General features: G+C 40.8%; 2 pseudogenes; one reads left to right on the forward strand and one right to left on the reverse strand.

The window, feature by feature from the left end:
• Window positions 1–460: 460 nt before the first annotated feature.
• LOC127422064 (myosin heavy chain, fast skeletal muscle-like) lies at window positions 461–18,273 on the reverse strand (annotated as a pseudogene).
• A 16,537-nt stretch (window positions 18,274–34,810) lies between these two features.
• Window positions 34,811–109,846, forward strand: LOC127420514 (myosin heavy chain, fast skeletal muscle-like; annotated as a pseudogene).
• Window positions 109,847–144,179: the final 34,333 nt, after the last annotated feature.

Here is a 144,179-nt window from a genome sequence, read left to right on the forward strand (position 1 = left end):
CCTCTCACAACAACTATAACCTTTCAAACTATATACTCTCTCTACTATCTTTGAGTATGACTGGAAACTTTATTCATTGATCAAGTTGCTTCCACTTTTTAAAGTGAAAAATATAAACCTGCAATAATAATATTTAGTGACATATTGAGATCTTTGTTCATGTCATATAAAAGTTCATATTGTGTGTACTAGAATATGTTGTGTTAGGTGTTCAGCTACAAATCAATCAAGAGAAATGGAGGTCCAAAAGAAGTTGCTAAATAAAAGTTTTATTTATTATTAATTTGACATTTTCAAATTCTTTTTTGAAAGGTTTTCACTCAGTTAGCTCTTTAACCTGGAAAAATTAGAAATTGTACAAATATATAATTAGTATAAATTTAAAGTTAAAATTAAAATATCTCAGAAAATAAATCTTTCAGTAAGAATTAGAATTTATATTATCATATAAATTACCTTTCCAGCATCACGGCTCTTGACTCTCAGCTTGTTGACCTGAGATTCAGTGATGTCAGCGCGCTCCTCAGCCTCCTCCAGCTCATGCTGAGATTTCCTCAATTTGGACAGGTGAGTGTTGGAATGTCATCCTGCAACATCAAATATATAGGTATACAAGGCACAAACAATGCAAAATGTGGCGTATATAGTTTTCAAATGAGATACTCACAGCTTCTTCAGCCTGCCTCTTGTAAGCCTTGACCTTCAGCTGAAGCTTGTCAACCAGATCTTGCAGTCTGGTGATGTTCTTCTTATTCTCCTCAGTCTGCAGGTAATAAACATACATTAGACAAGAATATAATAAGAAAAATGTTCTCTGAAATTTTATTACATTTTCTTTACCTGGTAGCTGAGTTCTTTCACTCTCCTCTCATATTTGCGAACACCTTTCAGATCCACGTCTCTGTTCTACCTCAACATCAGTCTCAAGCTCACAAACCTTAATTATAGATATTACTGAACTCATTTCACTAAAAGAAATTAGGTTTACACTATCATACACAAAATAATCAGTATTATAGTATGACAAACACTTCACAGCACCCATATCAAGATTATGAACACTGAAATAAAGGCAAGCGTACTCTTCATTCTAGTTTCTGGAGTTGTTTTTTCCTCCCTTCATGGCCAGATTCTCAGCCTCATCCAGACGGTGCTGCAGGTCCTTCACTGTGACTTCCAGATTTTTCTTCATCCTCTCAAGGTGAGCACTGGTGTCCTGCTCCTATTTGAGCTCTTCTGCCATCATTGCAGCATTTTGGAAATCACAGATTCCACAAATTTGCATTAGGTCTAAATATTTAAGTGTGCAGATTCTTGAGAAGCTTCAATTCAATTACTCACATTAGTGATGGCCTTCTTGGCCTTCTCCTCTGCGTTTCTGGCTTCCTGTACAGTATCATCAACTTCACTCTGGATTTGAACAAGGTCAGCTTCAAGTTTCTTCTTGGTGTTCATAAGACTTGTGTTCTATAAATGGATAAGATAATTCAATGTCTTTTTTAACAACACTCTCAATTACCTTAATTTCAATCTACAAAAACAACAACAACTATATGCTCTTACCTGAGAGTGCAGGAGTCCAACACGCTCACTGACATCCACCAGCTCTTGTTCAGCCACTTTGCAGCCTCTCTCTGTCTGCTCCAGAGCAGCTCTCAGCTCCTCAATCTCAGCCTGCATCAGAGAGTTTCTGTGCTCCACCATAGCCACCTGCTCCTTCATATCTTCCTGTCCTCTCAGGGCATCATCAAGGTGCAGTTGGGCATCCTGTACATAAAAATGTTTGAGGGCTCCCTGATTAGTTTTTTGCTTTTAATTTTTATGCAGCATACTCATTTATATACTTATACAACTGAAAGCCAGAGAGAGGTCACATACCTTGAGTTGTCCCTGAACATTCCTCAACTGTTTCTGGGTCTCAACAGCCTGGTGATTGGAATGGCTCAGCTGAATCTCCATCTCATTAAGATCTCCCTCCATCGTCTTCTTGATTCTCAAGGCATCATTCCTGCTCCTGACCTCAGAGTCCAGAGCACTCTGCATGGACTCAATAACTCTCTGCTGTTCCTCTCAATCTGTTCCATCTCCTCATCCTTCTCTGCAAGCTTCCTGTCGATCTCACTCTTGATCTGGTTTAGCCCAAGTTGGACACGAAGGATCTTAGATTCCTCATGCTCCAGGGTGCCCTATGAAAGGTGAAAAATATATTTTTAATTTCATAATGAAAACATTCATTAACAGGACAGGATAGTGCTAAAAAAAAATTGTTTTTTGTTTTTTTTAGCAAGAATTACAACAAAATAATATATATTAATCTTCAGTACAATCCTCTTCAGATATTCACTTCAGCCTCCTCCAGGGCGGTCTGAATATCAGACTTCTCAGTCTCAACTGCCTTCTTAGCATTTTGCAGCTCTTGAATGCTTTTACCAGTCTCTCCTAACTGCTCTGTCAGATCTGAGATCTCCTCTACAGAAGAGAAAGAAAATAGTATCAGCATATTATAAACAGTACACACACTGAATTCCCAATACTGATTTAACACTGTTAGAATGTTTAAGTTAATAATTAATTCAACAATTGTGGTCTTATGCTGCAGGTTCTAGTTTTCTCTCTTGAGAGTCTCCAGCTGACCCAGACTCTCCTCATAGGAGTTCTTCATCTTGAACAGCTCAGTGCCGAGTGAGCGAGCCTCTTTCTAGGCACCTTCCAGCTCTGCCTGACCTTCCTCATACTTCTGCTTCCATTCTGCCAGGACCTTGGGTAGAAAAATTTCAGGCTCAGCTAACAATATTATTACTTAATTTGAGATGTGAGAGGAATTATCATATCACAGAAGCAGTCAAATTGTTTACCTTGTCAAAGTTCCTCTGCTTCTTGTCAAGGTTGGCAGCCAAACCATTGGCTCTCTCCACATCAATCATGAGGTCCTCCACTTCACCCTGGAGTCTCTGTTTGGTCTTCTCCAGAGAGGCACATTTGGAGTTCACTGCCTCAATTTGTTCCTCTGCCTCTTGCAGACACTGAGCCAGCTTCTTCCTGTTATGAATTTGTCAACATTAATCTTATGATGTAACCATTTTCACATATTAACAAGTGTTTATCAGCTCCTCTGATGTTCATACTTGGACTCTTCAAGCTCCTCTGTGCGCTGGATGGCATCAGTTTCATATTTGGTTCTCCACTGAGCAACCTCACTGTTGGCCTTAGACATTCCCCACTGCAGCTCAGCCTTTGCCTCCTGCTCTTCCTCAAACAGGTCGCAGTCATGACGGGCTGACTGCACAGCATGAGCCAGAGCATTCTTGGCCTAGGATGCAATGTCATGCTATTAGCTTTACTCTGCAGCAGCAAATATGTGGTCACAATAATTTTGCTGTAATACCTTAACTTCCTCTTCGATATGTCTCTTAAGCTCTTTAGTTTGTGTGAAAACTTGTTTGCCTCTGGTGAGCTGAGAAACTAGAGCCTCCTCCTCCTCCAACTGATGGCCAAACTAACCTTCTGAGATTTAGATTCACTGTGTCAGATCTATATCAGTTAATTTTTAACAAACTCTATGGAGGCAAGTTTTTTAGTAATCAGTATGTTTGTTTCTAATAAGCCTTTGTTAAGAGTCAGAAATTCAATGTAGAATTATTTTAATACACTATACTTAATAATTCTGAACATACTAATAATTTGTTCATAATTTTCATCTGTTACCATTTTCAGTTTGAAGTCTCTCTCTTTGAGCACTGAGGTCATTTAACTGGCGAAGGTTCTCATCGTTCTTGGACTTAAAGGAATAGTTCACCCAAAAATGAAAATTTGCTGATAATTTACTCACCCTCAGGCCATCCAAGATGTATCTGAGTTTCTTTCTTCATCAAAACAGAATTTAAGACTTTTAGGATTTCATTTCAGGCCTCCTCCTCTAAACAATGCAAGTGAATGTCCTCCATTTTTTGACGGTCCAAAATGCATATTTAGTGTGCATCAAAATAATCCACATGACTCCAGTCGACAAATAAAGTTCTTCTGAACCCAAACGATTGATTATTTTTAGAAACAAAACAATACTTATATACTTTGTAACTACAAATGTTCACTTCCGAAACATCTCAGTGACGTGCGCTCATGAGAGGGATGACGTAAACTCGTTGGTAAGGTCACGAATCACATGGAGGAGGAGGCAGGAAGTGCATACATCTTGGATGGCCTGAGGATGAGTAAATCATCAGCAAATTTTCATTTTTGGGTGAAATATTCCTTTTATTTCACTAAGTTGGTCCTCAAGTGTGTGGCACATCTTCTTTAGATTGGACTGCAAATACAAAGTCGTTAGATATTCCAAAAATCCTACACATTTGATACATTTCTTTAGAAAAACAATTCTTAACCTTTGCTTTGGCAACAGCCTCCATGTTGCTAGAGAGATCATCAATCTCCATTTTGTATATTCGCTCTTCTCCTTCTCAAGTTTCTGCTTGACGTGCTGGAGGTTGTCGATTTGCTCTCCTAGCTCAGCCACACTGTCCCGCCTGCTTCTTGCAGAGGGCTGCAGCAGTGGCTTCATGCTGGAGGGTGACATCTTTAAGATCATGATGCAGCTTCTGAAATTCAGAAATTCTTATTCATCTCAATCTGAGCAGAAGTTGCTCCTCCAGCCTCCTCAAGCCCCTCACTGATCTCCTCAAGTTCCCTGGAGAGCTCAGCTCTCTGCTTCTCCACCTCTGCACGAGCAGTACGCTCAGCTTCGATCTCTTCCTCCAGTTCTTCAATGCGAGCCTACAGGGGCAAGTAATTAATTAATTTCTGATCTTGATTTTTGAAATAAAAATTTAATCAAAAAAAGTACCATAAAATTCCAAATACCTGAAGCTCCTTGATCTTCTTCTGGAGCTGAGCTCCAAGAGATTGTTCATCCTCAGTCTTGCTGAGGAGCTGGCTTGTTTCAAAGTCTTTCCTGTGGGAGTTCAACAATAACATACATAAAACAACATAACACAAACATAACAAGATAAATTCTAATAATTTGATGTTTTTAATTACTTCTTCAGTTTCTCATCTGATTGCTGCTTGTCATTCTCCAGGTCCATAGTGGTCTCAAGGGCCAATTTGAGGCTCTCTCAATGTTCATGTGGAGCTTTTTCTCTTGTTCAAGGGAACCCTCAAGCTATGGGAAAACAATATATAAATGTTCAAAGGAAAAATGTAAATTTAATGAATTAAATTTAATGAATTTTGAAATAGTAACTCACATCATCAACTTGTTGCTCAAGCTTTGTCTTGGCTTTGGTCAGGGCATTGACTTTGTCCTCCTCTGCCTGGAGATCATCCAGAGTCTGCTGATGTGCCTCTTGGAGGGCTTTCTTCTCCTTTGTAAGTTTGGCAATGCTCTCATCCTGTGCTGCCATTTCTTCAGTCAGGTTCTTGACCTGAATGATGTTGGATACTAAATTACTTCCTTTTGTCCTAATTAATATTCTTTAAAAAAAAAACAAATATTAGGTGAACAATAGAAATGAAATAATATATTGTATCACTATCAAGATGGCTCCACCATTGTTTGTTTGTCCTGTGTTTAGTAATATTTTTCCAGTCAGTTTTACCAGGGATGAACTGCTGGACATTCGGCAGCATATATCAGACAAGCTTTTCCCAGTTTTTGAATATTCAGACGTTTTGCTGGACATTTTAGTCGGAGGCGCAGCTGTGTTGTTTAAATGCTTTATGAGATGCAGGTGAGGGAGATGAGCAGGCGTGCTGGTCAGGCTCCGTCGGCGCAGCTTTCAAACAACACTGCTGAGCATTCATCTAGCGAATCTCCACTCTCTTCCTAACAAAACGGACAAACTACATCTCCTCACCTGTACAAACAAGGACTTTTCAAACTCTGCTGCCTTGTGCTTCACAGAAACCTGGCTGAGTGAAGCCATTCCGGACAGCGCGTTACATCTGCCGGGCTTTCAGCTGTTCAGAGCGGAACGCATTGCGGAGTTAACGGGGAAAACGAGAGGCAGTGGAACATGCTTTTAAATCAATGAAAGTTGGTGTACAGATGTAACAACGTTAAAGAGGACGTGTGGTTCTAATTTGGAAGCACTCTTTATTAAATGTAAGCCGTTCTACTCACCGCAGGAGTTTTCCTCGTTTATTCTGGTGAGTGTGTATATCACGCCAAACGCATCTGTGAACACAGCACTGCATCAGCTGACTGATCAAATCACACATAACAAAAATACCCGGACTCAGTTATTATTATTCTTGGGGATTTCAACAAAGCAAATCTCACACGTGAACTGCCCAAATACAAACAGCACATTACATGCCCCACCAGAGACAGGAACATACTGGATCATTGTTACACAACAATAAAGGATGCATATCGCTCTGTCCCTAGAGCAGCTTTGGGACTCTCTGATCACTGTCTGGTTCATCTTCTTCCAACCTACAGGCAGAAATTAAAATCAACCAAGCCAGTAATAAGGACTGTAAAGAGATGGACCAATGAAGCAGAGCGGGAACTACAAGCCTGCTTCGATTGTAAGGATTGGAGTGTTTTTGAGGCTGCAGCCTCAGACCTGGACGTGCTCACAGATACTGTTACATCATATATCAGTTTCTGTGAGGATATGTGCATTCCTACTAGGACTTATTTAACATACAACAACGACAAACCGTGGTTTACAGCAGAGCTCAGGCAGCTTCATCAAGCCAAAGATGATGCTTACAAGGGTGAGGATAAAGTCTTGTACAATCAGGCCAGGAACACACTGAACAAGGAAATCAGAGTGGCTAAAAGAAAATACTCTGAGAAGCTGAAAAACAAGTTTTCAGCCAATGACCCTTCATCAGTGTGGAGTGGCATGAAACAACTCACAAATTACAGGACTCCTACCCCCAACCCTGTGGTGGACCAACAACTGGCTGACGACCTGAATGTGTTCTACTGCAGATTTGAAAGGCACAATCTCACACCCCACACCCACTCTGACCCTTACGTCACACAAACACCAACACCACTTGCAACCCCCCTCCTCCCCCCTCCTGCTACTCAACCTGCACTTAAGATCTGTGAAGATGATGTGAACCAGGTCTTTCGGAAACAAAAGACGAGGAAAGCTTCAGGCCCAGATGGCGTCTCACCAGCATGTCTTCGATCCTGTGCTAACCAGCTGGCCCCCATCTTCACATAGATCTTCAATAGATCACTGGAGCAGTGTGAAGTCCCATGATGCTTCAAATGCTCAATTATTATTCCTGTCCCAAAAAAACAAAAAAATCACAGGATTTAATGAATACAGACCTGTCGCCCTGATGTCTGTGGTCATGTAATCATTTGAGGGACCTGTAGAACATCACTGGACCCTTTCTAGATCCCTTTCAATCTGCTTATCGAGCAAACAGGTCTGTGGATGATGTAGTCAACATGGGATTGCATCATATCCTGCAACATCTGGACAGACCAGGGACATATGCAAAGATCCTTTTTGTGAACTTCAGTTTGGCTTTCAACACCATCATCCCAGCTATACTCCAGAATAAATTACACCAACTCTCTGTTCCCATGTCTATCTGTCAGTGGATTACCAGCTTTCTGACAGACAGGCAGCAGCTTGCGAGATAGGGGAAACTCACTTCCAGCACCTGTACAATCAGCACTGGTGCCCCCCAGGGATGTGTGCTCTCCCCACTACTCTTCTCCCACTACACCAATGACTGCATCGCCAAGGACCCCTCTGTCAAGCTCCTGAATTTTGCAGATGACACCACTGTCATCGGCCTCATCCAAGATGATGATGAGTCTGCATACAGAAGGGAGGTTGAACAGCTGGCTGTCTGGTGCAGTCAAAACAATCTTGAGCTGAACATGCTCAAAACGGTGGAGATGATTGTGGACTTTAGGCGGAACACCCCAATACTGACCCCCCCTCACCATTCTAAACAGCACTGTGGCAGCAGTGGAGTCATTCAGGTTACTGGGCACTACCATCTCACAGGACCCCAAGTGGGAGACACACATTGACTCCATTGTGAAAAAGGCCCAGCAGAGATTGTACTTCCTTCACCAGCTGAGGAAGTTCAACCTGCCACAGGCGCTGCTTATACAGTTCTACTCAGCAGTCATTGAGTCTGTCCTCTGCACTTCAATAACTGTCTGGTTTGGTTCAGCTACAAAATCAGACATCAGAAGACTACAAAGGACAGTTCGGACTGCTGAGAGGATTATTGGTTGCCCCCTGCCCCCCCTTCAAGTACTACAGACTTCCAGTGTGAGGAAAATGGCTGGAAAAATCACTCTGGACCCCACTTACCCTGCCCATTACCTTTTTGAACTGTTGCCTTCTGGCCGACACTTCAGAGCTCTGAGCATCAGAACCGTCAGGCACAGGAACAGTTTTTTCCCTCAGGCTATCCATCTCATGAACAGTTAAATTGCCCCATTGAGCATACACAGTTTAGTCTTTTTTATATTTATCCAACAAATCCAACCTCTTCTGCCATTTTTTTATAAAAAAAAAAAAAAACATTTGCACTGTACATAACAGATTTGTATTTTGAACTGTACATAACAGATAACAGATTTGTATTAGATTTGCACTACGTATGTGTTTGTGTGTATGTATGTATGTATGTGTGTATGTACGTATGTGTATAATTATTTTTTCTTTTTTATTATTATCTATGTCTTGGTGCTGTTTTTGTATTGTTGTGCATTGGAACAGGGTATCCGCGTGCCCTTAAAAAGTCTTAAATGTACTTTTTAAAATGTAAGGCCTTAAAAAGTCTTAAATATCTTAAATAAATTATAAGAAGTCTTAAATTTTGTTTACTGAGGTCTTAAAGTTTGGGGCGTGAATGGCGTGTGGACTCAAGATGGCGCCGAGTATGGCTGTTGCATTGCGAGCTCCGACACAACATAGCAATGTTTTGTTTGTTTTGTTCACAATTCTTATGTTTTTTGTCTTGGATGTTGTCTGCCTTATTGTCTACAACAGACAAACACTTTTGAACATTGGTTCAGCGATCCCACACCGAAAACCGGACTTCACATTCCTCAATGCCGACCCGCTGTTTACAAACACGCAAGCGGAGCCCTTTGTCTGGGCAGCCCGGCCGCGGAAACGCAGGAGGAAAAGGGGAAACAGAGCCGGCGTTCTCATCAGAGTAAGACGCCGCGCAAATCGACCCCCGCTACCCACTATTCTACTGGCAAATGTTCAGTCTCTGGATAACAAGCTCTGCGAGCTGAAAGCGCGGATCTCTTTCCAACGAGAAACTTGGATGTCTGCGGAGATTCCAGACTCAGCCATTGAATCTGCGGGGTTCTCCGTGCACCGAGCGGACAGAGCGAAAGACCTCTCAGGTAAAACTAGAGGAGGTGGTGTATGTTTTATGATCAACAAATCCTGGTGTGGTCAGAGGAACGTACATTCTATCAAGTCTTTCTGTTCTCCTGATCTGGAATTTCTTATGCTTCTGTGTCGACCATTCTGGCTACCGAGGGAATTCACAGCGGTCTACATCCCCCCACAAGCCGACACAGATTGGGCACTCAAGGAACTGTATGGGATTATAAGTGAGCAGGAAACCGCGCACCCTGAGGCCGCATTCATTGTGACCGGGGACTTTAATAAAGCCAGTTTAAAATCAGTCGCACCAAAATATCACCAGCACATTAGTTTCATCACACGAGGGGACCGGGTTTTGGACCATTGCTACTTTCTGTTCCGGGATGGCTACAAATCCCTCCCCCGCCCACCATTTGGCAAATCGGACCACTCTTCCATTCTGCTTCTGCCCGCTTACAGGCAGAAATTGAAACAGGAAGCACCCACCCTCAGAATGATCCAGTGCTGGTCGGACCAATCAGACTCTACACTACAGGACTGTTTTGATCACACGGACTGGGAGATGTTCTGGTCCGCCTCTGATGACGACATCGAGCTTTACGCTGATAGCGTAATGTGTTTCATCAGGCTCTTCGTGGAGGGGCACGCAAGATGGCGACCGGTGAGGAGGTTGTTTTGAGAAGCTGAGGATAAAAGTTTGTTCCTTCACCTTAAATCGTTCTTTTTGTTTAATAAATTGGCCAGTCACGGACATCTAGATGTAAGGTCTTATAACTAATCATAAAGTTAATCAGGTGCTGTAACTTTCTCTTCAACTTTGCCGATGTGTAACCCAATAAGCTTCCATGGTGGAAAAACGGAAAGAGAGAGAAAGTAAAACCAAAGAAAAAAGCCTAACAAAGTCACTAACAAAGATGAAAAGCAAAGATGATGAAGTACACATTTGCGGCACTGACATTCAAGCATTGCACTCATATTTGGTGCATAACACTTCATTTGCTACATTACCGGATTCGACCCCCAGCACTCCTGATCCGAAGAAAGGTAAACATGAACCTTCCTTGTCTGAAATTCAAGAAAACATCGTGCAATGCATAAATGAGAGAGTCAACGGATTAGAGGAACTCTTAAGGGCAAATACAGTGAGCATTGAAGCTCTGAAGAAAACGACAGAATTCCTCTTCAATGAAGTAAAAGACGTCAAAGAAGACATGAAAAATGTTAAGAAGGAGATGAAGATAAATCATGAGGTCAGCGGTGCACATGGTAAGAAAATGTCGGAGATTGAAGCCAGGCTCAACGAGGTAGAACGTTACAAAAGAAGATGGAATCTGAGAATGTATGGACAAGTGGAACAGGCAGGCGAAGACATAAAGCCACGAGTGGTAGATATTTGTTGTGCAGTACTTCCAGAACTTACCAGCAAACTTCAACAAGATGTAGATATCGTACACCAGCTTGGAAGAAAACTTGAAAGAAATGCCGTGAAAGCGAGAACCGTCATCATCCAATTTGTGTCCAGATCCTCACGTGATATGCTTTGGAAAGCTGCGAAAATGGAGATACGATTTGGAGAGGATTTAACAACTATGGACAAAGCCATACGTAAACAACTGTGGCCAAAAGTGGAGGCTGCTCGGCAGGTAGGAAAGAAGGCTTACTTCGTCGGCGTACGAGCCTTTGTTGATGGAAAAGAGATATATGCTGAAAGACTAAAGGATTGTATTGATCCCATTATTGATGATTGTCAGTCGGGATTTATGAAAGGTCGACACATTTGTAATAATATAAGGCTCATTTTGGATTTAATTGATTACAACAATTTTATTACAGATAATAGTTTTATTTTGTTTGCTGATTTTTTTAAAAGCATTTGATACTGTTGATCATAATTTCATGTTGGAGACCTTAAATTATTTTGGTTTTGGAGAATTCTTTAAACGAGCTATTCGAACATTATATAATGTCTGTAATAGTTCAATTAAGTTGACATATGGAACAACATCAAGGTTTAAAATCAATAGAGGCATACGACAGGGCTGCCCAATCTCACCCTTTCTTTTTTTACTTGTAACACAAACTATAGCCATACATATTAAAAGAGATAAATTTTGCGGTATTACACTTTTGAAGAAAGAAATAAAATGCTCCCAATTAGCGGACGATACTACCCTTTTTTTGCAAAATGAAATTGAAATAAAAAAAGCTATTGATTGTCTTCATACTTTCTCATCTGTATCTGGTTTATTTTTAAACATAAAAAAATGTGTTTTGTTTCCTTTGAGAACTTGTAACCTTGATAACATACATGGTATACCAGTGAAGGAGGTGGTAGATTATTTAGGTATCAAGATCTGTAAAGATCAGAAGGAGAGAAATAATTTGAATTTTACACCAATTATTGGGAAAATTAAACAAAAATTAAATTCATGGTTAATGAGAGATCTATCATTGAAAGGTAGAATATTATTATCTAAAACTGAAGGGTTATCGCGCTTAGTTTATACAGCTCTTGCATTAGACGTTCCACAATCAGTTATAAAAGAAGAAGATACTGTCTTGTTTAATTTCATCTGGAAGAACAGACCGCACTATTTAAAAAAAGACGATTCTATGCAATCCAATTGAAGAAGGTGGTCTGAATGTACTTGATTTTAATACTGCTAATTGCGTATTTAAGAATAAATGGATAAAGAATTATTTATGCTTTAAAGACAAAATATGGAACATTATACCTGACCTGATTTTTGGAAAGTTGGGAGGTTTGGAGATGTAATTTTGATGTAAACAAGGTTCCGATAAAGCTATCTGGTTTTCATAGACAGGCTTTTTTGTTATGGATGCTCATTTATAAACATAACTTCTCTCCACACAAATCTGTAATATGGAATAACAAGAATATTGTGTTTAAAAACAAATCCTTATTTTTTAGAAACTGGTATGATAACGGTATTGTACTGGTGAGACAGTTATTTAAGAGTAATGGACAACTTTTTAATTATTGTGAATTCCTTAATTACTATAAGATTCCGGTGACTGCTAAAGAGTTTGCAATAGTTTTTGATGCCATTCCTGGTGGCCTTATTCAACTCTTATCGGGTGATATATCCTCTGAGTGTATTTCTGTATATAATACTCAGATAAGTATTAATGGTGTGGAGATTTTAGATAAAAAATTTAACATCTTATTTATAAAAACAATATGCAGAAATACATCGTTACCTAAATGCAAACCATATTGGAATTCATTGTATAATCAGATTGAATGGAAAAAGGTCTGGAAGTTACCTAGTAAATACTGTCTCACCAATAAAGTTAAAGAAGTCACATATAAAATTATTCATTTAATTTACCCAGTGAGACAAGTAGTCTCAAGATTTTTTAAGGACACGAAGACTACATGTGTTTTTTGTGACTTAGAGGAAGAATCCATAAAACACTTATTCTTTGAATGTGTGTTTACCCAACTTTTTTGGATTGATATTGAATATTTAATACTTAAACACACAAAATTAAAGATTCAACTAACTGGTAAAGATATATTTTTATTATTTAAGAATAAGAGTTTGGAACAAAATTTGGTGATAAATCTGTTAATTATATGTGGAAAATACCATATACACAAACAAAAATGGACAAATAATAAACCTAACATCACACCATTTAAAACTGAACTGATGCATTATATTGAGCCTCTAAAAGATATAAGAAATAAAAAGGCAAAACGAATGTATAGAATACTTGAAACCTTTTCTCTTGTTAATTCATTTTAAGTTATCCCCTGGTTTTATTTGGTTAATTATTATTATTTGTTATTGTTTTTTCTTTCTTTATAATTTTACTTTTTGTTGCTACTATAATTGTATCAGAGTTCATTGTGATTATTGTATGTATATTTTGTTGTAAGTGTTTTTGTTCTGTAATAATAAAAAAAAAAAATACAAACAAAAAACAAAAAAAAAAATGTTTCATCAGAACGTGCGTAGAGGAAGTGATTCCGACCAGAACAATACGGATCTATCCGAATCAGAAACCATGGATCAATAGCGATGTTCGCGCGGCACTTAATGTGCGGACCTCCGCTTTAAATTCCGGGAATGTGGAGGAGCATAAACAAGCCAGTTATGCCCTCCGAAAAACTATCAGAACAGCAAAACGCCAGTACAGGAGCAAGACTGAAGGACAGTTTAACACCACCAACTCTAGAAGCATGTGGCAGGGAATTAACATCATCACGGACTTTAAAAGGAATAAAAACTCTGCCATGAACACCGCTGCCTCTCTACCGGATGAGCCAAATACTTTTTATGCTCGTTTCGAGGGAAATAACACCGCACTCGTGGAGAGAGCTCTCGCGGCTGAAGCTACAGAGGTTAGTTCACTCTCCGTCTCTGTAGCGGATGTAACCCGATCCTTCCGACGGGTGAATATCCGCAAAGCCGGCATTCCGGGCCGCGTCATCAGAGCGTGCGCGAACCAGCTGGCTGGTGTTTTTACGGACATTTTCAACCTTTCCCTCTCTTTGTCTGTAGTCCCCACATGCTTTAAAACATCCACCATTGTGCCTGTACCAAAACAATCAAAAATAACTTGTTTAAATGACTGGCGTCCTGTTGCTCTGACCCCCATCATCAGCAAATGTTTTGAGAGACTAATCAGAGATTACATCTGCTCTGTATTGCCACTCAATCTTGACCCGCTGCAGTTTGCTTACCGCAACAACCGCTCCACTGATGATGCCATTGCATCTACACTACACACTGCTCTCTCCCACCTGGAAAAAAAGAACACTTATGTGAGAATGCTGTTTGTAGACTACAGCTCACCATTCAACACCATAGTGCCCTCCAAGCTTGATGAGAAACTCCGGGCTCTGGGCTTAAACAGCTCGCTGTGCAGCTGGATCCTGGACTTCCTGTCAAGCAGACGCCAGGTGGTTAGAATAGGCAGCAACATCTCCTCAACACTAACCCTCAACACTGGAGCCCCACAGGGCTGTGTTCTCAGCCCACTACTGTATTCCTTGTACACACAAGACTGTGTGGCAACGCACAGCTCCAGTGCCATCATTAAGTTTGCTGATGACACGACGGTGGTAGGTCTGATCACTGACAATGATGAAACAGCCTACAGAGAGGAGGTGCACACTCTAACACACTGGTGTCAGGAGCACAACCTCTCCCTCAATGTCAGTAAGACAAAGGAGCTTGTGGTGGACTTCAGAAGAAAAGACAGAGAACACAGCCCCATCACCATCAATGGAGCACCAGTGGAGAGAGTCAGCAGCTTCAAGTTCCTGGGTGTCCACATCACTGAGGAACTCACATGGTCTGTCCACACTGAAGTCGTTGTGAAGAAGGCTCATCAGCGCCTCTTCTTCCTGAGACGGCTGAGGAAGTTTGGAATGAACCGCCACATCCTCACACAGTTCTACACCTGCACTGTGGAGAGCATCCTGACTGGCTGTATCTCCGCCTGGTACGGCAATAGCACCGCCCACAACCGCAAAGCACTGCAAAGGGTGGTGCGAACTGCCAGACACATCATCAGAGGTGAGCTTCCCTCCCTCCAGGAAATATATACAAGGCGGTGTGTGAAAAAAGCTCGGAGGATCATCAGAGACTCCAGCCACCCGAGCCATGGGCTGTTCTCACTGCTACCATCAGGTAGGCGGTATCGCAGCATCAGGACCCGCACCAGCCGACTCCATGATAGCTTCTTCCCCCAAGCAATCAGACTTCTGAACTCTTGATCTCCCACGATCAAAATACATCAGCACTGCACTTTATTACCCTTACTCTTATATCTCACACCGGACTGTCATAAATTATATTATTATTATTATATTATGTTCTCTCTTAACAACTGACTATCAACCAACAGCCTGAATGTCAATACAGTACAATACTGTACATTCTATATATATATATATATATATATATATATATATATATATATATATATATATATATATATATACTTTTTTTAAATATATTTTTATTTTTAATTTTTATTGAATAATGTGTATCTATATAGTAAAAAAAAAAACAGCATATTGTATACTGTACAGTGTATGTTATTATTTGTATATTGTTGAGTGTAATTATGTGTATAACAGATGTTTAAATTGTGTTGTGTTAATTTGATGTTATTGTAAATTGGTTTATGTCTCATCACTGTCACGACTGCTATGTTGATCGGAACTGCACCCAAGAATTTCACACACCAATGCACTTGTGTATATGGCTGTGTGACAATAAAGTGATTTGATTTGATTTGATTTGAATAGAGGACACGCAAAAAACAGCAGAATCTGCACAAGTCAAAATCATCTCTCTCTCTCGTGCATTTAGCAGCTGAAACTTGAGTTTAGTGTGAGCGCGTGCAGAAAAGCGCATTTTTACTGAATTTACGATGTTACACATGTATAAACCTTCATAAACCCGTTAATCCGAAATGCAAATGGCGTTATTTTGCGTCTCTAACTCTCGCTTCTGCTTATAATTGACAAAGCGGTCAACGTTACAATTTGCAAGCGCGCGAGGTTGGAGCGGTCTTTTGACGCCTTTCAAATCGTTGCGCTTCCTTATTTTACACTACCTTTGACAATAATTGTAAAGCTAACAGAACTACTCAGCTGCAGATTTACACCTGTTATATCTCTCATCTCCATCTCTCTAGATGTAGGGCTGCCAACGTAATTGACACTGCTCATGCTCTCACGCCACACGTCCCTTTTCTCACGCAGTGATAACGTCGCAGAGCCAAGAGGACACTGACAGCGCACGGACAGACAAGACAGAGCAGCCTGCATGATGCTGCAAGTTATTCAGACCAATCAGGGGGAAAACAACAGTAAAGCGTCTCCCTCTCCTTCTCTTTCATAATTTAATCTGTTAACATTTTCATTACATCTTGTCAACTTTAAACGGCCATTTTTAAGGAAACTGATGAGTTTTTATTTGAGATATTTCACTCAAAAATGAAAATTGTCATCACTTACCTTCATACTGTTGCAAACCTGTATGACTTTCTTATTTCAGTGGATATCAAAAGGAGATATTAGGGAGTATCAGTCACCATTCACTTTCACTGAATGAAAAACAAGATGCAGTGACAGTGAACGGTGACTGAGACTAAACGTTTTGCTTAACATCTCCATTTTTGTTCCATGGCAGAGAAAAATTCATATAGACTCAAGGGTGAGCAGTGATGACAGAAATTTCATTTTTAAATGAACTGCCCTTTAACTACCTGTTAAAGTATTTGTTAAAGGTATCTGCCAAGAAAAAATATATAAATGTTATTCAGCACATGCTAGACCTTACAGCAGCGATATCTTTGATTTTTAATGACAATGACAACAAGGCTGTGCGGGACAGATGTACAGTCTCTTCGATGAGATGTACTGCAGTTTAAAGTGTTTTTGGATCGTTCCGTGTACAAAACATTGAAAAAATATCTTTTCAAGGACACTCAGTAGACAAAAAACTCCAGACAACATGAGTTGTGGAAAATCAGATGGGATATTGGAGCTTTTTACAGATTTACACCATGCATGCCATTGAAGAATTGGTAAGTCTATCCCTCACAGCCTCGTTTCCATTCCCATTAAAAATCAAACATGGCGCTACTGTGAATAAGGTCTATAGACCAATCCTCTTGTTTACAGTAAGTGGTGGCAGAAAGCACACTGATTTGTTAGATTTGACAGATTAGAGGATTAAACGAAAGTATGACACAAAACCATCATAAATACAAACATATTCTTAGCAATACAATTACTATAATGATATGAGTTAATAACAAACATGTAATCATGTTCGCAATAAATTTATGCTGCAAAGTTGTGAGTTGAAATGTTCTCAGTCCAGTCAGCTCTGTTGATGATCTTGAAGCCACAGCAGTCAACTAGAGCCCTCGGAATTTTTCAACAATGTAATCCAAGTTTATTTTTTGCACATGGTTTTTGCCACCACTTCCGTGTTTGACATAAGTGGTGACGTTGCCAAAGCACTGGTCTATTGCATCACGTCTTGCTGGAAAGCAAATGACTAAAGAGAAGGGTCACAATGTAGGCTACATACTTTAGGCTACATGCATTCTTAATGATTTCATTTAGAGTTCTAATGTTGTATTAACTTATTAACACATAAATGCACAATAAAATATATATAAAAAAAACCATGTCCAGAGACATTCAAGTAGCCTCAGTGGTTTTGTATTTACCAGCTAATGAATTAATATGTTTTTTTTTTTTTATTGCGAAAGTGGTCTTAAATTTTTCTTTTATTTGTCCTTAAAAAGTCTTAAATTTAATTCCTTCAAACCTGCAGATACCCTGTGGAAGCTCCTGTCACCAAGACAAATTCCTTGTATCTGTAAGCATACTTGGTAATAAAGCTGATTCTGATTCTGATTAAACCAACTCAAACTCAAACCTTATTTTCAGTGGCATGTTTCTCCTTTTCCACTTTAGCCAAGGTGAGCTCTAGGTCATCAGTGTCTTTCTTCAGCTCAGAGCACTCATCCTCCAGTTTCCTCTTCTTGGCTGTGAGTTCAGCATTGATTTCGTCCTCATTCTCTAGTCTTTCAATTGTCTCTTTGAGTTTAGCTTCAAGCTGGATTTTGTTCTTGATCAGACCCTCACACCTCTCCTAAGCATCTGAGAGATTCTCACCTTCCTGACAGGACAAAAGGATTTGACATACTATGGTAAAAAATTATATATAATTTTTAAATGGAACCAAATTTCATTAAATTAATTAGTGCATACTCACAGAGGCTATTTGAAGCTGCAGGGCATTCTTCTCTTGCAGCAGTGCTACCATAGTCTCCTCAAGCTCCTTCTTTTTGGCTTCAGCCTTGGCAAGATCTTCTTTGCATTTTGTAAAATCCTCTTTCATGTTTGACAGCTCCTTCTCAGTCTCAGCACTCTTCAGCACAGGTGAAAATCTTGTAGTAAACCTTCATCCATGGCCAGTGTTTGACGTTCATGAATGAGCGGATGTTGTATTGGATGGAGTAAATGGACTCCCTGTGAATAATTGGTGATTAAATGTCATAAATATCATAATTTATTACACTGCTCTCTGAAATACTTAATTCTGATTGGTCAATGGCAAGATCTAGCTGTCTTTTCTCAGTAACGACCGCACATCTGGGGATTAAAGCCCCATTCACATGCAGCGACTTTATCGCTTGATGACGCAAGTCACTGTACTGCAGGGTTCTTCAACTACATTCTTGTGGGGGCCAGATTATCCAGAAGAAAACCAAATTTTTTTCCCAGATTTATTTCATCCCAAGTAACATGTTACTTAAAAAAACACCCTTAATACTGTGCATTTATTCATATTAAAATAGTCACAGGGCATACTGTATATTTAATTTTTAAAGGTCTGGCCATAAATTCCTTCATAAGATATGGCAGAAGAACAAACATGACTTATACAGGTGCATCTCAATAAATTAGAATGTCGTGGAAAAGTTCATTTATTTCAGTAATTCAACTCAAATTGTGAAACTCATGTATTAAATAAATTCAATGCACACAGACTGAAGTAGTTTAAGTCTTTGGTTCTTTTAATTGTGATGATTTTGGCTCACATTTAACAAAAACCCACCAATTCACTATCTCAAAAAATTAGAATATTTTGACATGCCAATCAGCTAATCAACTCAAAACACCTGCAAAGGTTTCCTGAGCCTTCAAAATGGTCTCTCAGTTTGGTTCACTAGGCTACACAATCATGGGGAAGACTGCTGATCTGACAGTTGTCCAGAAGACAATCACTGACACCCTTCACAAGGAGGGTAAGCCATAAACATTCACTGCCAAAGAAGCTGGCTGTTCACAGAGTGCTGTATCCAAGCATGTTAACAGAAAGTTGAGTGGAAGGAAAAAGTGTTGAAGAAAAAGATGCACAACCAACCGAGAGAACCGCAGCCTTATGATTGTCCAGCAAAATCGATTCAAGAATTTGGGTGAACTTCACAAGGAATGGACTGAGGCTGGGGTCAAGGCATCAAGACACAGACATGTCAAGGAATTTGGCTACAGTTGTTGTATTCCTCTTGTTAAGCCACTCCTGAACCACAGACAACGTCAGAGGCGTCTTACCTGGGCTAAGGAGAAGAAGAACTGGACTGTTGCCCAGTGGTCCAAAGTCCTCTTTTCAGATGAGAGCAAGTTTTGTATTTCATTTGGAAACCAAGGTCCTAGAGTCTGGAGGAAGGGTGGAGAAGCTCATAGCCCAAGTTGCTTGAAGTCCAGTGTTAAGTTTCCACAGCCTGTGATGATTTGGGGTGCAATGTCATCTGCTGGTGTTGGTCCATTGTGTTTTTTGAAAACCAAAGTCACTGCACCCATTTACCAAGACATTTTGGAGCACTTCATGCTTCCTTCTGCTGACCAGCTTTTTAAAGATGCTGATTTCATTTTCCAGCAGGATTTGGCACCTGCCCACACTGCCAAAAGCACCAAAAGTTGGTTAAATGACCATGGTGTTGGTGTGCTTGACTGGCCAGCAAACTCACCAGACCTGAATCCCATAGAGAATCTATGGGGTATTGTCAAGAGGAAAATGAGAAACAAGAGACCAAAAAATGCAGATGAGCTGAAGGCCACTGTCAAAGAAACCTGGGCTTCCATACCACCTCAGCAGTGCCACAAACTGATCACCTCCATGCCACTCCGAATTGAGGCAGTAATTAAAGCAAAAGGAGCCCCTACCAAGTATTGAGTACATATACAGTAAATGAACATACTTTCCAGAAGGCCAACAATTCACGAAAAATGTTTTTTTTATTGGTCTTATGATGTATTCTAATTTTTTGAGATAGTGAATTGGTGGGTTTTTGTTAAATGTGAGCCAAAATCATCACAATTAAAAGAACCAAAGACTTAAACTACTTCAGTCTGTGTGCATTGAATTTATTTAATACACGAGTTTCACAATTTGAGTTGAATTACTGAAATAAATGAACTTTTCCACGACATTCTAATTTATTGAGATGCACCTGTAATTTTAACATTTTAGGGCTATTGTTTACAAATTATTAAAATTGAGGAGAAACATTTAGACCTGCTAAAGCAATCTCACAATATCAGCCCACATATGAAAACAATGGTCATATAAAAATGTCAAATTTACTTAAGAATGCATTTAAATGTAATTTTCTTTTTGAAAAAAAAAAAAAAAAACAGAACAGAACAGGCTATCAATTGCTCACCTAAATGGTGTGATCCATGTTTAGCAAAGCAGTGTAAATAAACTATTGCCAGAAAACCTTAAACGTGCGCTCGTCCGCACAACTGATGATGGCTGAATGCTGTTGCACGTGCCAATAGACCTTATTCACAGTAGCGCCATCTTGTATACATTCAGTATACAAAGAACTCCAGACAACATGAGTTGTGGAAAATCAGATGTGATCTAGGAACTTTATACAGCTTTATTCCATTCATGCCTTATGGCTTTGTTCACACTGCAGGAAAAATCAGTTCCCTATCTGTCACTCACTCGACGTTGGTGTCGATGTAGTGACTCTAGGGGTCACTCTTGGGAGCCCGAGACACCTCTGGTCTTTGATAAAAGGCCAATGAAAATTGGCGAGTGGTATTTGCATGCCACTCCCCCGAACATACGGGTATAAAAGGAGCTGGTATGCAACCACTCATTCAGATTTTCTCTTCGGAGCCGAACGGTCATGCTCATTGAGCTGAATACTACTGTTCATTCACCTGCTGGATCTGACGGCGCATTTCAGCGGCTTCTCCCTCCTCTGCACTGGTGCACTGCAGAGAATGCCCCTGGGCGCTTCGGCAGAAAAACTAGAGAGTATATTTTCTGAAAGAGCATTTTTCCCCTCTAAAAGAGTATATATTTCTCTAAAAGAGCGCACACACGGAACGTCTTTTTAAAGACGCGTCTTTTTAAAGATGCTTTTCCGATTGTGTGTTATTCCTGGTTGTGCTTGTTATCTCTCGCCTTCTAACGGTCACGATCACTGTCTTTCGTGTCTGGGCACTGCTCACGCGGAGACAGCGTTCGTGGATGGTCACGTTCTCATTGTGAGAATGTGTCCATGGCAACGTTGCGGTCGCGGCTCGCCTTCATAAGGAAGCGAGCCACCCCAGAGGCTCCCGCCTCGGTCCTTTTACCCACGGGTTTGAGGCCAGTGCGGCTAGCACTGGGGACGATTTGGGGACCCCAATGGGACCGCCTCCGCCGGGTATCCCCCCGCGGACCTCCCATTCCCCAGCACGCTCGTCTGCCCCAATCGGGCTTCTGGGTGAGTCCGCCGGCTCGTCTCACGGCGAGTTCGACCTCTTATTCGGAGCTCGCGAAAGTGATGAGCTCTCGAGCGCAGCATCGGAGAGCGGGCTCGTCCAGTCGGAAGCCTCAGCTGGGCTCCTCCCTGCGGGGTCGATCGCCCAGTCACAGGCTGACGCGGAGATGACGGCATGCTTTCCCGGACAGCCGCGAGCGTCGGTTAGAGTGGATTTCACCGCTCTTCCCTGAACCCTCGCGGCTCTGTGATTGGTTCCTGGGCTCGCGGCGCCGCTCAAAGCCACGCCCCGCCCCGTTCCTTTCTTCCCGGAAGTGCATGAAGAGCTGACAAGGTCGCGGGAGGCACCTTTTACTGCCCGGTCCCGATCTTTTCAGCTTCCCCGCTCTCACTACCCTCGATGGGGGGGCGGCCAAGGGTTATTCGGCAATCCCCCGGTGGATAAAGGCGCTCGCGGTGCACCTATGCCCGCAGAGCGCCGCCACCTGGCGCAGGTGCCCAAAGCCCCCGTCCAAGGCCTGTAGGTTTACGTCGTCTCTGACGGTCAAAGCCTACGGCGCTGCTGGACAAGCCGCCTCCGCCCTGCACGCCATGGCTCTCCTGCAAGTCCGCCAAGGCGCTAAAGGAACTGCACGAGGGTAGTTCCGCCCCGGGATTGATGCAGGAACTGCGCTCGGCGACCGACCTCGCTCTCCGAGCGACGGAGGACACGGCGCGGTCTCTCGGGCGGACGATGGCCACACTAGTGGTCCAGGAGCGCCACCTTTGGCTCAACCTGGTCGAGATGGGAGAGGCCGACAGGACACGATTCCTCGCTGCCCCCATTTCCCAGGCGGGCCTATTCGGCGACACCGTCGAGGACTTTGCCCAGCAGTTCTCGATGGTAGAGCAGTAGATGGATGCTAGCCGGCTTGTCCTGCCCTGGCGTGGCTCAAGATCCCGCACCCCATCTACTCATCGCCAAGGGCGTCCCCCTGCGGTGACTGCACCGGCTCCGCCGCAGCCCGCCCCTCCGGCCCACCGCAGGAAGCCGACGCCACCCGTCTCACAGCCGGCACCGAAGAACCCACGGAGGTCTTCGAAGCGCCCCTGAGACGGGCGACCCAGGGACAACGAAACCCGCTGCTCTGGAGCTGGTAAGCAGATCTTCTTTTTGTTACCTTTTGCATTTAATTGCGCTGCATGCCCAAGTGGCTGCAGTACTCAAGAGCTCCGCAAGAGTGGTTTCCTTGTTCCCTGGGTCACATATTCGGTGTGTACGGCTGGCATCACGACCACCATCCACCACTCCATTTGGCAGGTTGGCGCTCCAGCGGCGGTCTCCCGCCCTGAGCGCCCAGCTGTGGCACAAATCCACCCCTGATGTGACAGTCTCCACGGGTCATGAGGACAGGCCTCTTCCTCCCCCGTCCCAGGCTGTTCCGGGGGTGGTCACAAGGAGCCAGGTAAGTGCTTCGATGTCCTCGGACTCAGCACGGCCACGATGTGGTCGCTCCGCCCCGCCGCGAGGCCCCACCCGCCGGTACAGTACCGAAAAAAGGCGGTGGGTTGCGGCCAATCTTGGACCTGCGAGTACTGATGGATACCTTACACAGACTCCCGTTCAAGATGCTGACGCAAAGACGCATTCTAGCGAGCGTCCGGCATCAAGATTGGTTCGCGGCGGTAGACCCGAAGGATGCGTACTTTCACGTCTCGATCCTTCCTCGACACAGACCCTTCCTGCGGTTTGCATTCGAGGGTCAGGCGTATCGGTACGAGTCCTCCCTTTCGGCCTGTCCCTGTCTCCTCGCATCTTTACGAAGATCGCAGAGGCTGCCCTTGCCCCGTTAAGGGAGGTGGGCATTCGCATTCTCAACTATCTCGACGACTGGCTAATCCTAGCTCACTCTCGAGACGGGTTATGCGCACACAGGGACCTGGTGCTCTCACACCTCAGCCGACTAGGGCTTCGGGTCAGCTGGGAAAAGAGCAAGCTCCTCCCGGTTCAGAGCATCTCTTTTCTCGGTTTGGAGTTGGACTCAGTCTCCTTGACGGCGCACCTTACGAACGAGCGCGCCCAGTCGGTGCTGGCCTGTTTGAAGGCGTTCAAACAGAAAACAGCGGTTCCACTGAAACATTTTCAGAGGCTCCTGGGGCATATGGCGTCCTCGGCGGTGGCCACCCCGCTCGGGTTGATGCATATGAGGCCGCTTCAGCACTGGCTCCAGACTCGAGTCCCGAGACGGGCATGGCGCCAAGGGACACACCGCGTGGCCATTACGTCGGTCTGTCACCATCTTTTCAGCCCTTGGACCGACCTCTCGTTTCCACGAGCAGGTGTTCCGCTAGAACTGGTCTCCAGGCGCGTCGTGGTCACGACAGATGCCTCCAAAATGGGGTGGGGCGCTGTTGGCAACGGGCACGCAGCCGCCGGCCTCTAGACGGGTCCGCGGCTGCATTGGCACATCAACTGCCTCGAGTTACTGGCAATTCTGCTCGCCCCGCGGAGGTTCCGGCCGTTGATCCAGGGCAAGCACGTGCTAGTTCGGACAGACAGCACGGCAGCGGTAGCATATGTCAACCGCCAAGGCGGTCTGCGCTCCCGCTGTATGTCATAACTCGCCCGCCGTCTCCTCCAACGGAGTTAGCAGCACCAAGTCGCTGCAAGCCACTCACATCCCGGGCAACCTCAACACTCCGGCGGACACGCCGTAACAACAGGTTACCCTCAAGGGAGAGTGGAGACTCCACCTTCAGGTGGTCCAGCTGATTTGGAGTCGATTCAGTCAGGCACAGGTGCACCTGTTCGCCTCCCAAGAATCCTCCCACTGCCCGCTCTGGTACGCCCTCATCGAGGCCTTCCTCGGCATAGACGCGCTGGCACACAGCTGGTCCCCTGGCATTCGCAAATATGCGTTTTCCCCAGTGAGCCTGCTCGCACAGACCCTGTGCAAGGTCAGGGAGGACGAGGAGAAGGTCGTCCTGGTAAGCACCCTACTGGTCCGCCCAGACGTGGTGCTCGGACCTCACGCTCCTCGTGACAGCTCCCCCCGGGCAAATTCCCCTGAGGAAGGCCCTTCTTTCTCAGGGAAGGGGCACCATCCGGCACCCGCGCCCAGACCTCTGGAATCTCCATGTCTGGCCCCTGGACGGGACGCGGAAGACCTAAGCTGTCTCCCACCTGCGGTGGTAGACACGTTCACTCAGGCTAGGGCTCCCTCTACGAGGCGCCTGTATGCCTTTTAAGTGGTGTCTGTTCGCTAAGTGGTGTTCTTCCCATCAGGAAGACCCCCAGAGGTGCGCAGTCAGATCAGTGCTTTCCTTCCTGCAAGAGAGGTTGGAAGGGAGGCTGTCCCCTTCCACCTTGAAGGTGTACGTTGCTGCCATAGCAGCACACCATGACGCAGTCGACGGTAAGTCCTTAGGGAAGCATGATCTGATCATCAGGTTCCTAAGAGGCGCCAGGAGGCTGAATCCCTCCAGGCCACGCCTTGTTCCCTCATCGGACCTCTGTAGTTTTTCAGGGTCTACAGAGAGCCCCCTTTGAGTTTTGCAGTCAGCCAGGCTTAAGGCACTCTCCTTGAAGACTGCCCTCCTGACTGCGCTCACTTCCATCAAGAGGGTAGGTGACCTGCAAGCGTTCTCTGTCAGCGAAACGTGCCTGGAGTTCGGTCCGGGCTATTCTCACGTGATCCTGAGACCCCCGACTGGGCTATGTGCCCAAGGTTCCCACCACTCCTTTTAGGGACCAGGTGGTGAACCTGCAAGCGCTGCCCCAGGAGGAGGCAGACCCAGCCCTGTCGTTGCTGTGTCCGGTGCGCGCTTTACGCATCTATTTGGATCGCACGCAGAGCTTTAGAATCTCTGAGCAGCTCTTTGTCTGCTTTGATGCACAGCGGAAAGGAAGCGCTGTCTCCAAGCAGAGGATCGCCCACTGGCTCATTGACGCCATAACTATGGCATGTCTCGGAGAGACTCGCTGCCGGCCCAGTACACGCGCTAAGAGCCCGGTTCTGGGGTAGGTGCTCCGCATGTGGCGGTTCCCTGTAAGGCTAACCCCATGCGATCTATATCTTCCGCTAGTTCGTTTCCCTACTGGCAAACTGCGTCTTCCTTGGGCAGAGCCCCTCAGTCTCCATGTTGTAGTAACTCCTCCCCCATTGGGCAGGATCTACCTTGAAGGCTCTCCACATGGTTGGAAAGACCATGTGATGTATTCTTCCACTTAAATATCCCCCCCCTCTCTTGGGGCGAGGTGTGGTCTCCGCGGTGTCCTCCCCTTGGGAGGGACACCCCCCGACTAGACCTGGCGGCCCAGTCAGATAATCCCCCTTCTTTTTTAGGGAGTGGAAAAAGAGAAGGGGAAGGAGGCCACGACTGCGTTAAGCCTGTCTCTATCTCTGGGTAGTCGACTTATCCCCAAAAAGGGCCGTTTGACACACATAAATGTGTTGGGGGAGGTTACGTGTCGACCTGGTGTGCTGGCTATGAGGCACACAGCAAGTCTGCCCACCACACACCGCCAGTTCACGTAACACAGTTCAGCCTTGTGGCGTTTTGTATAGGGACCCCTAGTGTCACTACATCGACACCAATGTCGAGTGAGTGACAGATAGGGAACGTCATGGTTACTGGTGTAACCTCCATTCCCTGATGGAGGGAACGAGACGTTGGTCCCTCCTGCCACAACGCTGAACTACCCGCTGAAATGGCCGGACCTTATATCGGCTCCTCAGCGTAAAACCTGAATGAGTGGTTGCATACCAGCTCCTTTTATACCCGTATGTTCGGGGGAGTGGCATGCAAATACCACTCGCCAATTTTCATTGGCCTTTTATCAAAGACCAGAGGTGTCTCGGGCTCCCAAGAGTGACCCCTAGTGTCACTACATTGACACCAACGTCTCGTTCCCTCCATCAGGGAACGGAGGTTACACCAGTAACCATGACGATTTTTCCTCAAATCAGATTTCTTTGAGTGACTGTTCAAACTGCAAGTTCTATGTGGCCAGATCAGATTTTTTCTGTTCAGACTACAGTCACTTTTGCTATCAAGTCCACATTAGTTGTCATGGTAATGCAGAAAACCTCTCGGTTACATACGTAACCTCGGTTCCCGGAGGCGAAGGGAACGAGACTGCATAGTTACGCATATGGGGAGTGCCTTCATACACGACCTAGTTGAAATCTCTCTACAATAACGCCAATATTCTAATATTGGCTATGGTGTTTGAGCCCCGCCTGTTTTGGCACGAAACTGTCCGCTATAAAAACAGGTGCACAGACACCATTTCTTCAGAATTTTTGACTGAGAACAAGGAGCGCATCACTTGTACCTCAAGAACTCTGAGTCTTGTAGTGCGACTAGCGTTCGCAATGTCTCGTTCCCTTTCGTCTCAGGGAACCGAGGTTACGTACGTAACCGAGACGTTCCCTTACGACTCAGTACACTTGACATTGCATAGTTACGCATATGGGGAACAGAATCCCACCACACCGCACTACACGACATAACTTCCCAGAGAAGAAACATGGCGGTGCAGTCTTGTGGGACGGCGACCGACATGAGCATGCCGCAGTGAGTGATCCTCATGATGGCCAGGAGGAGAGCACTCATAATGAATATATGAACTAGTCATATAGTATGAATTCACTCCTTATGAACCCAGTCGGGAAGGGAGTATATTTATAATGAAAGTGCTTGCATCTTTATGGTAAATTATAATGGCCTAATGCAGGCGGTTGTGCAAATGATGTGGAGCCTGTACTTAAAGGGAAGGGCATAAGTATATATATAATTGGCTAATGAATAGCAAGTGCTCTAAACAGAGAGGACTTGTGAAAAAAGAGACATTACGTCTAGGTTGTAAAACCTTGCGAATGTGTTTTGAGAGGACTATCCTGCTGCAAAACATATGTCTTGTAAGGACACACCATTCGTCCATGCCCATGAGGAGGCCATGCCTCTAGTTGAGTGTGTTTTAACACCAATTGGGCAAGTCTTACCCTGCGACTCATAAGCCAGGGTAATTGCATCTACAATCCAGTGTGAGAGCCTTTGTTTGGAGATGGGCATTCCTTTTGTGCATCCTCCATAGCATATATAGAGCTGATCAGACAGTCTGAACAGGCAAGTATGCTCAACAAATGCATGTAGTGCCCGTACAGGGCATAACAATGCAATGATTGTTCCTCATCCGAATTAAATGGAGGAGGGAAGAAGGCCTGAAGGTGAACCATCTGCACTTTGACGGGCGTGGTTAGGACCTTGGGTACATAGCCTTTCCTGGGTTTGACAGTGGCTCTTGAAAGACTGGGGCCAAACTCCAGACATGAATTGTCAACTGATAGTAAATGCAGGTCACAGACCCGTTTTACTGAGGCCAGAGCCAGCAGTAGTGCGGTCTTAACGGAGAGCATGCGCAGTTCTACAGAGTCCAAAGGCTCGAAGGGGGGCCCTGCGGGAGCTTTTAGGACTAAAGTTAAGTCCCAAGTTGGGACTGTAGCCGGTCGAGTTGGGTTTAATCGTCTTGCTTCTTTAAGGAACTTTATGATTAAATCATGCTTGCCTATAGAGGTGCCGGCTTCATGTATGTGATATGCAGAAATAGTTGCCACATACACTGAGTGTTGACGGAGTCCTGCGTTTAATTGCTCTTGAAGAAATGTGAGAATTTCATGTATGGGGCAGTTTACTGGGTCTTTGCCATGTGAAAGACACCAATCAGTGAACACATTCCGTTTTAGCGCATACAGGCGTCTCGTGGACGGCGCTCTGGCCTGTAAAATGGTGTTCATGACTGAATGTGTCAGTTCTGGCATGTTTAGCTCTCTCAGTTCAGGGGCCACACATGCAGGTTCCACAGCTGGGACTGGGGATGCCAGATTGTGCCTTGCACCTGAGAGAGGAGATCCCACTTCAGCGGTATTTCCCATGGCGTGCTGTACAGCATCTCTATCATTTCGGGAAACAATAGCTGGGTGGGCCATTTCGGCGCAACCAATAGAATCGTTTCCTTGTCCTCTCCGACTTTGCATATGACAGAGTGAATCAGGCATACCAGGGGAAAAACATATTTGCATTTCGCCAGCCATTTGTGTGCCAGTGTGTCCACTTCCAGTGGGGCTTGTGACTTTGAGTACCAGAGGGGACAGTGGGTATTCCCCACTTAGGCAAATAGATCAATTTCTGTTTTGCAGAATATTTCCCAAATCCGCAATACAGTTTGAGGATGAAGTCTCCATTCGCCCGATATCACCCCTTAGTGTGACAGTAGGTCCATGCCGTAATTCAGGCAGCCTGGGACATATGTCGCTCTCAGGGAGATGAGATGATGCTCGCTCCATAGGAGGAGGCGACGCGTCAGTTTCAACAGTGGCGGTGAATGAATTCCACCTTGGCGGTTTATATATGCCACAACTGTCATGTTGTCTGAGCAAACCAGGACATGACAGTTCACTGGAGTTCTAAGGATAGAAATACAGCAGATAGCTCTAGGTGGTTGATGTGCCATGGTTTCTTCGCCCCTGTCCAGGTGCCAAAAGTCGGGCATCCATCACACACCGCCCCCCCCCCAGCCTGTGTTGGAAGCATCCGTATTCACCGCTTTCCACTTGACAACTTGCCCCAGCATGACACCTCACTGGTAAAATGCAGGAGCTCTCCATGGTGCTAAAGCAGGTATACAGCGGCGGGATATAGTGATGTGCATGCCCCCTTGGTGCCAAGCATGTTGTGGCACACGGCGCTTCAGCCAACACTGAAGAGGTCTCATGTGTAAGAGACCTAATGGAATGACGGCAGATGCCGCCGCCATAAATCCTAATGCTTTCTGAAACAGCTTCAGTGGAAGTGTTCTCCCCAGTTTGAACTGAGACAGACATTGTATAATGGCCTGAATGCGCTCGCTCACTCCGTGAGCACGCCTGCTCGTGGAGTCGAGGCGGACTCCCAAAAAGGTGATTTGTTGGCTGGGGGAGAGCGTGCTTTTCGCCCAGATCACATTAAGGCCTAAGCTGATTAGATGCTGAAGCAGTAAGTCTCTGTGCTGGCATAACAGAGCATCTGATTGCACCAGAAACAGCCAATCATCGAGGTAGTTCAGATGCCCATGCCGCTCAGTCTCAGAGGGGCAAGAACCACATCAATGCACTTTGTGCGAGGAGCCAGAGACAGTCCAAAGGGCAGGACTTTGAATTAATACTCTGTTCCCTCAAACGCGAATCTCAAAAACATCCTGTGATGTCGTACAATTTGGATATGAAAGTGCACATCCTTCAGATCTATCGACGCAAACCAATTGTGCGGGCATAAATGCGAAAAGATGAGTTTCTGAGTAATCATTTTGAATGGGCGCTTTGTGAGTGCGTGATTTAAATGTCTCAGATCCAGGATTGGCCGAAGCCCGCTGTCTTTCTTTGGGACAAGAAAATAACGGCTGTAAAACCCTTTTTGAGCTTGATAATTTGGCACAATCTCTATCGCGCTTTTCAAGAGGAGATCGTTTATTTCGGCTCATATCACTGGCATGTCTTCGGACGAAACCGTGGAAGAAAGAACGGCGTTGAAACGGGGTGGTCGGCATGCAAATTGGGTCGTATAACCGTGTTCAATCATTTTTTGCACCCATTCTGAAATACCTGTTAGGGCTCGCCACGCGTCCGCATCACAGGACAGAGGGCAATTTAGTTTGTTTACCGTATGATACACTATGTGGCCACTATTTGGGGGCAGTGGTGGCTCAGCAGTTAAGGCTCTGGGTTACTGATCAGAAGGTCAGAGGTTCAAGCCCCAGCACTGCCAAGATACCACTGTTGGGCCCTTGAGCAAGGCCCTTGACCCTATCTGCTCCAGGGGTGCTGTATCATGGCTGACCCAGCACTCTGACCCCAGCTTGGCTGGGATATGTGAAAAAAAATATTTTCAATGTATATGTGCAAATGTATAATGTGTGATAAATAAAATTATAATTATAAAAGTTTGTGGACACCATATGTGCTTGATGAACCTTCAGTTTCAAAACCATAGGCATCAATTTCCCCCTTTGGTGCAATAACAACTTCCACTCTTCTGGGAAGGCTTTCCACTATACTGTATGTAGTGACATGACTGCAGGGATTTGCTCCCGTTCAGACACAAGTGCATCACTGTGGTCCGGCACTGATGTTGGGCGATGGGGCCTGGCTTTCAGTTGGCATTCCAATTCACCCCAAAGGTGTTCAGTGGGGTTCAGGTCTGGGCTTTGTGCAGGCCAGTCAATTTCTTCCACATTAGACACAGTAAAACATTTCTTTATGGAGTTTGCTTTGTGCACAGGGGCATTTTCATGCTGGAATAGAAAAGGGCTCTCCCCAAACTGTTGCCATAAAGTTGGAAGCACCGAATACCCTAGAATGCCATTGTTTGAAGTAGAATTATGATTTATCTTCACTGGTATTAACGGAGTAACCAAACTCTTTAATTAGAAGGGGTTGTCCACATATTTTTGGCCATGTAGTGTATAATACGTCGCTCACTATAGGGAAGCAGTTGCGCATAATGTGTGTGCTTTGAAGAGGAAAAGGGCTCTTTATTGAGAATGTGTGAGCATCTCATGCATTTGCAATGAATGCTGTATTCTTTTTTGCACTTATTGCATTTTTTATTGCATTTATTTGAGTGCAAGACACAGAAACAACATTTTGAACAATATTGGGAAAGGAATATTTTTGTTCACGACAAACAGTATTGGGGAGATGGGGATGAGTGTTTTGTGTCTCCAATCAAGCATTTTTTGGAGCAGACCCGGAAGGAACCACGGGCTCTGCTTTCTGCTTCAAAGGGTTGTGCCCGTCAGGAGCACTTTTGCTGCGCGTGCTGATATGCAGGTGCCATTGAGGCAGCAGGTATGGGGCTTTTAGTCGGGCACTGTCTCGAAACAGAGCGAGGGCACACCAGCTGTGATGTACTCCGTTTGGGCATAAAGTGTCTCATAGCCTGTGACTGCTGCTGAGTCGTGATGTAATGCTCAGCAAACTTATTCACAGAGCTGCCAAAGAGGCCGGTTGGATGCACTGGAGCATCCAACAGAGTGTCTTTTTCTTTATCACTCATTTCTGTGAGGATCAGCCATATATGTTGATCCAGAACTGCCAGGTTGCCCATGGACTTGCCGATGGTCTGCGCAGTGACTTTCGTGGCATGCAGCACTAAGTCTGTAGTGGTGCAGTGCTCTTTGAATGTCTCTGGATCGAAGCCGTGCTCGTCCATTTGCTTGAGGAGCTTGGCTTGAAATACCTGGAGCACCGCCATTGTGTGGAGTGCTGATCCAGCTTGTCCTGCCGCGGAGTAAGCTTTTCCCGCTAGTGCGAACGTTTGTCGACACGGTTTGGAAGGATGTATGGGGCGTGATTTCTATGGCCTGTTACTCTCTGGGCAGAGGTGTAACACTACTGCCAGACTGAACTGGTGTAACTGAGTCAGGTTTGTAGGCCTCCTTGCTGGCACATTCTTTTTCAGTTCTGCTGACAAATTTTCTATCAGACTGAGGTCAGGGCTTTGTGATCCACTACCTTTGTTGTCCTTAAGCAATTTTGTCACAACTTTGGAGGTATGCTTGGGGTCATTGTCCATTTAGAAGTCTCATTTGTGACCAAGCTTTAACTTCCTGGCTGATGTCTTGAGATGTTGCTTCAATATATCCACAATTTTCTTTCCTCACGATGCCATCTATTTTGTGAAGTGCACCAGTCCCTCCTGCAGTAAAGCACCCCCACAACATGATGCTGCCACCCCCATGCTTCACGGCTGGGATGGTGTTCTTCATCTTGCAAGCCTCACCCTTTGTCCTCCAAACATAACAATGGTCATTATTGCCAAACAGTTCAATTTTTTTTTTCATCAGACCAGAGGACGTTTCTCCAAAAAGTACGATTTTTGTCCCTATGTGCACTTGCAAACTGTAGTCTGGCTTTTTTATGGTGGTTTTGGAGCAGTGGCTTCTTCCCTGCTGAGCAGCCTTTCAGGTTATGTCGATATAGGACTCGTTTTACTGTGAATATAGATACTTGTCGACCTGTTTCCTCCAGCATCTTTACAAGGTCCTTTGCTGTTGTTCTGGGATTGATTTGCACTTTTTGCACCAAACTATGTTCATCTCTAGGAGACAGAATGCGTCTCCTTCCTGAGTGGTATGATGGCTGCCCATCATACGGTGGTCCCATGGTGTTTATACTTGCGAACTATTGTTTGTATAGATGAACGTGGCACCTTCAGGCATTTGGAAATTACTCCCAAGGATGAACCAGACTTGTGGAGGTGCACGGTTTTGTTTCTGTGGTCTTGGCTGGTTTCTTATGATTTTCCCATGATTTCAAGCAAAGAGGCACAAAGAAGTTACACTCCTCCTCTTTTCGAGAAATGCCATGGGATTTTTAATGACCACAGGGTGTCAGGACCTCGATTTAATGTCTCATGCGAAAGACGATGCTTGTACGCTGTGAACAAATAACCTTTTTGGCACCACTTATGGCAGGACCAACTTTTCACCTTGCTCTAGTACAGTGTTTCCCAACCTTTTTTCTGCCATGGCACACTTTTTATGACTAATAAATTCTATGGCACACCACTATCCCACATAGGCTAACTATCGTCAATATTTTTCCTTTTCAAGAACTTCTGTCTTTCTGTCCGTCTTAGCATGTTTACTTGTAATGTTTGAATTCGACTATGCAAAAAACAAAAAACAAGTCACATAGGTAGGCTACGCTGTGTGAGGTCACAGGTGGCAAGAGCGCTAAATGGGTAATGAAAAAACAACAAATTTGCTTTTCTAATTTGTAGATTTGTTCTTGCAATGCCACAACAAATTACAGGGATGCAAACTCATGAGGGGTGAAAAAGGTAAGACAATCACTGGTCCACGAACATTTTTTCTGGGGATATTTTTTTAAAGAATAAGCTGAAAGCACCAATTCAAGCTATTTTAGTGATTCAAGTTTACAGTTGTGCAGAATTAGCTGCAAAATAAAGAGTATTTTGGTGAGGCTTGCTTCTGTTTCACAAATTTGTTCAGTTTTATTAACTGATTAGTTCAGTGACCCCTTTTGGAAATGTCACTAGGTGGCGACAAATGAGCGTCTTATGTGCTATGAGTGAGTCAGTGAATCATTTTGAGTCGTTCATGACCGAAATCTACCAAGAGACTTTATAGTGTTTAAGCATTAAAAGATCAAAGCAGATCTATAGTCTTCCTTCAGTCTGAGCATTATATTTCTTCCAAAAAGACAACAATAATAGTCTAATAATTGTGAGTTTCAATAACGTCCTTACCTTCTCCTTTATTAAAACTTGCATTGCTACAAATCTACTGACTTCAGTATAAGAATTATAAACACAAAGCAGATCTACGGTATCATTTTCCTACAGTAGCCTATTTAAACAGCTGAGCATGGCTTTTATCAGAAGAGAACACAATAATAGACAAATAATAATAATTTTGAGTTTCAATAATGTTCTATCATCATTGTAAAGCGTATTTCACAGTCGAGGTGTCAACGCTTCGTTCAACGCCAGCATCAAGTGCCGTATTGCCCTCCACATGACAAGAGTTGCAGAAAGCGATCCTGTTTAGTTTGTAATGAAGCAGTATCAATTAAAAAAATGCTCTGTGTTTACAAAATTCATCATGTGGGTAATCATGGATGTTTAACTGTTTTATTTAGCAGGAAATTTCATCTGGTCTCAAAAAGAGGGAAGGTAGGTGGGAAATGTAATGACTGTTGGATTAGTTGGTGTATTGACATCTGTGTGTCTGTTTATGTATCTTATTCAATGTCAAGTGAGTCTTTGTTTTTTATACCTTGGTTAAGATTTTGTGTTGTTTGCTCAGGAAATGTTGTCACACACATGGGAAAATATAACTACATTGTGCTTTGTAGATCATTTTATACTGTTGGGGGGGCATTAGATATAGTAGAGAGATAGAACATCTTGATGTCAGAGTTTATCAGACATTTATCATTGCTATCAGACTTGTGAAACAGAATTTAATTTTTGTTATTTTAGTATATTATTTTAGCTGAAATTAAATTGTAGGTACAACATTGCAAATAACTTTGTTAAAAGTGTGCTTGGTGTAATGGTGTAATGTTGCATTTTTTAGGTTATTATTTAAACACAATACAATTTCCGTTTACGTTTTCCAGTAAGCCGCCACCATGAGTACGGATGCGGAGATGGCCATTTATGGCAAGGCTGCCATGTAGATACGTAAGCCTGAGAAGGAGAGAACTGAGGCTCAGAGCAAGCCCTTTGATGCTAAGACTGCCTGCTATGTGGTTGATCCCAAAGAGTTGTATGTCAAAGGAACAATCAAGAGCAAAGATGGTGGTAAAGTGACTGTTATTGTGCTTGACACTAAGGAGGTGAATTTAACTTATTGTATGTAAACAAATTGCTCAATACATTGCTCATTGCAATTGTTCCCTGGTAAATCTAATATATGCTGGATGACATTTATAGGAGAGAGTTGCTAAGGAGGATGATGTCCATCCAATGAATCCTCCCAATTATGACAAGATTGGACATGGCCATGATGACCCATCTCAATGACCCCTCAAAGAGCGTTATGCAGCATGGATGATCTACGTAAGTTAAAAAGCAAAAAAAAAATAAAAAAAATGTCAAGTTCATTTTGACTGTGGTGCTGTAATCTGACCACTTCTCTGCTCATTTCAGACCTACTCTGGACTGTTCTGCGCTACTGTGAACCCCTACAAGTTGCTCCCAGTGTATGATGCAGAAGTGGTGTCTGCCTGCAGAGGCAAAAAGTGTATGGAAGCCCCACCCCACATCTTCTCTGTCTCTGACAATGCCTATCAGTTCATGCATACTGGTAAGATCTTAATTTTAACAAATGATTTTGATTTGTAGAATTCTGGATTTTAGTTTTTATAAAACAATTATTAAAAATGATTATCTCTGATTTACAGACAGAGAGAACCAGTCTGTCCTGATTACTTATGTATCCACTGTTATGGGATGTAAATAACAGTTATATTTTCTTCTCATGGAAATAGCACATGTCTGATCATCTTCTGTCTTATCTCTCATAAACCAGTGGAGAATCTGGCGCTGGAAAGACTGTGAACACCAAACGTGTCATCCAGTACTTTGCCACAGTTGCAGTGGCGGGTGGTGACAAGAAGAAAGAGCAAGTTCCCGGCAAAATGCAGGTATAAAACTATGTTCATATCTATGTATGTAAAAAATATTAAATAATTATGAAGAATTGCAGTTGTCTTACAACCCCTGGCAAAAATTATGGAATCACCAGACTTAAAGGATGTTCACCCAGCTTTTTTACAAATCACAGATTTGACACAAAACAATTTTTGTTTAATAGCTGAACATTCTTGCTTTGTGAAACATCCCTCAAACAAATTAAATTACTTTATTTTAATTAATGGCATATTTTTTTCCAGGTAATGTAGAGGAAAAAATTATGGAATCACTCAGTGTAGAGGAAAAAAAATATGGAATCATCATCATAAAAAAAGAAAAAAAAATCACAATTAGTGCTTTGTTGCTCCTCATCTGGCTTTTATGACGGCCTGAATTCTTTGAGGCATGGACTTCACTAATGAAAAACAATATTCTCCATCAAATTGGTTCCAACTTTCTCGAATAGCGGTTGACAGATCAGCTTTGCAGGATGGAGCCTTGTCATGGACCAGTTTTTTCAATTTCCACCATTAATTTTCAATCAGATTGAGATCCGGATTGTTTGCTGGCCATGTCACTGAGTTGATATGTCTTTCCTGAAGAAAAGCTTTAACACTCTTTGCTCTGTGGCAAGATGCATTATCATCCTGAAAATGACTTCACCATCACTAAACCTATTTTCTATTGATGGATTGAGAAAAGTGTCCAAAATGTCAATGTACACCTGTGCATTGATTGTTGAGGTAATGATTGCCATATCCCCTGGTCCTTTACCTGACATGCAACCCCATATCATAAATGACTGTGGAAATTTGATTGTTTTCTTCAGGCAGTCATCTTTATATGTTTCATTAGAACAGCACCAGACAAAAGTTCCAGCATCATCGCCTTGGCCAATGCAGATTTGTGATTCATCACTGAATATCACTTTCATCCAATCATTCACACTTCATGATTGCTTCTCTTTAGTCCACTGTTGCCTTGTTTTCTTCTGTTTAGGTGTTAGTTCTGGTTTTCGTTTGGCTTTTCTATATGTAAATCCCATTACATTCAGCAGATTTCTTACAGTTCTGTCACAAATATTGACTCCTGTTTCCGCCCATTTGTTTTTCATTTGTTTTGTGCATTTTCTGTTTTTAAGGCAAATTATCCTGACACTTTGACGTCTTCCTTGGTCTACCCGTATGTTTTCCTGTTATAACATTCCCGTTTTGTTTATACTTGCACCAAATTTTAGACACAGCTGACTGGGAACAACCAACTTCTTTTGCTACACTCTGTGTTGGATTTCCTTCTTGAAGGAGTTTTAAAATCCTTTCCATTGTTTCAGTTGACAACTCTCTTGTTGGGGTCATGTTTCCTTTCAATTAGCCAAGTCCAACAGCTTGTTAAGGTCTGTAAGTAATCTCTTTTAACTGCAGACTACTTTACATTTTTAGACTTGTGCCAGTATTTGTTTTAGAAATGCAAATTACAAAGTGATTCCATAATTCTTTCCTCAACATTAAGTGATTCCATAACTTTTTTCTCTACTTGATCTGGAAAAAAAAAAAAATGCCATTAATTAAAATAATGTAATTTAATTTGTTTGAGGGATGTTTCACAAAGCCAGAATGTTCAGCTATTAAACAAAAATTGTTTTGTGTCATATCTGTGATTTGTTTATTTGCTACAAAGTAAAAAACTGTGTGAACATCCTCTAAGTGTGATGATTCCATAATTTTTGCCAGGGGTTGTACATAATATATTACTATTATATTGAACATTGCCAGCTGAATTAGTAAAAAACCTGCACCTTTTTCTAAATATTTGTAAATATACCCTTTGTAAAAAAAGAAAAATAACAACATTTTAAGACATGAAGCATACAATACATTAAAACACTTCACACAATACAGGGATCTCTTGAAGACCAGGGGCCTCGTATAAAACTCTGCTTAGATTTCTTCCTAAAAGTGTGCATAAGCAAAAAATTCCGATTTATAAAACCATACGTACGCCAGAACCTGCTCATCGTTCCCTTAATAAATTCCGGCTAGCAGAAGATTGTGCGTACATGCACTTGATTCATTTTCCACCCCGTCTCCTCCCCAAAATAACCATATATGGAGTGTACAACGCCTGTTTTTACTATGTATATCCTCATCTGCATACAATTACCATATGCGTTTCACCATCCAGACACGTGATTACTGCATTTAACGGTACAAGGAGAAACTGTATTATAAGAGATAAGACTGTATATGTCACATGTGCCCAAAGGTTAGATGCTGCACTATGAAGAAACATTATTTATTAAGATATTAACTTGAATATCCCTTGGCAAAATGTTTTTATCTTTGCTGACATAAATCTAATCTAAGTAATTTTGCTTCCCAGAAAACCTTTTTAAATCATTTTAAGGGTGTTTTTGATTGATATTGATATTTAGTACTGGAAACAAAACGAAAATTATTCAGATTCTTTGTGCAGCATTGTCTGATATCATCTGGTGTTTTATATTCAAAATACAGCCGAATGGCAAATGTACTTTTCATAATGTTTTTATTTTACTAGATGGGGGTTTCATTGTGATAAGGGTCAGGATGAAGTGGAGCAGGCAGCACATTTGATGCGCATTTTATGTGCATTGCTGTACCTGTTTGCAGCTGTACAATACTGTTTCTGATGAGACATGTCTCTTCAATGGTCTGATCGACTACTGAATGTGGCCAGCAGTGTTTATAGCTACTGTCCGTTTTACTGTGCCATTGAACGTCAGTCAGAGTCAAGTGCACATCGCATTACAGATAAAATTTATTCAAATGCTGTACTTATCTCAGTACATGATTGTAATAGAACAGAAAATATCTCAAACTAAGACATCTTTGCTGTCATTTTTAGTTACTGTATGTTCCTTCTCTATGTTGACACAGGAAAGTTCTCCAAACGCAGCGCATCCCAAACCAATATTTCCCTTTTACAGCTTATATTTGAATGCCAATTAGTTACATAAAAATAATATAGCCTACTATTGGCTTGATAACGATTACTTCTGTTTCAAGTGCTTAACTACATACTTTTTTATTCTAAATGTGAATTAAATGAAAATCAGATTTTATAATCAGTCTGTTCAGTTCATTAATTGTCCAGCTGGAGTCGCCAATTCACACACACCAGTAAAAGAGTGCGTACGCACAGTCAAGAGTGCCAGGACTGTGCGCACATATTTATGGTAAGTTTATTTTTTATAAATCTCGATATACATATCGGCAACGTTTATACATCAGTCCCCAGATCATTGCCGCCAACCGTCTGCTTGAGGCTTATGGTAATGCCAAGACTGTGAGAAATGACAACTCTTCTCGTTTTGTAAATTCACCAGTTTAATTTATACAGAGCACTTGGTCAGTTGTGCTGGATTTGTCTATTGCACAGTAACAACAATGTTATTTTGTTTTAAACAGGGTAAATTCATCAGAATTCACTTAGGCACAACTGGAAAACTGGCAAGTGCTGATACTGAGACATGTAGGTGGACATGCTTTTAATTCACCAATCGGCATATATTTCTTTGTCTATCAATCTTCAGAACATGACTTTATTACATTCTCTCAACAGATCTGCTGGAGAAGTCTAGAGTGACATTCCAGCTTCCAGATGAGAGAGGCTACCACATCTACCAGATGATGACCAACCATAAGCCTGAGCTGATTGGTAGGCAGACACATTTCATTCAAAACTGTTTGTTTTTTTAATAGAAATAATATTGTTAAATACTTTGTCATAAATGCTCTGCGTATTTTACAGAAATGACACTCGTTACCACCAACCCCTATGAATTACCCATGTGCAGTCAGGGTCAGATCACAGTGGCAAGCATTGATGATAAAGAGGAGCTGGTTGCAACTTATTTGAGTCATTGCTAATACGATTATTGACATACAGTATTCCATGTAAATATGGCAGATCTAAGTGCTTTTTTATTATTTATTTTTTTTAGACCACTATTGACATTGTGGGCTTTACTACTGAGGAGAAGATGGGCATCTAGAAGTTCACTGGAGCTGTGCTGCATCATAGGAACATGAAGTTCAAGCAGAAGCAGCGTGAGGAGCAGGCTGAGCCTGATGGCAATGAGGGTGAGAATAAATTGTTTTAATTTGTAATCCCATTTAAGAATGCTTTGTTTGAGAGATCCCTTTCTATTTGCAAAAAGGAAAGAGTATTTCCTATAATGTTCAGAGCAATAAATGGGATGACTTTTTACATTTTGAACCAAAAATTGCAGAGGCTGACAAAGTCACCTACCTCCTGGGCTTAAACTCTGCTGATATGCTGAAGGTTTTGTGCTATCCCAGAGTGAAAGTCGGAAATGAGTATGTGACCAAAGGTCAAACCGTGCAACAGGTATGTAGTAACATACATTATATTCAGCTACGAATGTGTTAGACCTAAAAATTATGAGTGAATCTGACTATTACTGCAAAAGCAGAAGGATGTTGGAATAAAATAACAGAGTATTATATCAACAGGTGTACAACTCTGTTAGTGATTTAGCCAGATCTATCTATGAGAGGATGTTCTTGTGGATGGTCGTTCGTATCAATCAGATGTTGGACACAAAGCAGGCCAGACAGTACTACATTGGTGTGCTGGATATTGCTGGCTTTGAGATCTTTGATGTAAGAATTATTCTTTTATACAATTTTAATGAAAGTTGACTCAAATTCAGTGTTCAGTAAATGTTTCTCTCTCTCTCTCTCTCTCTCTCTCTCTCTCTCTCTCTCTCTCCAGTATAACAGCATGGAGCAGCTGTGCATCAACTTCACAAATGAGAAACTGCAACAGTTCTTCAACCACCACATGTCACTGGCTGGTTGGACAAGAACAAGGATCCATTGAACGAGTCTGCTTTGCAGCTGTACCAGAAATCTTCTGTCAATCTTCTGGCTGCTCTCTACCCACCTGTTGTTTAGGGTAAGTGTGTATGTATTACAAGTGATTATTTAAAATACAGAATGATTGAATTAGCTCATTTGAATTGGCAAATTGGCTTATAATTTTAATGTTTGTAAAGTCACTACCAAGAAGGGAGGCAAGAAGAAGGGTGGCTCCATGAAGACGGTGTCCTCCCAGTTCAGGGTTTGTATAGAGGATGTTGAAGTTGATATAACAGCAATATTGCTGTATTTGAAAAAAGTTAGAACTCCTTTTTATCCTCCACAGGAGAACCTGGGCAAGCTTATGACCAACTTGAGGAGCACTCATCCTCACTTTGTGCGTTGTCTAATTCCCAATGAGTCCAAGACTCCAGGTAAAGTAATGAAGGACTTTCAGATTATTTCATGTGAACTCTTTATATACAAAGCTCTTGATTTAAACTGTTTTTTATAGGTCTCATGGAGAACTTCCTGGTTATTCACCAGCTGAGATGTAACAGTGTACTGGAGGGTATCAGAATCTGCAGAAAAGGCATCACCAGCAGAATCCTCTATGGTGACTTCAAACAGAGGTAAATAGGACTGCATGAAAATACTACTTCCTGTTGGAGGGTTATCTCAATATTAAGATATAAAGCATTTAAAAAATCTTTCACAGATACAAGGTGCTGAATGCTGGTGTAATCCCTGAGGGACAGTTTATGGACAACAAGAAGGCCTCTGAGAAACTCCTGGGATCCATCGATGTTAATCATGATGAGAATAGGTTTGGGCATATTCTGCATTAAAACAATTCAAAGATTCAATAACCATGCTGTATGTTTCAGCTATAATTTAAACAAACTCTGCATTGTTGTGCATGAATTCAGTTGTTCTTCAAAGCTGGTCTTCTGGGTGATGCCTGATGAGAAACTGGCTGCTCTGGTCACAGTGACTCAGGCTCTCTGCCGTGGTTACCTAATGAGGAGGGAGTTTGTGAAGATGATGGAGAGGAGGTGAGTATTATAAGGGATAATTTATGGTCAGCCGGTCATTATAACAAAATAAACCCAGACAGGGGAATCAGGACCTTAGTGCAAAGCAGAGTGGTCTTGTTTCAACCCGTAGGGGTTAATTTTGCGATAATCATCGATTCACTGTACATAATCCCACTTATTACACATCTACTAACAACCAAATAAATAAATAAATGGACATAAAATATAGATTTGCATTGGAATTATGCTATTATTTGAGAAGAATTAAATTGCTAAACAACCTCCGGTTTTAAGTTCTGTTGGTGTTTATTTTGCAAACATAACTGACTGCTCATTATACAGCTAATTACAACACTTATTACAAAATAAATAAATATATAAATGTACATTAAACATTGATTTAAGTTTAAATTATTTATAAGCTTACATGTAGAGATCGCAGGGTGATACGAGAAGTAGCCAATAACGTTAGAGTGACAGCAGTAGAAATGTACAGCAAGGCTTGTCAACTGGCAGCCCGCGGGCCAAATCCAGTTGACCAATCATCTTTGTCTAGCCCTAAAACTGATTTTTTAATCAAACTGTTTCACCATCTGAAATACCAGAGCACTCAAATCTTAGCGTTTATAGGCGCGAGCCTTAGCAATCAGCGGTGAGTTTAAAAATGCTCGTAGACCTTATTCACGCTAGCGTCGTCTTTGAGGGATAGACTTAGGCTTTGTTCACACTGCAGAAAAAAATCAGATTTTTTGGACGCTGTCAGATCCGTTTGGGATTTACCAGCCTCATCCAAACCACATTTGTAGGTGGTTTGGAATCCAACTAAAATGTGTTTTTTCTTAATGCGTCTCAGTCTGAATGGTCATGTGGGTTTTTCATCGTTTGCTATGCGCGATGGTTGTTATATGTCAGGTTTTTCGACAAGAAAACATACTGCGCGCCGAACGGCATAATTAATGCCTTCACAAGGGTACTTCAAATTTAATACAATAATGATGGCCACGCAGTAGGATTGTTACAAACAGAATTTTCTATCAAAATAACTTCAAAAGTGAGTTCAGCCTGTTTTATAACACATTTCAGCCCTACAAAATTCTCACAGTGGAAGGTGAACAGGGCATTTCTGAATGAAACCCATATGTCATTTGTAAGTTACAGTGCATGCAAAGCATTGCAAACCTCTTATAATAATACAGACATTGGCTTAACTTAACCAAAGACATGCGCTAAGGTGCAGTAACCCATACTGGTTGCGAGAAACCACAACGCGATAAAGTATTGAATGTAACGCGAAAACGGGTCGATTTCGCATTTTGAGCTATCATCACAGGACACGGGTCCTCGTCTCACCGTCCGACCTTTTTATGATATAATACGGAACACAAAGCCATCAATACGGGATGTTTCACTCTCTGCTAAAATACAGGACCCCAAGATAAAAGGCATCTCGTATGAGACGTCGTAATTTCAGCCAAAATAGAGGACGTCCCCTGTAAAACGGGCAGAAACAACACTAGCAGCAACAAACATTGCATTTGCCACCCCATTTTTAAGCCCTTGTCTGTGAACAATGTTCATATTTGGATACTGCCCTCATGAAAAGCATCATCAGTGGTAAAACATCTATCGCTAAAATCTCATGCATGGTGAATATCCGCAAGTTCCCTTACGACTCAGTACACTTGACATTGCATAGTTACGCATATGGGGAGTGCCTTCATACACGACCTAGTTGAAACCTCTCTACAATAACGCCAATATTCTAATATTGACTATGGTGTTTGAGCCCCGCCTGTTTTGGCGCAAAACTGTCCGCTATAAAAACAGGTGCACAGACACCATTTCTTCAGAATTTCTTCCTTCAAGACAGTGATCATCTCTTGTCTAGAAGCCCTCTACCTTCGCCGTCGATATACACAAGTCAGCAGGCGGAATCTTTGCGGGAAAACTTTCCGCTCCCCTGCAGTGTTCCGGCGAACATCACACCGCCTCGCCGACTGACGCTTCGCTGGTGAACGGGCCTCAGCATCCTGATTCCACACAGCGCTTCAGAAGAGTTTGTGTATCCTTACAAAGCAATTGTATATTGTGTATTGTATACCGTGTGATATAAATATAAATATATATTAATTCACTTACGTGTTCGCGTCTTTTAAAGATTTCGTTCCATAAGTGTTCCTTGTGCGAGAGGCACATCCCGCCGTCAGATCAGCACGAGAGCTGTGTTTACTGTCTGGGCCGCACCCACGCAGAGTCAGCTCTCATGGAGACAGACTGCCCTCACTGTGAGGGCATGAGTCTCAAGACGCTTCGCTCGTGAATCACCCTCGTTCTGAGGGATGATTCAGCCTCAGTTGCCCTCCCACCCGCCTCTTCTGTGATACCTGAGGATTCACATGAGGAGGCACGGCGGGGCCACGAGTTCGAGCAGGATGACTTTGAGGTGGTCCATGTGGCGGCACAGGCCCCGCGAGCCCCTCAATCTCCCTGAAGCGCATGTTTTCCAATACGCTATGTGCGAGACGAGCTCCGGCCTTCTGAAAGAGCGGGCAGCCTCGTCTCGTGCAGCGGTTCTGACGCTGGGGATAATAATGACGATGTCATTATGTCTCTTGCTGCATCAGGCGAGTGGTCAGTGGATGATGTTGCTGCCCCTCCCCCCAGCGAGGGTGAGGAACGTGCACGCGCCACTGACAGGGAGATGCTCCGCGTCCTTACAAGGGCGGTCGAAGAGCTTCACCTTGAGTGATCTCCCCCAGAGGAACCTGAACAGTCTCGCCTTGATGAATGGTTCCAGCAGTCTGGACGCCGTCAAACGGCAGCATCCCGCAAACCTGCCCCATTCTTCCCCGAAGTCCATAACGAACTATCCAAATCCTGGCGCGTGACCTTATACGGCATGCTCGCGCAGCGACGCCATCCTCTTTAATGTGGATCACGGGGAAGAAAACGGTTATTAAAGCGGCACACCTCTGCCCAGTGAGTAACAGGGTGTGGAAATCACACCGCATACATCCTTCTAAACCATGTCGACAAATATCAGGCACTGGCGGGAAAAGCTTACTCAGCAGCAGCACAAGCTGGTTCAGCACTCCGCACAATGGCGGTGTGCCAGGTATTTCAAGCCAAGCTCCTCAGGCAAATGGACGAGCACGGCTTCGATCCAGAGATATTCAAAGAGCTCTGCACCACTACAGATTTAGCGCTGTATATCACGAAAGTCACTGCGCAGGCCATCGGCAAGTCCATGGTCAACCTGGCAGTTCTGGATTGACGTATATAGCTGACCCTCACAGAAATGAGTGATAAGGAAAAAGCCGCTCTTTTGGATGCTCCAGTGTCTCCAGCCGGCCTCTTTGGCAGCTCTGTGAATAAGTTTGCGGAGCGTTACGTCATGATTCAGCAGCAGTCACAGGCTATGAGACACTTTATGCCCAAACGGAGTATATCACAGCTGGTTCGCCCTCGCTCTGTTTCGAGCCAGCGCCCGACTAAAAGCCCCATACCTGTTGCCTCATCGGCACCTGCGTATCAGCATGCGCAGCAAAAGTGCTCCTGACGGGCACAACCCTTTGAAGTGGAAAGCAGAGCCTGCGGTTCCCTCCGGGTCTGTTCCAAATAAGGCTCGACTGGAGACACAAAACACTGTTCCCCATCTCCCCACTATTGTTTGTCGGGAAAGGAATATTGTTTTTCACAATATTGTTAAAAATGTTGTTTCTGTGTCTTGCACTCAAATAAATGCAATAAAAAAATGCAATAAGTGCAAAAAAGAATACAGCATTCGTTGCAACTGCATGAGATGTTCACACATTCTCAATAAAGAGCCCCTTTTTCCTCTTCAAAGCACACACATGAGCGTCGCATCATATCATACAGTGAGCAAACCAAATTGCCCTCTGTCCCATTAGGCGAGCCCTAACGGGTATTAGAGAATGGGTGCAAAAACGATTGAACGTGGTTATACAATCCAATTTTGCACACCGGCCACCCTGTTTCAACAGCGTTCTGTCTTCCACGGTTTCGTCCAAAGACGCACCAGTGTTACGAGCCGAAATACAGTCTCGTCGTGAAAAACACGATAGAGATTGTGCCAAATTGTCAAGCACAAAAAGAGTTTTACAGCCGTTATCTTCTTGTTCCAAAGAAAGAAGGTGGGCTTCGGCCAATCCTGGATCTGAGACATTTAAATCGTGCACTTATAAAGCGTCCATTCAAAATGATTACTCAGAAACGGATCTTATCGCATGTACGCCCACACGATTGGTTTGCGTCGATAGATCTGAAGGATGCGTACTTTCATGTCTAAATTGCACGACATAACAGGATGTTTTTGAGATTCGCGTTCGAGGGAACAGCGTATCAATTCAGAGTCCTGCCCTTTGGACTGTCTCTGGCTCCTCGCACATTCACAAAGCCCATTGATGCGGTTCTCGCCCCTTTGAGACTGAGCGGCGTACGCATCTTGAACTACCTTGACGATTGGCTGTTACAGGCGCAATCAGAGGCTTTGTTATGCCAGCACAGAGACTTACTGCTTCAGCCATTCTGCATTGTCCATCTCAGTTCAAACTGGGGAGAACACTTCCACTGAAACTGTTTCAGAAAGCATTGGGATTTATGGCAGCAACATTCCATTAGGTCTCTTACATATAAGATCTCTTCAGTGCTGGCTGAAGCGCCGTGACCCACGACGTGCTTTGCGCCAAGGGCGCATGCGCATCACTATACCCCGCCGCTGTATAGTTGCTTTAGCACCACGGACAGCTCCTGCATTTTACCAGCGAGGTGTCGTGCTGGGGCAAGTTGTCACGCAGCACCTAAAGCAATCGGTTGTATTTATAGCCTTAAAGGCTTTTCAATCAGAAATATAAAACTGTCATGTCCTGGTTCGCTCAGACAACATGACAGTAGTTGCATATATAAACTGCCAAGGTGGAATTCAGGAGACTTCACCCTCAAACTGTATTGAGGATTTGGGAAATATCTGGCAAAGCAGAAATCGATCTATTTGCCTCAGTGGAGAATACCCATTGTCCCCTCTGGTACTCGAAGTCCCAAGTTGTCAGGTGGAAAGTGGTGACCACGGATGCTTCCAACACAGGTTGGGGGGCGGTGTGCGATGGACGCCCGACTTTCGGCACCTGGACAGGTACGAGGAGGGCGTGGCACATCAACCGCTTAGAGCTATCGGCTGTAATTCTAGCCTTAAATGCTTTCAGTCAGAAATAGCGAGCTGTCATGTCCTGGTTTGCTCAGACAGCATGACAGTTGTGGCATATATAAATTCATTATGTGGAATTCATTCACCGCCACTGTTGAGATACCGGGCGAATGGAGACTTCATCCTCAAACTGTACTGAGGATTTGGGAAATGTTCGGCAAAGCAGAAATTGATCTATTTGCCTCAGTGGAGAATGCCCACTGTCTCCTCTTTTATTCGAAGTCCCAAGCCCCACTGGGAACGGATGCAATGGCACAAAAATGGCCGGTGAAATGCAAATATACGTTTCCCCCGGTATGCCTTATTCACTGTCATATGCAAAGTCCGAGAGGACAAGGAAACAGTTCTATTAGTTGCGTCGAAATGGCCCAACCAGCCATGGTTTCTGGAAATGATGGAGATGCTGTACAGCTTGCTCACCATGGGAAATACCACTGAGGAGGGATCTCCCCTCAGGCACGAGGCACAATCTGGCATCCCCAGCCCCAGCTGTGTAACCTGCATGTGTGGCCCCTGTGCACTACACATGCCAGGACTGACGCGTTCAGTCATGAACACCATTTTACAGGCCAGAGCACTGTCCATGAGACGCCTCTACACACTAAAATGGAAGGTGTTCACTGATTGGTGTCTCTTACATGGCAAGGACCCAGTAAACTGCCCCATACATGAAATTCTCATATTTCTTCAAGAGCGATTAGATGCAGGACTCACCCTGTCAATGCTCAAAGTGCATGTGACAACTATATCTGCGTATCATGCACATGAAGCCGGCACCTCTATAGGCAAGCATGATTTAATCATAAAGTTCCTTAAAGGAGCAAGACGATTAAACCCAACTCGACCGGCTACAGTCCCAACTTGGGACTTAACTTTAGTCCTAAAAGCTCTCGCAGGGCCCCCCTTCGAGCCTTTGGACTCTGTAAAACTGCGCATGCTCTCCGTTAAGACCGCACTACTGCTGGCTCTGGCCTCAGTAAAACGGGTCTGTGACCTGCATTTACTATCAGTTGACAATTCATGTCTGGAGTTTGGCCCCAGTCTTTCAAGAGCCACTGTCAAACCCAGGAAAGGCTATGTACCCAAGGTCCTAACCACGCCCGTCAAAGCACAGATGGTTCACCTTCAGGCCTTCTTCCCTCCTCCATTTAATTCGGATGAGGAACAATCATTGCATTGTTATGCCCTGTACGGGCACTACATGCATTTGTTGAGCATACTTGCCTGTTCAGACTGTCTGATCAGCTCTATATATGCTATGGAGGATGCACAAAAGGAATGCCCATCTCCAAACAAAGGCTCTCACACTGGATTGTCGATGCAATTACCCTGGCTTATGAGTCGCAGGGTAAGACTTGCCCAATTGGTGTTAAAGCACACTCAACTAGAAGCATGGCCTCCTCATGGGCATGGACGAATGGTGTGTCCTTACAAGACGTATGTTTTGCAGCAGGATAGTCCTCTCAAAACACATTCGCAAGGTTTTACAACCTAGACGTAATGTCTCTTTTTTCACAAGTCCTCTCTGTTTAGAGCACTTGCTATTCATTAGCCAATTATATATATACTTATGCCCTTCCCTTTAAGTACAGGCTCCACATCATTTGCACAACCGCCTGCATTAGGCCGTTATAATTTACCATAAAGATGCAAGCACTTTCATTATAAATATACTCCCTTCCCAACTGGGTTCATAAGGAGTTAATTCATACTATATGACTAGTTCATATATTCATTATGAGTGCCCTCCTCCTGGCCATCACGAGGATCACTCACTGCGGCATGCTCATGTCGGTCGCCGTCCCACAAGACTGCACCGCCATGTTTCTTCTCCGGGAAGTTATGTCGTGTAGTGCGGTGTGGTGGGATTCTGTTCCCCATATGCGTAACTACGCAATGTCAAGTGTACTGAGTCGTAAGGGAACGTCTCGGTTACGTATGTAACCTCGGCTCCCTGAGACGAAGGGAACGAGACATTGCAAACGCTAGCCGCACTACAAGACTCAGAGTTCTTGAGGTACAAGCGATGCGCTCCTTGTTCTCAGTCAGAAATTCTGAAGAAATGGTGTCTGTGCACCTGTTTTTATAGCGGACAGTTTCGTGCCAAAACAGGCAGGGCTCAAACACCATAGCCAATATTAGAATATTGGCGTTATTGTAGAGAGATTTCAACTAGGTCGTGTATGAAAGCACTCCCCATATGCGTAACTACGCAATGTCTCGTTCCCTTCGCCTCCGGGAACCGAGGTTACATATGTAACCGAGAGGTTTTCTGCATTACCATGACAACTAATGTGGACTTGATAGCAAAAGCGACTGTAGTCTGAACAGAAAAAATCTGATCTGGCCACATAGAACTTGCAGTTTGAACAGTCACTCTGATTTTTCCTGCAGTGTGAACAAAACCATAAGGCATGAATGGAATAAAGCTGTATAAAGTTCCTAGATCACATCTGATTTTCCACAACTCATGTTGTCTGGAGTTCTTTGTATACTGAATGTATACAAGATGGCGCTACTGTGAATAAGGTCTATTGGCACGTGCAACAGCATTCAGCCATCATCAGTTGTGCGGATGAGCGCACGTTTAAGGTTTTCTGGTAATAGTTTATTTACACTGCTTTGCTAAACATGGATCACACCATTTAGGTGAGCAATTTATAGCCTGTTCTGTTCTGTTTTTTTTTTTTCAAAAAGAAAATTACATTTAAATGCATTCTTAAGTAAATTTGACATTTTTATATGACCATTGTTTTCGTATGTGGGCTGATATTGTGAGATTGCTTTAGCAGGTCTAAATGTTTCTCCTCAATTTTAATAATTTGTAAACAATAGCCCTAAAATGTTAAAATTACAGGTGCATCTCAATAAATTAGAACGTCGTGGAAAAGTTCATTTATTTCAGTAATTCAACTCAAATTGTGAAACTCGTGTATTCAATAAATTCAGTGCACACAGACTGAAGTAGTTTAAGTCTTTGGTTCTTTTAATTGTGATGATTTTGGCTCACATTTAACAAAAACCCACCAATTCACTATCTCAAAAAATTAGAATACATCATAAGACCAATAAAAAAAACATTTTTCGTGAATTGTTGGCCTTCTGGAAAGTATGTTCATTTACTGTATATGTACTCAATACTTGGTAGGGGCTCCTTTTGCTTTAATTACTGCCTCAATTCGGCGTGGCATGGAGGTGATCAGTTTGTGGCACTGCTGAGGTGGTATGGAAGCCCAGGTTTCTTTGACAGTGGCCTTCAGCTCATCTGCATTTTTTGGTCTCTTGTTCTCATTTTCCTCTTGACAATACCCCATAGATTCTCTATGGGATTCAGGTCTGGTGAGTTTGCTGGCCAGTCAAGCACACCAACACCATGGTCATTTAACCAACTTTTGGTGCTTTTGGCAGTGTGGGCAGGTGCCAAATCCTGCTGGAAAATGAAATCAGCATCTTTAAAAAGCTGGTCAGCAGAAGGAAGCATGAAGTGATCCAAAATTTCTTGGTAAACGGGTGACTTTGGTTTCCAAAAAACACAATGGACCAACACCAGCAGATGACATTGCACCCCAAATCATCACAGACTGTGGAAACTTAACACTGGACTTCAAGCAACTTGTGCTATGAGCTGAAATAATGCTCGTTTGCTGTCATTAAAACTTAATGTTTATTTAGTTAAATTACAGACAAGTACAATGCAAAAAGTACAAGGCAAATATAAGGCACTGTGGTACAGTTCAGAGCATGTGAAACAGAGAATAACAACAACAACTAAAACATAAAATGAACATATATGTAAAAAAAAAAAAAAAAGTACTGGGATAAAAAAGTGCTATATAATATTAGGGCAGTTACATGAATTTGAAAAGCTTTAACATTTTTATTGTATTTATAAGCTTTTTGTTTTGTGATCTTATGTTTGAAAGGATTTCAAAGTATATTGTGAGATCAGTATTACAAAAGGTAATATATGAGGGTTTCTTTTGAGTTATTTTTGTCTTATGAATATAAAACTTTGCCAAAATAATTAAAAGGTTAATAATGTAATTTTGTTTTTCTGAAAAATATGGGTTTTGAAAACAAAGTAAAATGTCATAAGGTTCTAAATTAAGAGTTTTGTTTAATTTTTTTGTCATGTCTATTTTAAAGTCAGTCCAAAAAGAAATAGAAAAACATCTGCTTCACTGAAATATGGCGCGCCTTTCTTCTTAGCGTCTGTTTCCATGGTGACTCGTGGATTCGGTGATCTGCTGAGAATGCCTTTCTGAATTCACCGAGAACTCATGGTTGAGTGAACTAACCCCGCGCAGGTGTTCTGGAACCCACATACCGCGAGTAAGCAAGTTTTGGGTTAATCAACCGAGAATTCAGGGTTTATGTCACGGTAAGTTAACCTTGCTTTCTGGAATACCCCTCTGGTCGCTTAGTATACCAACATGGTAGTGCAGCTAGCTATTAAAAATTAGAAATCCTGTCTGAAATACTTAGCAAAATATCTTTACAAACCTCTGACTGTAGGTACAGGCCTATGATGTCTCTATTTTATTTACAGAAAGGGGCAGATCTAGAAATGTTTTTATGGGGTGGCAAGGGGTGGCATGCAGTCTATGAGGGGTGGCAACACCAAAGCCCATGTGTAGTTCTTATGGATGAAGGTACCAAGCTTCATTGCAACAAGTATTAGTTCATTAATTGGAGTCACTATCAAATTACAAATGTCCATTAATTTGCGATACAACTGTATTTCCATAGTTACCATTTTGCTACTGAATTGCCAACATAAAAAAAATGTTTTCTGCAAAATAAAAAATAAGTAACAATATGCATATCTCCAGAGCACCAAGACATTGTCTATTAAACACATCAAAAAATTCTAAACATCCCTAAGCTTCACATATAGAACTGGTAATCTGGACTAAACGCCTGGACTAAACGTCACCACCACCTAAAATAAGTGATGATAAGTATGGCCGCCAGAACAACGACTAGGCTTGTGACCCAGAACTTTTGCAATCTACTAACGTGATAACACAGCACCATTGAGTGAATTGTGTTTTTTATTTTATTGTAATAAGTGTACAGAAATTCTTTCTATGTTTGCAGCTGATGGCAGGGGCAAGCCAGACATTCTAACTAATCCGATCCACCAATCAGAACGTTCATTTCAGATGAGATTGAATATTTGGTAACCAATCATATTTTCCTTTTCAGTAAGGGACTGGACATTTCCAGCATCTAATGCTGTAAATTTATTTCCCCGCTAAATGTAAATATATATATATACATATACAAAGGTGCATCTAAAAAAATTAGAATATTGTGGAAAAGTTTTTTCCATAATTTAATTCAAAAAGTGGAACTTTCATATATTCTAGATTCATTACACATAAAGTGAAATATTTCAAGCCTTTTTTTGTTTTAATCTTGATGATTACAGCTTACAGCTCATGGAAATCAAAAATCCAGTATCTCAAAATATTAGAATAAAGAATTTATAATACAGAAAAAAAAGAAAACAATTTTCAGAAGAAACCTTCTGAAAAGTATGTTAATTTATACACTCAATACTTGGTCAGGGCTCCTTTTGCATGAATTACTGCAACAATGCGCCGTGGCATGGAGGCAATCAGCCTGTTGAACTGCTGAGGTGTTATGGAAGCCCAGGTTGCTTTGATAGCAGCCTTCAGTTCGTCTGTATTGTTGGGTCTGGTGTCTTTTATTTTCCTCTTGACAATACCCCAAAAATTCTCTGTGGGGTTCAGGTCAGGCGAGTTGGCTGGCCAATCAAGCACAGTAATACCATGGTCAGCAAACCAGTTACTAGTAGTTTTGGCACTATGGGCAGGTGCCAAGTCCTGCTGGAAAAGGAAATCAGCATCTCCATAAAGCTTGTCAGCAGATGGAAGCGTGAAGTGCTCTTAAATCTCCTAGTAAACAGCTGCATTGACTCTCGACTTCAGAAAACACAGTGGATCAACACCAGCAGATGACATGGCAACCTAAATCATCACTGACTGTGGAAACTTCACACTGGACTTCAAGCAACTTGGATTCTGTGCCTCTCCACTCTTCCTAAAGACTCTGGGACCTTGATTTCCAAATGAAATGTCAAATTTACTTTCATCTGAAAAGAGGACTTTGGACCACTGAGCAACGGTCCAGTTCTTTTTCTCCTTAGCCCAGGTAAGACGCTTCTGATGTTGTCTCTGTTTCAGGAGTGGCTTCACACTAGGAATGTGACACTTGCAGCCCATTTCCTGGAAACGTCTGTGTGTGGTGGCTCTTGATGCACTGACTCCAGCCTCAGTCCACTCCTTGTGAAGCTCCCCCAAGTTCTTTAATCGGCTTTGCTTGACAAACATCTCAAGGCTAGTCAACTTTCCATGAATATGCTTTGATACAGCACTCTGCAAACAGCCAATCCTTTCAGCAATGACTTTCTGTGGCTTACCCTCCTTGTGGAGGGTGTCAGTGAGTGTCTTCTGGACAACTGTCAAGTCAGCAGTCTTCCCCATGACTGTGGTTGTGTGTACTGAACCAGATTGAGAGATTAAAGGCTCAGGAAACCTTTGCAGGTGTTTTGAGTTAATTAGCTGATTAGAGCTCTTCTCAAGTCGACATTTCTGTATTATAAATTCTTTATTCTAATATTTTGAGATATAAGCCGTAAACCGTAATCATCAAGATTAAAAAAAAAAAAAAAAAAAAAAAAAAAAGGCTTGAAATATTTCACTTTATGTGTAATGAATCTAGAATATATGAAAGTTCCACTTTTTGAATTAAATTACAGAAAAAAATGTTTCCACGATATTCAAATTTTTATAGATGCACCTGTATATATGTATGTATGTATATACGTGTGTGTGTGTATGTATAAATATATAAGGGTAATAGGGTTCAAAACAGTGTTACTATGAATGCAAAATTCAATACAGTGAAAAAGACACTCTATTAGCATAACATAAATATATATAAATAAATAAAAATTTCCAACATTCTTTTGTACTAAAATAAAATATTTGATGCCATGAGTGTTCCTTCATTTACTATTACTATTATTTTGAATGGCCATAGAAAATGTTTTACCTGGTCGCAAAAGTAGTCCGTTAATTTACCTGATGAACTTTCACCTTTTGCTGACCTTTTATGCTTCGCAGAGCTAATGTGTGCTTCATTATCACTTGCACCTTTATTAGCAACTGACACATAAGAGCCAGCTTTACATGTCATACATTCTGCTTACCACGGATCTCAACCTGGACGAAAGCATGGGAATTTTTTGTGCAAATCTTCTGTAAATTTGCACTTTCGTTTGGGCATTGTTTCCACTCAACTGTCATTTGCTGCTACTGTCAAGCAACTGTTTGATGCCGAACACAGCAGCGCTTCGGTGTTCACGGAGAGATTGACAGGCAGGAATTTGGCCAATAGTTGCTGCAAGCCTCTTATAATCGACCAATTGGTGTGCGAGAAGGCGGGACTTACAGAGAGGGGTTAAAGCGATGCAAATATGCGTACACACAATTAAGTATTAGACCAAATGCACATCATAATGCAAATTTAGAAATCCCGGCCGGACGCTTTTTTAAGGTCCAAAAAAGAGGACATGTCCGGAATAAAGAGGACGTATGGTCACCCTACCAAATATTGGTGAGGGTTTAAAAATATGATTAAATCGTTATTATGCGGTCTTGGACAGGGACGCCTGCAGGATTTAATCTGAGGGTAAGCACAGAAATCTGCCTAATAAACTTTATATCTAGTGGGGTCTGGGGGCATGCTCCCCCGGGAAATTTTGTTGTTGTTGCAAAAACATCACCAAAGTGATAAAAACTGGTGACTTTGAGATAAGCATTTTGTGTTATTTTCCCGAGTATGAGTAGCATTCATGTAACTATTGGCTAAAGCATTTCTTCCAGTAACCGTTCAGACGCAACACAAGGAATAGAGCAGAACACAGGTGTCTCGAGACAGTTTTTATCAGTTGATAAAAGAGTGTCTTTGTTTTTATCAGTTGAAGTTCTTTTTAACTTGACACAGCGTCTAAAAATGCAGCGCTACTGTGAGAGATCCTAAAAACACAGTGAAACGTGACGCAGTTGTCAAAAGACATTAATCTAGCTAATGTTTACATGGAAAACGATTGAAAAACAGCGCGAGCGGACGCAAAAAAACTTTCAGTTTGAACAGCCCCTTGTTCACATGACACAGCACTAGCTCAAGTTACCTCTCAAAAAGACAGACTTTTGCTTCAGTTGATTGTTGGTACATTTCCACTGTCTCCAGCGCTGTATTCGAAAATATCCTGATACTGTTTTACTGTGTGAGAAACCGCTCCAAATGATTCAGTGAGAGAGCGGTCCGAACTAATTGTACTGAATCACGAATCGATTCAGACCATTTTGCAAGACTGTTTGGCCAATTCACTGAAAAGAACCGACTCAAAAGAATTATTAATTCGCAAATTTGGCATTGCTAGTTCTTTTAAACAGCCAACAGAAATACGGGACACATTTCATGATTGGTGAAATATTTTGAGAGTAAATATTTCTCAGGTCAGTCGGCACGCACATGGTACGGCTGTACAGCTGCATAGAGCAAATTTTAAATTTGCATGTGGAATACAGCAGTTCCCTTGCACGTTCGAGAAATTCTTCACATTTAGGTCACATATGCACAGAAATCACAGACTTTCACAAAAACAGGATACACATAGGCTTCCACAGGCTAACCTTCACTGTCAGGTTCCGGGGTGTGCATTTGTGGCTGGGAATTTTTCAGAGTTGTGCCTCAACATGTTAATTCATATTAGAGATGGTAGAAAGGTGTGCTGTCCAGTTGAAGGCTGCTTGAAATATTTAAGAGTAAGAACATCATTCACCACCCATTTATTGCGGAAGCATAAGCAGCCAGGTCCAGTGCAGCAGTCTTGTCTCCATGAACAATGAGACAGGAACACCTACAGATCTGTCTCTTGATAGTCAACTACCTCCTATAGATCCGTCTATTTATAGTGAGCTACCATCTACCTATCAGTCTTTTGAAAGTCATAGAAATACTGTAGATGAAGAGGCTGACCAAAATGTGACTTAGACAACCTTATTGATGAACTGTCTCAACAAGATCTATTAACTTTGTACAATGAAGGTCAGTTGAGGTCTGACAAAACCAGAAAAAAACTTCTTCAAACAAAATTTCAACTTTGTTGAGCCAAAACAGAAATATCTGGGATCTGACACAGCTGGTAAAGAATGATTTTGTCAATATGTGCCTGTTAAATAAATGCTAGCATCCCTGTTTAGGTATTCATAAGTGAGAGAACAGTATAACCAGTCAAAAATACATGATTCTGGTGGCAAGGTGATGGAGGATGTAAAGGATGGCACATGCATCAAGCAAAATGCTGTCTTTCACAGGCATCCTTCATCATTACACCATGTAAGAAATGTTTCTATTTTTTTTGGGGGGGGGGGGGTAGTAAGTGTTATTTCCTAATTGCTTATGCCTCAAAAGTATAGAAAATGGCTATTATTCCCCACAAACTTTGCTTTTGTGACCAGGACAGTGATATTTTGAAATTTACCTATTTTCCAGAACATTCCAGATAGATTCAGTGCGGAGTAAACTTGGAGTAACTTCTAGAAATTTCCAGTAATATAAATAGTAGTATAAATACGGGGGCCTTAAGCCCACCAGTTCAGTTTAGTTCCAGCTGCCTAAGTGGATACATATCTGCATTTTTCTGAGATGGCATCAAGAGGCTGCAAGCATCTGGCAGACGAATTTTGCTATGTCTGCTGCCAATTTATCAAGATTAGAGCAAAAAAAGTACTCCGTGGATCAACTGCTAAGATGTGTGAGGCCTACTAGGCATATTTCGGCATGCCTATCGGGGATCAAGACAAACCCTGGGCACCTCATTTCACCTGCGAGGACTGCAAAAAAAAATCTGGAAGGTAAGATGGATAATTGTTGCTCGGAATTTTATGTTATAAAAGTTGTTAATTTTTAAAATTGTGAACGTTTTTAATTTAAAAATGTTTTACAATTTTCAGTGTTATTGAAAAAATATATCATATATGAAAAATGTTGCGAGAATCTCTTACACATTAGTCATGGGGGAAATAAATTTATTTTTGTAGGATGATACAGAGGGGAAAAGAGAGCCATGAAGTTCGCTATCCCAAGAATTTTGCGGGAACCCACTGACCACTCAAGCAACTGCTACTTCTGCATGGTGGACCCTTCCAAACGTCAGACTGGCAAGAATGCACCTGCTATCACGTATCCGGACCTTCCTTCATCCATCTCCCCAGTGCCACACTGCCATGAGCTCCCCGTACCCACTCCTCTGGAGAGAGAGAGAGAGCAGCTGTCTTTAGAAGAGAGCAGCAAGTCAGAGAGCGAGGAAGATGTTGTAGATCCAGATGACAATTTCAGAGGTGGAGCTGAGGAGACAAACCCATACTACCCCAACCAAAAAGACCTCAACAACTTGATTAGAGATGTTTGTCTCACCAAGTCCAATGCCGAGCTTTTGACTTCTAGGCTCAAGCAGTGGAACTTGTTGGATGAAAGTGTGCAAGTCGCAGATCAGAGGAAGCGTCACTAACCTTTTTCCAGCTTCTTCACCCGCCAAGATGGGCTCTGCTTCTGCCACAATGTGACCAGTCTGTTCGAGGCAATCAGAATCACCTGTAACCAGAATGAGTGGAGCCTGTTCATTGACAGCTCATCCAGAAACCTCAAAGCCGTGCTGCTCCATAATGGTAACGAGTACCCATCTCTTCCCCCTGGCTCACTCGGTGCACCTCAAAGAGGATTACAACAGCATCAAGACCTTGCTGGACACCTTGGAGTATGATGAGTACATTTGGGGGCTGATTCGTGAAAGTGATTTACAGTATAATTGTAAATCTCGAAAAACTACTCCTAAATCTCTTATAATTTTTGTATTACTTTAGTATAAATACATGTTAATTTGGATTCATATGTTTTTTTCTGACTTTATGTGAACGAAAAGACACATTTGCTCGTTTTCTCATTGGAAATGGGTACATTTCAAATTATCACTGTCCTGGTCACAAAAGCAATGTTTGTGGGGAATAATAGTTTCCCTTGTCATGTGATTTCATGTTTTCCCTCCATGTTCATGTGTCATGTTTTCATTGGTTTATTGGTTAGTTGTCTTGTTAGCTTGTTATCAGTTCTGTCTGTTCATTGGTTTATGTTCTCCCATGTCTTGTATTTAAGCCTCATGTTTTCCATTGTGTCTTTGTCAAGTGTTGAATGTGAATGTATGTGTTCTGTGCTAGCCAAGTCAAGCCAGGTTGTGTTTATGTCAAGTTTTAAGTCATAGTCAAGTTTATGTTTCATGTTTCACATTTGTAGTTAGGGTTATAGGTTATCACATTTGTAAATAAAATGCACTTGGGTTCTCTACTCTTCATCATTGCCAGCAACGTTACAACTCCCTCCATGCTTAGGCCATGATTTATTTGAAGGAATCGTGGCTAATGACTTGGCAGTTTACATTAAACATTTGGTTACAGTTGAAAAGCACTTCACCTATAATGAGCTGAATAGAGCCATTGCACAATTCAGGCATTTAGGAAGTGACTCTCACAATGCACCATGTGCGGTTAGAGCAGATAGCCAATGACTTGGAGGTTCTGCAGCACAGAATTGGTGTCTCTTGAGACTCTTACCACTTTATGTGGGGAGCAAAATTAAAAACCCCGTGGATAGTGAGGTTTGGCAATCGTGCCTTAAACTGAAGGAAATGGTTGAGCTGATTTGTGCTCCCAAAATTTGCCATAATGAGATTGCAATCTCAAGTTTCTAATAGAAGAATAAGTCTCTTTGAGAAGTACAATGTTCCCTGATGAGAGTCTGAAAGCAAAACATCATTACGTGTTGACCTATGCAGACCTTATATTATGGTTTGGACCATTGATCCGCTTGTGGACCCTCAGGTTTGAAAGTAAACATTCCTATTTTAAGAACTGTGCAAGGAAACTGCATAACTCTGTGCATCTTTGTAAAACTTTGGCAGAAAGGCACCAGTTGCTCCAGTCCTATCTAGTTTGTGGCCAGTTATTTCCTCCTAAAATTCAGTCTTTCAGTGAAGCGCATGAATACAATGGCCAGTTATACAATATAGAAATACAAAATGCAATAAGGCCAGCTAACTGTGTTACTCAGAGTACTTCAGCGGTATCAGTTTTTTTTTATAAAGGAACCAAATATACCAACGGCCTTGTTGTTGTAGACCGCAACAGCTGTGGGCATATATTTGGAAAAATATCACTGATACTCATTTGTCAAACTGATGTCTACTTTGTTGTTGAGCTGTACGAATCTGTGCATTTGTCTGACATTGGAGTTCACTCTCTGCACAACTCTGATCTGAAATATGTGTGTGTTAATGCTGACAGTCTCTTGGATTACTATCCACTGTGTGTATAAGGTGGCAGGCCTTTCTGTGGTGTCATTACATCACTTAGTTTGTTCTTTTTAACTACAGACACAGAGGTGATTCAAGAAGAAATTAAAAGAATTCTCCCAGAATTGGACTTTAACAAACTGCAAATCGTGGTCAGTCATCTTTGTTTTGTGGTGGGTGTTGAGAAGACACAAGACCTTTTCCTAGTAGTATTAAAAACAGAGAAATAACCTTCACATACAGCTGTTCCATGTATAGTGACCATTGGCTGTCAAGCTCCAAAAGTGCATTATAAAAGTCCCAAAAAGCTTTAGAAACAATGTAGAGTCTATTTAGAATGTAAAATGTCAGCTTTGTTTTTCTGTATGTATTTTTCAAAGAATCTAGTGGCCAAGTGGATGAAATGCCTATTGAGATCACAGTCACCCCATTATCACCATCCCAGTCCCTTCCTGAACAGCCATCAATTTTTTATACTCCTGCAAATTCCAACTGGCTCAGTATGTTCCAGGTTCCTTGGAACCACATGCCTGCGACCCTTCTTTGTGCAGCATCCAATAAGGAGAGGGCTCCACTTGGACCAAGGAGAGAGTTTGTAAGAATTGTTGTGGCAGCCATGAGAGAACATAGCCCAAACCCAAACTTAGCCGACTGTGGGGAAGTGGCAAGAAACATTGTGTTTACTTATATCTTGACATTTGGAGACTTTTGAGGAAGGGGAACAACTGGGAAAAGGCTTCAGTTCCCTACAAATACAGCTAAGAACTAGGGTAGAACATGTAAATTGAGACAATGTTGCACACAGGATTAGTCAACCAAAACAAACAATAGCAGAAAAGAACAGAACAGCTGCACAGTGAAAAAAGTTAGATGTAAAGTGGACAGTTACGGATGCATTAATTGATAACCTACATCTGTGCCAGATGGAGAGACATAATGCAGCTTAATGCAGCAGACTTATATTTATCAGTGCCACATGATTAACTCATGCCGCCTCCTGCCATCAGTGAAACAGAACTTCAGTGGCATTCCTGTTCACCAAAAGAGGCCTCTGCAAGCACTTCGAAATCCTGACAGCAGTCGCCTCAGTGAATCACTTATTAGCAAAAGCAATAGGATTGTGAACTTCTTCCAAAGACAGAGAATGAAATGGAATGTAGAGATTCAGGCTCTCCTAAAAGAGACTGATGACACCACAACATCAAGCAATGGCAAGAGTGCCATATCAGCCATCCTGCTGATTATGAAATACTTACAGGAAAAAGAAAACTCTCTCTTTATCTTAGCAGATGTAAGTAATTATGATGTTACAGCACTAATAAAGTAAATACTTAAAATAATAAATGTAAAGTATTATGTTTTGGTTAAAATTAAATTAATTTGAAGAAACACTCTCAGCTTTTTTTTAGTTATCATGTTAAAATGAATTCAGCATGCTTCTTTTCTTTCTGAGCAGTAAAGCAAATGGCTGTGGTGGCTCTTTGTAGTGTTACAAGTTTGTGAAAAAGTTAAAGGAATGGTAAACTGAAAAATGAAAATTGTCATCATTTACTCACCCTCATAACATTCCATTCAAACCCGTATGACTTTTGTTTATCTTCTGAACACAATTGAAGATATTTGAAGAAAGCCTTCAGCTGTTTGTGACCATATAATGAAGGGTAATGGGGAGTAAAACTTTGATACTCCAAAAAAGATACAAAGGCATCGTAAGTGTAATACAATGTATAAAACCAACAAAACAGTCATATTTAAGGAGAACTGATATTACTCCTTATCATGAGATACTGCTTGAATTAAAGCAGCTGAATAATCTTACTATTTTTTTTGTTTTCAAGGAAACTTCCACCAAGATGTCTATAGAAATTGAGCTAAACCTACCAGCCACACCAAGGCTTATCATGCTCGGTAAGTAGAATTTATATAATAAACAAAGTATATGTTCCTATGCACTTGTATTTATGGTGAACTTTAATATTTCAGGAGATATACTTCTAGCTTCATCCAAGTAGTTGGTCAGCATTGAGGAAAAAGTCACACATTGCATGGACAATCATCTGGATTTTGCTGTAGCGCTCTGTGTTCTTTGGGTGCTTCTATGTTTTTAATATAGAGTACCAGAAGTCAGCCAGTGCCACACTAGAGCTCATTCAAAGGTGAGTGTTGAGAACATTTTTATGTCCAACCATGGCTTTATTTGAATAACCGCTACTCCAATACTTTCACCCAGGGAACAAGTACTGTTTTGCCACATTTTGGCACTGTTTGTAGTAGGATATTTAAGACTCTCTTGCCTCCAGTAGCTATGCTTACCCTCTCTCACCTTCTCAATATATACTTTGCTTCCCCATCTGCTTTTTCTTTCTTCCTCTCTTTCTTATTTTTTTTTCTTGTTTTATTTTATATACATTTGTTGTACTTCTCATAAAATTGGAACTGTGTTTGATTTGTTACTGACTGACAAAATTCTAAAATTGATGTTGTGTCTGATTTGATCATCAGGTTCTTTGTAAGGATTAATCCTGAGGGTACGAAGTGTGCTTCGAAAGCAGGAACTAGCTGCAGAAACATGTCAGCTGCTAAAAGAAAGGGCCAAAGCTTGAATCCACATGTCTGTACATTCTTGAAGTGGCTCACCGAATTTGAGTGGAAAACATCTAATTAAGTAAGTGCAAGCAGTAACATAAACTTCAAGGGATAGTCCCCCCAAAAATTAAAACTGTCATAATTTTTTCACCCTCCTGTCGATCCAAACCTGTATGACTTTTGTTCATCTTTAGAACACAAATGAAGATATTTGAAGAATATTTTTAGCTGTTTTTGTCCGTATAATGAAAGTCAATGGTGACCGATTTTTCTTTTTTTGTTGGACTATCCCTTTAAGGTTTGTTTTTTGGTTTGTTTTATTTTTATTTTTTTTGCTGCTATTGGTTATATGATGTTATTATATTGGCCATTCTATTGGAAATGTGTTTAATGAATTACTTGAAGTCATACAGTGGCAATGTTATGTTAATTTTTGTGTAATATTATAATGAAAACAGAATATTTGTATTTGGTTATATTTTTAATATTGGTTATATGACGTTATATTGGCCATTCTATTATAAGTGTGTTTAATGAAGTACTTGAAGTCATACAGTAGCAGTGTTATGCTCATTTTTGTGTAATATTGTTGTTATGATTTGATGAATTTTCTGAATTATTTTATATGTACTGTATATATGGCAAAAGGTAGGACTCAAGATGGCGCCGAGTATGGCTGCTGCGTTGCGAGCTCCGACACAACATTGAAGTGTTTTGTATGTTTTGTTTACAATTCTTATGTTTTTTGTCTTGGATGTTGTCTGCCTTATTGTCTACGACAAACAAACACTTTTGGACATTGTTTCTGCAATTACACACCATAAACCGGACTTCAGATTCCTCAATGCCGACCCGCTGTTTACAAACACACCAGCGGAGCCCTTTGTCTGGGCAGCCCGGCCGCGAAAACGCAAAAGGAAAAGGGGAAACAGAGCCGGCGTTCTCATCAGAGTAAGACATCGTGCAAATCGACCCCCGCTACCAGTATTCTACTGGCAAATGTTCAGTCTCTGGACAACAAGCTCTGCAAGCTGAGAGCGCGGATCTCTTTCCAACGAGAGACGAGGGACTGCTGCATTATCTGCCTTATGGAAACTTGGATGTCTGCTGAGATTCCAGATTCAGACATTGAACCCGCGGGGTTCTCCGTGCACCGAGCGGACAGAGTGAAAGACCTCTCAGGTAAAAGCAGAGGTGGTGGTGTATGTTTTATGATCAACAAATCCTGGCGTGATCAGAGGATCGTATATTCTATCAAGTCTTTTGCTCTCCTGATCTGGAATTTCTCATGCTTCTGTGTCGACCATTCTGGCTACCGAGGGAATTCACAGCAGTCATTATCACTGCTATGTACATCCCACCACAAGCCGACACAGACTGGGCACTCAAGGAACTGTATGGGATTATAAGCAAACAGGAAACCGCGCACCCTGAGGCCGCGTTCATTGTGACCGGGGACTTTAATAAAGCCAGTTTCAAATCAGTCGCACCAAAATACCACCAACACATTAGTTTTAACACACGAGGGGACCGGGTTTTGGACCATTGCTACACTCCCTTTCGGGACGGCTACAAATCCTTCCCCCGCCCACCATTTGGCAAATCGGACCACTCTTCCATTCTGCTTCTGCTCGCTTACAGGCAGAAACTGAAACAGGAAGCACCCACCCTCAGAACGATCCAGTGCTGGTCGGACCAATCAGACTCTACGCTACAAGGCTGTTTTGATCACACAGACTGGGAGATGTTCTGGTCTGCCTCTAATAGCGATGTTCGCGTGGCACTTGATGCGCGGACCCCCGCTTTTAATTCCGGGAACACGGAGGAGCATAAACAAGCCAGTTATGCCCTCCGAAAAACATCAGAACAGCAAAACGTCAGTACAGGAACAAGATTGAAGGACAGTTCAACACCACCAACTCTAGAAGCATGTGGCAGGGAATTAATATCATCACGGACTTTAAAGGAATAAAAACTCTGCCGCGAACGCTACCTCTCTCCCGGATGAGCTAAATAATTTTTATGCTCGTTTCGAGGGAAATAACACCGCCCTCACGGAGAGAGCTCTCACGGCCGAAGCTACAGAGGTTAGTTCACTCTCCGTCTCTGTAGCGGATGTAACCCGATCCTTCCGACGGGTGAATATCCGCAAAGCCACGGGTCCAGACGGCATTCCGGGCCACGTCATCAGAGCATGCGCGAACCAACTGGCTGGTGTTTTTACGGACATTTTCAACCTTTCCCTCTCTTTGTCTGTAGTCCCCACATGCTTTAAAACGTCCACTTTTGTGCCTGTTCCAAAGCACTCCAAAATCACTTGCTTAAATGACTGGCGTCCGGTTGCACTGACCCCCATCATCAGCAAATGCTTTGAGAGACTAATCAGAGATTACATCTGCTCTGTGCTGCCTCCATCACTAGATCCATTGCAGTTTGCTTACCGCAACAACTGCTCCACTGATGATGCCATTGCATCTACAATACACACTGCTATCTCCCTCCTGGAAAAAAAGAACACTTATGTGAGAATGTTGTTTGTAGACTACAGCTCAGCATTCAACACCATAGTGCCCTCCAAGCTTGATGAGAAACTCCGGGCTCTGGGCTAAAACAGCTCGCTGTGCAGCTGGATCCTGGACTTCCTGTCAAGCAGACGCCAGGTGGTTAGAATGGGCAGCAGCATCTCCTCATCACTGACCCTCGACACTGGAGCCCCGCAGGGCTGTGTTCTCAGTCCACTCCTGTATTCCCTGTACACACATGACTGTGTGGCAACACACAGCTCCAGTGCCATCATTAAGTTTGCTGATGACACGACGGTGGTAGGTCTGATCACTGACAATGATGAAACAGCCTACAGAGAGGAGGTGCACACTCTGACACACTGGTGTCAGGAGCACAACCTCTCCCTCAATGTCAGTAAGACAAAGGAGCTTGTGGTGGACTTCAGGAGAAGAGATAGAGAACACAGTCCCATCACCATCAATGGAGCACCAGTGGAGAGAGTCAGCAGCTTCAAGTTCCTGGGTGTCCACATCACTGAGGAACTCACATGGTCCATCCACACTGAAGCCGTTGTGAAGAAGGCTCATCAGCGCCTCTTTTTCCTGAGACGGCTGAGGAAGTTTGAAATGAACCGCCACATCCTCACAAAGTTCTACACCTGCACTGTAGAGAGCATCCTGACTGGCTGCATCTCCGTCTGGTACGGCAATAGCACCGCCCACAACCGCAAAGCACTGCAAAGGGTAGTGCAAACTGCCAGACACATCATCGGAGGTGAGCTTCCCTCCCTCCAGGACATATCAAATCAAATCACTTTATTGTCACACAGCCATATACACAAGTGCAATGGTGTGTGAAATTCTTGGGTGCAGTTCCGATCAACATAGCAGTCGTGACAGTGATGAGACATATACCAATTTACAATAGCATCAAATGAACACAACACAATTTAAACATCTGTTATACATAATTAAACTCAACTTAAACATCAAATTAACACAACACAATTTAAACATCTGTTATACATAATTACACAACTTAAAACATCAAATTAACACAACACAATTTAAACATCTGTTATACACATAATTACACTCAACAATATACAAATAATAACATACACTGTACAGTATACAATATGCTGTTTTTGTTTTTGTTTTTTGTTTTTTTTGTTTTTTACTATATAGATACTATATAGATACACATTATTCAATAAAAATTAAAATATATATAAAAAAAGTATATATATATATATATATATATATATATATATATATATATATATATATATATATATATATATATATATATATATAGAATGTACAGTATTGTACTGTATTGACATTCAGGCTGTCGTTTGATAGTCAGTTGTTAAGAGAGACATAATATAATAACAGTAATATAATTTATGACAGTCCGGTGTGAGATAAAAGAGTAATAAAGTGCAGGGCTGATGTATTTTGATCGTGGGAGATCAAGAGTTCAGAAGTCTGATTGCTTGGGGGAAGAAGCTATCATGGAGTCGGCTGGTGCGGGTCCTGATGCTGCGATACCGCCTACCTGATGGTAGCAGTGAGAACAGCCCATGACTCGGGTGGCTGGAGTCTCTGATGATCCTCCGAGCTTTTTTCACACACCGCCTTGTATATATTTCCTGGAGGGAGGGAAGCTCACCTCCGATGATGTGTTTGGCAGTTCGCACCACCCTTTGCAGTGCTTTGCGGTTGTGGGCGGTGCTATTGCCGTACCAGGCGGAGATACAGCCAGTCAGGATGCTCTCCACAGTGCAGGTGTAGAACTGTGTGAGGATGTGGCGGTTCATTCCAAACTTCCTCAGCCGTCTCAGGAAGAAGAGGCGCTGATGAGCCTTCTTCACAACGACTTCAGTGTGGACGGACCATGTGAGTTCCTCAGTGATGTGGACACCCAGGAACTTGAAGCTGCTGACTCTCTCCACTGGTGCTCCATTGATGGTGATTGGACTGTGTTCTCTGTCTTTTCTTCTGAAGTCCACCACAAGCTCCTTTGTCTTACTGACGTTGAGGGAGAGGTTGTGCTCCTGACACCAGTGTGTCAGTGTGTGCACCTCCTCTCTGTAGGCTGTTTCATCATTGTCAGTGATCAGACCTACCACCGTCGTGTCATCAGCAAACTTAATGATGGCATTGGAGTTATGTGTTGCCACACAGTCATGTGTGTACAGGGAATACAGTAGTGGGCTGAGAACACAGCCCTGTGGGGCTCCAGTGTTGAGGGTCAGTGATGAGGAGATGTTGCTGCCTATTCTAAGCACCTGGTGTCTGCTTGACAGGAAGTCCAGGATCCAGCTGCACAGCGAGCTGTTTAAGCCCAGAGCCCGGAGTTTCTCATCAAGCTTGGAGGGCACTATGGTGTTGAATGCTGAGCTGTAGTCTACAAACAACATTCTCACATAAGTGTTCTTTTTTTCCAGGTGGGATAGAGCAGTGTGTATTGTAGATGCAATGGCATCATCAGTGGAGCGGTTGTTGCGGTATGCAAACTGCAGCGGGTCAAGATTGAGTGGTAATACAGAGCAGATGTAATCTCTGATTAGTCTCTCAAAACATTTGCTGATGATGGGGGTCAGAGCAACAGGACGCCAGTCATTTAAACAAGTTATTTTTGATTGTTTTGGAACAGGCACAATGGTGGATGTTTTAAAGCATGTGGGGACTACAGACAAAGAGAGGGAAAGGTTGAAAATGTCCGTAAAAACACCAGCCAGCTGGTTCGCGCACGCTCTGATGACGCGGCCTGGAATGCCGTCTGTACCCGCGGCTTTGCGGATATTCACCCGTCGGAAGGATCGGGTTACATCCGCTACAGAGACGGAGAGTGAACTAACCTCTGCAGCTTCGGCTGCGAGAGCTCTCTCCGCGAGGGCGGTGTTATTTCCCTCGAAACGAGCATAAAAAGTATTTGGCTCATCCGGTAGAGAGGCAGCGGTGTTCATGGCGGAGTTTTTATTCCCTTTATAGTCCGTGATGATGTTAATTCCCTGCCACATGCTTCTAGAGTTGGTGGTGTTAAACTGTCCTTCAATCTTGCTCCTGTACTGGCGTTTTGCTGTTTTGATAGTTTTTCGGAGGGCATAACTGGCTTGTTTATGCTCCTCCGTGTTCCCGGAATTAAAAGCGGAGGTCCGCACATTAAGTGCCGCGCGAACATCGCTATTGATCCACGGCTTCTGATTCGGATAGATTCGTACAGTTCTGGTCGGAACGACGTCCTCTATGCACGTTCTGATGAAACACATTACGCTATCAGCGTAAAGCTCTATGTCGTCATCAGAGGCGGACCGGAACATCTCCCAGTCCATGCGATCAAAACAGTCTTGTAGCGTAGAGTCTGATTAGTCCGACCAGCACTGGATCGTTCTGAGGGTGGGTGCTTCCTGTTTCAATTTCTGCCTGTAAGCGGGCAGAAGCAGAATGGAAGAGTGGTCCGATTTGCCAAATGGTGAGCGGGGGAGGGATTTGTAGCCATCCCGGAACGGAGAGTAGCAATGGTCCAAAACCCGGTCCCCTCGTGTGTTGAAACTAATGTGCTGGTGATATTTTGGTGCGACTGATTTTAAACTGGCTTTATTAAAGTCCCCGGTCACAATGAACGCGGCCTCAGGGTGCGCGGTTTCCTGCTCGCTTATACTCCCATACAGTTCCTTGAGTGCCCGGTCTGTGTCGGCTTGTGGGGGGATGTACACAGCAGTGATAATGACCGCTGTGAATTCCCTCGGTAGCCAGAATGGTCGACACAGAAGCATAAGAAATTCCAGATCAGGAGAACAGAAAGACTTGATGGAATGTACGTTCCTCTGATCACACCAGGATTTGTTGATCATAAAACATACACCACCACCTCTAGTTTTACCTGAGAGGTCTTTCGCTCTGTCCGCTCGGAGCATGGAGAACCCCGCGGGTTCAATGGCTGAGTCTGGAACCTCCGCAGACATCCAAGTTTCCGTAAGGCAGATAATGCAGCAGTCCCTCGTCTCTCGTTGGAAAGAGATCCGCGCTTTCAGCTCGCAGAGCTTGTTATCCAGAGACTGAACATTTGCCAGTAGAATAGTGGGTAGAGGGGGTCGATTTGCGCGGCGTCTTACTCTGATGAGAACGCCGGCTCTGTTTCCCCTTTTCCTCCTGCGTTTCCGCGGCCGTGCTGCCCAGACAAAGGGCTCCGCTTGCATGTTTGTAAACAGCGGGTCGGCATTGAGGAATGTGAAGTCCGGTTTTCGGTGTGAGATCGCTGAACCAATGTCCAAAAGTGTTTGTCTGTCGTAGACAATAAGGCAGACAACATCCAAGACAAAAAACATAAGAATTGTAAACAAAACAAACAAACCATTGCTATGTTGTGTTGGAGCTCGCAACGCAGCAGCCATACTCGGCGCCATCTTGAGTCCAAAAAAAAAGGTCCGCACATTACATATATACCAGGCGGTGTGTGAAAAAAGCTCGGAGGATCAGCCACCCGGGCCATGGGCTGTTCTCACTGCTACCATTAGGCAGGCGGTATCGCAGCATCAGGACCCACATCAGCCGACTTCATGATAGCTTCTTACCCCAAGCAATCAGACTTTTGAACTCTTGATCTCCCACGATCAAAATACATCAGCACTGCACTTTATTACTCTTACTCTTATATCTCACACCGGACTGTCATAAATTATATTATTATATTATATTCTCCCTTAACAACACACTGGCAACTTACTATCAACCGACAGCCTGAATGTCAATACAGTACAATACAACCTACTGTACATTTTATATATACTATATATACTTATTTTTTTTATTGTATAATGTGTATTCTGTATTGTATGTATTGTATATTGTACATTGTATGTTATTATTTGTATATTGTGTTATGTGTAATTATGTGTATATTAGATTTTAAATTGTGTTGTAAATCTGATGTTTATTGTAAATTGGTATATGTCTCATCACTGTCACGACTACTATGTAGCTCGGAACTGCACCCAAGAATTTCACACACTATTGCACTTGTGTATATGGTTGTTTGACAATAAAAGTGATTTGATTTGATTTGATATACAGGTGCATCTCAATAAATTAGAATGTCGTGGAAAAGTTCATTTATTTCAGTAATTCAACTCAAATTGTGAAACTCGTGTATTAAATAAATTCAATGCACACAGACTGAAGTAGTTTAAGTCTTTAGTTCTTTTAATTGTGATGATTTTGGCTCACATTTAACAAAAACCCACCAATTCACTATCTCAAAAAATTAGAATACATCATAAGACCAATAAAAAAAACATTTTTAGTGAATTGTTGGCCTTCTGGAAAGTATGTTCATTTACTGTATATGTACTCAATACTTGGTAGGGGCTCCTTTTGCTTTAATTACTGCCTCAATTCGGCGTGGCATGGAGGTAATCAGTTTGTGGCACTGCTGAGGTGGTACGGAAGCCCAGGTTTCTTTGACAGTGGCCTTCAGCTCATCTGCATTTTTTGGTCTCTTGTTTCTCATTTTCCTCTTGACAATACCCCATAGATTCTCTATGGGGTTCAGGTCTGGTGAGTTTGCTGGCCAGTCAAGCACACCGACACCATGGTCATTTAACCAACTTTTGGTGCTTTTGGCAGTGTGGGCAGGTGCCAAATCCTGCTGGAAAATGAAATCAGCATCTTTAAAAAGCTGGTCAGCAGAAGGAAGCATGAAGTGCTCCAAAATGTCTTGGTAAACGGGTGCAGTGACTTTGGTTTTCAAAAAACACAATGGACCAACACCAGCAGATGACATTGCACCCCAAATCATCACAGACTGTGCGAACTTAATACTGGACTTCAAGCAACTTGGGCTATGAGCTTCTCCACCCTTCCTCCAGACTTTAGGACCTTGGTTTCCAAATGAAATACAAAACTTGCTCTCATCTGAAAAGAGGACTTTGGACCACTGGGCAACAGTCCAGTTCTTCTTCTCCTTAGCCCAGGTAAGACGCCTCTGACGTTGTCTGTGGTTCAGGAGTGGCTTAACAAGAGAAATACGACAACTGTAGCCAAATTCCTTGACAAGTCTGTGTGTGGTGGCTCTTGATGCCTTGACCCCAGCCTCAGTCCATTCCTTGTGAAGTTCACCCAAATTCTTAATCGATTTTGCTTGACAATCCTCATAAGGCTGCGTTCTCTCGGTTGGTTGTGCATCTTTTTCTTCCACACTTTTTCCTTCCACTCAACTTTCTGTTAGCATGCTTGGATACAGCACTCTGTGAACAGCCAGCTTCTTTGGCAATGAATGTTTGTGGCTTACCCTCCTTGTGAAGGGTGTCAATGATTGTCTTCTGGACAACTGTCAGATCAGCAGTCTTCCCCATGATTGTGTACCCTAGTGAACCAAACTGAGAGACCATTTTGAAGGCTCAGGAAACCTTTGCAGGTGTTTTGAGTTGATTAGCTGATTAGCATGTCACCATATTCTAATTTTTTGAGATAGTGAATTGGTGGGTTTTTGTTAAATGTGAGCCAAAATCAACACAATTAAAAGAACCAAAGACTTAAACTACTTCAGTCTGTGTGCATTGAATTTATTTAATACACGAGTTTCACAATTTGAGTTGAATTACTGAAATAAATGAACTTTTCCACGACATTCTAATTTATTGAGATGCACCTGTATGTGTGCCACACTAATAACATACATATTTTTTTATGAACATTTAAAATGCTTGCCCTTTTTTAAAAGGAAATAACAAACTGTGAAGATTAATTTTTACAGTATTTTTTGACAGTATAAGACAATAACATTATGACTACTGTCAAATGCATATACAGTATTACACTGTTAGTGGTTGCATTACAGTGACTAACTGGCAACACTGTTGCCAGTTAGTCACTGTAGTAGTTAAATTACAGTAGTAGTGAAATTACAGTAACTACCTGGCAGTAGTGTTGCCAGTTAATTACTGTAAGAAAAGCCCAGTTAGGTCTAACAGTGCAGTAGATGAATACGTAGATCAGCACTTTGATTAAGAACATGAATGATTGATCTAGTGGTAACTTTTTGCCTTTAATTTTTAGAGGTTTTGGATTCTAATTCACCCAAATATAACTTTTTATTTTAATAAAACAAGATTACATCTGTATGTCAGTGGATGGATTTTACACTTAAAAAAATGCAATAAAAGATGCGGAGAGATGAGAGTAGCAGAAACAGACACATTTATTGACAGTTCTGTAAATGAAAAACGGTGAACCCGAAATTCAGACAGTGAAAACCACAAACTCTCCACTCCAGCAGCAGGAACCCAGAAAAATGTCAATATGCGCCTGAGTGCCCGTGACTGAGATGACACGAACACCCGTCTCCCATCACACAACCCAGCCATGAAACACTCAGAGAGGAAACACACTGCACACTGGTGCACGCCATCAACAATCAGCTCGCCTTACCGCACACCTGAGAGCAATAAAGTGAGAGGGAGAGAAGAGAAAAAGACAACTGCGTCTTGTTTGGAAGGCTGCATCCTCCGGAGGTCGCATTTGTCGGCCGCATACCTCATCAGGGCTGTCTCGTTTCATAAAAGTGAGTAGGACACTTCGAATGCGGCCTTAGAATGCGATCTTCTTTCACTTTCATTTGGAGGAGCGCCCCTTCTGGGCACTCACAACCCACAATTCTTTGCTTCAACGGAAATGTCTAAAAAAAAAATGCTGTAAATATGATGTTCAAACGCAAGTAATGTGAATTCACAAGTTGAAGTACCTCAGTAGATGGGTGCAGAGTATATAATATGTATAATAATATTAATATATAATTAAAATAAAGCATTAAACTAAAAGTACACCTGTAAAATCTATTTCCTTTTCTCTTTACATCATTATAACTCATAAATTCACTTCCAAAGGGACTTTGTTCCCTTCTCACTCAAAGCGCTTGCACTTGTTAAAGAGCGGCGTGCTGTCATAGCAACCATGTTACATTATGTTTCCGTTTGTCCTACGAAGGCCATCTCGTTTAAAAGAGACTTGTTTAAAGGAGGATGCTCGGTATACTGCAGCCTTCAAAGGACGTGTCGTACCTAGCATGCAGCTTTCCAAACGAGACACAACCACACACTCTACATACACACAAATAATACGGCCAAGAAGGCCACCACAATGGGGGACATGGAAAAGAGCGCGAGCTACTGAAAAACCACCGACTCTAAACGACACTGATAACAGCCACAAAAGACATTTATAATAACATTCAAAATAACACATTCCAGTGCCGGGTCAACAGTCGAAACACACACAGATGAAATAGAAACTCCTCTAGAACTGGAGAAGTTTCATCTGGATTATACATAGACAATCAATTAATTGCCAACAAAACCCTTCATCAGCTAACTAACATGGACAATTGCATCTATGTGAACTTCTGCAGTTAATACAGGATAAACTTCAAAGACATTAGTCATTTATCTTACAGTTCATACAAAATCTTTGTTTTAAACACTGGCCCTTAACACTTACTTAGTTTAATAATTTTAAACCATGACTTGCACTATACATAAGTAATATTGGCATTATATTCATGATGTTAGCCAGAGGGGAACTGGCCCCCACAGTGAGTCTGGTTTCTCCCAAGGTTATTTTTCTCCATTAACCAACATCTTATGGAGTTTTGTGTTCCTTGCCACAGTCGCCTTCGGCTTGCTCACTGGGGTTATAAATACAATTATTATTTAATTACTTATTTTAAACAATTCACAATCGTATTTTATCAAACTACACAATGTTGACTCGAAGACATTATAGATATTACAGTTTTATCTTCTGTTAATGCTTGATCTTCTGTAAAGCTGCTTTGAAACGATGTATGTTGTGAAAGGCGCAATACAAATAAAAATGACTTGACTGATACAGATACCTGACAAAAGTTATTTCAAAAAGTGGTGAGGACACGTCCAACCCATCTCAACCCATAACTGTCAGTGATGTATCTAATAATCATTAAGTGAATACTTGGAAACAACTGATAAAATAATCTTTTTTTTTTTTTTTTGTCCATGTTGTCATTGTTGTTGAGGAACTAAGCTCATCAAACTGCGAGAGCCCAAATCACTGTTCACGTGCTGCAATAGTAGGTAGGTGATTGGTCGATGTTGTGATTGGCCGCTGCAGCTGCTGTAAACAATCACGGGATTCGTTGCTGCTGTAATCAATCATGCTAAGGGTCTGTAGTCATTTGTGCATTTGGTGAAAGTTTAGGTTTGACATGAATAAACCCCTACACAATGTCAACATCAGCTTTAATATACTTACATTTATATTTAATACATTTAGATACTTATGATGGGGTGGCAATGCTTTTTCTTAGGGTGGAATTTGCCACCTGGAAGATCTGCCCCTGCTAACAAATTGAAGAACTGGCCTCACTTCATAAGGAACGGACTAAAAAAAATCAAGCATTTATTTGAGCATCAAGAGCGAGAACTTGAAATGTTTGATTCAGAGAGTGCGTGGCTAGGATTCAGAAGCTTGGCCTCATTTGACTTTCCCAAGGAAGAGGCCAGATGATCCAAAAGATGTTAAAGGGACCGTTTTACACTGATGTCTTTGGACATGTTGTGCCTGCACTGTCCCTGATTGTTGGATTTACTTTGATCACCCCAACAGTGGCCATACTGGATCAGTATCTTATAACTCATATGGGCTGTGAGAACTTCACTGAGATTCTGAGAAGAGAAACTAAACAGCCACAGACACAAAGTGGTTTAGTGGTGCATCACTGAGCACATAAACCAAGAGGAAATATCTAAACAAACTGACCATTTCTCCATGCCATTGTCCAACGTTTGGTATTAAATGAGTAATTCAGGATATTTTAGTACAAGCACTTTGATATGTTAAATATGATCCCATCATGTAAGGTGGATATGAAGAGTGAAATGCCTTTGGTGTCATCAAAGGACATTGCGACTGTAGAATCCTGAGTCTTCACTGTGGCTATTAGCACTTTTGTATGTTTAACAGAGAATGTGAAAACCGCTCATGAAATCTTTACACAGAAGCAGATTTTGAAGCAGTGTCTGATTTTAAAATAAATTGAATACATTAAGAGTATTTAATTCATATTTCATATTGTGTAACCCGAGCTTTATTTAATTTTTAATTGAAAATTCATTTGACTTTTTTTATGCTAAAATACTTTTATTAATTTTACTAAAAAAAAAACAACAAGAAAAAATGCTGTCATTGTTCAGTCTCTGAAATTAATTGCCATTTGTTTTATCAGGATGTGGATTTATTAAATTGAATCTACTGGTATTATTGCATGCACTTTAAAAGACAAATTCAGGTTGTGAAGTGGAGCATGAATCTGTCAGAGATTTTAGCCTTGTACAAATAAAAGTGGTCATATCAGTTTTGTTTTCATAGCTATTGATACTGAACACAAGCTTTATCTTTTATATATATATATATAAATACCCACAAATGCCTAAGTTATGTTGATGAATGTTTTTGTTTTCCTTATTTTGCACAGTTTGTTGAATTGTGATTCATTCAATGTGGACTTCTCACTGCTCTTGTACAGGGAAAATGTTGCAATTTGTGTTGTAAAATTTTTTTATATAAATATTTGTATATGATAACATAAATACCACTCCAGCAACTAGCAAAAGGGGTTCAGTTGTTTCTTAATTCACAAAAAAACACGTACTTTATAAGCAGATTTGTGGTGTGTAATAAAAGATTATTTGGGCCTGACTAACTACTATCTTTTACAAGTTATTCATATTTGTCTTAATGTTTTATCAGTGAAAATCAGGATGAGAATGCAAAGTGATTTCCTGTTACTGTCATTTAGGGCCTCTTCACAAACAAAGCCGTTTTAACAAACACAATGAAGTTTTGATTGGCTAATGTCATCCTGGAAAATATTAATCAGTTTTGTTAAAAGTAACAGTGATGGCAAGGCTTTATTTATTTAGGTTGTTGTTCAAGTTTATTTATTCAAGTCACAAATTAAGACAATCAAATGTATTGATAAATACTCTTAGTTAAGGCATTGGTAAGCCTTTGGCAAGGACATTTTTTTTACATTTATGTAAAGACACTTTTATCCAAAGCAACTTACAGTGCCCTTATTACAGGGACAATCCCTCTGGAGCAACCTGGAGTGAAGTGCCTTGCTCAAAGACACAATGGTTGTGGCTGTGGGGATCGAAACAGCAACTTTCTGCTTATCAGTTTAGTGCTTCAGTCCACTACACCACCACCACTCCACTTTTACCTGATAGGCTCTCAACTTTTTGAACCATGATGACCTATTGTTGACTGATGTTACCATGGGTCATTTTTATTTTTATTTTCTAATGAATTAACTCGTGAACCAATTTTATAACCCTGCATAATTTATCGCACATTTGCCCCCTTTGAAACAAATCATCTGAAATGCAGTCCCTCTATTGACCACAAGATGGTGACATTCCTTCAGTGGTTCTCAACCTTTTTGACGCCAACGTCCCCCAATATTCAAGACTACATCCACACTATTCTGTTTTTGTTTGAAAACTAAATTTCCCATTTTCTTACATCCGAAGTATTCAAATGAAACCTTTTATGAACAGAATCTAGGTGTATCAAAATATTAAATCAAGTAATTGTGAATAATTTTGTTATTCCAGAAGTTTAAGTGTGTTAATAAAAACAACAGGGAGTTGCATTAAAATAAGATATTGTACATCTTGATTAGTTACATTATTATTAAAGAAGAAAGAAATGTTCAAGAGCGCATCTGGTACTCAAACAATTACACAGGTGCTCCAGATCAGGGATAGGAAGTTGAAAAACAAATAGTGGAAACAAAAATCCACATCTAGGCACTCTTGTGGGGTTTTAAGTTAAAAAGCCTTTATTGTGAGGGCTACATATTATAAAAGCACCAACGCGTATTGGCCCAAACAGGCCTTCATCAGGGTGTCACAAAATGAAAGGCACAGGAATTGATTTAATAGTCTTCCCATAGTGCTCTACGCATACTGGCCACTAGAGGCCTAAAGTTGTATGACACCAACATCAACTTTCAAGTTGAATTTCAAATTTTCATTAGTTGAATTAACAAAAGCATGAACTCAACTCTGTCTCACACCCTGAAAAAAACAAAATGACATCATCTATGTAACGACCCCACCAAACAATCTTCTCTCTGAATTCATTCAAAGAAGAATATACAAATATTTCTTCCCAAAATCCTAAAAACAAATTGGCATGCCCCTATTGTGGTTCCTTTTTCTTGTCTATATAATTGGTCCTGGAACAGAAAAACATTATTTTTCTAAAGATTTTTTAAAAACACATCACAAAAACAATGGAGAATTCAGTTTTCAGAGCCCCCATGCACTCCATGGAGGAAGACAACTTTGTGTCCCATATGAAATAGTTATAAGCGAGTAAATTTTGCCACCCAATGAGATGGACCCAATGAGTCCATTCCGTTAGATGCACAATAAAATCATTGGGAGGTAAAGAATCATCCGATCTTAATCTTAAATAATGTCTTATTGCATCAAGGCCTTCATCATGGACAATATTGCTATAGAGGGATTCCATATCCATAGTGGCATAAGGCAATCCCCAATATTTCGAATGGCAGATATTTTCTTTAAAACTTGTGTACTATCTTTAATAAAAGATGGTAATTCCATGACAAAAGGTTTCAAATAGAAATCAATGTATTTGGATTTTATTTCTGTTATAGACTCGTTGCAGCTGATAATTGGTCTGCCTGATGGATCCTCTATATTTTTATGGATCTTGGGTAATGTAGAACACTGGCAAACGTGGATTGGGGACCACAAGATATTCCTGTTGTGTGAGATCCAGTTTTCATTTCTTACCTCAGTCATCAATTCAGTACATTGTTTTTTCATATTCTCTATTGGATTGCATGGTGGCATGGAGTAGTAGGCTGTATTCTTCAACTGCCGCATGGCTTCTCTTATATATTTCTCTTTGCTCCACACACAAACCGCACCACCCTTGTTGGCACTTTTAATAAGTACATCCTGTCTAGATGATAACCATTCCAGTGCATCCATTTGTTTCTTTGTCAAATTGTATTGATGTATTGTATTGATTGTATTGTATAATGAGAAGCAATTTGTTTGAGGACACAAGGCATAAGAAGACTTACAACATCAAGAACTTCATCAATTGCAACTCTACTCATGTGGTTTACAGACTGGTATGCCCATGCAGATGTTTTTATATAGGTCTTACCAAGAGGAGGTTGAGGGACAGAGTGGCAGAACATAGGAATGCAATGCATATTGGCAATATGAACTACCCAATGGCTAAACATTACATCCAAGCCAAACATGGAAATGACAACTCTTTGAAAGTTCTGGGTATAGAACAGGTGTCATGTGACATTCGGAATGGAGATAGAATGAAAATATTAAAACAGCGGGAGACTTACTGAATCCATACATTAAAAGCTCTGTCACATTCTGGACTTAATGAGGACATAGATTTCTCTCCTTTCTTATGACTATGAGTACATTGCATGTTTCCACTTAGAAAATCATGGATGGAGATAGTGTCTTGCTAAATCTGATGTCTGTTTACCTTGATCGTGTTCTGTAGATGTAAATGGTACAGTATGGTAATGTACAATAGTATTGGTTTATATGTTTTTTCTGACTGTGTACATATATTAATTTATTTTGTATACTGTTTCATTTTTGTTTAGCTTGAAAGTTGATGTTGGTGTCATAAAACTTTAGGCCTCTAGTGGCCATTATGCATAGAGCACTATGGGAAGACTATTAAATCAATTCCTGTGCCTTTCATTTTGTGACACCCTGATGAAGGCCTGTTTGGGCCAATACGCGTTGGTGCTTTTATAATATGTAGCCCTCACAATAAAGGCTTTTTAACTTAAAACCCCACAAGAGTGCCTAGATGTGGATTTTTGTTTCCACTATTTGTTTTACATTATTATTAATTGAAGTCATCTGAGGGGGCCCCTTGGAAGTCTGCTGAGGCCCCAAGTAAGCCTAGGCAGACTGGTTGAGAACCACTGCCTTAAATAAACATTGCATTCAGAAAGTATTAAGACCCCTAATTTTTTTGTTTGTTTGTTTGTTTCAGCCTTATGCTAAAATGCTTTAAATATTATTTTTTTCACATCAATCTATAATCCATACCTCATAATGACAAAGCAAAACCCAGATTTTTTATAACTTTGCAAATTTATTTAAAAGTGTCATCTTCAAAAATGTTTTTACAAATCTGTAAAGTACAGAATATATATATATATATATATATATATATATATATATATATATATATATATATATATATATATTATAACTGAAATATCACATTGACATAATTATTCAGACCCTTTGCTATGACACTTGAAATTTAGCTCAGGGTCATCCCATTTCTCTGGATCATCTATGAGATGTTTCTATACATTGACTGGAGTCCACTGGTGGCAAATTCAATTGATTTGACATGATTTAGAAAGACACACACCTGTCTATATAAGTTATCACAGCTGAAAAGGCATATCAGTGCAAAAACCAAGCCATGAGGTCAAAGGAACTGCCTGCAGAGCTCAGAGATAGAATTGTGTCAAGGCACAGATCTGGGGAAGGCTATAAAAAAATTTCAGCTGCATTGAAGGTTCCCATGAGCACAGTGACCTCCATAATTCTTAAATGGAAGAAGTTTGGAACAGCCAGGACTCTTCCTAGAGCTGGCCGCCCGGCCAAACTGAGAAATCGGGGGAGAAGGGCCTTAGTAAGAGAGGTCACCAAGAACTCGATGATCACTCTGGTTGAGCTCCAGAGATCATGTGTGGAGATGGGAGAAACTTGCAGAAGGACAACCATCACTGCAACACTATGGCAGAGTGGCCAGACGGAAACCTCTCCTCAGTGCAAGACACCTAAAGGACTCTCAGACTGTGAGAAACAAGATTCTCTGGTCTGACGAAACAAAGATTGAACTGTTTGGCATCAATTCCAAGTGTCATATCTGGAGGAAACCAGGCACCACTAATCACCTGAGCAATACTATCCCAACGATGAAGCATGGTGGTGGAAGCATAATGCTATGGGGGTGTTTTTTAGCGGCAGGGACTGGGCGACTGGTCAGGGTTGAAGGAAAGCTGAATGCAGCAAAATACAGAGATGTCCTTAATGAAAACCTGGCCCAGAGCTCTCAGGACCTCAGACTGGACCGAAGGTTCACCTTTCAACAGGACAATGACCCTAAGCACACAGCCAAGGCAATGCAAGAGTGGCTTAGGGACAACTCTGTGAATGTTCATGAGTGGCCCAGCCAGAGCCTGGACCTGAACCCGATTGAACATCTATGGAGAGACCTAAAAATGTCTGTCCACCGACGGTACCCATCAAACCTGACAGAGCTTGAGAGGATCTGCAAGAGATCAGATATTTTACTATTTTCCCTCCACTGGGTTCAACTAATTGCAGAAGATGCACTGATGACACTTGATAGGGAATGCTAAATTTAAAGGGTGTTGAACATTTGCATACAACTAGTTAATCATGTCATTATATTGCATATGTTTCATCAAATTAATGCTTTACTTTTTAAACTTAAATCAGCATGGCTCTCTGTGCCAATTGGCCACTTTTTGATTCACCCCATTAAGTCGTCTTTTGAATCCGTTCAACAAAAACATTTGTTCAGTCACCATTTCTGCAAATTGCATCTTTTATGCCAGTAAGTGTCTAAAAATTAATGTCTGAGGGTGAATAAATGGTGAGAGAATTTACATTTTTGGGGGAACTATTCCTTTAAGGGTTTAACATTGAGTCAAATGATTCATTACAGACAGCGAGTCGTTCACGGCCATAAGAATGGAAGTAAATGAAAATGATTCATTCACTTGCTAAATAATGAACCATGTCCAGTGTGTTGTATGTTCTGATGTGCTTGCAACTGACAATTTAAAATATGTGAAACTTGTAAGAAAAGCCAAACACTCACGTTTAAAGATAAGACAGTTGTCTTCCGCCGTAAAGAGTCAGAAACAATACGGTAAGCTAAGGTGTATTAGTGAGTATAATAACTTGTTTAAATAGTAAGCAAAGTGTGATAGTGTTTCTTTTGCAGTTGATTTTAGGTTGAGAGATGTCCCATAGTAGAAAAATGGAGGGCGGTGGCGCATGTCCTGAAAGTTCGAAAGCTTATATTTTGGCATACTTTATAGAAGGGAAGTAGGCATATTTGGACGTTGTCAAATGGTACCTGCTACTTTTCTCAGGGTTGGTCAGACTGGACCTAAAGATTTTTTTAAATCACATCACAAAAACAATGGAGAATTCAGTTTTCAGAGCCCCCATGCACTCCATGGAGGAAGACAACTTTGTGTCCCATAAGAAATAGTTATAAGTGAGTAAATTTTGCCACCCAATGAGATGGACTCAATGAGTTCTCATGCAGTTACACTTATCCCCCACACGAGGGAGCAGGGTAAGCTTTTAAAACACACACACACACACACACACACACACACACACACACACACACATACATGTTGGTGCAGCTATCTTTATGAGGACTCTCCATAGACATAATGATTTTTATACTGTACAAACTATAGATTCTACCCCCTAACCCTACCCCTAAACCTAACCCTCACAAAAAACTTTCTGCATTTTTACATTTTCAATAAAACATCATTTAATATGTTTTTTTAAGCGATTTGAATTATGGGGACACTAGAAATGTCCTCATAAACCACATTTATAGCATAATACCCTTGTAATTACCAGTCTGTAAAAAAAACATTTAAAAGTCCTTGTAAACCATTTAAACCTGCCTACACACACACACACAACAATAATAATAATAATAATAATAATAATGCTTATTTGAATTTACTATTGGCCTGTATAAGGTACCAGTCAAAAGTTTGGACACACCTGAATGCAGGAGTCTTGTGATCTTCAAGAACTTTACATCTAAAGGCAATGAACCCATCCTGATAGAATAACTTATCATGAAGTTACATAAATCGACCGCATGAGGGAGCAGGTTTAATTGTTTGACCAAACAATACATACACAGGGTTGGGGAGTAACGGAATACATGTAACTGGATTACGTATTTAAAATTCTAAATATAAGTAACTGTATTCCACTACAGTTATAATTTAAATCGTTGGTAATCAGAATAGTTACATACAAAAGGTATTTTGATTACTGAAGGGATTACTTTGCATTTTATTGTAATTTTTTCAATTTAATATTTAGTCTATTCAGTTGGAAAACATTTATACATATAAATGATGTGATCCAAAGAGCGTTTGAACAGTGGTGAAACACTTTCTCAAGATATGTTATATTTATACAAAATAGACAGAGAAGTAAGTTTGATGTAAGTTTGGAGTAGCAAATTGTGTGTAAATTGTCATGTGAAGGTTTAGCTTTATGCTAACCTAAAATGCTAATTCTAGCAATTTTACATGCATCTGTTAAAAGGCATCATATTTTTTTATCAAGAAAGTCCATGTTAGATCATAGGTTTTTCTCTGTAGTAAGACCTTTGATATTAGGGCAAAAGTCTTATTCTTGATGAGAATTTTTGTATCGTTTTTCTGTAAAAATATCTAAAAATTCTTAAAACAAGATCAATTTGCTTCATCTTGTTTTAAAAGCACACTGCATAAGATACTTAGTCTTTTTTCAGAGAGTTTTGTCTGATTGTACTGGCAGATTTTTTATAGTCAAAACAAGTGAAAAGACCTACCAGTGCTGAAGAAGTAATCCAAAGTATTTAGAATACGTTACTGACCTTGAGTAATCTAACGGAAATGACATTTTACAGCATGTATTCTGTAATCTGTAGCGGAATATGTTTGAAAAGCAACTCTTCCAACCAGGGGTTTACAATTTCTGAGGCCCCAAGCAACCGACCAAGCTGGGGCCCCATGCTTAAAAAATTACATAAAATTTATTTTAAATCATAATTTTAAATTCATCCTATCAACCATTGTAGCCAAGAACATTCAAAAAGTTTAATGAAATAAAAATCTAGTTAAAGATAATTAATGCATGTTTTCCAGTTTTTCCACAATACAGTAATAAAAAAAGCAATATTTACTTATATAAATTTATACAAAACAATTTTTTTGAACAGGGTGTGCAAAACCTACTACTTCAACCAGTAACATTTTGAATTCAGTTGTTATTTATTAATTAACCCAACAATGATTTATTGTTGTCCAGTTTGCCATTATAATATGATACAGTTTTATTATTACTTTGAGGATTTGTTGTATACAATAGTAATATATTCCTGTCTTATTTACTTTACTTTCACCTGGAGTTTATATTCTAACGCTGAGGCTGTATTTTATGTAAGCATTGTAGGCAACATTCGTAACTAAAAATAAACATTCAAAGCACAGCGGCCCCTCAGCACACTAGAGCAGAAGGCAAAAAAACATTGCTGTTTATCAAGCGCTGAAATCTGATTGTTGCAGAACAATCTGGAATAATTGTAACAGTCCCCTCTTTGCAACCTGAACTTGTTCAGAACGTTAAATCTTTGTGACACCTGTGCTAAAAAAACAAACAAACAATCTAGACACAGTTCAATGACTGATACAGAACACAGGTGTCTCGGCATGCATTTTTGAAACCTGAAGCTCTTATTAACTTGACACAGTGTCTAAAAATGTGCCAGTCCTCCGTGAGACACTGAAGAAACAGCGAGACGTGGTGCAGCAGTTATGGACGTTCATCCAGCATGTTTACACAGGAAAACAATGGCAAAACAGAGCAGACGCAGGCAAAAATACGTTCGGTGTGAACAGCCCCTAACTCGTCCGTTTGCAAGTCTGTCTGTGAGTGAGAGCACGTGTGCGAAACAATTTCAGACGGCCTATATATTTTTTCACAAATTACAAACCCAAACCCTACTTAAAAAAAACTAAGCTGTCAAGAGTGCTGACAACAGCATATTCGCGCGTGTACCCAGAAAAATATGTCACCCCTCAAGCATTTTTTGCAGAGCTTTCCTACCGAGGCGGGGGCCCCCCTGACGTCCGGGGCCCCATGCAATTGCGTGGTTTGCGTGGTTGTTAAAACCGTTACTGATCCCAACCCTGTACATACATACATACAAATAATAAGGGATAATAAATGATACGGCTTATTTTAATTTACTATTGGACTATATGCTGTACAGTACCAGTAAATAGTTTATACACTTGATTTCACACATCTTTAAGATTTTTTATCTTAAGGCTTCTGCTTAAATTTCTGAATTTGATTTAAAAAAAACTATTATTTTAAGTTTTTTAAAAATATTTTAATTAATTTATAATAAATAAATAATAATAATAAAAAAAAATTTAAAAAAAACAGCTTCATCATGAAGTTGGTTGATAGAATATAAAGAGTGTTATCAAGGCAAAGGGGGGCTACTTTGAAGAACAAATTAAGAAATAAATTCAGAAAATTAAGAATGAAATCTCAAATGGAAACTTATCTAGGAATAGGTAGTGTTGGTAAAGTTATTTAATATCATTCTCCATTTTGTGGACGGTGTCTCCCTATTGTGGGCCTGAGTTCTTAAAAGTTACTGTATGATGATCTTTGCATTTTCAAGCAGCAGTACATGAGAGACACACTATTGAGGCCCCTATCATGCATAAATTACTGAATATGTTGGTACACTGCATGTGGAATTGTGTTATCACGTGCATGGTTTAAAAATGAATGCCAGAAGCTCTTAACTCCTTTCATTTCTGCACTTTATAGAAACTGTGATCAAATTGAATACATACGTCTCGGCTATCATACTATCATACTTCTTTAAGTCAATGATCAAGGTGATGATACTTGTTATAGAAAATATATTTGATGGATCCATGAACCATCAAAATGTAATCTCATTTGCATTGCAGCAGTCCACTTAGTACCTCTAAAAAGTATTGAAGTTATAGACTTTGAAATCTAGAAGTTTGCATTTGAGCATTTGCGAAGGGCATCAGATAAGTAAACGTCATTACATGTGCAGATATTAATAGTTTCTATTAAAGATTAGCTAAATTTACATCATTCAGTACTGCAGTTAACTAAGTTATGCCATGCGCATGTATGGTAATCAGCTGGTGCTGAACTAAGCTTGCAGCTGTTTGTTCGGTCATCTTATGGTTGTTTTGGATGTTAGCAGTTGACATGGTCGAAAATAAATGTAGCTATGACAGCGAAAACGTGATAGGCAAAGGTGGGTGTCAAGTTCACAGCCTTTTTGATTTTGTGGGTCACTGCACCCAAGGGTTATAATTCAATACCTTGTATGGAAAATGACCAATAAATACAAGCCCTGGACATCTTAAGGACAGTGTTGAATAAGAACATATACAACCTTTCCCTTCAAACATGCAACAGAATAAAATAAACAAAAAATATTACATCTAAAACTTGTAGAAATGTTTGAACATTTGCATAACATGAACATGGTAATGTGGTAACATGGTAATGTTCATATATATATATAGTATATATCAACTCTAAATGAGGGCAGTTTCTTAATTTAACTTCTTGGTTTAAACATTTCTGTAGAAATCATAGTTTGAATAAGCTGTTCATGTTGAAGGACTGTCTGAGCTAAGGACAAAATCCCCCTGACGGTATTTAGTACAGTGAGTGATGAGTAGCTTGATAGCTGCTGGCTGGTTTGTGGCTATAAATTATTGCTGTGAGGAAGCCGTGAAGGGCTGCTGATCTCTAAGTATTTTAAGAGCTATAGCTGTTCCAAATGAGAGATAAACATAGTAGGTGTGAATTTGTCAAATGTGTTTATTAAAGTTTAAGAGTCCATGAAGCTAAGTTGACAGAATCCAATGACTTTTGGCATGTTAGGCCACAGGTGTGCCTGAGATTTCAGCTGGAGAATCACTCAGAGTGCTTTCATGGTTCATTACAGTAGATTCTGTATACACACATGAGGGCATTGAAATGTTAGGACTTTTTTTTTTCCAAGTGCATTAAATCTGGTCACCAGGTAAAATTCCTTTTAGACCACTTTACTCACTTTATAGCCTCAATCAAAACATTTGCAAAGTTTTTTTAGATTCAGATAGGGCTGTAATCACTATAGACCTTTGGCAATATTCAAAATAGCAGTCACCTTGTTAACATAGACTCTACCTTTACAAATAAACATATGCATTTCTTCAGTGCACACATCTGTGCAAATTTTGTCCTATCTATCGGTCAAAACTATTTTATGGTTGTAGTTCTATTGATAATAAATCAACAAGAATTCACCCCACCCTTTTGGGGCACTTGCATCACATGTATTTTACATGGAGATCCCGTAAGAGATACTGGCCAGAGAGCTAGTATATAAATAGTGCATGTTTCTGTAGACTTTTTGGCATGGACAAGAATGAGCTAACAGGGCACAGGAAAGTCACAGCAGATTATGGCCCTAAGGTTAGCAACATTTTCAGGAAGGTGCAAATAGGATGCCAAGCAAGTTTTGTGCATGTTAATAACTGTTCTGCCACAAGATTTAAGGAAATAGCTTTGAATGTGGTAAAGAGCTTAATGCTTTAATTTCTTCAATAATGTTTTGTCAACTTTTGCATGTAATGAATGTGATGATTGTATTATGATTGTTACCCATTGCATAGTGTATTGCATGTATGAGAAAAATTATTATTAAAAAATATTTTGCTGTAAATATTGAAAATTATTCTGTAACTGCACCTCATAAAAATATGGGGAGATAGGGGAAAGATATTACACTTTTTACTCCAGAAAATATTTTTCAGGGTAGTTAATTTCTGTTTAGACACATACCTAAGACTCGGCAACAAAAAAGTTATTGAAAAATTTCCACTACACAGGAAAAAAGATACAGTTTATTTAGCAAATGGTGACCTTTTGCGACATCATGCCCCATATTAACTGTATGGGGTAAGTTGAACCTGCACATCAAACTGTTGTTTATTGACACTGATTGAAGAAAAATATCTTTTTTTATATGAAATATCTACAGCAAAATGTAAAAAAAAAAAAAAAAAAAAAAAAAAAATTATTATAGTGGGTTTTGAAACATGAAACAATTTATAAAACAACAAACACGGAAACAGTGATATACAACTAGACTTGTACATTTTCCCTTTGCAACACAAGCCGCCGCCACAATGCAAGGATGTTCTGGGCAGTTTTCATGGTGTTGTGCAGTTGCTCAGATGTTCTAAATGGTTGTTATCTGTTGCTATGCGGTTGCTAGGGTGTACTGGCCAAAGTCAAAAGAGCTCACAGATGGGGACTCGAGTTAGAGACTCGGACTCGAGTCGCACTCGAGTGGCATTTAATAAGACTTCAGACTTGACCAAAAATGACTTCAGACTTGACTCGACTCCACACAAAGGACTCGTGAATGTTTCAAAAGCGACTCAAGCCCAGGGTTTGACAGTGTGACAGATTCAGTCGCATATGCGAGTGAAAATGACTGCGTGCAACCATGGAAAATTATTTGGGCGCACTGGTGCGACTGACATTTGACTTCCTTGTGTTCATTGCAACTGGGTCCACGTTCCCCGTTTTCCCCGAGCTCAGTTCCCTTGACCTTGCTTCGCCCAGAGTTTCTGACAGAAAAACTGAGCCACTTTATGGACCCAGCAAAGAACTGACCCTACAAAATGGATCTAGCGGCTTGGTTCATTCAGTTGAGCCGGGTGGATTTACCCATAAGGGAGTACTCCCTTCTTTTCTGCACCATTGCCAGCCTCACAGGTTTTGAGGACTCCCATCTCAAGTCAATATACCAGATTGGATCTAACATCTCACCAGTGGAGGGAACTGCCTGAGATGGGAGACTACACTTGGAGGGAATATCTGAGGTTAATGCTAGAAACTCTAGCTTCAAAGGATCCTCCTCTCCCTACTCTGAACCTGGCTTCAGAGCCTTCCACGGCCCCTTGCTCCAAGCCTGAGTTCCCCGTCATGGCCGCCAAGCCTGAGTTCCCCGTCATGCCTGCTATGGTCAACGAGCCAGCGTCTACACCTGCCAAAGGTCAACGTGTCAATTCCTGGAGCCTCGTCTGTCCCAGAGCCTGCACCTAAAGCCTCGCCTGTCCCAGTGCCAACATCCTCGGCCACTGAGGCCGTTTCCACAGCAGTGCCTCTGGCCATCCGAAAGAGGAGGAAGAGGAGGAGAAGGGCTCCCATTCCCGTCACTGCCAGTGCTCACGACCATGGAGGTCGTTTCCCAGTTGCTGCCAGTGCTCACGACCACAGAGGTCGTTCCCCAGTCTCTGCCCGTGCTCACGGCCACAGAGGTCGTTCCCCAGTCTCTGCCCATGCTCACAGCCACAGAGGTTGTTCCCCGGTCTCTGCCCATGCTCATGGCCACGGAGGTCATTCCCCAGTCTCTGCCCGTGCTCATGGCCACGGAGGTCGTTCCCCTGTTGCTGCCAGTGACCATGGCCACGGAGGCCGTTTCCCAGTCACTGCCAGCACTCCTGAACATGGTGGTCATCGATGAGCCTGACCAGTCCCCCGAGCCTGACCAGTTCCTTAAGTCCATTCAGTTCCCTGAGGCTATCACCAAGCCTTCCACGGATCCATCGTCCGAGCCTCCCACGGCTCCGCCTTCCATGGCTCCGCCCCTCGAGCCTCCCGCGGCTCCGCCCCTCGGGCATCTCCTGGCTCCGCCTTCATTGGCTCCGCCCCTCGAGCATCTCCTGGGTCCGCCTGCCTTCGTCGAGTCTCTCTCGGCTCCGCCCTCAGAATCTTCCATGGCTCCGCCCTCACCCCCTGAAACTCCACCTCCTACAGTTCAGCCCGCTCCCCTACTGTCTCCACCTCCTGATTCTCAAATCCCCGATCCTCCTGTGGCTCTGCCTGCTCCACCTCTGGTTCCTCTTCTTGAGACCCAAATCCTCCATCTTCCTGTGGCTCTGCCCAACCCCATTTCGGTTCCTCCTCCCGAGTGTCCAGTTTTTGATCCTCCAGCAGCTCCACCTCCTGACTCTCAAACTCCTGCTCTTCCTGCAGCTCCGCCCGCTTTTCAGCCTGAGACTCCTCCTCCTACTGCTCCGCCTGCTCCGTCTCCGGACCCATCTCCAGCTCCGCCATTGGGATCTCAAGTCCCTACTCCTGCTGCTCCGCCTCTGGATCCGCCTATGGCTCCGCCCCTAAGTTTACACCTCCTGTGACCAAACCGCCGGGCCCTGTCCCTGCCCTGTGGCCACCTCCCAGGCCTCCTGTCCCTGCCCTGTGGCCGCCTCCCAGGCCTCCTGATCCTGTCCCTGCCCTGTGGCCACCTCCCAGGCCTCCTGATTCTATCTCAGCCTGGAGGCCGCCCCCCAGACCTCCTAACCCAGTCCCTGCCCTGTGGTCACCTCCCTGGCTATCTTCTTCCTGGGTCCCTTCTCGAGACATCTTGGATCCAGAACTGATTAGACAACTCCACGCTCATCATCCAGATCGTCCAGGAGGGAAGGGAGCAGTTCTGTCATTGTTTTGATCTGGTTCATTCTTGTTTTGTACACTAGATGTCCTCATTGTGTTTTCCCTGTGTTTCCCATGCTTGTTTTTGATCATCCATTTCACCTGTGCCTCGTTTTCTGTGATGTATTTAACTTGGCTGTTTTTGTTCATTTGTTGCTCAGTTTTTTAGTTTCCCTGACCTGTTCTTTGTTGCTCCCGAGACTCTGTGGATTACTGACTGCTTTTGTTTGGAAATACTTTTTGTCTTCTGGATTTATGTTCTTTGAAACCCTGTGGATTTTTACTGCCATGAACTTTGTTTAACTGGATTTACTTTTTGACATTGCTCCTTCTCCTTAGGATTATTAAAGACTTGTTTTTGTTTTATCCCTGACTTCCTTGCGTTCTTTGCAACTGGGTCCACATTCCCCGTTTTCCTGAGCTCAGTTCCCTTGACCTTTCTTTGCCCCGAGTTTCTGACAGTTAATATGTTGGTTATTGCAGTGCTTTTCCTGCAAATGTAATGATATTTGTTTGCCACTTTATATGTGCTAAATATGCTTCCTCCTCTGAAACAAGCGCTACTCAATCCCGGTTTTCACGTGAGCCGCCACAAAACCACTTGCGTTCATGCACTCTGCTAGTGCTCAGAGTGCGCGTGACATAAACAGTTAACAGCTTTCAACTGTTAATTAAAGTCTAACTTTAATCTCCGACCATGCTCCTAAATGTTTGACAGTGCTCCTAAAAAAATTATCTTAGGAGCACGAGCGCGCCTACACAAAAACGTTAGTGTGGAGCCCTGGAGTCTTTTAAACTTAACTATTAATATCTTAAAGGAAGAATTTGTGTTTTATTTGTATGGTTTTATTACATTTGCTTCACATTTCCCCGTTTGTCATGATTGATCGGACCTTTAATTCGATGATGTTTTACTGCGTAAACCCCGAAATGTTATAAGAGTTCCATTAAACATGTCATTTGTGCTCACATTTTGTTGTGCCCTCAGAAGCAGAAACTTCAGGAAGAACACATTCTCAAAGGTTATTCACATTCAGGGGCGCACTGGCCATAGGGAGAACCGGGATTTTCCTGGTGGGCCGGCCACGAAACAGTGCCGAAGATGGCCGAACAACCCGCCTCAGTGGAGTCAAACATCAGCTGAAGATAATGTCATTGGCTAAATTTCATCAAAAAAAGGTCACACAATGAAAGATTAGATCCTAAACTGAGTATACTTTAAAGATAGCTTTCCTTATGGAATTTACTTGTAAACAAACAAGTTATGTTTAATTCAATCTTGAGGTCTAACAAACATTTGGAATGCAGTTCTGCTTCCATTAATGATATGAACTGTACAGTATATTTAAGCAATATCACATGAGCAAGAGGGCGATATGGCTCTACATCAGCACTGCAGTGATTCGGCCGCAGGCCGAGTGCTGGAAGTAATCACAGCAGTGCTGATTCTGGGACATATAGCATGATTGCAAGTGTGATATTGCTTATATACAACAGTTCAATGAACAAGTAAATTTTAAAAAATTAGGAAACACTGAGTACGGTCATAAAAAACGCATTTGTGCATGGAACTACTTTCTTACGTGACGGATCAGAATCTGCTGTTGCTGGTTCAAACCAAATGATGTGACAAGCCTTCGTTAATAATTCAAAAATGTCACTTCAGAAATAGTATCACGGCTTGTGCTGTTTCTACCAAGTTATTGGATAAACAAGGATGGATGTGTGTGTGTGTGTGTGTGTGTGTGTGTGTGTGTGTGTGTGTGCGAGAGAGAGAGAGAGAGAGAGATGGAGCATGTGCCATCACCTGTTGCCACTCCCAAGCAGAGATGCTGTCAGCTTTCTGAAGACCAGCTTTCTCAGTGGAAAAATAGCCGTCCAAGCAGGGGTATTTCTCCCTAATTCACGGTAGCCGGTGCGCAAGAGTCATTCACTATAGAAACCACAATCTTCTCCGCCATTTTAAACAGTATGTCCTCTCCAATGTGGAAAGTCCAGTAAGAGGTAAGTGCTTTGAGTTTGTGTAATTAATCAATCTGTTGCGTCTCTCAGCTCTGATGATCCGTAATGCTGAAGTTGTTTGTTTAAAACCTTTTAAAGCTATTTCCTGGCTTTAGTAGTGTAGTAATAATACAAGCGATCATGTAGTGCTGTTGTATGTAAACACTGACTGACGTTGACTTCACTGGCTCATATTACACACAAAATGATCTTTTGCCACCACCTGCTGGCTAACATATTTAATGTAAAAAAATTACATGTAAAGATACACATATACAGTAGCTCTTAACACATCTGCACTGCTCTTACACTTTAGTTTAGAACGGCATAAACACAAGCGGAGTGATACACACAGTGAAGCGTCTGAGTGATGATTGTGTGAGACCATCAGCACTCATGGAACATCTCTCGACCAATCAGATTCGAGGACCGGAACTAACTGTTGTGTATACCGTGATAAATATTGATATCGAACGATATGGAAAAAAATATTGTGATACATTTTTTTGGCCAAATCGCCCAGCCCTACCTAATGATGTTGCATTACATTGCATATGTCATATTGCAGGGGTTTTCAAAGTCTTTGACAGTAAGCCCCATTCTGAGAAAATTCACAAGATGCCCCCCTTGACCCCCCTCCCCCCAGTTTTTGGTAATTTTCTTTTTCAGATTTACAAACATACAGTAATGTTGTATAGGCCTTTACAAAGCAAAGTAAATAATAAATAAGATGTAAAAAAATAAAAAGAATATCAATATAAGACTTACACAAATGTTCGCTTCTGTACATCTCTGTAATGTGCGCTCATAAGAGGGATGACGTAAGCTCGTTGGTAAGGTCACGCGGAAGCGCGTCATTGTTTACAAGAGAAACTTGCACAGAGCACAGACCAAGCGCCGTTCACAAACCAAAACACTCCAAAACAATTTCAAAGCAATATAAAATAAAATAAAAAATAATTTCCAAATAATAATAACTTAAAAAAAAACAATGTAAACAATGACGCGCTTCCTGACTCCTCCACGTGACGCGTGACCTTACCAACGAGCTTACGTCATCCCTCTCATAAGCGCACGTCACAGAGATGTACGGAAGCGAACATTTGTAGTTAAAAAGTAAATAAGTATTGTTTTGTTTCTCAAAATAATCAATAGTTTGGGTTCAGAAGAACTTTATTTGTCGATTGGAGTCTTGTGGATTATTTTGATGCATCCTAAATATGCATTATGGACCGTCAAAAAATGGAGAACATTCACTTGCATTGTTTAGAGGAGGAGGCCTGAAATGAATGAAGATGAAGAAAGAAACTCAGGTACATCTTGGATGGCCTGAGGGTGAGTAAATTATCAACAAATTTAAATTTTTGGGTGAACTAATCCTTTAACACACTCAGCAGTCTGGTTTAATAGTAAAATAAAATATTCAGAAATTAGATTTTAAAAGCTTATTTTAATGTTTGCCGCAAAGTTGTTTTATTCTGAAAACATTATCAACCCGTTTACATGCTCATGGGTTGTGATGTGGGTCTTGTCAATGGTTTATTTGGCATCCCATTCAGCACACAACTGAATAAAACAGGCTGCATGACACTGATAAATGATTACTGCCAGAGTAACATTCACATACAGGTGTGAGGGACTTCAGCATTTAACAAAACACAAAGAACAAACATTTTCTCTCTCACTTGGTTTTGCTCGCGTGTCCCTTCCATGTGCGAATGATGCAAAGATCTATTGGGATTTGACTAAAGTTCATCACTAAAAAGGTTTGCTCACAAACTTGGCACTAAACAGCACATGCAGCATCACGAATGAACACGGAGTGGCTGCATCACACTTTTCTTTGAGCATAATATTGCACTGTTGAGCACTTTAAGGTTTTTTACTAACCTTTTTTGTCAACTTTACAGTTATTAACAGATGTAGATATAAGTACTATTTTTTTTATCTGACAGACAGTTTACTGAGTACAGAAGAATCATATGTGATCTGTCACTGCCACTGTAGCAGACAGAGTGAGAATCAGTAATAGAGGATGTGATTTCAGTCTGCAGTACCCATACAAATAAGAAGGGGGCTATAAAAAACGGTATCTTTGCCAAGTGTGTGTGTGTTCTCTTTATGTGTTGTTCTTCCGGTTTCTCTGTTTTAAATGTTCATTAAATAAATGATAAATATTTTAAGTAGGCAGGTCATCAATCATTTATTTGATCAGTGACTCACAACATACTGTAATTAGACTGATTACAAATCATCATTGTATCATTTCATGCAAATGAAATCAAATTTTTTGCTGATTCCTCCCTCCAGACTATGTTCACAGTGTGACTACATATATGCTAAAGAATTCTAGAATTTACAGAAATACAAGTATTTTTTTCCATCTTACAAATCCACAGGTAATACAAGGGATCAGGAATAGGAAATACAAATGTAGTGGTGAAGTGACAGATATTCAACCACAATTTACACAACATAGAATGTACAATATTGTACACAATATACAACTTCACAAGTACCTATCGTTATGTCCAGTGATGTATTTATATTTATTGTTATTGTGTATAGTTGTCACTGTCACTAGTTGTGAATATTGTCTAAGAATTGTGTCTTGAGTTATTGTGGTGTGTATTTTCCCTGTGTTTTCTCCCCCTTTTTCCTCTTCTCACACACTCTCCAGTAGGTAGCTGCTCAGTAATCAGGAGGGAGGCAGCTTAAAAGCAGAGGGGAAACTCATGGAGAGTGAGAACCTTTCCTTCAGAGAGTTCTCCAGAGCGGTGTTCTTTGTCCTGTCCCAGCTCAGGGTGTTGTGTTTTGTTGTGCTGTACTGCACTGCACTCTGATGATTGAGTAGCTGAAAGCTCAGTTGTAGCGTTCAGTTATTACTTTAATTACTGTTGATGGTGACTCCAACTTCTAAGCTTGTTGTAGCCTAAATGTGGTTAATTTATGGTTTCCTTTATTTACTATTGTTAGTAATTTTCCAACATTTAAACCTGTCATGCAGCTTAAAACACTGTTCAGTTGTTCATGTTTAACTTTTCTATGGAAGCTGTAGGGAGGTGGGAGCCATTTCTGTTTGTATTACTGTAACGGGGTTCCAAAAGAAGGAAGCGGGAGCCGGGGTTGCAGTCCAGGTAAATCTGATTTTATTCTTACAACTCAAACTCAAAATCTGCTTTCCAGTCAGTCTCTTTTCTTGTGCACACACACACAGCTTCACTATTAACAATAAACAGCACACTTAAATCAACAATGAACCGCTTACCAGCATTCAGCTTCAGGATGTGAGTGCCTCAGACACTCCCTCTGTTCTGTCACTCTGGCGGCCTTTTAAAGCCCGTCTCCACCGTCACTGAAACGAGACACGTGTTTAATATCAGCAATCACCAGGTGATGGCCCTTACCGCTTCCTCTCTCCCCACTGACAGACACACGACCACATCCCGCTGCACAATTACACTGTTTTCTCCTGTTTTTGGCCAGTCAGGGAGTTAGTGTACATTTCTGTTGTTAAGTTGTTTATCTTTGAACAGCTTAGTTATGGTTTTACTCCTGCTAGGCAGATCTCTCTTATGTTTGTTGTTTTGGCCTTTCCCCCTCCTGAAGTTGATGCTTCCTATCTAAGTTGTTATTTAATACTTCTGTTTTCGAAGCCAAATAAATGTTTATAAATAACTCTGTTGACTGTGGTGCAGGGGCAGGATACAGATCATTGCTCTTAAAACCACAATCCTGTTACTCTAAAACCGCTAGGTATAGTGCGCTGAGGATGTAACACCAGTGAAAAACACAGTGTCAGTTGTTTTACACATTTTGAATTGTTTCAAAAAGCAGTAAGTTAAAATCAGAACATGAAAGCAGACCAAAGAAGTGGAGTGGAAACAAAACAAACCAATATGATGCAACCAAGTTGTTTTTAAATATTTTGTTCCATGCTTTGTCACACTATTGGGATAAATACATAATTGGCTACTGTAGATAGTATAGTCTCAAAGTTTACACTTAGTAACTTGTATGTTTCAGTAGCAAGAGTTTGTCCATTTTAGTTTCAACCAAAGGTTGAATACATCATAAGCAATATTTTCAATCATTATCAGTATTGCATTCTGCCTTCCTTGAAGTTCTTTTTCACATAAGCTTCAAGCTACTTGATTATTTTCACTTTCAGAGGCAGGAAAGCTTCAGCAGAGATGAACAGTGATGAAGCTACAGTAGTTTTACAAAGCCAGCAAGATGTATACTGTACTTCTCACTGGTATTCCTTTGAAAGTTTGAGCCTCTGATTTTTAAGGACACTTTGTGGTTTTCCTGCTTAGCACATTCTTTTTCCATCAAGTCAATGCACTTTTCTTTTCCCCATTCAAAATAATTTACATTTTAATTCTAATTCCATTGCTAACCATATGCACCATTGGGTAGGATATGTTTTAGTAAAGTCAAAGTTACTAATAATCATGCATGGTACCTAATAGTTGTGATGGAGGCAATAAACAAAATACTAACCAATAAAGATGCTCCGACACCTTCATTGATCTCAGTACATTTCTATTTTTATTATTAACTGTTGAATGAGACCAAGCATTGCAGAACAATCTAAAGTGATGACCTTTCACAACAATGACTGGTATTTACTTTCTGCAATCATTCATCAGAAGCTTCAAACAACAGCAAACCCTCAGTCTGCATGAAAGACAAATTTCCTACCAACTACCAAAAAGAGAAAAGACCAACAACTCCTTATCTTGTATGACACTTAGGTAAGTTTAAACAAATATTCCGTGTTCAACACAAGTTAAGCTCAATCAACAGCATTTGTGGCATAATATTGATTACCACAAAAACAAATTTTGACATGCCCCTCCTTTCCATTAAAAAAAGCAAAAATCTGGGTGTGGAGGGGTACGTGGTGGTGTGTCTGTCAGTGGGGAGAGAGGAAGCGGTAAATGCCACCTGTGTCTCTTTTCAGTGAGGGCAGAGACCTGCTTTAAAAGGCCGGTGGAATGCCAGGCCGGGAGAAAGAGTCTGAGATGCGTGTGTAATGGTGGCTAGCTGATAGATAGTTGTGCAATGTGTATAAACCTCACTCACCTGACCTCAAGAGGTGCACTAGCGACTGACGTTAGAGGCTTTAGCCTCCTTGTTAGTGCACCCGCATCCCATGCCAGAGACGCTGGTTAGGGTCCCGTACGGAGCGGGTAGAACAGAAGCGTCTCACACATACACACCTAGACTGAAGCTGTACGCTGAAAAGTTGTTTTAAATAATACAATTATTTAGTTTATGTTGATTGTTATCATTGAAGCTGTGTGTTTTTGCTCGAAAGCATATTTTGAGTTAAGCCTTGAGAATAAAAGTATACACACGTGGACTGTGATGCTGGCTCCCACTTCCTTCTTGCCACCCACTCCTAAAACTCCTACACTGGGTTCCAGTGAGGCACATACAGGTGCTGGTCATATAATTAGAATATCATCAAAAAGTTGATTTATTTCACTAATTCCATTCAAAAAGTGAAACTTGTATATTATATTCATTCATTACACACAGACTGATATATTTCAGATGTTTATTTCTTTTAATTTTGATGATTATAACTGACAACTAAGGAAAATCCCAAATTCAGTATCTCAGAAAATTAGAATATTGTGAAAAGGTTCAATATTGAAGACACCTGGTGCCACACTCTAATCAGCTAATTAACTAACACCTGCAAAGGCCTTTAAATGGTCTCTCGGTCTAGTTCTGTACGCTACACAATCATGGGGAAGACTGCTGACTTGACAGTTGTCCAAAAGACGACCATTGACACGTTGCACAAGGAGGGCAAGACACAAAAGGTCATTGCAAAAGAGGCTGGCTGTTCACAGAGCTCTGTGTCCAAGCACATTAATAGAGAGGCGAAGGGAAGGAAAAGATGTGGTAGAAAAAAGTGTACAAGCAATAGGGATAACCGTACCCTGGAGTGGATTGTGAAACAAAACCCATTCAAAAATGTGGGGGAGAACCACTACGCACAGACGTATGCAAGACATGGGTTTCGGCTGTCGCAGTCCTTGTGTCAAGTCACTCTTGAACAACGGACAGCGTCTGAAGCGTCTCGCCTGGGCTAAAGACAAAAAGGACTGGACTGCTGCTGAGTGGTCCAAAGTTATGTTCTCTGATGAAAGTAAATTTAGCATTTCCTTTGGAAATCAGGGTCCCAGAGTCTGGAGGAAGAGAGGAGAGGCACACAATCCACGTTGCTTGAGGTCCAGTGTAAAGTTTCCACAGTCAGTGATGGTTTGGGGTGCCATGTCATCTGCTGGTGTTGGTCCACTGTGTTTTCTGAGGTCCAAGGTCAACGCAGCCGTATACCAGGAAGTTTTAGAGCACTTCATGCTTCCTGCTGCTGACCAACTTTATGGAGATGCAGATTTCATTTTCCAACAGGACTTGGCACCTGTACACAGTGCCAAAGCAACCAGTATCTGGTTTAAGGACCATGGTATCCCTGTTCTTAATTGGCCAGCAAACTCCCCTGACCTTAACCCCATAGAAAATCTATGGGGTATTGTGAAGAGGAAGATGCGATATGCCAGACCCAACAATGCAGAAGAGCTGAAGGCCACTATCAGAGGAACCTGGGCTCTCATAACACCTGAGCAGTGCCACAGACTGATCGACTCCATGCCACGCCGCATTGCTGCAGTAATTCAGGCAAAAGGAGCCCCAACTAAGTATTGAGCGCTGTACATGCTCATACTTTTCATGTTCATACTTTTCAGTTGGCCAAGATTTCTAAAAATCCTTTCTTTGTATTGGTCTTAAGTAATATTCTAATTTTCTGAGATACTGAATTTGGGATTTTCCTTAGTTGTCAGTTATAATCATCAAAATTAAAAGAAATAAACATTTGAAATATATCAGTCTGTGTGTAATGAATGAATATAATATACAAGTTTCACTTTTTGAATGGAATTAGTGAAATAAATCAACTTTTTGATGATATTCTAATTATATGACCAGCACCTGTACAGTGGAAGTGAATGGGGCCAATCTGTAAACGTTAAAATACTCACTGTTTCAAAAGTATAGCTACAAGATGTAAACAATATGCGTGTTAACATGATTTTAGTATGATAAAATTGCTTACCTTTTCTGTGTGAAGTTACAGCCAATTTTACAACTTCATTGCAATGATGATGTAATGTCAACAAACCCTAAAATGACTGAAAAAATTAAGATTTAAACATCTTTACAGCTCAAACAATACATGAGTTTTAACAGAAGAATTAATGTAAGAGCTTTTATAAAAAGCTCAAAAAATTGGCCCCATTTACTTCCATTTTAAGTGCCTAAATCAATGTAAATTAGATTTTTTTTTTCTTTTTTTAAAGAAAAGGACGGATGAGTCAAAATGATTTTTTTGTGGTAATCAACATTGACACAGATGCTTTAGATTGAGCCAAATTCTTTCTAACAAGTCAGTCCACTGTCGGCCATCTTTGGAACGCTCTCAGGAGGCTATTTCCAGTCATGCCAGTGCTGCTCCTGTCTGCTTGAATGGGGAAAGACCAAAATCTCTTAAACGGTTGGTCAAGATTACGATCAAAGAACATAATTTAAATCATCAGTAAAATCTGACAACACCGGAATCATAAATTGTGCTTCTTTACCTCAGATTCCGTTTAAAAACGCAATTTTCCCGCCTTGTATAGCTAATGTGCATGTGCGTTATTGAGTTGATTGACAGAAGTTTGTATCTAAAAGGCGATTGACTCTTTTACCTGTAATGCGGGACTTCCATTCTACATACATTGGCTACCGATGGGCGTTCCAGTTTCTCCCGTTTATTTTAATAGAAGTGGCCTATCTCTTCTTAATTATCTCTGATTGAACTTAACTTGTATTGAACCTGGAATATTTAATCATCACTCTTCCTCGCTCATTAATCCTTCTCTAATAAAACTCATTACACAATTCCTCCTTAAACGGTTATGAGAAACTGACATTCAACTTAAGATCATTCAAATAAAAACACGGGTGTAAAAAATAAATAACATGTTGTATATTTAACTCACATATGTCAGGGGCAAACGCAGATAGAAAGGCTGAGATAATCTCTCTCTAGAGATCAGAGGGCACTGGATGGCTTAAAACAGCCTGACAGGACCATTTGTGTCTCACTATACTGGAAAGCGATCGGAACATTCAGCATTCAAGAGTGTGCTAATAGATAATAAGTGTGAGATGCTCAGTGAATTTAAATCTTAAAAGGAAAAGCATATTTAGGAGGATATGGCAAGCTTGCCAGAAGGATCATGTAAAAGAGGGCTGATCCCAATCCTTAGTTTCCTGTCATGAATCAGTATATCACGAGCGTGAATTCGGGCACTAGCAAGGACAGTGATGACTCAATTAGCTGCAACACGAATACGAGGTCACACATTAAAACGTAGCCGGTATTTATAAACATCATCACTGTATAACATGCAACAGTGCATCTCTGCTGTAGATGATAAAAAGTACAGTGAAGAGAACGTTCATAAATGAACAAATAAATAAAAACAAAAGGGTCTTTTCAATCATCTAATAAGTCTAATACTTAAAAGTTTCCAAGATTGTTTCCCTTTCATGCACATAAGGGATGAAAGATAATTACAAACGGTATCTCGCAATCTCTTTATAAGACAGCGTTCAGTTCATGTAATGTACAGTATCTCACTCTTTTCTCAGGTTTGTTTTAAGTCCCCTTATTTGCCATGTTGTTAGTCTGCATGCATACATATACAAAGAATTTGTATTGGTGACAGGAGCTTCCAGTACACAACAATACAAAACAGCAACAAGACTTTTAAAAAATATTAAAAATTGAATAAAAAAATAAATAAATATTGAAAAGAAAATAAAGTATATATAGAATACACAATAGACAATATATATATATATATATATATATATATATATATACACACATACACAGACACACATACACAAACGTAGTGCAAATCTAAATACAAATCGGTTATATATAGTGCAAGGGAATGTAATGGCAGAAGAGGTTGGATGTGTTGACTAAGCTGTTTATTGCACATTAATTATTGATCAATGGGGCAGTTTTAACTGTTCATGAGAAGGATAGCCTGAGGGAAAAAACTGTTCCTGTGCCTGACGGTTCTGGTGCTCAGAGCTCTGAAGCGTCGGCCAGAAGGCAAAAGTTCAAAAATGTAGTGGGCAGGGTGAGTGGGGTCCAGAGTGGTTTTTCCAGCCTTTTTCCTCACTCTGGAAGTGTATAGTTCTTGAAGGGAGGGCAGGCGGCAACCAATAATCCTCTCAGCAGTCCGAACTGTCCTTTGTAGTCTTCTGATATCCGATTTCGTAGCTGAACCAAACCAGACAGATATTGAAGTGCAGAGGACAGACTCAATGACTGCTGAGTAAAACTGTATCAGTAGCGCCTGTGGCAGGTTGAACTGTGGCAGGTTGAACCCACATCTCAGAATAACATTCTGAGATGCTATTCTTCTCACTACAGTTGTACAGAGTGATTATCTGAGTTACCGTAGACTTTGTCAGTTCAGACCAGTCTGGCCATTTTCTGTTGACCTCTCTCATCAACAAGGCATTTCAATCCGCAGAACTGCCCCTCCCTGGATGTTTTCGTTTTTGGCACCATTCGGAGCAAATTCTAGAGACTGTTGTGCATGAAAGTCCCAGAAGATCAGTAGTTACAGAAATACTCAAACCAGCCCATCTGGCACCAACAATCATCCATGCGATTATCTAATCAGCCAATCATGTGGCAGCAGTGCATAAAATCATGCAGATATGGGTCAGGAGATTCAGTTACTGTTCACACCAACCATCAGAATGGGAAAAATGTGATCTCATTGATTTGGACCGTGGCATGATTGTTGGTGCCAGATGGGCTGGTTTGAGTATTTCTATAACTACTGATCTTCTGGGACTTTCATGCACAACAGTCTCTAGAATTAAAACAGTGTTTAATTTAATTCTGACTGTGATACTGTAATCTGACAACTTCTCTGCTTATTTCAGACATACTCTGGACTTTTCTGTGCTACTGTGAACCTCTACAAGTGGCTCCAAGAGTATGATGCAGTAGTGGGGTCTGCCTACAGAGGCAAAAAGCGTATGGAGGCCCCACCCCACATCTTCACTGTCTCTGACAGTGCCTATCAGTTCATGCTTAATGGTAAGATCTAGATTTAAACAATCTGATTCTGATTTTGTGACATTCTGGATTTTAGTTTTTATTAAAAATGATTGCCTTTGAATTTACAGACAGAGAGAACCGTCTGTCCTGATTACGTATGTATCTACTGTATAGAGATGTTGAGAATGGTTTTATTTTCTTCTCATGGAACTTGTACATGTCTAATCATCTTCTGTATGAACATCTCTCATAAACCAGTGGAGAATCTGGAAAGACTGTGAACACCAAACGTGTCATTCAGTACTTTGCCACAGTTGCAGTGGGTGGTGACAAGAAGAAAGAGCAAGTTCCCGGCAAAATGCAGGTACGAGATACAAAACTATATTTATGTTAAAAATGCCAAATACTTTGCAAATGATGTTTAGATATGAGACATGAAATAAGTTAAACCCTTCACACAATACATGGATCTCTTGAGGACCAGATCATTGCTGCCAACCCTCTGCTTGAGGCTTATAGTAATGCCAAGACTGTGAAAATGACAACAAGTTCACCAGTTTTATTTTTACAGAGCACTTGGTCAGTTGTGCTGGATTTTTCTGTTGCACAATAACAACTATATTATTTTGTTTTAAACTGTAAATTCATCAGAATTTACTTTAGCACAACTGGAAAACTGTCTAGTGCTGATATTGAGATATGTAGGTGGACATGCTTTTATTTATCAATCTGTATATTTTTCTTTGTCAATCACTCTTCAGAAAATGACATCCTTACATTCTCTCATCAGATCTGCTGGAGAAGTCTAGAGTGACATTCCAGCATCCAGATGAGAGAGGCTACCACATCTTCTACCAGTTGATGACCAACCATAAGCCAGAGCTGATTGGTAGGTGCAAAAATGTTTTTCAGTTTCATCTTGAAATGTCAGTGTATATTGTAAAAGGCTTTGTGATGAGCACTCTGCTTGTTTTACAGATATGACACTCACCACCACCAACCCCTATGACTTCCCCTTTTGCTGTCAGGGTCAGATCACAGTAGCAAGCATTGATGATAAAGAGGAGCTGGTTGCAACTGATGTGATTTTAAAAAACAGCAAGGTAAGAAACATGATTAATATTTTGTAAAAAATAAATTATTTGCAGAGGCTGACAAAGTCGCCCACCTTCTGGGATTGAACTCTGCTGAAATGCTGAAGGCTTTGTGCTGCCCCAGAGTGAAGATCGGAAATGAGTATGTGATCAAAGGTCTAACCGTGCCACAGGTATGCAGTACTATCAAGTGTCAAGTAACAAGAGTTGCCAGCTAAGACAAATTATTGCAAAAGCGGAGTATGTTTGAATAATTTTTACTCTAAATTCTATTCACACGTGTACAACTCTGTTAGTGCTTTGGCCAAATCTATCTATGAGAGGATGTTCTTGTGGATGGTTGTTTGTATCAACCAGATGTTGAACACAAAAAAAGCCGGACAGTTCTTCATTGGTGTGCTGGATAATGCTAGCTTTGAGATCTTTGATGTAAAACATTTCATTGTATCTAATTTTAATATGAGTTGACTCATATTCAGTGTTCAGTAACTGTTTCATTCTCTCCAGTTCAACAGCATGGAGCAGCTATGCATCAACTTCACCAATGAGAAACTGCAACAGTTCTTCAACCATGACATGTTTGTGCTGGATCAAGAGAAGTACAAGAAGGAGGGCATTGTTTGGGAGTTCATTGACTTCAGCATGGACTTGGCTGCTTGCATTGAGCTCATTGAGAAGGTTTTTACTGGCTTAATTGTACATTTTTATAATTTTGCTTAAAATCTGAAACTTTTTAATCATACTCTTTAATCATTTACAAATAGCCCATGGGTATCTTCTCCATCCTTGAAGAGGAGTGCATGTTCCCCAAGGCTACAGGCACTTCCTTTAAGAACAAGCTGTATGATCAGCACCTTGGCAAGTGTGCAGCTTTCCAGAAACCAAAGTCTGCCAAAGGCAAAGCTGAGGTCCACTTCTCTCTGGTTCACTACACTGGAACTGTGGATTACAACATCGCTGGCTGGTTGGACAAGAACAAGTATCCACTGAATGAGTCTTTTGTGCAGCTCTACCAGAAGTCTTCTGTCAAACTTCTGGCTACTCTCTACCCACCTGTTGTTGAGGGTGAGTATATTCATTACAAGTGCATATTTAAAATATAGCTCTGTCACTTTTTTCAAATAATATCTTACATCTAAAATCAGAGTGGGGAGAGCAGCAATTCACTGCAGAATTACATTGCAACTTGGTACAACTATTTCACAAATGTGCTTTCAGAAAAGAAGTGGATCCGGGGATGGAGGGGGGTGTTAAAGCAATCTGGGGCAATGAAATAGAAGAATGAAGGATGGAGGACTTAAAAAGAATCGCTCTGATATTTGTTACCGTCATAATTCAGCTGACCGCAAAGACTGACTGAAGTGGCCTGCCTGAACTAATGCAATGCTTAATAAATATTGAATTACACAATCTGGGACATTATTTCAGTGTTTGTGCAGAATCTGGTGGTGGCAAAAAGGGAGGCAAAAAGAAGAGTGGTTCCATGCAGGCTGTGTCCTCCCAGTTCAGGGTATGTAAAGAGGATGTTAAACTTGATATGACAACAATATTGCTGTGTTTGAAAGAAAATGAGAAAACATCTTTATATTTTCCCCAGGAGAACTTGGGCAAGCTCATGACCAACTTGAGGAGCATTCATCCTCACTTTGTGCGTTGTCTTATTCCCAATGAGTCCAAGACTCCAGGTAGAGTAATAAAGAGCTTAGAGATATTCTGACATCAGCACAATATACTGTATGATAATTTTCATGTGAAATGTTTATGTATTGAGCTCAAGATGTAAGCTGTTCTGTCTCATGGAGAACTTCCTGGTTATCCAAATATGAAAAATATGAAGCATTTTGATAAATCTTCCACTGATACAAGGTGCTGAATGCCAGTGTTATCCCTGAGGGACAGTTTATGGACCTATATTAGAAGGCCTCTGAGGAACTCGTGGTATCAATTGATGTTAATCATTATGAGTATAGATTTGGGCACACAAATGTTCATATTCTAAATTTAAAAAATGGAAAGATTCAATTACCATGCTGTATGTTTTCAGCTATGATTTAAATCATCTCTGCATTATTGTGCATGAATTCAGGTGTTCTTCAAAGCTGGTCTTCTGGGTGTTCTTAAGGAAATGTGTGATGAGAAACTGGCAACTCTGGTCACAATGACTCAGGCTCTCTGCCGTGGTTACCTGATGAGGCAGGAGTATGTGAAGAGGATGGAGAGGAGGTTAATTATATAATTATTAAGGATGTCTACAATAATAATTGTGACAAGAGTAAATAATGGTATCTATGACATTTATTGACAAAATAATTCACAGGGAGTCCATTTACACCATCCAATACAACATCTGCTCATTCATGAATGTCAAACACTGGCCATGGATGAAAGTTTACTACAAGACTGAGCCTCTGCTGAAGAGTGCTGAGACTGAGAAGGAGCTGGCAACCATGAAAGAAGACTTTACAAAATGCAAAGAAGACCTTGCCAAGGCTGTAGTCAAAAAGGAGCTTGAGGAGAAGATTGTAGCACTGCTGCAAGAGAAGAATGATCTGCAGCTTCAAGTAGCCTCTGTGAGTGAATTGAGGAAAACATTCATTTGGATTATTTCATAAGAAACCTCAGATACAGTAGGCAATGATCACAAGCTTTTAATATAATGTGTATCTTGACTTATTCATATTTTGCTACTATAAATCAGGAATCTGAGAATCTCTCAGATGCTGAGGAGAGGTGTGAGGGTCTGATCAAGAGCAAAATCCAGCTTGAAGCTAAACTCAAAGAGACAATTGAGAGACTGGAGGATGAGGAAGAAATCAATGCTGAACTCACAGCCAAGAAGAGGAAACTGGAGGATGAGTGCCCTGAGCTGAAGAAAGACATTGATGACCTGGAGCTCACCTTGGCTAAAGTGGAAAAGGAGAAACATGCTACTGAATATAAGGGTTGTGACAGAGTTTATTTAATATTTTATCACATTTCAATTGCAGTGAAAACTTGTTCAAGAATATTAATTATAACAAAAGGAAGTAATATAGTATAAAACTTCACACAGGTCAAGAACCTAACTGAGGAAATGGCAGCACAGGATGAGAGCATTGCCAAGCTTACAAAGGAGAAGAAAGCCATCCAAGAGGCATATCGGCAGACTCTGGATGATCTCCAGGCAGAGGAGGACAAAGTCAACACCCTGACCAAAGGGAAATATATTGTTTTTCCATAGCTTGAGGGTTCCCTTGAACAAGAGAAGAACCTCTGGATGGATCTTGAGAGAGCCAAGAGAAAGCTTGAAGGAGACCTTAAATTGGCCCAGGAGTTCATTATGGACCTGGAGAATGACAAGCAGCAATCTGAGGAAAAACTGAAGAAGTAAGTAAAAACATAAAATAATAAGAAATTATATTGTTATGTTTGTGTTCTATAGTTTTATGTATGTTATTGTTTTACAAACAAGTTATTATTGAACTACCACAGGAAAGACTTTGAAACAAGGTAGCTCCTCAGCAAGACTGAGGATGAACAAACTTAGAGCTTAACTCCAGAAGAAGATCAAGGAGCTTCAGGTATCTGGAATTTTTTTGAACTTTCTTTGGTTACACTGTTATTTGTTTAAAAAAATCAAGATCAGAAATTCATTAATTACTTGCCCCTGTAGGCTCACATTGAAGATCTGGAGGAAGAGAGATCGAGGCTGAGTGTGCTGCTCGTGCAAAGGTGGAGAAGCAGAGAACTGATCTCTCCAGGGAACTCGAGGAGATCAGTGAGAGGCTTCAGGAGGCTGGAGGAGCAACTGCTGCTCAGTTCGAGATGAACAAGAAGCGTGAGGCTGAATTCCAGAAGCTGCGTCGCGATCTTAAAGAGGCCACCCTCCAGCATGAAGCCACTGCTGCTGCCCTCCACAAGAAGCAGGCCGACAGTGTGGCTGAGCTGGGAGAGCAAATCGACAACCTTCAGCTTGTCAAGCAGAAACTTGAGAAGGAGAAGAGCGAATACAAAATGGAGATTGATTATCTTTCCAGCAACATGGAGGCTGTTGCCAAAGCAAAGGTATGCAACAATGAAATGCAAGATAATTTAATGAAAAAGTCCACACCCACAAAGCAATCCACAATATTTTGACATCATTCTGAAATTTTCTACATTTACGGGCAAATCTTGAGAAAATGTGTTGTACTGTTGAGGATCTACTCAGTGAACTCAAAGTCAAGAATGATGAGAATATTCGTCAGTTAAATGACCTCAGTGCTCAAAGAGCAAGACTTCAAACTGAGAATGGTATTTATTATTATTTTTTGTCTTATCTTCTCTTATCCAGGGCTTTCTTGTAAATGAGAACTAAGTGTCTCTTAGTTGTGGATATTATTAGCTGTGTGCCAACGCATCTATAAAGAGAGGTGCCTCGGTCAGGGCATACCAAAGCGGGCAGTGGGTGGATTCCCGGGAAGCAAACAGGTCTACCTGTGTTTGACCGAATCGACTCCAAATCAGCTGGACCACCTGAGGGTGGAGCCTCCACTCTCCCCTGAGGGTAACCGGACGTGACAGTGCATCCGCTGCGGTGTTGAGGTCGCCCGGGATGTGAGTGGCTCATAGCGACTTGAGGCACTGCTGACTCCAGAGGAGGAGACGGCGTGCGAGTTGTGACATGCGATGGGAGCGTAGACCGCCTTGGCGGTTGATGTAAGGTGTTCCGCTTGCGCATAGCGCCTTTCCCCTCCCTTGAGGGGAAGACGTGTGCTCTTGACTCCCAGTAGTGTTCACAGACTGTGATCCTGGATGACTTTCCTCCTTAGCCCTGTGGCAGTCGAGTTTGCGGAGAAACTCGCTGCCGGCTCAGTAAGTGCGCTGGTAAGGCCCTGTACTGAGGTAGATGCTCTGCATGCAGTGGTTCCCCATAGGTAACCCCATGTGTTATATCTTCCGTAAAATTGTTTCCCTCTTGGTAAACTACGTCTTCCTGGAGCCATGCTTGTAGAAACTCCTCCCCCCTTGGGTAGGACCTACCATGTGACTTTCCACATGACATACTTCCGACAAGACTCGGTAAGACCATGTGATGTATTTCCACTTGTCCCTATTTGTTGAGCAGTCGACTTGTTTCTGAAGGACTGTTCGACGCTCGTAAAGAGTGTTGGGGGAGGTTACGTGACAGCCTGGTGCACTGGCTACGAGGCACACAGCAGTCTGCCCGTCACACACCGCCGCTTCACGTAACACAGTGCGGCTAGTTGTGTCACATCGACACAACGTCGAGTGAGTGACAGATAGGGAACGTCATGGTTACTTTCGTAACCTCCGTTCTCTGATGGAGGGAACGAGACGTTGTGTCCCCCTTGCCACAATGCTGAACTACCCATTGAAATGGCCGGGACCTGGTCTCGGCTCCTCAGCACAAAACCTGAATGAATGGTTGCATACCAGCTCCTTTTATACCCGTATGTACGGGGGAGTGGCATGTAAATTCCACTCGCCAATTCTCATTGGCCTTTTTTCAAAGATCAGAGGTGTTTCGGGCTCCCAAGAGTGACCCCTAGTGTCACTACATCGACACAACGTCGAGTGAGTGACAGATAGGGAATCCAAGATTCTTCGTGTTCAGCTTGAGCTAAACCAGGTCAAGAGTGAGATTGACATGAAGCTTGCAGAGAAGGATGAGGAGATGGAGCAGATCAAGCGGAACAGCCAGAGAGTCATTGAGTCCATGCAGGTCAGGAGCAGGAATGATGCCCTGAGAATCAAAAGAAGATGGAGGGAGATCTTAATGAGATGGAGCTTCAGCTGAGCCATTCCAATTGCCAGGCTGCTGAATCCCAGAAACAGTGGTCTCTCTCTGGTTTTCAGTTGTATAAATAAATGAGTATGCTGAACAAAATTGAAAGCAAAAAACTATTCAGGGAGCCATCAAAAAATTGTTGTGTACAGGACACCCAACTTCACCTTGATGATGCCCTGAGAGGACAGGAGGACATGAAGGAGCAGGTGGCCATGGTGGAGCGCAGAAACACTCTGATGCAGGCTGAGATTGAGGAGCTGAGAGCTGCTGTATAGCAGACAGAGAGAGGCCACAAAGTGGCTGAACAAGAGCTGGTGGATGCCAGTGAATGTGTTGGACTCCTGCACTCTCAGGTAATCATTATACAAAATGTCTCTTAAAACACAATAGCAATCAAATACAGATGTAATATTTTCACTTTATTATGTACTATTTCCTCTATTTCAGAACACAAACCTTCTGAACACCAAGAAGAAGCTTGAGGTTGACCTTGTCCAAATGCAGGGTGAAGTTGATGATATCGTCCAGGAAGCAAGAAATGCTGAGGAGAAGGTTAAGAAGGCCATCACTGATGTTAGTTTTTAAGTTATAAAAATTACAACCATTTAAACTAAAATCAAAGTTCACCTTTTGGAGTGTAGCAAAGACTCTCACTGATTTTTATTTGTATTTTTATATATGTTAATTAGGCTGCAATGATGGCAGAATAACTTAAAAAGAAGCAGGACACCAGTTCTCACCTGGAGAGGATGAAGAAGAACCTGGAGGTCACAGTAAAGGACCTGCAGCACCATCTGGATGAGGCTGAGAATCTGGCCATGAAGGGAGGAAAAAAACAACTCCAGAAACTGGAGTCCAGGGTGAGATTTTATTTATTTCCAAGTCTATAGTCTTGATGTGGGTAATGTGAAATATATGCTATGAAATATTGTATTTTGTTTGGATTAAATTAGTTTAACAATATGTATCGTGTAGGACCAGGAGCTTGAGACTGAAGTTGAAGCAGAACAGAGACGAGGAGCTGATGCTGTCCGCAAATATGAGAGGAGAGTTAAAGAATTCACATACCAGGTATGACCATACCTGACTATATCCATACATTAATTCTCACAAAATTATTTCAAGAAAAGTGTATAAGCTGTACTTATAGTAAAACCTTTAAAATAAATCCATAAAATATTTGTATTATTTGTAGACTGAGGAGGACAAGAAGAACATTACCAGACTCCAGGATCTGGTTGATAAGCTGCAGCTGAAAGTCAAGGCCTACAAGAGGCAGGCTGAGGAGGTGGTATGTAAAATATATCTGAACATGTTGATTCTGTAATTTGCTCACTTTCTATTTAATGTTATGTTAGCATAGCATAGTTCATAAACATGCTAAAAACAACCTTTTTTAGGAGGAACAAGCCAACACTCACCTATCCAAGTTGAGGAAGGTGCAGCATGAGCTGGAAGAGTCTGAGGAGCGTGCTGACATCGCTGAGTCTCAGGTCAACAAACTCAGAGCCAAGAGCCGTGATGCTGGAAAAGTCAGTTGAATAATATTCTGATATATAGTAATATATGAGAGTCTGTATTCAGTAGATTCTTTTTTACATGTACTAAGTTCAGTTTATTCTACATTTTTCTATTCAAATAAAAAGGACAATGTATACATTTGTGAAGTTGTATTAAGCTTATGCTTTATGACTGTTTACATGATTTATGTCTAATTTGCTTCTTTTTTCTTTCATAGGCCAAAGAAGTGTGAACACCTAAAAACCACCTACTGAAGTCATATAATATGATTGTTCAGTAGAATTACCTTTAAAATTCCTCTTGAAATAAATATGTACATACTGTATCAGCATATTCATTTGTTTTAGAGTGCTTTTATTCTCAAAGGAAATGCTTTATAATCTGTATAAAACTACTAAAAAACATTAATGACATTATCACTTACATTAATGACAAATATCACTGAACTACTGTATTTGTGTAGAGTTCTGCAGTATTAGTGAATGAATGAACATTACATTTATATAGCGCTTTGCTGACACTATACTCAAAGCGCTTTACACAGTGAACAGGGGACTCTCCTCAACCACCACCAGTGTGCAGCATCCACCTGGATGATGCGAAGGCAGCCATAGTGCGCCAGTACACTCACCACACACTAGCTATTAGTGGAGAGGAGAGAGTGGACTGATACAGCCAATTCATGGATGGGCATTATTAGGAGGCCATGATGGATAAGGGCCAATGGGGGAAATTTGTCAAGGACACCGGGGTTACACCCCTACTCTTTACGAGATGTGCCCTGGGATTTTTAATGACCACAGAGAGTCAGAACCTCGGTTTAACTTCTCATCCGAAGGACGAGTATGGTTTCAAGTTAATGGCTTCCATAGGACAGTTAGTGAAAGAGCCTGTTCATGAAGTCTTCCTTTATTAATGGCAGACAATTACAGTTTTACATTTTTTTTGGAGTTAAAATGTCTATTAGAACTCACACTTGGGTGACTAGCTACCTGTAAATGGTTAAGAATCTACTACTAAAACAAGACTGCCATTTCAGTGCAATGTTCAGTGAACTGGCAATAGGAGAGTTACTCAAATCTCAATTCTGCTTTGAATATTGTGTTCTCAAACTTGTTTAGTGTATTGTACCTACAATTTGTGTAAGGCAAATTGTTTGAATAAAAAGTGTATGCAAAAGGCTGCCATGGAGAAGAGAAAAAGGACACAAGCTTTCAACTGGACTGGTTGAAAAATAACTTATTTAATTTAAGTAAAAAAAAAATAGTGCACTTATTTTTATAATTCATGCATGTGAAAAAATTAGAAGAACATGAAAAGGCTTCTGGATTTGGAAACAGGTTTAAACTGAAGGTTTACAAATAAGGCTTAAAATGAGGCATGCTGACAAATTTGTGATTAGCACATTTATTTATATATCATAAGCATAAATGCAAATTCAAATATGTTTTGTCTTTGATGATTACTTGCCTTTCAGGAAGAGCAAACCAATGCTCACTTGTCCAATTTAAAATGAGCTGGAGGAGGCTGAGGAATGTGTTGAAATCACTAAGCCTCACAAGCTCAGAGTCAGAGTTTCTATTTTCCAAAAAAATAACAATAAACATTATTGTAGAATATAGTTATTATATAAATATTTAACAATAATTTATCTTCTCATGAAAAGCACCACAAGTGCTAAATTAATCATGTTGTGAGCCATGAAATATTGTCTATAGACTATACTGTATTAAACCATTTGCCAAATATATTTAAATATCAATACATTGCTTTGTGGTTACTAAACGGTTGAGTCTGAAGCAAATACAAATGGCCCACATGGCATCCCTTGATATGCCACAAATGGGTTCATCAGGTCTCTGGTGGACATCTAGGTAACCCTCCACAACATTAATGCATGTTACCCTCCATGTTAATGTTACTGACAGTTAAAGCTACATTCAGCTCAGAACAAAACTCTCATAACGCAATAAGCCACTGGAGTCTGCATTAAAATAATTTTACCATGGCTAATGGTTTATGTGTAGGCTATTTGTGCTGAGCTGAGTGTAGTTAGTTTTTTTTTTTCAATTTGGAATGCCCAATTCCCACTACTTAGTAGGTTTTCGTGGTGGCGCGGTTACTCACCTCAATCTGGGTGGCAGAGGACAAGTCTCAGTTGCTTCTGAGACCATCAATCCGCTCATCTTATCACATGGCTTCCTGTGCATGACTCCATGGAGACTCCCAGCATGTGGAGGCTCATGCTACTCTCCGCGATCCACGCACAACTTACCATGCTCCCCATTGAGAGCAAGAACTCCTAATCGTGACCAAGAGGAGGTTACCCTATGTGACTCTACCCTCCCTAGCAACCGGGCCAATTTGGTTGCTTAGGAGACCTGGCTGAAATCACTCAGCACGCCCTGGATTCAAACTCATGGCTCCAGGGGTTGTAGTTAGTGTCAATACTCGCTGAGCTACCCAGGCCCCCGAGAGTAGTTACTTTTTTTATTTTTATTAAGTTGATAAGAACATTTTTATTTTCTAAATGTCCTTTTTGTATTGTATTTTATCTTATACAACCTTCTCCCTCAAACAAAGTGCAAATTAAGGCTATTAAACAAATACAGTATAAATGTATGAATAAAGGCTAGGCTACAGTGGCAAGATGTTGCAAGTTACAATAATGAACAAACACAATCTGTTTCCAGTAGTAACACAAATTATTGCATTGTTCTTGTACATATTGAATATATCATTAAAATATTTACAGTGTAGGTTGGAAAAAGTATGTGAACCCCTAGGCTAATGACAACAACAATAAAAAAAGCTAATTAGAATCATGAGTTGTCAAACCTGGATTATCCCAAGTTTATATCCTACAGGATAATGTCAGGGTGGCTGTGCACCAGCTGAAGCTCAGTAGAAGTTGGTGCGCAGCAGGAAAATGACCTTAAACATGGAAGTAAATCCACTAAAGAATGGTTTTAAAAAAAAAAATCCATCTTTCGGAGCGGCCCAATAAGAGCCCAGACCTTAACCCAATAGAGATGCTGTGGAGTGACCTCAAGAGAGCCATTCACACCAGAATCCTAAGAATATGGCTGAGCTGAAGCAGTTCTGTAATGAAGAATGGTCCAAAATTCCATGCAAACATTGTGCAGGTATAATCTTCAGCTACCGGAAATGCTTGGTTGAAGTTATTGCTGCCAAAGCAAGATCAACCAGTTTATTAAATCCAAGGGTTCACTTACTTTTTCCACAGCACTGTGAAAGTTTAATGGGAAGTGTTAAATAAAGACATGAAAGATTATAAGTGTTTGTATGTTGTTAGTTTAAGCACATTGCGTTTGTCTATACTTGTGACTGATGAAGATGAGATCGCATTTTATGATCAATTAATGCAGAAAACCAGCTAATTCCAAAGGGTTCACATATTTTTTTTTTTTTTGCCACTGTATAAATGCAGGACAGTTTAAATCTCTAAATTATTAATAATAAAAAAAACTAAGTGTAGTTGAAATCACTAAATTATTATTATTAATAAAAAAACTAAAAAAAACTAAGTGTTTACTGATAAGAAAATGTTCTGCAGGACATGTATCTAAATATAAATGACTCTTTATCATAATCCCATTACAAGGTTAATTTTTAATTTAAATTTAGCACCCAACATCAAATATATTATCAAAATTAATATTTTTCTTAAAGTTACTTCAATCCCTTTCTCTATTAGGCTCCAGTTGATTGACATACAAGCACATTGGCTCACTCAGAAATGACTTTCAAGTTTCACAGCGACTCACTTGCTGTTAAACTGCACGTGGGATCTTCCTGTTTAAATTTCTCCAATCCCCGACCATAAAAGGTATTTCATTACCCTATGTTCGGAAGTTTACGTACAAGTAAAAGACAAAACTGCAACAACCTTTTGTTTTAGCAGCAGTGCTGGGTAGATTACATCGAAATTGTAATCTGGTAAAGATTACAAATTACATGACTTTAATTGTAACAAATTACGTAATCTCTCAAATTACCATTTTTAGGTAATGTAATAATCTGATTACTTTTGAATTACTTTCAGATTAGGCTACCTCTGACCTAACTTTTATTTATATCACTTGCATTTAGGATAATCTTGTACCATTTGGACATATTGTTCCTTCAATTCATTTAAGAAAACCTAATTAATGAACAGTGTTGGCAAGCTACACAAAAAAATTAGCTAGCTAAGCTACCAACTACTCAACAGAAAAATTAGTTAAACTAAGATAAAAGCTACACTTCAGAGAAAGTAGCAAGTTACACTATAAGCTACACGCCAAAAATAGCTTGCTACATTTAAGAAAAAGAATTTAAAAGGCTTATTCACATGGCAGAGTGTATACAGCATAGTGCAATACAGTATACACTATGGTACAATAAATGTATGTGCATGTAAAAAATTTTTTAAACAAAAATCCATATTTACAGTATACATGATATCGATTCAAAACTACATGTTCAAAATTAAAAATTGCTATTTTTTCATTTATCATATTTACACTACTACCTGTACAAACCCATACACAGTTGAACATAATTTCCTTTGCACATTTCTATATAGCAACTCTACATACATATACTATTCATCTTATCCTGTAATTCTGTTGTAAGTCTGTATTTCTGTATGTACTGGAAGCTTCTGTTCAGAGCCAAAATTCCTTGTCTGTGAGCACACCTGGGCAATAACACTCCTTTATCTGAAGGTATCAGATGATAATACCATGGTACTTTGATATACAACTACCAAATTTATGTACCATTCTGTATTTACATGGTTCTTCAAAGTACTTCAAAGAATACTATGGTACTACCATGGTATTTTGATATGCATTACCATATTTATATACTATTGTATTTACATGGTGCCTTAAGGCAATTCAAAGAATACCATGGTACTACATTTGTACTTCAATATATTTGGTTACCATATTCAAATACTACTGTATTTGCATGGTGCTCCCAGGTAATGGTGAATGTCTAATATACATGGTAATACCATGGTAGTCTTTTAATGTGTTTTCGTGAAGGCTACAAAATGTTTTGAATCTCTTTTGGCTGGAAAATGTTTTTACCTGCAGTAATCTTTCACAAGCTGTACACGTACTGAACTTAATAAAAACCTTCTTCATAAACGATAGGACACATTTTCGGGATTGTTTTCCACTGATTGTAGATAAATATCCATTGCATCCAGGGTTATCTTTGTTTTTTGTGTTATAAAGTATTCCTCTAGAGTTTTGGCGATCAAGTACCGCTCCAAATGAATCAGCAGCACGCACATGAGCTTTCTGAGTCATTTTGATTGAATCGTGATCCAATTCAGATCGCTTTGATATGACTTGTGATCCATTCATTGTAAATAACCGACTTAAATCATTTGTGAATCGAACATCTTTAGTTTGAAATCAAAACTGGTGACAGTAAACACTGGGTTCACTACATGATCTAGCAGTGTAGCTTTTGTCAACGGTACTATGCCGTGTACCTAATAAAAAATAAAATAAAATATAGCTTTACTAATGTAATTTACTAAAAAGCTACAACTAGCAAAGCTACCACCTCGCTACTGAGAAATGTAGTTAAGCTAGCTTTGCTATAGGCCTTTTTCATGCTTCTGCATTTCTCGCTTCCAGGGGTGGCCCGCAAGGTAAACTTATTTCCGGTATTAACAACGGCCATTTAAACGTCAACAAGATCTGCTGAAATCAAAGTCTTCATACAAATTAAATAGTGTGTAAATGTTTGATCTGACTTTATGCTTTGTTTGCCACTCTACAGAGCTCTAATTTACATTCTGACAACTTTAAGGAAGGCATAATGCGACTGAATCCAACATATTCACTAGCTGAGATATTCAAGCTGCTACTGGTCATAGACTACACTGGTAATAAATAACTATAATAATGATATAAATAAGATAATAAATTCTTATCGTTATTCTCCGTGTCTGTTTGGGCCGGCTCTGCATTATTGCAAGTAAAACAGCACGTGTGCGGAAAAAAACATCGGCAGCCAGCTCCGCTCTCTCACACACATATGTATGTAGCTAATTTTCTTACTATGTAAATCATCTCAGGTCACACATGTAACCTCGGTTCCCTGAGATGAAGTGAATGGATATTGCCGTAAGCACTACGGGAAGTCCTTCTAGACGACCTTGTTGAAACCCTTATCCAATCACGCCAATTCTCTGATTGCAATGGTGTCTGAGCCCCGCCCCTTCAGGCGCACAGTTGGCCTATATAAGTGGGCGCTTAGTCACAGGCTACAGGCCGATGACTTATAAGTCATTAAAGTGTATGTGAATAGTCCCACATGGCAGCCGCCATGTAGAAATGAATGTAGTCAGGGATCTATATGAATCACATAGATATATACACAGTATGATTTATTAACCTCACAACATGGTTGGAAAAGTAGGTTTTATTTCTTATGGGAGTACTTATGACTTTTAAAGGGGCAGTTCAACAGCATATAATTAGGTGGCTGTGTTGATTGTAGTCGGTAGCTCACCTGTAATAAGGGCTTGGGCTCACCCGCTTGAATGTAAGAAGCAATTTATACAGAGAGGACTTGTGAGGAGGTGGACGCCATGTCCAGGTTATAAAATCTTACAAACGTGTTTTGTGAGGACTGTCCTACTGCCAAACATATGTCCTGTAAGGACACACCGTTTGTCCATGCCCATGAAGATGCCATGCCTCTGGCTGAATGCGCTTTGACACCAAGTCGGCACCATAACAGGGCGAGGGGTGTTCAAATGCCTCGCTCCCCTAAGGAACTTTATGACTAGATTATGCTTGCCTATTGACGAGCCAGCCTCCAGGGCATGGTATGCTGAGACAGTCGCTACATTAACCTTGAGCACTGATGGGGTAAGACCAGGGTCCAGCCACTCTTGATGGAATGGCAAAATCTCAGCTATGGGGCAATTCACCGGGTCTTTACCACATGATGAGCACCAAGTTGCAAACACACGCCATTTAAGTGCATAAAGGCGTCTCCTGGAAGGTGCTCTAGCCTGTAAAATAGTGTTCATCACAGACTGAGCCAAATCTGGCTCATCCGCTGTGCTCTGTTCAGAAGCCACACGTGTAGGCTCCACAGCTCTGGCTAGGGATGTCAAATCGTGCCTTGTTCGTCTAGAGAAGGTCTCTCCTCAGTGGTATTTCCCATGGAGGGCCTTCCAGTATTTCTGACATCTCTGGAAACTAGGACTGATTGAGCCATTTTGGCACAATTAACAGAACTGTTACCATGTCCACTCGGACTTTGCTGATGACAGAATTAAGAAGGCATACCGTGGGAAACGCATACTTAGGTTTCACTGGCCAATTGTGGGCCAGCGCATCCATGCTCAGCGGGGCTTGGAACATAGAGTACCAAAGGGGATAGTGGGTGTTCTCCGCGGAGGCGAATAGGTTGACTTCCGCTTTGCCGAATATTTTCCAAATCCTCATCACTGTCTGAGGATGAAGTCTCCATTCCCCTGATAATGCTCCCTGGCATGACAACAGAGCCGCTCCGAAATTCAGATGGCCAGGGACATGTGTCGCACACAACGAGAGGTGATGACGCCCACTCCATTGGAGGAGGCGCTGTGTCATGCTCATTAATTGTGCCGATCGTAGTCCGCCCTGGTGAATTATGTACGCCACTACTGTTGTGTTGTCCGAACAAATAAGAATGTGGCGATTCACAATGTCGGAATGAAAAGCTCTCAAAGCAAGAAAGACAGCCAGTAGCTCTAGGCAGTTGAGGTGCCATGCCCATTTCGCACCTGTCTAGGTTCAGAAAGTCAGGCGTCCATCGCACACCGCACTCCAACCTGTGTTGGATGCATCTGTGGTCACCACAAATTTGATCCAGCATAATAGAAGGCCGACGCTGTCCATGTTGCTAGAGCAGCCAGACAGAGGCGAGTCATCACGTTGCGCATGCGCTGAGGCTCCAGGCATGATGTGGAATGTGTCAATTGAGCCAGTACTGGAGAGGTCTCATGTGTAACAGACCTAACGGCATGACGGCGGATGCTGCAGCCATAAAATCCAGCATTCTCTGAAATGACTTCAGTGGCAATGTTTTTCCCAGTTTGAACTGAAACACACATTGAAGAATGGTCTGTCTGCGCTCGTTTGTGAGGTGCATGCACATGCTCACGGAGTCCAGACAAACTCCTAAAAAGGAGATTGGGGAAAAGTGTGATTTTTTCCCAGTTGACATTCAGACCCAGATTTTTCGATACGTTTCATGAACGTGCGGGGAGCCACAGACAGACCGAAAGCAAAGAGACCGTCGGGCGACACTGGGGTGTCGAAGAGGCCGGCTTTCTCTGTGTCACGCACCTCCGTAAGAGTTAGCCAAATATGCTGATCCAGAACCGCCAGGTTGCTCATCACTTTGCCAATGGCCTGAGCGGTACCTTTCGTGGCTCACAGTGCCAAATCTATAGCAGTGCGGGGCTCTTTGAAACAGCTCTGGATCGGAACCTTGCTAATTCATTTGTTTGTTCTGGAGTGCTGAACCAGCTTGGCCCGCCAGCTGTATAAGCTCTTCCAGCCAATGCAGATGTCAGTCAACACGGCTTGGAGGGGTGGGCAGGGTGGGATTTCCATCCCATGGCAGTACTATGGCAGAAGTGAGCTGTGACCACCTGTTTCACTGGGGGAAGCTTTGAATAGCCTTTTCCATTGACTTGGTCCACATTAGTGAGGACGGCAGCACCTCCGACCTGAATGCACGAAGAGTAAGGTGCACACCAGGTCTTTGTGAGCTCCGGAATAAACCTCAGGGAAGAATGGTGTGCTCCTCCGGACCGCGGTCTGTTGATGATGGCCCGTTTGCAAAAACCATTCATCCACATTGCACAGGTGAGGACGTTAGACCGGAAGGTCGGGAGGCTTGCAGGACTTGCGCTAGCATGAGCCTCCTCTAAGTCTTCCAGCTCAACCTCAATGCCCCGCCGTGTCTCCTCATGTGGTCCCTCGGGACTTAACCAAGAAAAGGCGGGTGGAAGGGCATGATAGGTTCGATCTTCCCTTAGAACGAGGTCAATTCTAGAGTGCAACGTCCGGAGGTTCATGCCCTCGCAGTGAGGGCAGTGTGTCTCCACGAGAGCTACTTGTGCATGGGCGTGGCCCAGGCAGTGAACACAGCTCTCGTGCTCATCAGGCGGTGAGATGTGCCATTCGCATATAAAACACTTGTGGAATGACATCTTTAAAAAGACACATATCACACAAGTGGCTCTTTTAGTCAATATTGTATATATATACTGTATATACTGATCAGCCACAACATTAAAACCACCTGCCTAATATTGTGTAGGTCCCCCTCGTGCCGCCAAAACAGCACCAACCCACATCTCAGAATAGCATTCTGAGATGCTATTCTTCTCACCACAATTGTACAGCGTGGTTATCCGAATTACCATAGACTTTGTCAGTTCAAACCAGTCTGGCCATTCTCTGTTGACCTCTCTCATCAATTAGGCATTTCCATCCACAGAACTACCCCTCAATGGATGTTTTTTTGTTTTTGGCACCATTCTGAGTTAATTCTAGAGATTGTTGTGCATGAAAATCCCAGGAGATCAGCAGTTTCAAAAATATTCAAACCAGCCCATCTGGCACCAACAATCATGCCACGGTCCAAATCACTGAGATAACATTTTTCCCCATTCTGATGGTTGATTTGAACATTAACTGAAGCTCCTGACCCATATCTTCATGATTTTATGCACTGCACTGCTGCCACACAATTGGCTGATTAGATAATACCATGGATGATTGTTGGTGCCAGACAGGCTGGTTTCAGTAACTGCTGATCTGGGATTTTCACACACAACAGTCTCTAGGATTTACTCAGAATGGTGCCAAAAACAAAAAACATCCAGTGAGGGTCATTTCTGTGGATGGAAACACCTTGTTGATGAGAGAGATCAATGAGAATGGCCAGACTATTTTGAACTGACAAAGTCTACGGTAACTCAGATAACCACTCTGTACATTTGTGGTGAGAACAATAGCATCTCAGAATGCTAATCTGAGATGCAGGTTTGTGCTGTTTTGGTGGCACAAGGGGGACCTACACAATATTAGGCAGGAGGTTTTAATGTTGTGGCTGATCAGTGTGTATATATAAAAAGGATATAGTAACTCCAGCCGGAGTGCTGTGGGAAGCAGGTAGGAGTCTTCGCTGAAGCACAGCATTGATCAACGACGAGCGTCTGAAGTGAAGAAACTGTTCACTGAGAGCGTCTTTGACAGCGATGTGGAATACTCTTCACCAGAACACACAGGGGAGCGGAAATTCCCTCTGTGCAGGCATATATCGATGGTGAAGCAGAAAGTGTTCCAAGACGAAGACGAAGTTTGCAGTCTTGAAGGAAGAAAATTCTGAAGAAATGGTGACTGAGTGTCCGCTTATATAGGCCAACTGCGCGCCTTAAGGGGTGGGGCTCAGACACCATTGCCAATCAGAGGATTGGTGTGATTGTATAAGGGTTTCAACAAGGTCATCTAGAAGGACTTCCCATAGTGCTTATGGCAATGTCGAGTGAACTGAATCGATAGGGAACCACGCTGTAATAGCAATGTAGTGCTTAATCCACTTTGCACATGTTAATGTTGTTATAATCAGTATAAAATGCATTGTTTATTGCACAGTTCCTTATTGTTCTCTGCTGCTCTGTTACTGGGATGGTAAGGTTAATTTACATTGTGTATATAATATATAACATTTATGAAAATAGGCAAACAAATTTGACAGGATGTCTTGGTTTCATTAGTTTGATTATTAATATATTTATACTGCATTTAACATTTTTGAGAGCTTAATACAAGGTTCAGTGAGACTTTTTTATTTTTTATTTTTGCATCTGTGCTGGGAGTATATAAAGATTCTTCAAATAAATTTTTCATGATATGGTGACGCAAGGATTCTCCTTTTAGTTAGTCTCACAATATACAATTTATACAAAATATACAATATATTTATTTGATCATAATATGCATAACTATATACTATTTATTAAAAAACAGGCTTACATAAAAGAACAGGCTTTTGTGTTGATAAAGAATTAAAAAAAATATATATATACATTTTCAGTCCAATGTTATATAACAAAGAGAGATAAGCTACTATTCTTCTTTTAAATGGCTTACTCCACGTAATACTGGATTTAGAGGGTGACAAAGCAGCAGACCCAAAAGGGCAACTATTGCAAATATACCAGGGGACTACATATAAGGCACTTTAAGACCCATAAAAGCATGTGACTTCAAAATACATTGAAATGAATTGAAACAGTAGAAAATAATCAGATGGCTTCCAGACTCACTGGATGGTATCACTGTCAGATTCAGCAGTGCATAGGAATAATTATTTTATAATGTCTCAGAAAGCAGTGATAAAGGAGCAGTCAGTAACTTCAAAAGGACCCGTTTAAGGACCTTTTTTTATTACTTAAACAGTAGCAAAAGGAAAAAGAATACAATCAGGCTGTAATTATACAATAGAGGACAGATTAGGTATGAACCCAGGTGCGGGAGCTTTATTCAAAGAGAGCAGGACAACTGGACAAACATTATAAATGTCTTTACTGTCACTTTTGATCAATTTAATGCATCCTTGCTGAATAAAAGTATTAATTTCTTTCATTTCTTTCCCAAAAAATTAAATAAATAAATTCTTACTAACCCCAAACTTTTGAACGGTAGTGTATAATGTTACAAAAGATTTCAATTTCAGATAAATGTTCTATTTCTGAACTTTCTATTCATCAAAGAATCCTGAAAAAAAAAAAAAAAATTGTACACAACTGTTTTCAACATTGATAATAATCAGAAATGTTTCTTGAGCATCAAATCAGCATATCAGAATGATTTCTGAAGGATCATGTGACACTGAAGGCTGGAGTAATGATGCTGAAAATTCAGCTTTGATCACAAGAATAAATTACATTTTACTATTGTATTATTATTTTAAATTGTAATATTATTTCACAATATTACTGTTTTTACTGTATTTTGGATCAAATCAATGCAGGCTTGGTGAGCAGAAGAGACTTTTGAACTTTTGAACAGTAGTGTACATCCAACAGAATAATTCTAGCATTATTTACCAATGTAGTATTTACTACCCTAAAAACAACTGGATGATTTATGTGACACTTTGTGATAATAATGTTTGTTCCAAAAGACTTGTTTAAATGCATGAAACTAGTTTATTAGATATTAAAAATATAAATTGTGACAAGACAGGCTGTCAGTGTTGGTGGGGATTTTTCAACGATTTCAGTGCAGTTACATTGTTACGTCAGTAGGTGGCGGCAAGGGACTGTTATGAGTGAGTCAGTCAGCAGACTATTCAACCATTTCAGTCAAAAAGGCTGCTTTATTCAGGAACAAACAATGCTATAGTTTTCAATATGTCAATCATTGCTATTTCAAGAGTGAATCATGCATTTATATGTGGATGTAATTCCCGAAACTTTGCAGCGTGTACGTGGCCGTTGGTCCGCCTCTTAGCAGCATGAAAAACAAGTTTTATACAAATTCTGAATAGATTACATATAGCATAGAAAGCGCACAACGAGAGCTCCCTTTATAATCACTAAAAAGCTGTCACTCATCTTCATCACGATCTCTAGCACCCCCGTAGAACCAGGCCTATTAATAATAAAAAATTTGTAAGTCTAAATGTTTCCAATTTATGCAAGGAACACAAAAGCCCTGACATGGAGTGGATAGATATAGAAGAAAGATATAGTGAGAGAGAAAATTACCCCTCAAAAAAGTCAGTATGAAGCTTTCTCTTCCCAACTGCGAGTGGAGGTTTATTATTCTCCATTTTTTAGCTAAAGTTAGCTTCACCGGAGCGGCGCCAAGCAAGCAGTCATGTCAACGATGTCATGCACTTAGCGGTCTTTAGATGTGGGACGGGGCGTTTACATTTTAAAGAGACATGACAGCTAGACTATAAACAATCTTAATATAAATTATTGTAAATAATTAATTTACGAAATTTACCGTATCCACTGCATGAATTTAATCAGATTTGTCATTATTATTTTTACTAAAATATAAATATCTTGGGGACCCCCCTAATTCTATTTTTTAGTTCTTATGGGGGGGAACCCGGATTACCTTATCTAATGTTTGACCTAAACATAAAGGAGTCCTTTTATTACTTTGTGTTATCAAAGCAACTGCAAGCTTTTTTTCTCTCTTCCAAATACATGTTTTCAATGTTTATTGTGCACACCTCCCGCTTTTTTACGTGGCAAATTTGTAAAATCGCCTCTCTGTGACGCTTTCTGCAACGCTTGTCATGTGGAGGGCAATGTGGCGCTTGACGCTGGTGTTGAACGGAGCGATGAGGCCTCGACTCAACTCATGTGAAATCGATTTACAATAACGAAAGAACATTATTGAAACTCAAAATTATTATTATTTGTCTATTATTGTGGTCTTTTCTGATAAAAGCCATGCTCAGCAGTTTAAATAGGCTACTGTAGGAAAATGATACCGTAGATCTGCTTTGTGTTTATAATTCTTATACTGAAGTCAGTAGATTTGTAGCAATGCAAGTTTTAATAAAGGAGAAGGTAAGGATGTTATTGAAACTCACTATTATTAGACTATTATTGTTCTCTTTTTGGATGAAAAATAATGCTCAGACTGAAGGAAGACTATAGATCTGTTTTGTTATTTTAATGCTTAAAACACTCAAATGTCTCTTGGTAGATTTCGGTCATGAACGACTCAAAATGATTCAGTGACTCACTCATAGCACATAAGACGCTCATTTGTCGCCACCTAGTGACATTTCCAAAAGGGGTCACTGAACTAATCAGTTAATAAAACTGAACAAATTTGTGAAACAGAAGCAAGCCTCACCAAAATACTCTTTATTTAGCAACTAATTCTGCACAATTGTAAACTTTAATAAACTTGAATCACTAAAATAGCTTGAATTGGTGCTTTTAGCATATTCTTTAAAATAAAAATATCCCCAGAAAAAAATTTTGTGAACCAGTTATTGTCTTACCTTTTTCACCCCTCATGAGTTTGCATTCCTGTAATTTGTTGTGGCATTGCAAGAACAAATCTACAAATTAGAAAAGTAGCAAATCTGTTGTTTTTCATTACCCATTTAGCGCTCTTGCCACCTGTGACCTCACACAGCGTGTACCTGTGTGATTTTTTTTTTTTTTTTTTTTTTTTTTTGCATAGCCGAATTTCAAAAAAGTAAACATGCTACTAAGACGGACAGAATTCATGGACAAGTTCTTGAAAAGGAAAAATAATGATGATGGTTAGCCTATGTGGGATAGTGGTGTGCTGTAGAATTTTTTAGTTGTAAAAAGTGTGCTGTGGCAGAAAAAAGGTTGGGAAACACTGCTCTAATGTATGATGGAAGTGAAATTAGTTCAGTTAAGCAGTTTAGAAAAGTTATTTTGAGATTTAACAGCATAATACTTGTAGCTACTTTAAACTGTTTATCACACAGTTATAGCCTATGTGTTCATTGTTACATTAACATTTTCGTTTGTGTAAATCTTGATTAATCCTTTCTAACAATTCATTGTAATGAAAAAGAAAAAATTAAACATATGAGATTTATACATAAGCCTCTGAAATCAATCTCCGAAAACACTGTTTTCTCAGGTGCAAAAATCACTAAATAATTGCACAAATTGCCTTCAACATGCTCCAAGTGATCAAGGGTTAAGGATGTTCCAGTTAAACCCATCGCACGTCTTCTGCCAGTAGTGGACACTCGCGCAATGTAAGCACATCTGAGTCCATGGGACGGAGTGAAGTTTGCGAGGGAAGGGGATAAATATTTGAAATGAACGCAGCCTAATTTGTAGCGAAGCTACTGCCCATCACTGTTCATGAATCAAAATATAAGAATTGATATGATTTTTTGTGTTTTACTCGCTATTTGTGATATAACACCCTAAGACATTTGAAGTGTTATGAAACACAAAAACACAATTCACAGAACAATTCACACCATCAAAATACCTATTTAGATGATGAAAAGGAATAGCTTACCCAAAAATTCTCTCATCGTGTAGGCCACCCACCCTCATGCCATCCCAGATGATGTGTATGACTTTCTTTTTTCTGCTGAACACTAAATAAGATTTTTAAAAGAGTATCTCAGGTCTGTAGGTCCTTACAATGCAAGTGAATGGTGGTCTGAACTTTGAAGCTCCAAAAAGCAAATAAAGGCAGCATAAAAGTAATCCATATGACTCCATTGGTTAAATCTGTCTTCAGAAATGATATGATAGGTGTGGGTGAGAAACATAAATATTTAAGTCCTTTTTTTTTTTTTTTACTATAAATTCTCCTCCCTGTCCAGTAGGTGGCGATATACGCAAAGAATGCAAATGGCCAAAAACAAAAGAAGAAGCATGTGAAAGTGACTTAAAGCTAGGGCTGCAACTAACGATTATTTTGATAATCGATTAATCATTGATTATTTCTTTGATTAATCAGATAAAAACTATTTTATTTCTTGTATTTATTCAAATATGATTTCATAAAAAAACAGAAATGATAAAGGGCATAAAGATTTGGTCCAATTTACAGTAGCCTACTAAATTCACAATTCTATTCTCAAAAAACTTTGAACAAAGCCTGAATCATTAAAAGTTAAGTTTGAATTTGTAATCATTATTATTACTTTCAGGACATATGCAAAACAGTTCCTTTCATTACATGTTAAATTTAACAAAAATTACTGTTCATTAAAGAGTAAAATGATCCATTTTGATAATGATATTATCAATAAAAATCAGCCCAGCAGAGGACAATGGTGACACCATAATAGAAATATTAATAATTCTGCTCAGCTGAAAAATACATAATTATATTAGATACATATGCTTGTACACAGTCACTGATTATTTACATTTTAAGTATTTTAAATTAATTTTGTTGGTTTAAAATAGCATTGTCACTGATTACATTTTTCTAAACTATTCTTTTCCAAAAATATGTGTATGCTTATCCAGTAAAATAATGTTTGCCATGGTATAAATTTACTGGTGAAATCATTATATTTGACATTATCAGGACTACCAAATATCAGGACCCTTAGTATTATTATACATTATATTCAGCATTACATACAGTTTAATATAGTTCAATCATCTGTAAACGCAGTGCAGATTCACTCTGGTGCTGAAAAGTCTCATCCCGGTGCTCACTGTATTATATGCGCTCACAGGGTGAGGAGAAATCATCTCAAACACTTTAATAACCTACACAATTGGACCTAAGAGACATCAGCGTAAAATCTGTGAAAGCTGCACAACTGATTACATTGAAACTGAAAGTGCGGTATGATGTTGAGTTTAATCAAAATGATTGTGCTCCCTTTCTCCATTGCCATCGGTTTGATTGACGCGGATGCGCGCTCGTTTGCTCAGTGAAGTTTAACGGAGACTCGCTTGTGGTGAAAACAAACAGTTTTTCGAAATGCGCGGTAATACGCGCCAGATTTTGAATTAATGTCATGTATATATTGTAAAACATAGAAAATAGAAGTAAAATGTAGATGATGCGCTGGAGAGAAACAACTCTCAAGCGCATCAAACAGCACAAACACTCTGTAAACGCACCTGAAGCAGTAACCGCACCACATTCAACTGTATGATTATTATGATCTTCTCTGAAGTGTTTATAAAGTGCTCTCATGCGCTGGGCAACTTGGGTCATGTTTTTTCCGTCTCCTTTGTTTTTCGAATAAGTTCTCATGCAACACATTTTTCACCGGGCTGTTAAGTGACGTCACTAAAGGAGCTTCTCCGTGCTCGCGGCATATATCCAACTTATCGATAATGAAATTCGTTGATTATTTCCATTATCGATAATTATCTATTTGATCGATTAGTTGTTGCAGCCCTACTTAAAGCTACACTATGAAACTTTTTTTGTTGTTGTTAAAAAATAACAAAATGTTATTAATGAAAGAGTGCAACAAAAATCCATATTTTGTAAAAGCCAGGTCTTTACCCAAATACACTTTGATAAACCTATAATAATGATTTATATTTTAGAGATGTTGGGAGGGATTTCGCGGGAAATTGCATACATACGTCATTCGTCCATATGTGTTGACCTCATATCTGTACACAGAGAAAATAAGCTCGGGCTACTGTAGCGCGTATATGGTGTGGGAGTAGCATGAACCTGAAAGTTGTTGTCACAACGAATGAGAAAAATATACCATGGATCATTTAAAACGGCAAACCTCCGGGAAATCACCAGTTGTAAAAACAAAGAAACCCGAACACAGCAGTGTCTACAATCAAAAAGTTCAGATTCCATAATAAAACCCGAATCAACATCGGCTCTTTTCAGAGGTGTCGACAACTCCAAGATCTGAATGGATTTAACAGTGACCCAGAGATGGCTTTTTTCTTACTCAACAGGTAAGATATTTTATTGATATGGTTTATGTATAGTTGTGTAATCACACACACACACACACACACACACACACACACACACACACACACACACACACACACACACACACGTGTCCTTTAGTCCTAGGCTTGCCAAGGACATGTGAGTCTTGAAATGATGTTGACCTCTGGCTGGTAGTGCCCAACCGATATATCGGTTGGCCGATATTATATTTTACCGATATGCACCGATATAAAAACTTTTTTCAGAACATATAATGCAGAATACAATGCTTTAGAATTGGTGTCATAGTGTAGTTTGTCCAGCAGAGCACGCTCCGACTCCATTGTTTACAGAGCTGACTCTGAACTGACGGTGGCTCTGCAGACAGGGCAGAGTTAAAGGTCTCTTCTCATTGAATTGCTAACTAGTTTGTTAAATACATACTGGAAAGTTAATAAAAATGACCCCATCATTTTATATAACTTATATAATGTTAACCCTTTCCCTGACAACCATGTCACTCATGTTTGTCACATCTGTTTGCTGTTAGCCAGCTAAAGTTTGTCAGTGCAGTCAGTAATGTAGCAGATTGAAAGGTAAACATCAGAGCATCTTTTTGCAGCTCAGCAGACAACAGTGCAGTGGTGGATTGTGTGTGGTGAGTGTTGATTTCACGCTTCGCTGTTACCTAGTTGGTGAGACACAGTGCTGGAAAGTAAATAAAGTCCATCTTTTACTCTCCGTTGCAACGAGCTTATAGCTAACTAACTAACCACGTAGATACTTTCATTGTTGTCAGCGTGTAAACATGTATTCACCAAACTGTTTTGTTCAGGATTCACAGTTTGGTACCCCCTTCAACCGAACAATTCCAGTTGTTGCATTTATAAAATATTATATAATATTTAAAAGTCTGGTTTTCCAGACATTAAAATAGGATACGTAATAAAAGTAGATTTAATAAATAGTATATTTGCCCTGTGTAAATAATAATATATAGGAACTGAGGGGTGATACATGCTAATACAACAGGCTGGAAAAATAGACATTTATTCAATTTAATATCATATATATACAGGTGCTGGTCATATAATTAGAATATCATCAAAAAGTTGATTTATTTCACTAATTCCATTCAAAAAGTGAAACTTGTATATTATATTCATTCATTACACACAGACTGATATATTTCAAATGTTTATTTCTTTTAATTTTGATGATTATAACTGACAACTTAGGAAAATCCCAAATTCAGTATCTCAGAAAATTAGAATATTGTGAAAAGGTTCAATATTGAAGACACCTGGTGCCACACTCTAATCAGCTAATTAACTCAAAACACCTGCAAAGGCCTTTAAATGGTCTCTCAGTCTAGTTCTGTACGCTACACAATCATGGGGAAGACTGCTGACTTGACAGTTGTCCAAAAGACGACCATTGACACGTTGCACAAGGAGGGCAAGACACAAAAGGTCATTGCAAAAGAGGCTGGCTGTTCACAGAGCTCTGTGTCCAAGCACATTAATAGAGAGGCGAAGGGAAGGAAAAGATGTGGTAGAAAAAAGTGTACAAGCAATAGGGATAACCGCACCCTGGAGAGGACTGTGAAACAAAACCCATTCAAAAATGTGGGGGAGAACCACTACGCACAGACGTATGCAAGACATGGGTTTCAGCTGTCGCATTCCTTGTGTCAAGCCACTCTTGAACAACAGACAGCGTCTGAAGCGTCTCGCCTGGGCTAAAGACAAAAAGGACTGGACTGCTGCTGAGTGGTCCAAAGTTATGTTCTCTGATGAAAGTAAATTTTGCATTTCCTTTGGAAATCAGGGTCCCAGAGTCTGGAGGAAGAGAGGAGAGGCACACAATCCACGTTGCTTGAGGTCCAGTGTAAAGTTTCCACAGTCAGTGATGGTTTGGGGTGCCATGTCATCTGCTGGTGTTGGTCCACTGTGTTTTCTGAGGTCCAAGGTCAACGCAGCCGTATACCAGGAAGTTTTAGAGCACTTCATGCTTCCTGCTGCTGACCAACTTTATGGAGATGCAGATTTCATTTTCCAACAGGACTTGGCACCTGCACACAGTGCCAAAGCAACCAGTATCTGGTTTAAGGACCATGGTATCCCTGTTCTTAATTGGCCAGCAAACTCGCCTGACCTTAACCCCATAGAAAATCTATGGGGTATTGTGAAGAGGAAGATGCGATATGCCAGACCCAACAATGCAGAAGAGCTGAAGGCCACTATCAGAGCAACCTGGGCTCTCATAACACCTGAGCAGTGCCACAGACTGATCGACTCCATGCCACGCCGCATTGCTGCAGTAATTCAGGCAAAAGGAGCCCCAACTAAGTATTGAGTGCTGTACATGCTCATACTTTTCATGTTCATACTTTTCAGTTGGCCAAGATTTCTAAAAATCCTTTCTTTGTATTGGTCTTAAGTAATATTGTAATTTTCTGAGATACTGAATTTGGGATTTTCCTTAGTTGTCAGTTATAATCATCAAAATTAAAAGAAATAAACATTTGAAATATATCAGTCTGTGTGTAATGAATGAATATAATATACAAGTTTCACTTTTTGAATGGAATTAGTGAAATAAATCAACTTTTTGATGATATTCTAATTATATGACCAGCACCTGTGTATATATATTTTGAATGTGTTGAAACTTGACACTGGGAGACGCACCCCAAAAACGGCACCGTTAGATCAGTTTCATGCTAAAGAGCCGCTTAAAAGTAAGTTTTTTTTTCTCTCTCTCGTAAATGTAAATAAGTGTAAATGCCAAAATCATCATATATGTCGAAAGGATTGATGCCTGTAAACCAAAAAATGAGCTCATTGATGTCATTGAATGAGTCTGCTTTTTATTCCATCAGTTACTCCTGGTCGGAGGCTTCCGTAAATATTTAGTTTATACATAGGTTTACATTCTACCTACACTACTGTTCAAAAGTTTAGGGTCACTTACTCATTCTTTATTTATTTTTTATTATTTTTTTCACATTTTAGAATAATAGTAAAGGCATCACAACTTTGGAAAAATAGAAATGGAAATATGGGAATTATGTTGTGACTAAAAAAATCCAAAATAAATCAAATCTGTGTTATATTTTAGCATCTTCAAAGTAGTCACCCTTTGCCTAGAATTTGCAGACATGTACTCTTGACATTTTCTCAACCAACTTCTTGAGGTATCACCCTGGGATGCTTTTTAAACAGTATTGAAGGAGTTCCCATCTATATGTTGGGCACTTATTGGCTGCTTTTCTTAATTATTCGGTCCAAGTCATCATATTCAAAAAAGAATTTTTTTTTTTTTTTTTTTATAAAATTTTTGTTTTGTAATTAAATAAATTAATATGGTGGCACAATTATATTTTTGTCTACAAAACTAATTTCAAACATTTAAGCATACACTTTCAGATCAAAAGGTTTTTAAGATCATGAGAAACATTTCAGGCAAGTGACCCCAAACATTTGAACGGTAGTGTAAATTTGATGGTGCAATGGTCAAATATTTAGTAGAGTGTAAATTGTGACTTAGTGCCCATTTACACCACAACTAGGCTAATTTGTAACATACATATAGCTGGTGCAACCGGCCCCTGATGTTTATTTAGCTATTTATTTTATTTGTATTTATTCTTTACTTAAATGGCCAGCCGTTGACTGATACTAAACAGTACTAATGTTTATTTAGCTATTTGTTTTATTTTTATTTATTCTTTATTTTAATGGTCAGCAATTGACTTATACTAAACATACAGTACTGATGTTTTATTAAGCTATTTATTGTATTTTTATTGATTCTTTATTTTCTCAGTGTTCATTTCTAGAATTTGTTGACAATGTATAATAATAATGTCAAATGTTCTTTGATAAAAATATTTGTTTAAGAAAGCAGCCTTCTGAGTACCTTTGCATAGTCATATCGGTGCAAAATCGGTGCACAATCCACATAGAAAAGGTCTGTTTTCATTCCAGCTCAAAAATTAGCTATATCGGTCACCATATCGGTTATCGGTGAATTTTCCGGTATCGGTCTCAAAAATCCCATATCGGTCGGGCTCTACTGGCTGGTAACAAAAACAATCTATAAATTAGTTACTACTGTAGTCTATTTGGCCAGAATATCCTGCAGTTATAAAAACTTTACAACGTTTGACCTTATCAGACTAGCAATCGTTATGTCTAATGTATTGTAACGTCATTTATTTCAAAACATCAATGTTTCCAATAAGTCAAAACAACAGCATAAGATATGGCACTTATCTGCTCAGAAGACATGTTTTCGGATATCAGTCTTTTCCTTTCTTTTGTTATATATTTGTCCATTTTCTCTGATAAGATGTTCTATATTCATGTGTACACTGGTGCCTCGAACCACATTCATCCACGCAGAGGAGCAGAGCCGAAGCACAACCAAAACAATTGTCTTCCGCAAGAGGCGTGCAGTTTTATTTTTTAACCACTAGAGGGCCAAAAGTTACATAGTGTAGCTTTAAATATTGAACTGTTTCTCACCCACAAAATCATATGGCTTCCGAAGATATGGATTTAACCACTGGAGTCATATGGATTGTTTTATGCTGCATTTGTGTGCTTTTTGAACCTTAAAAGTTCTGGCCACCATTCACTTGCATTGTATGGATCTACAGAGCTGAGATATTTTTCTGAAAATCTTTGTTTGTGTTCATCAGAAGAAAGAAAGTCATACACATCTGGGATGGCATTAAGGTGAGTAATGATGAAACTTCATTTTAATTGTTTAACAAATGTGGTCTTACTCCAGCAATTTCTGCATTAAAAACACCATCCATGTGTGACAGGTCCTACTCGACCCATTCCCAGTGGGATTAGAATGAGGAGGCTAAAGTCTTCAGCCTGTTGCGTCAGTTGCTAGTGTAGCTATGGAGTTATATGTGTGCCACAATTCTGCAAAATGACATTTTGAGAGCACAAATATGTTCTGCGCACGCAAAATGATATTTCGAGCAAACTAAAATCAATTTTGCACTTGAATAAAGTTTATTTGAATGTGAATTTGTACATAATTCTTAAATGTATGTAACTCCACTGTTTTTTGCCTGTGCAAGATCACACTCGCTCTCTCCTCCTACCCACTCTGTGTGCGCTCATAGCTTTGACTGCTTGTTTGCTCATCAAGGTCACAACATTATAATATGCCAGAATTTCAGCCAATCAGCAGCGATGAGGTGATACATTTTGATTGGCTGTCTAGACCACAGATCATACTGCTAATAAAAACAAGAGGAAGAGAAGATTTCAAGAAAGGAAATGTGTAACACACTATGACCACATGAAAGCAGCTCTTTTGTTGACTTATCTGTTTTTATTTAACCTTTATGTAATATATAATTTTAGTCTGTACACTGTCAATAGGCTTACTAGCTAGCTAACAATCTGGCTAGCTCTCTTAGAATGGTTCTCTTGGCTAGTATTTGGTTATCTAGGTTGCCAAGTTACACTTACGTAGCTACTAGCTTGGCCATGTTAGCTACCACTATCATCTGAAATTATATTAATTTAATCTCTCCCGTGTGTAAAACTCTTTTAGACTAATGTAATAGTGTAGTTTTGGGGGAACTTAATTTGACTTCTATCTATCTATCCCACAGGATATTCTGAGAGAGCAGTTTACAGTATACCATAGATCAGCAACCACTGAACCTTCCTCATTTTGTTATTATTATTTGAGATATTATTTTCTTTAATAAACATGTTATTTAGTCCACCTTCTTTAGTGTGTCCTCTCCTATTTTTTTGACAGCCTTGTATATTATAAATGTTATGAATATTATAAATATTGCCTAAATGAACATTCTTTTCTTGATAATAAATTAGAAAAGCTGTTTATGGGCCTGGGTAGCTCAGTGAGTATTGACGCTGACTACCACCCCGGAGTCGCGAGTTCGAATCCACCCCTGGAGTCGCGAGTTCGAATCCAGGGTGTGCTGAGTGACTCCAGCCAGGTCTCCTAAGCAACCAAATTGGCCTGGTTGCTAGGGAGGGTAGAGTCACATGGGCAACCTCCTCATGGTCGCGATTAGTGGTTCTCGTTCTCAATGGGGAGCACGGTAAGTTGTGCGTGGATCGCGGAGTACAGCATGGGCCTCCACGTGCTGTGAGTCTCCGCGGTGTCATGCACAGCGAGCCACGTGATAAGATGTGCGGACTGACTGTCTCAGAAGCAGAGGCAACTGAGACTTGTCCTCCGCCACCTGGATTGAGGTGAGTAACCGCGCCACCACGAGGACCTAGTAAGTAAATTGGGGAGAAAAGGGCGGGGAATGAAAAGAAAAGCTGTTTATGGCATTTCAAAGCTGTGGGATATCTTGAAATGTTCAGTATGCTGTTTTTATGAAGTTTATGCATTCTGCCACAACCCTTCTGGCAAAATTGATTAATGAGAAGAAATGGAAGAAAAGGAAAATGGGCTAATTATGTCTTCTTTCATAGTTTGGGGTAAATTAAATGTACAGTATATTGTACTGTTTGAGACTGAAAAAAGTTTTTAAAAATAGAAAGAAATCCTTAGCTTTGCATGATCCCAGGCTACTATATTTTGAAAAACTTATATTACAGTAAGTTAAGCCTTACAGTATTCCTGGTATGTGTATAATCCATGGGGTAAATATCTTTTGTAATGATAACTGCATAAAGTGTATACTGAACTTGGAGCATTGTGACTGTTGGCTCTTCTGCTACATTTACACTGAGATGTTCATGGTTGCTGTAGCTACTTCAGCTGTCCAATCGCAGAGCGCTTTTAAGCAGCTTCTAATAGCCAATCCTAACGTAGGAGGCGGGACTTGTCAGAATACGGTTGGAAAAGCAAACAAGCAGTCTAAAGTTCTGAGAGCACGCAGAGGGGATGAGAGAGAACAACTGAGATCTTGCACATGCAAAAAATGTATTACTCTTTGCAAGAAGATACATTTCTTTACAAAACTTCAGTTCAAGCGCTAACAAAATAACATTTTGTGCACTCAAAATATCATCTTGTGCTTGCAAAACATTTTTGTGAGATCAAAATATCATCTTGTGCGAGCAAAACATTTTTGTGCCTTCAAAATGTTATCTTGCACTCTCAAAATATCATCTTGCGTGCACAGAACATCTTTATGTGCTCAAAATGTCATTTTATACGCTCAAAATCAGGGGCGTAGATTCCAGGGGGGTAATAACCCTCACATGTAAATGCTTCATGCTGCACCCCCCCAGTGTTCAAGCCAAATCTATGCCCTTGCTCAAAATACAATTTTGCACATAGAATTTTGGCACATATATAAATCCATACTAGTGCGCCTCTTGAGGCCAGGGACCGGTTGCACCAACTATAGTATGTTATAACAGCCTAGTTGTGGCATAAATGAGCACTAAGTCACAATTTACGCATTAATAAATATTTGAGCATTTCACCATTAAACGTAGGTAGGACGTAACCCTACTTAACCATAAACTAAATATTTACGGGAGCCTCTGACCAGGAGTAATGGATGGAATAAAAAAGCAGACTCACTTAATGACATCAATGAGCTCATGTTTTGATTGACAGGCTTCAGTCCTTTCGGCATGTATATGATGAGGTTGGCATTTACATTCGTTTACATTTATGGGAGAAAACTTTATGTAAAATACTTATGAAACCGATCTAACAGTGCACTTTCCTGTGTACGGTGTCAAGTTTCAACATATACGATATATATAAGATATTAAAATGAATAAATGTCTATTTTTCCAGCCTGTTGTATAAGTAATTATTTATTTATTGTCTCTTATTCGTTTTAGATAGTTATTAAATATTGTTATTTACATAGGCTAAATATACCATTAAAGAAATCTTGTTTTATTACATATTGTATTTTAATATTATTTATTACAGCTGACAGATACGTGAGCAAACAAGGTTTGAACATCAACTGTAACGAGATAAAACTGAAATGCATGGCTTTTTAATACTTCTGTGTACAAATTTGAAGGCTGCTTATTGGATCAATTAATGTAAATGTCATATTATGCGACTACGCATTACTTTATGGAGAGCTTACGACCTACTAGTTAAGTCTTGCATTAAGAACAGGTGGTGCAACCAAATTAAGCACTGACTTAGTTACAAACTAGCTAGTAATAACTAAGTCCTTAGTGTGAACTTAACGTCCTAACTTACGTGAGCACAGCTGGTGCAACCCTACCCAGGGGAGTGAGGTTTATACATACTGCACAGCACTTACCAGCTGGATACCGTTACACATGTGAGGAACAGTAACAGATCAGACCAGTTATATTTGTTAATCAATGTTACAAAATTAACATTCAAAAGTTATCAAAAGTCATCGCAAAAGCACATTCATGTACATTTTTGAAGCCAAGTATAAAAGCAATTTGCGGAACTAAAACTAACTTTACTGCACTAAAGCAGTTGGTTTGGTATTTATGTGTAGATTACATTTGATGGACAAAACCTTTCCAAATACATAGTGACACATTGTTATATGACACACTGAGTGTAAATTGAAATAATAATTAAAATATGTTCGTCAGAAGTTGGTTAGATATGGAATGTTAAGTTGAGAAAACAAGCACATCTCCAAATGCTTATGTAGATTTGACAGATGATTCTTTGCAGTGGACAGGATAATAAGTTTTGTAAGGTAGAGTTTACGCAGCACAGTATGCTGAGTGACACTGCTCCATCATCTGTGTAATTATAGTCACCTGGGTAGGGTTGCACCAGCTGTGGGTAAGGTCTCACTTAAGTTGGGACGTAAAGTTCACACTAAGGGCTTAGTAACTACTAGTTAGTTTGTAACTAAGTCAGTGCTAAATTAGATTGCACCAGCTGTTCTTAAGGCAAGACTTAACTGGTAGGTCGTAAGCTCTCCGTAAAGTAATGCTTAGTCGCATAATATGACGTTTACCTGTATTTATCCAATAAACAGCCTTTAAATTTGTGGACAGAAGTGTTAAAAAACCGTGAATTTCAGTTTGATCTTGTTACGGCTGATGTTCAAACCTTGTTTGTTCACGTAACTGTCAGCTGTAATAAATTATATCTCCATTAAAATATGATACGTAATAAAATGATAAATAGAATATTTGCCCTGTGTAAGTAACAATATATAGGAACTAGTATCTAAAATAATTAAGGGGTGATAAATAAATACTAATACAACAGGCTGGAAAAACAGACATTTATTCATTTTAATATTCTATATATATTTTGAATGAGTTGAAACTTGACATTGGGCGACGCACTCTGAAAACTGCACCGTTAGATCGGTTTTATGCCGAAGAGCCGCTTAAAAGTATGTTTTTTTTTTAATCTCTCGTAAATGTAAATGAGTGTAAATGCCAACATCATTATATATGTCGAAAGGATTGAAACCTATCATGCAAAACATGAGCTCATTGATGTCATTGAATGAGTCTGCTTTTTCATTCCATCAGTTACTCCTGGTCAGAGTCTTCCTTAAATATTTAGTTTATACATAGGGTTATGTTCTACCTAAGTTTAATGGTGCAACACAACTAAATATTTGAGCATTGCACCCAAGGAAGGATTAAGAACTGAGAGGCCCATGGGCTGTTACACCATGAAGGCACCCCATGGCATGACTACGTTCACCTTTATGCACTACAGGACCCTTGCCAGATTTGGTTGGATTTTTCAAATTAACGGAAGAAAAGTTTGGAGCAATGTCTCACACGGCCAATTATATGTGCTTTTTAATCATGAACCAATCCAAAATCATGCGTTATTAATAGGGATGTACATGGTATTCAAAACCTTTCACACGTGTGTCGAGGCCATGTAAACACGCACCGGATGACGTCTTTGATTGTTGTGCCACAACACACCTTTTTCAGCGTACCGTGCAGGACCGTCACATTTTTTTAGAGACTGTTAAATTTAAAAGAACTTTAATATTTTTAAACGCATCTCAAGACACTTGCGTTCTGTTTTACAATTCGTTGTGCTGGACCGTTGCATTTTTTAGACACTGTTAACTTAAAAAGAACTTCAGTATTTATTAACGCATCTCGAGACACCTGTGTTCTGTTTCACCAGTTGTTGTGCTGCATCAAGCTTTTTCAGCGCTGGGTCACAAATCGACAAATCTGATGAAGTTCAGGTTGCAAAGAGGACTTATTGTGACTATTACACATGATTCCAAATTGTTTTTCACCTGGCAATGTTTCAGCGCTTGATAAACGGTGAGTGTTTTCCCCCTTTTGCTCTGGTGTGCAGACAATAATTACACAAGTTAAATGCTGAATCATTTAAAAATCAAAGCATCCTGAAGAAGTCCTATAATCCGTTTTGTTTCGCTGCCTCATGGAAAGTGAACCTGTGAACTGACCCAGTGTCTATGCTCGCGCTGCTGTCATCCAGCACACATTCGTCTGAACATATGGTGTTTCACATAAGGCTGACATTTACGTGGATTTATAATAGATATCTCAAAATAAATAAATCATTGATTTAGAGCTCAGGGCCCTTTGGGTTTAGAGGCCCCTGGGCAACGGCCCAATCGGCCCAGTGGTTAATCCGTCTCTGGTTGCACCTGTAGCTGGTTTAGAAATAAATATATTTCTGCATTTATTTTGCTGCTGTAAGCCTCAAGAGAACATTATTTATTAACTTCCCAAAATCTCTTTTCTACCAGACTGAAGTGTATTTGTTTACTTTATTTCATCTAAAATCTATGTATGGGTAATATAATGTTTTTTTCTTGGGGGAACTAAAACGACAGGTATTCAATTCAGGTGGGGCACTTATCATTGATGTATGCTGTATTATTATTGGGTGTGAGAGTTGCATCAGCCTTAGACCACTGGCATATGCTGAGGAGGCAAAAACATGGACCAAAAACAGGAAGTAATTTGCCTAATACTGACCTCAAGCATACCTGGTTCTTCTCATCATAGGAGCTATGTTGCCCATTACAGTTCGATACAGGTCGGAACCGCCGTCAGCCGTCCTTGCAGCATATCTTCGTTTGTGTGTGCAATGGAGGTATTCCTGGTGCTGTTTTGACTCCTTTACACATTTTATTAGCTCTTTGTTTGTTCTCAGCTGGTAAAAATACCACCATACATACATATATAAATATAACGAGCGCAGTTCACCCAGCAGCCATCATTGTTTTGGATGATCGGCAAGTTCCGTCAAAAAAAGCTGTCATAAAAGCTGTCCAATTAGGTTGTGACTTTTTCCTGATGCCTTTGGTTTTGTATCATTAGGTTCAGTGTTAAAAATGCCAGTGTGAACACTAAGTGAACCAGGACTAAATGTATCATTTTCTTTTTTGGTCCGGACCAAGAGGAACAAGAGAACCAAACTACAAGTGTGAACACACCCTAATAGTATTTATCAGTTTAAAGTTCATGAATGAGTAAACAAAGTATTTGTATGTTCAAGTACAAAGATTGTATGTTCAAGTACAAACATACAAACAAGTGTTTGTATGTTCAGATCGTTTAGAATTGGTTACAGTTCTATAAATAACTACGTAAGGATGCTGTTCATAGACTTCAGTTCAGCATTCAACACAATCATCCCACAACAACTGATAACAAAGCTGAACCTGCTGGGTCTGACCACCTCCCTCTGCAACTGGATTCTTGACTTTTTGACTGAGAGACCCCAGTCCGTCAGCATCGGCAACATCACCTCCAGCACCACCACACTGAACACCGGCGCTCCCCAGGGCTGTGTGCTCAGTCCACTGCTGTTTACCCTGCTGATTCATGACTGTGCCATAGAAAGTACAGTTCCACATCCTCAAGTTTGCTGATGACACTACAGTTGTGGGCCTCATCAGCAACAATGATGAGTCAGTGTACAGAGAGGAGGTGAACCAGCTCACAGAATGGTGTAGAGACAACAATCTATCTCTTAATTTTTATAAGATTAAGAGATGATTGTTGACTTCAGGAGGACCCAAGCAGACCACTCACCACTGCACAGCAACGGAACAACTGTGGAGAGAGTCAAAAGCTCCAAGTTTCTTGATGTGTATATGATGGGAGGACCTCTCCTGGACTCTCAACACCACCTGCCTAGCCAAGAAGGCCCAGCAGCGCCTCCACTTCCTGCATAGGCTGAAGAGAGCCAAACTCCCCCCTCCCATCCTCACCACCTTCTACAGAGGGACGATAGAGACTGTCCTGACCAGCTCTCTCACCGTGTGGTACAGGAACTGCACAGCCTCCGACCGCAAGACCCTACAGCGAATTGTGAGAACAGCTGAAAAGATCATCGGAGTCTCTCTACCCACCATCGACACCACATACAACAACCACCGCTTCCGCAAAGCCACCAGTATTGCGGACGACCCCTCTCATGGACTCTTCACCCTCCTGCCATCTGGCAGAAGGTACAGGAGCATCCATGCCACCACCAGCAGACTCCGCAACAGTTTCTTCCCTGAGGCAGTCAGATTACTCAACACCCTGCTGCCTCCCAATGCTCACCTGACCTAGTCAAACACCTAACCCAGTATGACTCAAAAACATTGCACACCTGCACTTTACAAAGCTGCATCAGTTACTTATTATTATGGAACACATTTATGCTATACTTTTGCTATACCGAAATATACATATACATATAATTATGCTATATTTATTGCTGCTACATTTCAAAATAGTTTACAGTCTACAGCTCATTTTCTGTGTATTTATTGTCTGATGTATCTATTGTTCTGTTCTGTGTATTTATTGTCCTGCACTTTATGTAGTCTTGCGTACTGTTCTGTGTTGCACCATGGTCCTGGAGTAATGACATTTCATTCCAATGAACCCATGGCAGCAGTCCCCAATGCTAGTTCAGTTAGTTGGAGATACCCGCTAAATGCTACAAAAAGTCAACGAAAGAAAATACCCCTAGAGCCTGCGAGAGCGGGGGTGCAAGATGGCTCATTGATTGATAACACGGTTACAGACCCAGGTACGGAAACGACTACGGACAATGAGAGCACAGCACACGAGATATCAATGACAGCAGCAGAACGCAAGCTCCAGGTGTGTATTTGTGGTTGGGAGAAAATAACATCAGCGAAGGGCTTGAGGATCCACCAAGGGAGGAAAAGGTGCTTGAGAGAGCAGAGACAAGGGCCTCGCATTGACCAGTACTTCTTACGAGGCAACCGGTCAAATCAGTCAAGTGAAGCACAGCGATGGGACACAAACCAAAGTTCGCAGAGCATCAGCACCCCTGTCACTGGAGAGAGAGATACAAGCACAGAAATGTCAGTGGAGGAGCCCACGCAACCACAAATACCTCTAAGGGAGAAAAAGATCGAAGGCCAAAAACCTGGTGTGAAGTGGCCCAAAGCTGTCGATAAAAAAGAATGGGAAACAATCAACAATGATCTAACTCAAATCTTGGAGCAACAAGCAGGCACAGCAGCGGAAAAGCTTGAAAGGATTGGCGGAATAATTTACAACTACGGAGAAGAGCGCTTTGGAGTGACTAAAGGGAGAAGTGGTAAGAAACTACCAGCACCAGCCAAGTCCAGGAGGCAGCAAGAGATCGAGAGGCTAGTCAGAGAGAGAAGACAAATGAAAAAACAGTGGAAAAGAGCCTCTGATGCTGAGAGAGAAGGTCTCATGCCTCTCCAAGTGGACTTTAAGAGCCGGCTGGTGACTTTGTGAAGGGCAGGGAACCTGAGGAAACTTCGCAAGAAGAAAGAACACGCAAGAACACGTTTCTATAAAGACCCTTTCAAGTTCGTCAAAGACCTCTTCGCAAAGGAAAAAAGCAGAACTTTGAAAACATCAAGGCAGGAACTGGAGAAACACCTGGAAAACGTCCACCATGATACAAAAAGGCATGAGCAGATAGTCATCCCACCGGACATCCCGCCAATTCATCCACCTGAATTCAACCTGGACACTAGTCCTCCTAAATGGAAAGAGGTAGAATACATGGTCTGGAGAGCAAGAGCAGCATCAGCTCCGGGGCCTAACAGAGTACCATATAAGCTCTACAAGAATACGCCGGATGTCCTACGCTTTCTGTGGAGGCTCATGAGGGTAGTATGGCAGAAGCAAATAATACCCAAGGCTTGGCAAAGGGCTGGCGGTGTGCTAATTCCAAAAGAAAAGGGTGCATCAAACATCAGCCAATTCCGGCCAATCTGCCTTCTCAATGTTGAGGGGAAAACCTTTTTCAGCATAGTATCACAGAGGCTGTCCGCCTACCTGGAAAGAAACAAGTACATTGATACATCTGTACAGAAAGCAGGAATTCCAGGATTCTCTGGCTGCTTGGAGCATACAAGCATGATCTGGCACCAGATCCAAGAAGGATAAGAGAGACCAACATGTGGTTTTCCTTGACTTGGTCAATGTATTTGGCTCAGTTCCCCATGATCTTCTCTGGGAATCATTCAACTTATTCCACGTACCAGAACGTATTACAACACTGGTCAAGACCTAATTCCAAGACCTACAATTGTGCTTCACAACAGCTGACTTCGCCACAACATGGCAGCGCTTGGAAGTAGGCATCATGGCAGGCTGCACAGTCTCACCCCTGGTTTTCACAATGGCCATGGAAGTCATTATCAGGGCCTCAAAATGGATGGTGGGCAGGGAACGAACCAGGGCCGGGCTCTGTCTTCCACCTATCAGAGCATACATGGACGACATGACAACTCTGACCACTACTGCAGCATGCACCAAGCGGCAACTTGGAAAACTGCAAGAGAACATCAAATGGGCCCGAATGAAAATCAAGCCAAGCAAATCTTGAAGCATCTCCATAGTCAAGGGGCTAGTCACTAGTGCTTAGTGGCACAAGGTTCTGCATCGGGGACGACCCAATACCAAAAGTGTCTGAGCAGCCTGTCAAAAGCCTAGGCAGATGGTACAACATCAGCTCTGAAGCTCAAAGACATTGCGGGGCAGGTCCAGCAGGGAAGAGGAGGTTTTGGCCTGAAAGCAAGTGAACCAACCTGGCGAAAGGCTACAACATCAGACCGGAGAACACTGGTGGTCGAGGAGGTGCGTCGACAGGAGGAGGTTATGAGAAGAGCGAAGGCTGTCTCTCTTGCTAAGCAGGGGCAATGGATGTGGTGGGAAGGTGTGGAGAGGAGAAAGATCAGCTGGAGGGAGCTATGGGAAATGGAAGCAAACAAGATTAGCTTTATCATCAGAGCAATGTATGATGTGCTTCCATCACCAACGAATTGCCATCAGTGGTACAGTGAGGATCCAACCTGTGCCCCCTGCCCAACTCCAGCAACTCTCAAACACATCATGACAGGCTGCAAGACCAGCCTCATGCAAGGGAGATACACCTGGAGACACAATCAGGTCCCTGGCATTAGCTTTGGAGAGCAAGCGGAGCATGACCAATTCCCAGCCACCAAGAGCAAGCAATCCTCCGAAGGCAACAATGTTTGTCAGAGAAGGGCAGAAAACACCCAAGCATCCTTCCACCATGTCAGAAGCAGGACAACTATGCATGGCCCGTGACTGGAAAATGCTGGCAGACATCGGCCAACAGCTAATCTTTCCACCGGAGATCGTCCACCACAACCCAGACTTGGGGCAACTCAGGCCAGACTTGGTACTCTGGTCCCCCTCACTTAAGATGGTTTACATCATAGAGCTCAAAGTCCCATGGGAGAACTCAGTTCAGGAGGCCTATGAGTGAAAGAAGCTGCGCTATGCCAAGCTAGCAGCAGAAGTGAAGCAGCATGACTGGAACACCAAAGTTTATCCAGTTGAAATGGGATGCAGAGGATTTGTGGCGTCATCTATCATCAGACTGTTGAAAGAACCCGGAATCCACAGTCAGGCTTTGTGGAAGACCATCAGAGAAGTCTCAGAGGTGGCAGAAAGAAGTAGCCAGTGGATTTGGCTCAAGCAGAATGACCCGTGCTGGGCCTCAAGTAAAGCAACATAAACCACTCAAGAACTCCCACCTGGCAACCTTTCAGCCAGCTGCAGACTTCACCATTTCGGGAACGGTTGAGCATGGGACACAAGCTGAGGACTGATCATCCTGCAGCGGGCCACCCTTGTGGAGGGTGTATAGTGTTGAAAGGCCGAAACACCCAACGATGCAAGGGCACACTACTGATGATGTGTCCCGTGCCTAATTCACCCAAAATGGTTCCCTGGCCAAGATTTACCTCCCACACAACTCGGAGAATCCCCACCAGTTGATTGTCTACCACTCCCAACAACAAGACAAATCTCGGAAAAGTGCTCACCACATATTAGCACAAGGGACAGTTCTAACATCTCGTCCTGTGTTTTTGATTCTGAGCTATAAAGAGGAATGACAATAAAAACCCAATTGATTTGTATAGGATTGTGCCAATACCAAAATTTTGGCTTTGGTATGATACCAGCCCTGGTACCTCGATATCGATACTAAATCGATACTATAATCAATAAATAAAAAGCCTCAGATTTTTTATGAAATTACACAGAAAATGACTTGATTAAAAGAACTGCGCAAGTGTTTTCCGTTTTTATTCTATGTTAAATGTTTTAATTAAATGTTATGATCAAACGGTGTTTAATCAAATTGATACATACAGTTTTAATAAAATAAATATATTATAATAATTGCAATTTTTTTGTAAAAAAATAAATACAATTTTATTTTTGGTAAATTAAAATGCTGCACAACAGAGCTTCACATTATTAATGAAAACATTAATGAAAAAATCTGATTACCTGTGGCACAAGGCTGCTTGCATTTGTGATACTGCTTACAGATAATAATAATAATAATAATAATAATAATAATACAACCATTTAATATTACATAGTTGTTATTATGAGTATTATTGCTACTTTTTGAATATAAAATTTTTATACAGTAATTATCTTTTTCTGTCTTCAATTTCACGCTGTTTTTTGGGTTAGTTAAATCAAGCTTCCCATTAATGCTGGGATAATCCCGTCGACTCTCGAGCTGAAATCTCCGAACCGCACCCAAGGAGTTAATTTAAGCGTTAACAGCCATTTATACTCTAAACACACTGCATGAAAATTAAGCACCAGCAGTGTGTTGCATTTGTGTGTGTGGGAATCATACGACAGAGCAGAGTGGCACCTCTTGTTCATTCTGTAGCATTCAGCGCACGTGACTTCATATTATGTAATTAAATTACATCCTCCTGCTGTTTAATGATCACACTTGGC

The sequence above is a fragment of the Myxocyprinus asiaticus genome, chromosome 3, assembly GCF_019703515.2.
Source record: "Myxocyprinus asiaticus isolate MX2 ecotype Aquarium Trade chromosome 3, UBuf_Myxa_2, whole genome shotgun sequence".
Lineage (NCBI taxonomy): Eukaryota > Metazoa > Chordata > Actinopteri > Cypriniformes > Catostomidae > Myxocyprinus > Myxocyprinus asiaticus.